Source organism: Cucumis sativus, chromosome 2 (genome assembly GCF_000004075.3).
Source record: "Cucumis sativus cultivar 9930 chromosome 2, Cucumber_9930_V3, whole genome shotgun sequence".
In the NCBI taxonomy this organism is placed as follows: Eukaryota; Viridiplantae; Streptophyta; class Magnoliopsida; order Cucurbitales; family Cucurbitaceae; genus Cucumis; species Cucumis sativus.
Genome location: NC_026656.2, coordinates 23,518,680 through 23,661,204, shown reverse-complemented (window position 1 = coordinate 23,661,204; position 142,525 = coordinate 23,518,680). Strand labels below are relative to the sequence as shown.

At 31.6% G+C, this 142,525-nt stretch overlaps 15 protein-coding genes, 2 long non-coding RNA genes and 7 other non-coding genes across 27 annotated transcripts in view; 12 read left to right on the top strand and 12 right to left on the bottom strand.

Moving 5' to 3' along the window:
- Positions 1-2,911, top strand: part of LOC101211711 (metal transporter Nramp3) — a 3,393-nt gene extending 482 nt beyond the window's left edge. Inside the window, exons 1-4 of the mRNA XM_004151823.3 lie at positions 1-453; positions 550-686; positions 805-1,457; positions 2,256-2,911. The exon at positions 1-453 is cut by the window's left edge and continues 482 nt beyond it. Coding sequence (XP_004151871.1) covers positions 1-453; positions 550-686; positions 805-1,457; positions 2,256-2,477 — 1,465 coding nt within the window. The 3' untranslated portion in view covers positions 2,478-2,911. The remainder of the gene's footprint in view (positions 454-549; positions 687-804; positions 1,458-2,255) is intronic.
- A 1,871-nt stretch (positions 2,912-4,782) lies between these two features.
- LOC101205149 (cytochrome P450 81Q32-like) lies at positions 4,783-6,092 on the bottom strand. Its single transcript, XM_031881208.1, has 3 exons — positions 5,761-6,092; positions 5,639-5,690; positions 4,783-5,379 (listed from the first exon to the last, which is right to left on the bottom strand). The coding sequence occupies exons 1-3, from the start codon at positions 6,090-6,092 to the stop codon at positions 4,783-4,785; spliced, it is 981 nt and encodes a 326-aa protein (XP_031737068.1).
- A 9,585-nt stretch (positions 6,093-15,677) lies between these two features.
- Positions 15,678-18,078, top strand: LOC116402251. Its single transcript, XR_004214742.1, has 3 exons — positions 15,678-15,764; positions 16,625-16,697; positions 17,826-18,078. It is a non-coding gene; the product is annotated as an uncharacterized LOC116402251 (long non-coding RNA).
- A 7,004-nt stretch (positions 18,079-25,082) lies between these two features.
- On the bottom strand, positions 25,083-27,671 carry LOC101205391 (cytochrome P450 81Q32). The gene is made up of 2 exons (XM_004151875.3): positions 26,758-27,671; positions 25,083-25,926 (listed from the first exon to the last, which is right to left on the bottom strand). The coding sequence occupies exons 1-2, from the start codon at positions 27,643-27,645 to the stop codon at positions 25,306-25,308; spliced, it is 1,509 nt and encodes a 502-aa protein (XP_004151923.1). The 5' UTR covers positions 27,646-27,671; the 3' UTR covers positions 25,083-25,305.
- A 7,253-nt stretch (positions 27,672-34,924) lies between these two features.
- On the top strand, positions 34,925-37,427 carry LOC101205626 (cytochrome P450 81Q32). Its single transcript, XM_004151876.2, has 2 exons — positions 34,925-35,833; positions 36,795-37,427. The coding sequence occupies exons 1-2, from the start codon at positions 34,925-34,927 to the stop codon at positions 37,425-37,427; spliced, it is 1,542 nt and encodes a 513-aa protein (XP_004151924.2).
- A 4,257-nt stretch (positions 37,428-41,684) lies between these two features.
- Positions 41,685-44,446, bottom strand: LOC101205860 (BTB/POZ domain-containing protein At3g22104). The gene is made up of 3 exons (XM_004151877.3): positions 43,828-44,446; positions 42,515-43,618; positions 41,685-42,373 (listed from the first exon to the last, which is right to left on the bottom strand). Exons 1-3 carry the CDS (start codon positions 43,891-43,893, stop codon positions 41,975-41,977), a joined length of 1,569 nt encoding a protein of 522 aa, XP_004151925.2. The 5' UTR covers positions 43,894-44,446; the 3' UTR covers positions 41,685-41,974.
- A 5,485-nt stretch (positions 44,447-49,931) lies between these two features.
- TRNAY-GUA lies at positions 49,932-50,025 on the top strand. The gene is made up of 2 exons: positions 49,932-49,968; positions 49,990-50,025. It is a non-coding gene; the product is annotated as a tRNA-Tyr (tRNA).
- A 3,696-nt stretch (positions 50,026-53,721) lies between these two features.
- Positions 53,722-54,760, top strand: LOC101212188. Its single transcript, XM_004151824.3, has 3 exons — positions 53,722-53,928; positions 54,023-54,228; positions 54,329-54,760. The coding sequence occupies exons 1-3, from the start codon at positions 53,833-53,835 to the stop codon at positions 54,501-54,503; spliced, it is 477 nt and encodes a 158-aa protein (XP_004151872.1). The 5' UTR covers positions 53,722-53,832; the 3' UTR covers positions 54,504-54,760.
- A 3,509-nt stretch (positions 54,761-58,269) lies between these two features.
- On the bottom strand, positions 58,270-62,086 carry LOC101206094 (formin-like protein 3). Its single transcript, XM_031881131.1, has 6 exons — positions 61,887-62,086; positions 60,707-61,664; positions 60,138-60,630; positions 59,843-60,042; positions 59,510-59,748; positions 58,270-59,431 (listed from the first exon to the last, which is right to left on the bottom strand). Exons 1-6 carry the CDS (start codon positions 62,052-62,054, stop codon positions 58,535-58,537), a joined length of 2,955 nt encoding a protein of 984 aa, XP_031736991.1. The 5' UTR covers positions 62,055-62,086; the 3' UTR covers positions 58,270-58,534.
- Positions 58,916-62,799, top strand: LOC105434694. Its single transcript, XR_968806.2, has 2 exons — positions 58,916-59,338; positions 61,711-62,799. It is a non-coding gene; the product is annotated as an uncharacterized LOC105434694 (long non-coding RNA).
- Positions 62,800-64,830: 2,031 nt separating this feature from the next.
- On the top strand, positions 64,831-64,903 carry TRNAA-AGC. Its single transcript has one exon. It is a non-coding gene; the product is annotated as a tRNA-Ala (tRNA).
- Positions 64,904-69,843: 4,940 nt separating this feature from the next.
- On the top strand, positions 69,844-73,163 carry LOC101212433 (transcription factor ILR3). Its single transcript, XM_004151825.3, has 5 exons — positions 69,844-70,140; positions 71,355-71,414; positions 72,141-72,218; positions 72,288-72,450; positions 72,662-73,163. The coding sequence occupies exons 1-5, from the start codon at positions 69,995-69,997 to the stop codon at positions 72,929-72,931; spliced, it is 717 nt and encodes a 238-aa protein (XP_004151873.1). The 5' UTR covers positions 69,844-69,994; the 3' UTR covers positions 72,932-73,163.
- A 159-nt stretch (positions 73,164-73,322) lies between these two features.
- On the bottom strand, positions 73,323-74,857 carry LOC101212677 (blue copper protein). Its single transcript, XM_004151826.3, has 2 exons — positions 74,485-74,857; positions 73,323-74,365 (listed from the first exon to the last, which is right to left on the bottom strand). The coding sequence occupies exons 1-2, from the start codon at positions 74,654-74,656 to the stop codon at positions 73,770-73,772; spliced, it is 768 nt and encodes a 255-aa protein (XP_004151874.1). The 5' UTR covers positions 74,657-74,857; the 3' UTR covers positions 73,323-73,769.
- A 4,838-nt stretch (positions 74,858-79,695) lies between these two features.
- On the top strand, positions 79,696-81,937 carry LOC101206335. The gene is made up of 2 exons (XM_004151879.3): positions 79,696-81,141; positions 81,511-81,937. Exons 1-2 carry the CDS (start codon positions 79,843-79,845, stop codon positions 81,619-81,621), a joined length of 1,410 nt encoding a protein of 469 aa, XP_004151927.1. The 5' UTR covers positions 79,696-79,842; the 3' UTR covers positions 81,622-81,937.
- Positions 81,938-91,197: 9,260 nt separating this feature from the next.
- On the bottom strand, positions 91,198-94,073 carry LOC101206817 (zinc finger protein CONSTANS-LIKE 12). Of its 4 annotated transcripts, none has more exons than XM_031880570.1 (6): positions 93,646-94,073; positions 93,291-93,560; positions 92,831-93,187; positions 92,387-92,568; positions 91,881-91,984; positions 91,198-91,768 (listed from the first exon to the last, which is right to left on the bottom strand). In XM_031880570.1, exons 1-4 carry the CDS (start codon positions 93,991-93,993, stop codon positions 92,524-92,526), a joined length of 1,020 nt encoding a protein of 339 aa, XP_031736430.1. In that variant the 5' UTR covers positions 93,994-94,073; the 3' UTR covers positions 91,198-91,768; positions 91,881-91,984; positions 92,387-92,523. The 4 variants fall into 4 exon arrangements, with proteins under 4 accessions (XP_031736430.1, XP_011650020.2, XP_031736428.1 ...); XM_011651718.2 differs by having other exon boundaries at positions 92,835-93,187; XM_031880568.1 differs by having other exon boundaries at positions 92,835-93,166.
- A 7,802-nt stretch (positions 94,074-101,875) lies between these two features.
- LOC101207050 (cyclin-U1-1) lies at positions 101,876-103,127 on the top strand. The gene is made up of 2 exons (XM_004151882.3): positions 101,876-102,470; positions 102,568-103,127. Exons 1-2 carry the CDS (start codon positions 101,881-101,883, stop codon positions 102,845-102,847), a joined length of 870 nt encoding a protein of 289 aa, XP_004151930.2. The 5' UTR covers positions 101,876-101,880; the 3' UTR covers positions 102,848-103,127.
- A 6,101-nt stretch (positions 103,128-109,228) lies between these two features.
- LOC101212913 (peroxisome biogenesis protein 22) lies at positions 109,229-113,201 on the top strand. The gene is made up of 8 exons (XM_004151827.3): positions 109,229-109,659; positions 110,677-110,919; positions 111,023-111,070; positions 111,180-111,236; positions 111,329-111,430; positions 112,264-112,329; positions 112,572-112,673; positions 112,767-113,201. The coding sequence occupies exons 1-8, from the start codon at positions 109,552-109,554 to the stop codon at positions 112,869-112,871; spliced, it is 831 nt and encodes a 276-aa protein (XP_004151875.1). The 5' UTR covers positions 109,229-109,551; the 3' UTR covers positions 112,872-113,201.
- A 5,897-nt stretch (positions 113,202-119,098) lies between these two features.
- Positions 119,099-125,471, top strand: LOC101213152 (histone-lysine N-methyltransferase ATXR2). Its single transcript, XM_004151828.3, has 15 exons — positions 119,099-119,440; positions 119,600-119,675; positions 120,365-120,450; positions 120,540-120,901; positions 122,094-122,206; positions 122,307-122,338; positions 122,621-122,772; positions 123,404-123,491; positions 123,671-123,719; positions 123,805-123,859; positions 124,034-124,103; positions 124,178-124,247; positions 124,441-124,517; positions 124,778-124,834; positions 125,115-125,471. Exons 1-15 carry the CDS (start codon positions 119,357-119,359, stop codon positions 125,223-125,225), a joined length of 1,482 nt encoding a protein of 493 aa, XP_004151876.1. The 5' UTR covers positions 119,099-119,356; the 3' UTR covers positions 125,226-125,471.
- Positions 125,300-128,915, bottom strand: LOC101213395 (traB domain-containing protein). The gene is made up of 9 exons (XM_004151829.3): positions 128,378-128,915; positions 128,150-128,197; positions 127,979-128,038; positions 127,659-127,742; positions 127,443-127,547; positions 126,730-126,843; positions 126,509-126,609; positions 125,841-125,952; positions 125,300-125,752 (listed from the first exon to the last, which is right to left on the bottom strand). The coding sequence occupies exons 1-9, from the start codon at positions 128,873-128,875 to the stop codon at positions 125,627-125,629; spliced, it is 1,248 nt and encodes a 415-aa protein (XP_004151877.1). The 5' UTR covers positions 128,876-128,915; the 3' UTR covers positions 125,300-125,626.
- Positions 128,916-136,441: 7,526 nt separating this feature from the next.
- LOC116402294 lies at positions 136,442-136,522 on the bottom strand. Its single transcript, XR_004214807.1, has one exon. It is a non-coding gene; the product is annotated as a small nucleolar RNA SNORD36 (small nucleolar RNA).
- A 188-nt stretch (positions 136,523-136,710) lies between these two features.
- LOC116402262 lies at positions 136,711-136,834 on the bottom strand. The gene has a single exon (XR_004214776.1). It is a non-coding gene; the product is annotated as a small nucleolar RNA snoR80 (small nucleolar RNA).
- A 67-nt stretch (positions 136,835-136,901) lies between these two features.
- On the bottom strand, positions 136,902-137,014 carry LOC116402315. The gene has a single exon (XR_004214828.1). It is a non-coding gene; the product is annotated as a small nucleolar RNA Z152/R70/R12 (small nucleolar RNA).
- Positions 137,015-137,107: 93 nt separating this feature from the next.
- LOC116402314 lies at positions 137,108-137,194 on the bottom strand. Its single transcript, XR_004214827.1, has one exon. It is a non-coding gene; the product is annotated as a small nucleolar RNA R11/Z151 (small nucleolar RNA).
- Positions 137,195-137,251: 57 nt separating this feature from the next.
- Positions 137,252-137,350, bottom strand: LOC116402312. Its single transcript, XR_004214825.1, has one exon. It is a non-coding gene; the product is annotated as a small nucleolar RNA Z157/R69/R10 (small nucleolar RNA).
- Between the last annotated feature and the right edge of the window lie 5,175 nt (positions 137,351-142,525).

The following is a 142,525-nucleotide window of genomic DNA, read 5'->3' as shown; positions in this document are numbered from 1 at the left end:
GACGGAGAAGGTTGTGGTAATTGGGATTGATGAAACGGAGTCTGATTCGGATGTGGGTTTGCTTCCGTTTTCATGGAGGAAGCTGTGGCTGTTCACAGGGCCTGGGTTTTTAATGAGTATAGCGTTTTTAGATCCTGGGAATTTGGAGTCCAATCTTCAGGCTGGTGCTACAGCTGGATATTCTTTGTTGTGGCTTCTGTTGTGGGCTACGGCCATGGGGCTTTTGATCCAGTTGCTTTCAGCTAGGCTTGGCGTTGCCACTGGAAGGCACTTGGCTGAGCTTTGTAGAGAAGAGTACCCAACTTGGGCGAGGATTGTGCTGTGGGTCATGGCGGAGTTTGCCCTCATTGGGGCTGATATACAGGAAGTCATTGGGAGTGCTATTGCTATTAAGATTCTGAGTAATGGAGCTTTGCCTCTCTGGGCTGGAGTTACCATCACTGCTTTAGATTGGTAATTTATATGATTCTATCTCAGTTTCCAAATCGGATTTGTTGTGTATGATTATGTGCTTCCTCAATTGAAAGTGTTTTTGTTGATTATTGTCAGTTTTATCTTCCTCTTTCTTGAGAACTATGGTGTGAGGAAACTGGAGGCTGTTTTTGCTGTTCTTATTGCTACAATGGCACTCTCATTTGCTTGGATGTTTGGTGATACTAAGCCTGATGGGAAGGAGCTTCTATTGGGTGAGGACTGAGGAGACTTTTTTTTTTCTGTCTTTCATGATGTTTAGTTTAGGTAATTTTTCTGCTCATTATTGTCTTTGCCAACTAAACAATTGCCAACAATGGATCTTTTTTATAGGTATTTTGATTCCAAAACTTAGCTCCAAGACAATTAAACAGGCCGTTGCTGTTGTGGGGTGTATCATTATGCCTCATAATGTATTTTTGCACTCTGCTCTTGTGCAGTCTCGGGATGTTGATCCAAGTAAGAAAGGGAGAGTCCAAGAAGCTCTGAGATACTACTCCATTGAGTCCACTCTTGCGCTTCTTGTCTCCTTCATCATCAACTTGTTTGTTACAACTGTATTTGCCAAAGCTTTCTACGGCACAGACATAGCAAATAGCATTGGACTTGTAAATGCAGGCCAATATCTTCAAGATAAGTATGGTGGAGGGCTTTTCCCCATTTTGTACATCTGGGCTATTGGTTTATTAGCTGCTGGCCAAAGTAGCACCATCACTGGTACCTATGCAGGACAGTTTATAATGAGTGGATTCCTGAACTTGAAGTTGAAAAAATGGCTAAGAGCTTTGATAACTCGAAGCTTTGCAATCGTGCCCACTATGATTGTTGCTCTTGTATTCGAAACTTCTGACTCCATGGTGGATGTTCTGAATGAATGGCTTAACGTCCTCCAGTCAATTCAGATTCCCTTTGCTCTGATTCCTCTTCTCTGTTTGGCTTCAAAGGAACATCTAATGGGTACTTTTAGAATTGGCCCCGTTTTAAAGGTACAAGTCTATTCTGCTCCCTATTCTAAGCTCCTATTTGGATTTTGAGAAAAATTGCTGTTAGAAAAAATCATTTTTATTTAAACTTTTTCGATAAAAACGGTTTAAAATAACTTTGAAAGTGTGCTCAATAGCTATGGTAACTGGTTAACCAACCATTCAATTTTTTCAAATTGGCTTATATTCGAAATTGAATACTTGAAAAGTTAAACGAACACATTCTAAATTTATGTGATATAGTCCATTCCGAACTAAATGATTTATCAACTGCTTGAACTGTTCAAAACTTTGTTTTTTTTTATAATGTTTTTTAATTATTCATATCTAGTTTAGTTACTAGGCACCCTGCATATTAGTTTCGTGTATTAGATCATGGATGGTGGCGTAGTTGATCTTTGTTGAAACCTCTGATTCCTCTTCTCGGCTATTACTGCATTGGTGGTTTGGACATTAGAATTCTACTCAACACTTTTAATTTTTGCTAGACTCAAACACTTTAGTTGATAATATAGGACATACAATATGAAGCAGTGGAAGAAATTCTAGCCATATTAGAATGGAATACATTCCTATAGATTTGGAATTAGAAGTTCATGATCTTCAGCTTTGAATCTGTAATGCATTATTCGATTGAGAATCTTCAACTCATTTTTCTCTAAGCACCAAAAAAGACCATGCTGTTGTCAGTGGTTTAGGTCTAAAGATCATCTAAAACCTTCATGTATTTCAATAAATGGTTTTGAAACAAAACAACAATTGTACTTCAAGAACTCACAATATGCCATTTTGTATCTTCAGACAACCTCTTGGCTGGTGGCAGTCTTGGTCATGGCCATCAATGGGTATCTTCTGGTGAGCTTCTTCTCATCGGAAGTGAATGGAGTGGTCGTTGCCATTTTTGTGTTTGTCTTCATCGCTGCATATCTTGCCTTTGTTGTTTACCTCGTCTATCGAAGTATTTCATTTACAAGTTGGCACAACTTCATTAACCGGAAGACTTACGTGGGCAATGGAAACTGAGTGATCATCTTCAACTTTGACTCTGACTTGTTTTAGATTACAGATTGATGATTGTCAAATAATTGCCTCATCCTCCAGCATTCGTTAAAATGCTGTTGGAGAACACTTCCCAGAAGTAATATACCGGTCAGTTCAAGATGTATGAGTTGTGATTTGACGAAAAGCTGTTTCGTGTATTTTGTATCATAGTTGTTCATTTTTCTGTTTTCATACAGTCAAATGAAAAAGCAGATTGTAGGCTATGGTGCGGCCTTAAATATGGTGGTGATTTAAGTCTTTATGTAGTTTTAGTAGTCATAGGTTAGGATATATTTGTCATTCAGAGTGTTATAAATTTGCTTGGTACAGTAAATCGAATTTACTAATCACTCGATCTAATACTGAAATGGGATCTTAAATGATTAAGCTCCTGTTTGGCATTGATTTTGTTTCTAGTTTTCTGTTTTTAAAATTTAAGATTGTTTAGTTTCAATTTCTATTATAATTTTCATCCATTTATTCCTACCAAGTTTAAATTAGGAAAATTGTCATAAATAATAATAAAAAAAAAAGTTTCATGTTCGAAACTCAATGAGATCATTTGAAATTCCATAATCGAAGTCACGGATGGAAGGGAACAGCAAAGGAGATTTTATTTTTAGGGAATCGTAGAGATAGACAATGAAAACATGCCGATTTCTTCCCTGGATTTCTCCAGCTTCTCCTCCGGCATCTCCTCCGGCATCTCCTCCTTCATCTTGTGGCACCAGGTACACTTACTCTAATTCTTTTCTTCTTTCTTATTTTCATTTTTGACAATTTCCGTTTTTATACGACGAAGATGAGGCGGACCCAGGATAATTAGAGAAAGATAATCCGCAAATAGCTGTGTAGATTAGTTTGGCGTTGCGCCTTAGCCACTCCGCATCACAGTTTACACACAGCCTCACATACGTCCTCCCCTTGCCACCACCGCTTGGAAGTAGCATACGGTAACCATAGCTCACACTTCATCTCCATATCCCACACTTTGCATCCACCCTGATTCTACCTCAAATTCTAGATTCCCATCTCCAAAGTTATCAACCTTGACATTGTATATTTGCTTTCACGTTAGCTTAAAATCGACATTACAAATTCGTTGTCATTTTTTTCAATGGACATAAAAGGCTTCATTTGTTGTAATGAAATATATATGCAAGTTCTTATTTTCTTAGTATATAAATTTTTAAAATAGTCTATATCCTCAATATAGCGAGGATATAGACTACTTTTAATAAATAGCTCATTATAAAATACATCTTGCCTTCTTTGTAATTTGCGATTTTTCTTAATGAGTTTGTAAAAGTAACTCGGTAAACGCAAATAGTTTAATTTCCTTTTGTGTTTTAATTGGTTGATTCAAGGAATGCCAAGTTTTTTCTAAAAAGAAAAAGGAAGTATTTCATGTTTTTAACTTCTTCTGAATTCCTTTTTTTTTCTAAAAAAATAAATTGTTGTTAGCTTAAACTCTATTTTGTAGAGTGATTTTCTTTAAAAAGAAAACTGTAGACCACTGTTCAATTTATAATAAACAAAAATGAGAGAATCACATCCTTATTATTTGAGTGAAAAAAATACATTTAAAATAGTTTTAAAAATACAATATGAATTTCACACGTACAATACAATGTTTTAGTTTTGTCTAGTACTCAAAAATAAATTATTTGCGACGCTGCATACTAACAATCAATTGCTCCAATCATTATTTGTAATTACATTTATTTTTTTTCTCATTATATTAAGTGCGGTAATATTTTAATGAAAAATTGCAATTGATGACCATTTTAAGAATAATAATTAAGGATACAGTAATATTTTAAAAAAATTGCAAATATAGCAAAACTATCACTGATAGACTTGTATTGGTTGGTCTATAGTGATAGACCAATATTTGCAACATAATCTATCAGTGATAGTGATAGACTTATATCATCGATAGAATTTGACAAATTTTGTTATATTTGCAATTTTTTTAAAATGTTACTATATACTTAATTATTTTGAATCTAATTGCTAAATTTGCAACTATCCCTACTTTAATTCATTATAATTACAAAAGAATGATTGCAGGGCAAAATATACTTTTTTTTCTTCCGTTTATACTGTTGTAACTATGATATGTTCTCATTTTACAGGAAGGGGATTGATTTTAATGGTGGAAAAAGTAAGTGTTTCCGTTGCTCATTCAAATGAGAATATCCTGGACGTATTCTTTCAGTCATGTTTAAATTCAAACACTATAATTTGTTTGGTACAACAAATGTGAGAATCTTCAACTAAACTTCTATATATGAAAAGGACACGGTTTACAGTGAGCGACCCATGGTTGAGCTTTGGGCATTGTGAGTCCTTTACTTTCACTCATGTCAATTAATGAGTGACTTTTCCATTCAAAGCTTTGTATCAATGATGCTAAAGCTAAGCCAACCACTCGTTGTGCCATTCCTACACCAGGACATGCTCTCCTTCCCACTCCAAATGGTATTAATTTATATAACTCACCTTCAATCACACTTGTATGTCTTTCAGGCTTAAACTTAGTGACATTTTCCCAAAGACTTGAATCTCTATGGATAGCCCAAGCATGGATCAATACAATTGTATCACGTGGAGTATCGTATCCTTTTATTTTGCACTCTTCAAATAATGCACAATGTGGCACGAGAAGAGGAGCAGGTGGATGAAGTGGTAAAGTATCGAAGATTATTCCTTGAAGGTAACTCAAATTTGGTAGATCTGCTTCACTAACTAGACGTTCACGCCCAATCAAACAATCTATCTCTTCTTTTGATTTCTTTAATATCTCTGGATTGTTTAGCAATTGAGATAATGCCCACTCCAAAGTCACAGTTGACGTGTCAATTCCTGCTAATATTATATCCTGCAAAAGTTGAAAACATGTAGAAGTGATGAGATAATTAATTTGAGGGATAGATTTAGTTTGTTATTGATCGTTTTAGGTCTCTTCTCACTACATCTCGATAAAGATTACACCTAATATTCCCAAATCATATACCAAACATATTTTTGGCAGTTTTAAATTTAATAATAAGTCCAGTTTCGTAATATACTTTTAAAATTGAAAGAGCAAAGTTGTAACTCAACCGAAACAAACAATTAGTTCAAGGAGTGAGGAATACTTGATTGAGTACTTTGAAAGCATGATCATTGTAAAATTCAGGTTTCAACATCCTGCAAGGTAAGTAAATGGTGAATCATAGTGTTTCCTCCATCATTTTGATTCCTAATCCCATCAATTAACAGTTGAAGAAATTCATCTGATGTCTTTCCAAGCTTCTTCACCTTCTTCATAAAACCAGTTGGATCAATCCAATTCCATAAAGGTATGAAATCTTCGGGACTACTTGCTCCACCATGTTCCATAATTTTTGTCACAATTTCTCTGAACTTGTTAGAATCTTCTTCATAAAACACTTTTCCACTCACCATTCTCATAACAATATTCAACGTAAGATCTTTCAACAATGGTCCCATTTCCACTACTCTAAACCCATCATCTTCCAACTTACAATGATTACCATGTAACTTACTTAGCAAACACTTGACTTCATCTTCTCGAATTTTCAAGAACATGTTGAGGCGCTTCGTCGAGAAAATCTCAAGAGAGCGGGCAATACGGTGGAGGTTTCGCCAATGTTCACCATAAGGGGAGAGTGCAATGGTGGAATGATTGTATGCTAAGTGTCACGGACATATTTTTCCAAAGTGTGTTTACCTTTGGTTATATGCTCCGATTACCCCCAGTTTATCCTATCTTTACTTTGCATAACTAGTTTAGGTGTTTGCTTTCCATTCTAGGTCATAAAGCTTGGGTGTAACGTTTCGGCATTTTCCATATGCAAGTCTGACAGAGAAGAAAATGTTCAAAATGTACTATAGGGGAGGCATACCAGTTGAATCCCCGCCCAAGCATTAGTTGTACTCTTTGCAAGCAACATTTTTTCCTTGCAACTGACAGTCTTTAATGCTTATTGTAACGTCTATTTCAATGTATTTCTTTCTTTCCCGCGTTTTATAAATAAAATTTCCCTAAAACGCGAAGGAAGGTTACGACATACATCGACGTTACCCACAACTCTTGGATTTTGATCGGCTGACTTGTTAGTGAGTTAGAACAAGTGTCACACAATCGTCCGTCTCGAGGTTGAAACGCTACGATTGTGACACTAAGCACTTTCCACTTTTCAACAAAAGCTGATTTGCAAGAATGATATCATTCGTTGTAAAGCATTCTTGAAGAGCGGAGGGAGAGGAAACAACGACAACAAGACGGGAACCAAATAGGAGAGAGAAGACATGGCCGTATATTTGGGAGAGGTTTTAAAGTGTTCGATGGACAGGATGTTTGAGGAGATGAAGATGGGCTATTAATGGAAGCCAAAAAGGTGGGGTTGGAAGGAGGTTTAAGTAATGGGGTTGAAGCAGAAATTTGAAGACAAATATGACAGAAAGTAGAAAGAATGAAATAGAAAGCAAGAGAATACCCATTTGCTCACAATATGCTTCGCTTTGATTTTTCTCCATTTGCTTTGGAATTTACGATTAAGTACTGATTGTAGACCTCGAATAAGTTCAATATTTGCTCAAGTGATTATGATATCATCAACGTAGACAAGTAATGCAATGAAGGTAGTGGCCTGGCCCTTTGTAAATAGAGAATAATCTGCCTTTTCTTGTTGGAAGCCTAAGGAAATGAGGAACTGTGAAAACTTGGCAAACCATTGGCGAGAGGCTTGTTTTAATCCATAGATAGATTTATGTAGTTTGCACACCATTCTCTCCCCCTGAATGGTAGTATTTGATTTATAGCCAAGCGGTAAGCCCATATAAACTTCTTCAAAGAAATCTCCATGAAGAAAGGCATTGTTCACATCAAGTTGGACTAGGTGCCAATTCTTTGAAACTGCTATGGTCAACAAGGTTTTGACAGTCACCATTTTAGCTACAGGTGAGAAAGTTTCAAAGTAATAAAGACCTTGCTATGTATACCCTTTGGCAACGAGTCTTGCTTTATGACGTTCAACAGTGCCATCAGCTTTGTGTTTGATTTTTTATATCCAATCCTACAACATTCTTTCCTTTTGGTAATGGAACAATACTTCATGTATGATTAACTTCCATAACCTTCAGTTCAGCTTCCATGGCTTTTCTCCAGCAATCATGTATGACAGCTTCATGATAAAAGGCTGGTTCATGTAAGGTGGAAACATGTAGTATATATGGAGTGTTTAAAAGGTTGGGAGAGGCTTGGTAAGATATGTACTGGTTTAATGGGTATTTTGTGGAGCTTTGGTGATGAGGCTGTGGTGTAAGGAGGCCACAATGGTAAGCTTGGAGATAGGAAAGTTTTTTAGTGACTCAGTTTGATATTCTTACGGAGGGATTACTGGAAATTTGGGAGGAACTTTCCTCAGGTGTATTGATCTGTTGGATCGACAGAGATGGATCATCCATGGACTGGGTTATGACTTCTAATATGCTGTCAAAATTCATATTTGGTGAAGGAGGGATATTTGGGATATGTGAGGAGGTGCTAAGGCCATCATTTGAAGAGTCATGGAAGGCTTTTGGTAGAGAAAAACCTGGTATTGGATCTTCCACGGGCTGCGGATAAGTCTTTAAAAGGAAAGACTTCTTCATGAAATACAACATCTCTTGAGACAAAAAATTTCTGTTGATCAATGTTGTACAATTTATATGCTTTCATGCCTTGTGGATAGCCTACAAACACAGCTGGTATTGCTCTAGGTTGAAACTTGGAACGGTCATGCGGCAGAGTGGAAGCATAACACAGAGAACCAAAGACCTTTAAGTTCTTGTAGTCAGGTAGGTTCTTGTTAAGTAGTTGGAACGGTGATTTCCAATGCAACAACCTTGATGGAGTTCTGTTGATCAAATAAACAGCAGTTAATACACATTCTCCCCAGAAAATCATAGGAATACCTGACTGAAAGAATAGTGCTCTTGCTGTATTAAGTATATGCTGATGCTTCCTTTCAACCACAGAATTCTGTTGAGGGCATCTGACACAAGAGAACTGAAGTAGGATCCCATTATCTTTGAAGAAATCAATTAATTTCAATTCAAGAGCATTATCAGATCGCATTTGCTTGATTGTCTTATCATCCCGTGCCGACTCACAACATCATAAAGCATCATCTCCCCAACCTACTCAAGGATAGATCTTAAATGTAAAACAACACTTCTTTAAACAATGGCAACGAAAATTTTCCACTTAAGAAGAATGTTTATCACTCTAAACTTTCAAATGAAAACTGCATCTACTATGAAATTTTCAAGCCAAAAAATGTGAAAAACCTAAAACAAAAGAAAGAGTTGACACACAAATATATTAACATAAGATTAGGATACTAAAACGACGACTATAATGAATTTATTTCCAAAAAATGCTCAGATTATTAACAACACCTTTGTTATAAAAGAATCTACCTTTTTGTATCTAAAATCTAAATAAGATTAGGATATAAGGTGACTATAATATATGTATATATCTTACATAAACTTAATATTGTATATTCTTTAATTTATAAGTTTAGTCACTCACAGTCATAACTGACCATAAAATATATATTATATTATATGAGGCATAATCCTTGAATTAAATAAAAACATTGATTAAAAACAAAGAGTAGGATGAGGTATTGTTAACATGATGATTATGTAAGTACAATAATTGATAATAGTAACTTTTATTATATGTTGAGTTCTTAGATAAAACTTTTAACACATTGTTTAACGTTTACATTTTTACATTAACTTTTACCTAGGCGGCCTTTGACATTATTGCATATAGATATAGTAATGGGTAAAATAGCTTCCATTCATGGTGCACCAGCATTGTACGTATGCATGAACTTTCCTATTCTTGAAGAATGGTGCAGCAAATTAATTCAACCTTTTAGGTGCAAGCCTTAGTTATTTGTCACATAGCTTTAGTACGTTTCATGGGGTCCAAGCCTCTTATGAGTCAATGACCTAGAGCCTTGGCCCAAAGCAAAGCCTTCTAAAACATTTATGTTAATTTCAAATAGATATTCTACGTTTTCTTGGGTTTCTTTGTTTACTCTGGGGTGCTTGGTGAGGTTTTAAGGGTGACCATTTATCACTAATGCAGGAATGGATATTAAGGGGGTTGTTGCTTAAATTCAAAAGGACACGAACACTTCTCTTGTGCAGAAGGTTTACTGTTATTATTTACATTATTATTCCTTTCCTGATTCTACGAAAAATATATAGGATAAATAAAATAATTTGGATAACAAGTTTCATCGTTCTAGTTTTACACTAAGCAACCGTACAAGAGCTTGTTCTGAATAATACAAAAAGTAATCCAAAGGGGACTATTTTGCCTTTTCAACGACAAAGAAGCTATCCTCTCTTTCTTTCTTTCTTCCAGCTTCCTCTACTCTTTCTTTCAGCTTCTTCTTCCACAATATCAAAATTACTCAAATATCACTCTTATATGATTTAAACGATAGCTTATCTAGTTAACACGATCGTTTAAATTTGAAATCCTTTTTTGCATCATTTAAAAAGAACTACAGTACAATTGTGTGGATATGATCTAAACAATCGCTTACCTAGTCAACACGTAATCGTTTAACATGGTCAATACGATCATTTAGATTTGGAGTCTTTGTTTCATCATTTTAAAAAAAAATATACAATCGTGTGAATATGATCTAAACAATGACTTACTATAGTCAACACGATTATTTAGCGTGGTAAACAAGATTATTTAGATTTGAAGCCTTTTTCTCATCATTTAGAAAGAACTACACACGATCGCGTGGGTATGATCTAAACGATTGTTTACCATAGTTAACATAATTGTTTAGATTTGAAACATATTTTTCATCGTTAAAAAAACTATTCGATTGTATTGATACTACCTACACGATTGTTTAGAAGAAAAATGATAGACGTGTATAGTTGGTCGCGTATTGACTAAGACATTTTTTGATCGACTAGGGCAATTTTTGTATTTTTCATTGTGGGCTTGTGGACTTTTTTCGTTTTCAAAATTGTTTCGAACCGTGTAAAACATATTTTTTAAAAACCCTTTATTCTATTATTAGAAATAGAAAATATTAGAATATTATTGACATAATAAATTTTTAGTTACATTTCCAAATATAATAAAATAAACAAAAATATTGAATTATATCGATAATAGACATTGATAATAATTGTCTATCAATATAACCGATACAAGTATATCAGTATTTATTAATATCTATCATCAGTTGAATATGAAATTTTGATATATTCTTTAAATAATATCAATTTTTTCATCTTTTACTATACCCAAAACTTTATTTATTTATTTTATTTTAAAACTAGAAATTAAAAATTATGTAAAATTAACAAAAATTGATTAAAAAAAAAAAAAAAAAAGAGGATGATGAAATAAAAATTGGGGATAAATTCATAGAAAAGTTCATTAACAGGAGGTTAGAGGTTAAATGTTTAGCCACGCACTATAAGCTCATACTTTGCAACAACCATTGCCTATACAACAATAAACAAAATCAATACATTTTACTCATACACCAATCTCTTAACATTGCCTCCATTCACACCTCACATCTTCTAACACCTACCAAATCAACCTCCAATTTTTCTTGCTTTTTTTTTAAACTATAAATTCTCTCTCAACGCTCTCACTTAAACCCATGTTTGGATTGAAATAAAAAATATATATTTTTCAAGAAACTCATTACTTTTGTTTAAGTTTTTTTTTCTAAAAATTATTTAAAAATCTATTTTAAGTCATTTTCAAACATTTTAATTTTTTCAAAATAACTTATTTTCTAAAGTAAACAATTCACCACATAATCCAAACACATCTTCAATTTTTGTCTGTAGAGTTAATATGAATTATGAAATCCACAATTAACTAATACCACTCTATTGAATTAAACTTTCTAAATTTACCAAATGATTTTTTAGTATTTTTTTTATTGTAATTTTGAGCTATAAATACAATTTACATCTTAATAGAATTTTCTTTTTATCTGTTTATCTACTTTTTATCAATAATTTTAAAAATTTTGAAAATGAAAAACAAAGTAAACATTTAAAAACTTGTTTTTGGAATTTGAAATTAGACTAAAAACTCAACCAAAAATGGGTTGTAAGCACTATGTTCTCCCCTCGGTCAAATAAATTTACTATTTATATTGTTGGAGGAGAAGTTCTTTTTTTCCTTTTTAATACAAGCATTAGGGTCATAGAAACCTATAACTAGCTGATTTTTAGAATACCACCCTACGTATAATGTCAAAAACTAAGACTTGCAAGCTTTTGAGAGTTAGTGGTGTTTATTTACAAACGGTGCTTAAATTTACTAAATAACCAAAAGAAAAGAAGGAAAAAAAAAAAAAAAGAATAATGTGAGGCCTAAGCTAAGTTGGCACAAATAGAATAAATCCCATAAATTAGTGAAACAAAATCTTTGATGTTAGAAAAAGCAAATCTAACAATGCTTCTCAAATCCAATCCAGATTGTTGTTGTGTGTCGTCTTATAAACACTATGGTCACCAAATCAGATTTTTTACACATGAATATAACATAACGTTACTTAATTATTACAATCATTTTTGTATATTATCCTCCACTTTTGCTTAAACATATATATATTATAATTCAATCCTATTTTAATTAAACCAAACTACTAATGAAATAAAGTCTAAGAGCATTGTTAAAACTTTTATTTCACGGTAACGAGGATAATTTTGGACATGGAGTATGAAGTTTAGCAATATTTTTAAACAAAATATATGAGCGATATCTTGATAGATTCTTATTTAGCCATGTATAGTTAGATATAAGTTGCATTGTGATATATATTAATTAATAAAACAGTTCTAATTGCTTAGTGTTGTATTTGCAAATGATTTAGCATTTAGCTAGGTTAAAATAACGGTTGGTTTCTAAACTTTTATAGAAGTAACAATTTAGTCTTACCCTTTTCTATATGTACAAATTTAGTCCTTGAACTTTAAATTTTTTAATGATTTAGTGTCTATTTTTTAACCTACCATTTGGAATGATAGCTAGACAAAGAGAGGAGAAAGGAACAAGTATTAACATTGACGTTGCATGCCCTCTTTATGTTTGAATTTACCCTTAGCCTTTCACGTGCAATCTTTTTTCTTTTCCTTAAAATGGGGGATTTCCTAACCAAATCTCTTCCTTCTCTCACTGTCTTTTATTAATTGTTTTTTGTTCGTACAACAAAATGAACAGAGAAACATCTTGAAGATAAAAGGTAATAAAAGAAGAGAGATTTTTGTGTTCATGAAGAGGGCAATAGGTTAGAATAAACCAAATCATTGGCTATTCCCTATGGATATATATATGGAGCTGCTATACCCTAATTCCTTTTCACATCTATCATTTCATAATTACCAAACTTTTTTTTATACTCTTTTCTCTGCGAGTGTTTTGCGTGTAACTCTCTTCAATCTAACTACCAAATCCTACATTCATTTCTCTTCACTTCATCACATTCAACCTCTTCCAATTCTCTCCAAACCTATTACTCTTCTTTCTCCCTAAATATTGTACTTTTCTTCCCTTCTTTTGTCTTGGTAAAGAGCGACCCATATGTCTATCTTCTTCAAAAATATCTGGCCCATACATGAGTTGCAAAAATAAAACTTTATTTATTTTGTCATGGGTCACGATCAAATACATGTTATATTGAATGAGACTCACCGATGTTAATGTAATGTTTACAAGAATTTATGAAGGTAAAGTAAATTTGTAGTGTAAATTAAGGAAGTATGGTACTATTGTAGTTGTGGATAGAGCTACGGGATAAACTTTTTTTCTTTAAAAAAATGATTACTCTCATCCAGTATAAATATAATTACTCTCATCCAGTAGGAATATTCTACTCTCATGTTGTGAGTTGGGTCAATATCAGGGTGTAAGAATATATAATTTGATAAACCGAATAATCTGGACTATCCAATGCATATTATAAGGATTAAGTTGGATTAGTTTAAAATTTAAGTTGGATTGGATTGAAAATTTTGTTTTTTCGAGTTGGATTGGATCTTGGATCGATGATTGAATTAAAGTCACGGAACATCACTTCGTTAACACTACACTTCACGTGGTGTCTCACATCTCTTTGCATTAACCCTCTCCCTCTTGTCTCGACTTCTCATCTCATGTCGTCGTTGGTGTTACCCTCTCCCTCTCGTCTCAACTTCTCATCTCACGTCTTTCCTTCTCAGTATCTGTCTCCATCGGCTTCTCTTTTCACCTTCTTCTATTGTTTCTCCTACATAGTACACTCCAACAACCCAACTCATATTTGAAGGGTTAGGTTAGATTAGATGAATACTATTCCGTTGCCAATCGAACAAACCTAAAAATATGGGTTGAGTTGAGAATGTCCCCTGATCCAACCCGTTTAGACCCCTACTAAATGTGTTACATATTTAGTTTTTAAAACACACGTTAACCTAATTATGATAGATTAGTTGGTAGACTAGAATAAATAAATAAATATATATATATATATACACACACACGAGAGATATGTTAACACTTTACCTACTTTATGGATTCAAAAATTTAACAATTGAATATCAATATGAGGAAAAATTAAATTACAGAGTTTAACCATTATTGCACCTTTTTAATTTGATACTACATCAGTTATAATGAAATAAGAGATATATTTGGATTTCAATGATTTAAGCACATTTTGTTATAGCTATTTCGTTTTTAAAATTAAATGTTATAAACGCTACTTACACCCATACATTTTTATGTTTAGTTATCTATCTAATAATATTTCCATTCTTGGCTAATTAGTAGTCAGTTGATCTAGGGAGTTCTTAATATTTTATAGCCAATATGACTTGTCCTTGCTGATCTCTTCTGTCTTAAATAAAATGTTTTCAGAAACTAAGAAAATGTCAAAAAGAAAAACTTTAAAATATGTGTTGTTTTTTCAATTGGAGTAGCTGGAATTCAAGAAACATAAAAGCAATGGTTGAGAAACTTGCAAATATATATATATATATATATATATATATAAATTTAAAAATCTTATAGAACAAAATCTTAAAATATTATATATATAAAGAAATAATAAAAGTGTAACTTGCTTTTTATAGAAACCGAAGACATCTCTACACTTACACTAAAAAAAAAAAAAAAGGAAAAATCGTTGTTATGATAAAATTGATAAAATATTTACCCTTTTCGGTAAAATTGATTTTTTTTTAAGGTTAGAAACGAAATATTTAATTTAATATTATTTTATTCTTATAAAAACTTAGAATATGAATAAAACAAAATCCCTAATGATTACACCTAATTAATTTTATATATAGAAATGCATATTGTATTATAGAGAGAAAGATGTGTTTGGAGATGTAAGAGGTGAGTGTAGTTCTCAAAACAAACCCTAAAATGAAAGAGATATATATCCGGCCCCATACCATTTTGTTTGTTTTCCCTTATATATTTAAGCTTTCAATAGACACATTTGGATAGCTTTGCCAAAATGGGTTCCTCTTCTACTCAAGAGTGGCTGGAGTTGAGTTTAGGATTAGGATCCACAGGAAAGGAACAACTACAAAAACAAGAAAAAGAAGATGAAAAAAGATCAAGACTCTACCAAGAGAAATTGGTTATTTGTGGAACCACTTCTCATGAGGAAAGTGAGTATGTTAATTTGGATTTGAGGCTTCAAATAGGGCCTAATAATAAGAGTAATTATTGCAATATGGGAATAAGGGATTTTATGCTTCAACATCAAAGCAAGAAAAAGCACTTCCATAGTGATTATTCTTCAATAATCACCAACTCTGCTGGTTTGTGGTTTTCACTACTCTCTTCACCCAACAGGTCAAACTTATAAACTCTTTTCTTCTCCTTCTTTTTCCTTGATCTATCATCTTCAAAAAAAAAGAAAAAAAAGCTTTGATTTTCTTTCCCCAATGAATTAATTGTAGAGTTTTTTTTTTTTTGTTACAACATAAATAAATAACTAATGAATGTTTATATTGTTATATAACAGTTGATTAAACTTCTTTTTTTTTTTCGAAATCGATAGAACGTATTTTGATGTATTATGAAGTTTTTTTTAAGTAAATGTAAGATTATTGTAATTATTAATATAATTTGAATTTGAAATGTGGTAGGAAGGGAGGAGCAGCACTGCCTCAGATACCCAAACCCTACATTAGAGTCAAGTAAGTGACAACATTCAAAACACACTATCAAATCATACAAACTTTTCAAATTTCCCAGTTTTTTGTGTACTGATTGTTGTTTTTATTTTTAAAACCTTTCTTAAATATTATAGAATATATATATCAAAGATGCAAGCGTAATTATCTACATAAGTTGACTAACTTAAATGTTGATTGAAATGGTATTGAGTGGGTAAAGTACTCTTGTTTAAAAAGACATATTTTCAGAAATTTAAAATTAAATAATGATTTCTTTTCCAAAAAACAAATAAACATTACAACCAATCCATTAAAACTCAAAACTAATTAATTTTTATATCCATTTAAACTCTCTTGAACTTTCCTAAGGAAATCAATCTAGACTTTTTTTTTTTTTCTTTTTTGAGATTTAATTTATAGTTGATTTTCACATGATTATATTTAAGATAACTACCTCAAACTCACCACAATACCATTATCTTTCTCTTAAAAGTCCTCCAAAATAGTAAACTATATTGTCACGTAATTCTTTTTTAAAAGAAGTATATGAAAAAAATAGTGAAAATGAAAAGTTAAACAGTTCACTCAGATATTACATTGTAGTAAAGTTGTTGCTATCAATATAGTTGATAGCAATTTTCTCTGCTTTAAATTACTGATCAAAAGAACTAGAGTTGGAGGGTATATAGTTTTTTTTTTCAATGTGATTTTTTTATTAAAAGAAATAATAAAGTTTGACCTGAGGAGAAAAACTAGAGTTGGGATTGCAAATAATAATAATAATATATTCGTTGTATGTATTTGGTCTGAAATCAAATGATGAGAGGATGCAGTGAGAAAAGGAAAGCCTGAGTTATGGATTTTGGTGAAAAACTGTTTAGGGATGAGAAGATGACAGTGTTGATGGTGAAGAAGTACCTGCTCACAAAGCTGGGTCTCTCCAATCAAGCTGAGGTAACAAAACGCAAAACTATCTCATTATTTCTTTCAAATAAACTTAAAGTAAAAGAAAAGATTATTACCTATCACATATTTACTAAATTGTCCAATTATAAATATTACGTACTAAATTTGTTTAGCTTTATCAGATTGGAAGAGATAAATGAAAGATTGGTGGATCTTGAAATTCATTCAAAACTTTATTCTCAAATCATACATTATTATATCTTTTATATTATGATGCTCTCTAGTTTTCTTTTTATTGAAATGCCTACTCTAGCTTTTTCTTTTATTTTATGGAAATGTCTTTTATGAAAAAAATAATAATAAATAATGATGATGAATAATGTGAAAAAGGTAATACACATTTCACATGTCAATATTTTCATTAATATCTACACATTTTTTGAATTCAATGTTGTGAACCAATATTAGAAAAACCTACAAAAACTCAAAAAAGAATTATCAAAATGTTATTGATACAAATATAATATAATATAAATAATAAGGTAAGTTTATTAATTTAAAAATATCAAATATTTATTTATTTTTTAATTTAATTTTTTTTATATAATTTTGTTTAAAATATCCATCAAAATTACACCTTGATAATTTTTTAAACCTTTTGACTACAACTTAGATCAGATGTAACATTTTCAATTACAAATGAATAGTTCTTTAAAAAAATATTTTTTTAAAATATAATATTTATCACATCACAACTTTGTAATTAGATTGTGCAGAGAGTGAGGTGTGATACATCAAAGTATTTATCATATGAAAAATGTTTTCAAATATTAAAAAAGAAATCATCTGGTTCAAAAGTAAACATGCATGGCTTAAAAGTGATTAATTAATTCCGTGCTATTACTAGTTTTTTTTTTAATATTCATTCTCTCTCTAATAATTACAAAATCAGAAGTGGTTTTGAAAAAATAAAGTAAGAGATGAAGCATGCATGAGATGTCTCACTCAAATGTCTTAGTGAGTGAGAGTGAGTGTGTTGGGATATGATGCATGCAAAATATTGGAAATGAATCAGTAAAGAAGAGATAGAGAGAGGGTAATGATGAATTGAGGGGTTCATTTACTTATTTATTTAATTTTCTTACTCATTTTTAAAGTTCTGCTGGTTTTGTGAAGGTTGAATTATGGTGCATGGGAGAGAGACTGTTGCATACTCAATCACTAAAGCAAGTGAGAGATGGAATTTGGCTGCCTAAGTTGGTGGAGTTTGTTAATTCAAACTCATCATTATCAAATTCTTCAATATTATTTCATCCACAAAATCAAAAAACTCCTTTTTCTTCTTCTAATACTTATCTCATGTCTTTGCATTATGGAAGAGCAAGATTCTTCTAACTAAATATATATGTATGTATGAATCTATACACAATCACACCTCTTCCTTTCATTTCTTTCTTGGGTGATATATATATATATATATAATTAAGCTTGAAGTTGAAATTTGTTTGAACTCAAATATAGATCTTTTCGTTATTTACTTATATGTTTATGATTTCAACGCATCAATATAAAGAGTGCACTATTTTATTTTTCGAAAAGCAAGTCGTAATTTGTGATTATAAATTAATAATAGTTAGGAAAATTTGCATCTTTTATCCCCATGAAGTTTAAATTATACCCTTTCCCTAACGAAAATGGACTACCATAACACCTTGCTCTAGTCCGAAAATTGGAAGGGTAGAAAGAAAAATAATGTCATAAATGTATCAAAATTCACAATTTTGACCCAAAAAAAATGGATGTTTTTGGATTTCACCTTTTTCTGGCACCTTTTTATTGTCATAAATATATAAAATATAATTAAATAAGAAGGTTTTTAAGAAAATATAACAAATAGAAAAAATATTTACATTGCATAAAACAGTTTTGAAAATAAAAAAAACCTACAAGCCCACAAGGAAAAATATCAAAACTTTCTCAGTTAACGAGAAATTAATTGATCACATACATGGTGTAGTTTTTCTTCTAAACAATCACAATTATAAACGATCATGTAGTAAATGATACACGAACACGTAGGTAGTATCTATAAGAGATGAAGCATCTCAAAATCAAATTAATTAATCAAATTACCACAAAATATGGATAATTAACATTGACATGAATCTTGTACAAATTCACCAATATTAATTAATTGTTCATTGCCTTCCCTATCTTATATTACCATATCATTACATATTGTCTTGAATGGGAAATACCACCCTTGCCCAATTTTCCTTTTTGACGTCCACAATTTTATTTTTTCTATCATAAATTTATTCTTTCCATGTGCTACATACATGTACATACATGTACTACATACAAAAGTATCATAAATTTTATTTTTTCTATCATAAATTTATTCTTTCCATGTATGTAGCACAAGCTAACCTTATTCACCTTTGTGTACAAATATTCATTATGTGTTTATAAATAAAATCATCACAAATATTATTTTATCATTTGATTGAGGTTTTAGTTTCTTTATGGTATCAGAGCATATTGTTGTGCTCATAGAAAAAAACTTGCCTCACAAAACTGAAAATTATTTTTCGTGACCATGGAAGAAAAAGCTCACGATTCAATTTTTCCATCAGTCAACTTATAGTCTCATTTCAATCAAACTCGACACTAAAATTTATCTCTTATAGAAATCCCAAGTACTACAATTAATTAAGAGTATAAACACCATCTCACAGAAGTAAAGAAACATGATGATGAAGCTGCTAACAAGGAAGAAAGCTCCAAAGATTATCCTAGCTAGTCGTGCAGTTTGAATCACAAATGATGGGACTTCTTATCTCTTGGCTGCTGGGGATAATCTCAGAAGATGTTTTCAACATGATAGAAGGATTAGAGACGGCATTTCAAGTTTGGAAATCATTAGAAAATCAAATGCTTATATAGACAAAAGAAAGTGAAATCCGTGTAAGTAAAATTCTTCTTACACTGAAGATGGGATCCTCAACTCTTGATGAAAATTAAAAAAAAATAATTAAATACCTCTATGATAAACTAGCTGCTATGAAGAAACCACTTGATGATGTTACTAAAGTGCTTCATCTTGCTAGAGGCTTAGGATCTTGATATCAAGGTTTTCACATAGCAAAACTATCAAAACCACCGTATCCCTCTTATAACCAATTTGTTGTGGCTCTTAAAGCACACAACGAAATGTTGTCTAAAGAACTTGAAGAAGAATTTCTTTGTCAAATCTATCATGCCCAAGCTTTTTACAGCTTGATTACTTCAAATCTATACTCAATTACTTCAAGCAAGCATCAAAATCAACCTTGAGTCCACACAAGGAAGTAAAATCATATGAACAACAAACTCCTATTTCACAAGATCATAATCAGGTAGTATGCCAAATTTGTGGCAAAGTTAACCATGTGGCTATTGATTCTTGGAATAGGTACGATCACTCTTATCAGTCTAATGATATACCAAAGGCTCTTGCTGCTATGAATTTGATGGATGAACCCGACTCCACCATCTATGCAGATTCAGAAGCCTTGGCGCATATCACCAACAATACTGGTAATTTGAGTAACTTGCAAACCTATTTAGGTAAAGATATAAAGTATATATTGGAAATGGTGAAAGTCTTCAAATTACACACATAGGGAAAAAGTATCTAAAATTTGGAGAAAAATATATGTTATTTAATGATGTATTGGTGGTACCTTAAATTAAAAAGAACTTATTATCTATTAGTAAACTCACAGCTGATAATAATTACTCTATCAAATTTTTTACTATTAGGGTTCTGTTGACGCAATCGAACGTTAGCCGAAAATCATTGTGCATCGGCGAAGGCTTCCACGATGCAGAAAGCCACGTCGGCAAGGGTGTCATAAACAACGCATTGTAAGAAGTAATGATGACGCACGAACGTGAAAACGTCGACATAGATCTTATGTCGATACACGATGTGCCGACATGATCAACACGGCGATCGAAACCTTTTATCGATGTAGAATCGGAGCGTCAATAATAACTCAAAATCGACGTCCTTGTAGAAATGGTCGACGCGACGTCGCCCAACTCTATATCGATGCAGTGTCTACGTCGGAAAAGGTTTCACCATCTTTTTCTATTATTTTTATAATTTAATTTTATATTTTTATAATCGAATTCGATTTAATTTGATTGAAAGTGTAAAACAGGTAACGTAAAATTAATAAAGCAACAAAGCAAATATATATTAAAGTTAATTAAAATATTAAAAAAAACACACATTTTGTTTGTAGATTACAATAAACCTAAACTAGAAACAAACCGACAAAAAACTAGTCTAAGTGATACATATATAGTAGTCCCCCATGTCTTTCAACCTACAATGACATGAAACTAAAGTATAAATATATATATCACCCAAGAAAGAAATGAAAGAACATAAAAGTTCAAAATTACTTACATTAAATGAAGAAATCAAGGTCCTTTGACTGACCGATTAGTGAGTTTCACAATCATCTTCATCATGTCTGCCATCTTTCGTTCACTTTTTTTGTGTCGCAATCTATTTTGTTCTTCTACTTTCGCAAGACGAATTATTAGCACACCAACCTACTTGGCGTGCATCTCTCGCTCGTGGGCTTAAACAACTGAGAAGGAACTATCAGCAACGTGTCGGGACTTTGGCCTAGGGTCCCACCAACCAAGACCCTTTAAGTAGCCCGGTCGTCTACCCAACACTGTCTGGCATACATCATATAGTAGTTGAGAATTCTCTATAGTGGGTTGGAACTGGATGGCCAACATTTGATTCTGCAATAAAAATTTTATTGGTTAATAAGTTATAAAATGCGTGTGAATAAAATGTACGTACAAAATGAAAACAAAAAGTATAACAAGAAACTTATATAAGCATCTGCAGCCGCTGATAAAATGAACTGGCCATCCCAAGTGTGTGTTTCCTTGAACAACTCTACTTAGTCGATTGGATGACCCCATCGTTCAGTGAGCTTGTGTGCTCGTTGTATAAACAACTTTGCACCACTATTGTGACTATAAGGCTGCTTCGCTCTAGCAGCCCTATTCATCGATGATTGATCTTACATGCAAACAATATCAAAATGTTACATAAAAAAATGAATTATCGTTTGAGAGCATTAATAAGTTTTAAATCACTTGAAATTTTCGGGTAAGGTAGTGGTTGCGTAGGAAGTGTCAATATTCCACACGATTCTTCAATCTGGGGGGTGAGTTGACACGTGCATGTTTAGGATCACTGAACTTCTTGAAATGACGATGGTTCTACCCCCTAAACTCCTTCTAGGTGGTGAGCATCTGGTGCTCAACAAACCAATTAAGTACTAGATTTGTGAAATCCAGTTCAAAAAATTGCTACAAAAGTACAGACGGATTAGGATTCTATATTACACGGTAGGTATAATTAACATATGTGTATGCGTGATTGTAAAGAATCTTTCACGAGCTCGATATAATTTGTCGTAACATCAGTCCACTTAAGAAAGCGAACTGGAAAAGTATTCCGAGTTACCACACCGATGGTACAACTAAAGTGAATGGCATGTGGAGAGATCGACTTATCCTGTCCTTGAGCGATCGATATGGGGATTTTTCCATTTTGTGCAACATATCGCTCCAGCTCGAGGTTCCTCGATGTCTCGCGTCTCTTAAGAATGCTAGTTGTTGAGAACCCCTCTATAGAAACAAAATAATTCCATAAACTAAACTTCACACTTATGCAATCAATCAATTGTGTAACAGTAACTAATCTGTTGTGTCGCCCACCGACAACAAAACTCCTATGTTGTTAAACTTTGTTGCATTAATATCGAAAAGATGGCTCTCATCCATATCGGGAGAAAGAAGGTTAGACATAATATATAGTACCTAATAACAATAAACAAAAATTAATTAAACATATATGAGAGTACTTTAAATTTATTATCCAAAAAATGAAATATATATATGTGTTTAATTATACATTATTGTTATTATTCATCATCGCTTGTTAACGACATGAAGTTAACGACATGACGCACGATCAGTCTATTCATAATTGTAGGGTCAACATTGTGTCTACACAGAGTGCCATCCTCAATATGATCATCCACACAATGTCCAACAACGACTTCAAGTACATTCAGTTGTCGATCCTCTACATCTTCCACTTCAGGCACGTCCCAAATACGTTTAATTTTAGATCACTTGAACAATCTTCCAATTGGCACCATTTTTTGGATCGTCAATGTAAAAGACTTGTTGTGCTTGAATTGCGAGAATGACTAGTTCCTCAGGAAACCAAAAACGAGACGTGTTGATTGATTTGTACCCTAACTCTATGTGTATCTTGTGGATTTTATTCTTGTCCATGTCAAACCATCTATATTTGAATAGTCAAACACAGTATCCTATTGGATATTGAATGAAAAAAACTTCATCCAATGCACTGTAAAAATTATTCTTCGTGCTTCCACTACCACTACTTTTTCACTAACTATCATGATTCCACTATTTTGCTATGTGCATCGAAAATCATGATCTATCTTGTGAAATTGTATCCCACCCACGATGCATTCACTGTACAATCGAACGATAAGTGAAGGTTCCATTGCAAGTGAGAAGAAATCATCAGATAGGCATTCCCACATATGCGTTTCGAGGACCTAAGATTTTTTTGCTAGTGAATATAAGTCAGAAATATTCCTCTATTGAATTCAAAATGTACTTATGTACTCTACATACCTGGTCTTGAACCAATCAGAAAATATCCATAGATATCTTTTCAAGTAATCGACTTTGTTATTTACCTCAGGACGTATAAACCTCAAGTATTTCTTAAAGTTCATAGTTATTAGTATTTGTGACGACTATGACTTAATTAACAAAAACTAAAGTCTGTACTTGCAGTACTGTGTGATTTCATCTACATTGTTCAAGATGGTACTAATGTATCTGGTGTTTCTCTGCTTGTGATAAAGATTGTGAACTCTCGCACCTAATGGTTGTACCATCTTCACAAATACTTCAAGCTGGCCAACTACCTTGTCTTCGGGAACGCTATCATCATTTCGTTCATCTCGAGAAAATTGAGTTTCAATCTCACTTAGATATCTCGAACAAAAAATACTTGACTCATTCATCACATATATACTTCGACAATAGACCCCCCAGGACGTGCATTGTTGCCAACTGACATTAAAGGCGAAATTTCTTCTAGTGTTAGTTTCAGTAGACAGATCCATCAACAAACTAAACTTTCCAACCAGGAGTTACATAACAAAAAATGACAAATAATTTAATATAATAAGTAGAACAATAATTTCATTCTTCAACAATATGCCATCAACAATTACATAATTTCAATCTAATATATCTAATAAAAATTTCCTATATGTGGGTTATTCCAAAATTTACAATAATAATAGTTACCTTATATGACTAAAAACATGTGTGGTAGACCAAAACTAATGTCTATCCCCTTACATCTTTTGTCGTAGATATACAAGCATAATGGCTATGAACAAAACATTTACACAAAAAAGGTTATGGGGCATTTCCATATGTTAACCATTTACAAAATTAACAAGAACGTTTCTTGGTGTGTCCATCATATGTATCGAGATAGAAATTTAGCTCACTCCACTCGTACTTCATTCAATTTAAGTTGTGAGTACGAGCTTCTTGTATCAATCTATAAAACATAAAAAGTCGAATAAACATTTTGTTAAAAATAAAAATTGGTCATATTATACTTCATTTATAACGTCACAATCTACCTCTTCAAAGGGCAGTTGCCTATCTTCTTCTTCAAACTCTGGCACCCACATCTATGAGTGCAAATCAATATGCAATAGATTTGGGGTTTATCACGGTAACCCAATCCAAATCAAGATTATCCGGCATACAAATTGAATCCCCCACGGAGTTTTTTACTTAACCTAGGCCTTCGGCCAATCTTATTTGTCCTTCTAACGAAGTCATTCAAATAAACTCTCTAAAATCGTCGATGTCCCCATTGACATAAATGGTAGAAAAAGGAAACACAAAATGCTTTTTGCGCAACAAAATGTTAAGAGACATCTAAGGAAACAAACATAAACACAAATGATTTTAAAGATGGAGTGCCTTGCCAAGAAATAGAAGAATAGTTGCACGGTATGAGAAAATTGCAAGTCGTGCGGAGAGCATTCAATTATTAAAAAAACACTTCAATCTCGTCACAGAAGTTTAATATTTTTTTTTAAACTCAAAATAGATAATATGATAAGAATGATAATTCATATTGAATAGAAAGATATTGCATCATGGTTTGTATATAGGAAAATAGACTGCCTCATTGGCCCTTCCTCCACCAGTCATATGCCTCGCGAACTTTTCAATTTGCAGAATATGGGTAAAATACCTGAGAACACTCCTCTGTTAAGAAAAACTTTCGTTCATCCACCGCTAATGTTTTATTAATATTATTTTTCTATATGTTGTAGAATTTGCACCAATCAATTTTTTTTACGACTTCTGAAACTATCAAGTTTGACATTTTTGCTAAAATGAACCAAGAGTTTTCGTGGTCGCAAACCAAAAAAATACACATATCCATTATTAACATGTAGATTGATAAGAAATCATTTTCCAATATTACCCATTATTGTTTCATTGATAAAATTTTCATCATAATTGGACGTGGTCTACACTTGGCTGTCAATGGTTGAGCTTTAGGCATAGTGAGTCCTTCACCTTCTGTCATATCCACCAATGAGTTGCCGAGTCTTTGCCACTCAAAGCATTGAAGCAATGATGCCAAAGTCAAGGCAACCACACGTTGTGCCATTCCCACTCCAGGGCAAGCTCTCCTTCCCAACCCAAATGGCAATAGTTTGTATGCATCAACTCCATTTGCATTTTCATGCCTTTCAGGCTTGAAACTTGTGGCATCTTCCCATAGGCTTGGGTCTCTATGTATTGCCCAAGCATTAATCAACACGGTTGTGTCACGTGGTACATCATAGCCTCCTATTTTGCAGTCTTCAGATGCACAATGTGGCACAAGCAAGGGAGTTGCTGGATTCAATCGTAGGGTCTCAAAGATTATTCCTTGTAAATAACTCAATCTCAACAAATCAACTTCCTTAACTAAACACTCTTGACCAATGGAGCTATCTATCTCATCTGTAGCTTTCTTCAATACTTCTGGATTATTGAGCAGATGACATAAAGCCCATTCTAAGGTCACAGCTGCTGTATCAATTCCTGCTAATAGTATTACCTACAAAAATAAATTAATTTTAATAAACTATTATTGATTTCTTAAATATAAAGAGACGATAGATAATATTGTTGAGGATCTCATATTCATAAACAATGATTTTAGAGAGCACTAAATGTATCAATCTACACCAAATTGCATGAATTTAAATCTAGAAATAATAATTAGATCAACTTATACCTTTTAAGTTTCATAATTGTAATTTACAACAAACTTAGTTTGGAAAATATCGTGCTAGACATATAATTTTGTAAATTAAACGTCTAAATTGTTGTGAGCTAATAAATAGTTTAGAGCCTCATTCTTATAATTTACTTTAATGAGGACAAAAGTCTTTTTACATGTAAGAATTGAATGCATTGAATACATGAACATGTATAAATAGATCTAAATTGAAATAATTAGTTTTTTGCAACCTATTTTTTTTAATTATGTTTGATAAGTTTATATGGACAATTAAATTATTAGTTTAAGGTTTTATAAATCTTGATACTATTGGCAAGTTTATTGGTGTGTAACCCCTATATATTTTTTCTTTCAAAAATGTGGTATCATAAAAAGGCCCATAAAGAATACCTAAATATGGAAATTTTCTGTATTCTAAATTTCATAATAAGTATGGGCATATATATACACAAACATAACAGACCAAAGACTCTAACCAGATTTGGATCAAACAAAAATAACAATATTAAATAATCTAAACAAAATAATAATATTTAATACATTAACATTATATTTGGTCAAGAAAAAAGAATTATAGAGTATCCCAAAAAAATTTGATAAAGAGATGATATATTTGTCTTATATATTAGAGAAAGAGAAACATACTTGTATAAGACCTTTGATAATTTGATCACTATAATTTTCAGGTTGAGTATTCTGCAGGCCAAGTAAATGTTGAATCATTGTATTTTCTCCATCATTCTGATTCCTGATCTCGTCAATTAATTGCTGAATAAGTTCATCTGATGTCTTTGAAAGCTTCTTTACCCTCTTATTATAACAAGTTGGATCAATCCAATTCCATAAGGGTATAAAATCTCCTGGATTTCCTGCTCCAGCAATTGCCAAAACTTGTTTCACCATCTCTTTAAATTTCTTGGATCTTTCCTCATCTTTCAAATCGTCACCACAATTCTTCTTTCCACTCATCATTCTCATAAGAATATTGAACATAAGATCCATAAACATAGGGAACATCTCCACTACCTTAAACTCTTCAAACGAATATCCATCCCACAATTTACACAACAAACGTTTGACTTCATCTTCTCTACCTCCCACAAAAAGGTTAAGGCGACTTATGGAGAAAATCTCGAGGGTACTAATTCGACGGAGGTTTCGCCAATGTTCGCCATAAGGCGAGATGACTAAGTTGGTATAGTTGTATGATAAGTACTTTCCACTCTTTACCAAAGGGCGATTGGCAAGAATTATATCATTCTTTGTAAAGCATTCTTGGACAAGAGAAGAAGAGGATACAACTACCGCAAGACATGAGCCGAATCGGAGAGAGAGGACGGGGCCAAGCTTTTCAGAGAGGTTGTGAAGGGTTCGATGGACAGGATGTCTGAGGAGATGAAGATGTCCTATTAGTGGAAGAGAAAAAGATGGAGATGGTGGGAGGTTTTTGTGACGAGGTTGATGGAGGAAGTTAAAGGCAAGGAGAAGAGAGAATAGAGAAATTAGAGAAATAGAGAGCAAAAGAAGATCCATGTGATTGATCACTCAATTACTTTGGTTTGATATTGATATTCTTCTCTTTATTTGGTGCTATTGATTGGGAAGTTTAATTCTTAAACATGTTTTGGAAATTTGGTGAACTCAAAGTTTTCAAGCTGACAACATAGCGGAGGACAAGACAAATTTTATTTTAAAGAAAAAGATCAAATTATTTGTTTCTTGGAGGGTTTTTTTGGATTTTGCAACTTGAGATGGTTGACTTTTTAATTTCTTTTTTTTTTAAACAACACGTTTCTCAGTTAAATTATTGAAATATTTATATATCTTTCTTTAGTTAGCAAAGACTTGACTATTATTTTTAAGCAAAGTGAATAACAAAACAAGAAAATTTACTAATGTAACTAGAAGAAAAACTAACTAAATAAGATCCCCAAATTTTGTCTGGTGAAACAAGTAGTGGTCTTGATTTGTCTTGTTTGGGATTGTGATATTAAAGACACATTCAATAGGAACTTTGACCATCTTTTTAATTATTCTTTTATGGTGAATGAGATGAATTTTCTTTTAGTTTTGGGATACACAAAATTAACCCAAACCAAAAGGGATCCAAAACCTTAAAAACTACCAAAAACTTGTTCAAAGAACCTTAATCTCGTTGAATCATAGCGGCTCTAACCCTTTTAACCTCTCGAATTCGTCCTTCAAATACATAGTTAAAGCAGTAGTTAGATTATTGATTCGGTATTTAAGATTTTTCAAGAAAAAAAAAACGCGGAAGGTTGTGGAACTGACCAAAGATGCAACAGAAGCGACGATCGATAACAAACAGAGAATAGCGGTCCACAGCGTGCATGTGTAAAGGAAGCAGTGGTAACGTGCCAAAATCAATTTGAGAGAGAAAATGGAGAGAGAAGTGGATGGATTATAGGAAACTACCGATCGGTGGCAGGACAGGTTTTGCTGTGTGATGGGTTGTGGAGAGACCAATTAGAGAGAGATAGAAAACTAAGTTGTGGAGAGACCAGTTAGAGAGAGACAGAAAACAATGTTATTTTAATAAAATATATATACATAGGTCGAACATGCCCTAATTAAAAAATAAATAGGCAGAGTTTAAGCATGCAAAGGAAGGTAAAAGACGGTCAGAATGGAGCACATGAGATTCACCGTCCTCTTTTCAGATCCACTTTAATTTTCAAAAGGAAGAAGGTAGGCGTGTCTGCAGAAGCCATGCATGCAGGGTCTTTCTCGTGAAATAGAGTGAGTCTTTTCCCCCTTTTAACACCTTCTTCAATTCTCATCTCTTCCCATAAAAGCTCTCGGCACTCTCATCGCTTCCCACAAAAGCTCTCGGCCTTCACTGGATTACCTCTCGACTCTCTCTTTTCCTTTTCCTCTCCGATTGATTTCTGTTCACATTTTTCCTCCATCCCCTCATCATTTTTCCATCATTATTTCTTACAAGATAATTATTTTCCTAACCTTTTCTCCCTTCAATTCTCTTCCACTCTTCTACTCCCAACATAAAGCATTTGTGGTATGTTATTTATTTATATTTATTATTAAATTCTAACATACCAACATAAAGCAATTATCTCCTTGTTTGAAGAAAATAACAACTGAGCTATATTTTCTTATAACCCAATCCCTTTGAAATATATATATATAAAAGAAATAATATATCATATTCTCATGTCATTCTACTTTTCGTGTGGTTGATTGACAACAAAAAAAATAATAATAAATAATTCAAAAAAAATTGTATTAGTATTTTATTCTAATTTTTTTAAAAAAAAAAAAGGTTTGATAAATTGTGTATGTATGATATGTGTATTAGGCTTAGGGTTTAATATATGAAAAAGATTACACTATTAATCTAGATATTAAAAGAACTTTTAGATTATTGTGGTAGTGTACAGTCTTGACATAAATCAAAATTTATAAGATTGGAAGACAGATGTTAATAAAATAAAATAGTAAATAATAATATATAATTTTAAAAACTTAAATCAAACGAAATTTTTTGAAAATAGTACACATTTTACAAAATATTTATAACATATAGCAAATTCTATCAACGATAGTTATTGATATGTTATAGTGAAATTCACATACGATAGATCTCAAGATGAGAGAGATTTGACACTAGGGTTCAACTTTTAGGGGTAAGAAAAACTAAACAATGGCAAAGGAAACGTAGTTCATGGCTCAACCAGACATAGACGTTAGACTTGGCGGCATGGCGTGTTGTCGTCATTCGGGGGGTCAAGCAACGCAAAAGCAGTTGAGTAGTGCCGTTGGCGAGAAAGAGAGGTCATCGGCGTGAGAAATTTTGAGGGGAAAGTTTTGTGTTTTCACGAAGAAGAATCCAAAATTTTCTTCTTTTCTTTCTTCATTAATTAAAAAAGGTAATACTAAAAATATGAAAATGATCATATTGTCCCTTACTTGAAATTAAACTTACCTTTTTGCCCTTAGTTTGCTTCCTTCAACATTCAAATTTTCAACTCTTATTTCAAACTAAATTTGTTCTAATTTTCTTATTAAAACAAATCAACCTTAAAGAATTGACAATTAGATTTAAACTTGTTTTTATCACAACTTAAGAAATATTGATATAAAAAGAAAATGTAAAGAGAACTTCCATTACTTGATGTTTTAAAACGTCAAGAAAAAGTACATATCACTTGACATTTAAAAAATATCAAAAAAGTTGAAAATTGGCCTACTTTTGCATTTTTATAAAAATTCTTGATGTTTTATCTTTGAATTCACTCATTTCTTGATGTTTTTTTGCTTTTGAAAAAAACGTCAAGTATTTAAAATCACAAATGTCAAGGGAGTCCCTTTTTCTAGTAGTGCCCAATCAACTGGACAACTCTAAACTTGTTTGGTGGCGATTGAGCCTAGACGACAATATATAGAAAATTTTGGATTCATGAGATGTAGTCGACTTAGAAGATAAAAAAGGCTCAGCGGAAGGGGAAAGGGACAATGAAGGTGACAGTTGATACTTGCGTCGATGTTGAATGTGGTGGGTGACTGAAATCGTGGAGAAGGTGAAGTGGTTTACCGAGGGAAGGGGTTGGGTTTTTGGGTGAAGGGGTTTTGGGTTGGAATATTTTATAAAATACCCTAGTTTGAGTTTCCTCTTCAAGTTGAAGATAGGGTATCATACCTCTTGATTTGTGATGCTTAAAAATTAATCAAAAGTTTATGTAAGCGATAACATTTAAAAAAACGTCATGGTTTGTGATGCTTAAAAATTGCCAAGAAAAAGCAGTGCCAACAACATTGTCAATAATAAGAGTATCAAATGTAGGACTCTATAAGAAGGAATTAGGTAATTTACTATGTCAACCAAAGTAACGTCTTGAGTTTAGGAGGAGAACATGAATGATTCAATATCACATTTGAACGAGAAAGGTTCTAAGCACATGAAAATAAAGGTTAAGAAATGTTTAAAAGAATTAAGAGTTAACATCTATTCCAACAAGGTATGCCTTCCTTTTTCAGTGGCTCAATCCTAAAAACTCCAAAGTTAGGTATGTTTAGCTTGGAACAATTCTATGTTTGGTGATTTTCTAGAAATTTTCTTAAGATGCGTTGAGTGAGTTCAAAGCTTGTTGAAATGACTTGTGTTGGTTTGTAAGGACAACTTAATTTTCACCCTAATAAACTTTAAGACAAGTAAGGATGATGTTGTCAAGTCATAGACAAATGTCGAGGATCCAAATTTCGAATCCTAAACCTAGTATGTTGAAACCCATGAGTGAACTGCATTTAGATCAAGTGTTATGGAATAGAGGATCATTTTCGTTCAGCAACTACTTCTTCGTATTTGACCCAACCTAGCAACAAACACTTGTAAGGGAGTGTTTCAAGTGTTTGTTGCAACACTCTTTTTCACCAATATTATTAAAGAAATGTCAAACAATAATAATTTTGAATACTAAATAATAGAAAATTTATACAAAGTATGATAAATGAAAAAACAAAAGGTCTCTAATTAAAACCATCTACAAAATATAGAAAAAAGAAAATTTTAAATTGACTATTGAAAATTTAGTAGATTTTACTATATTTTTATAAATAACTTCAATATTTCTTTAATATATAAAAATTGGGTCTTTCGAAAAATATAACAAAACACTAAAATTAAAAAACCTACGGATCCACGATAGAAAATACAAAAAATGTCTGAGGATTAATTGACACCCTAGTTTGCAAAATATATTTGGGTAAATAATCTTTTATATTTGACTATTATTTCATGTGCGATCGTTTAGTTTTAATCGTTTAAATACGGGTCCACGATTTTTTTTTGTAGATTATTTAGTACACGATTTTTAGATTTGACAGTTTTTTGTACACAATCGTTTAGATTTGATCGTTTAAATTTGGGTAGCTAAATTTAAATGATTTTTTTTTCTTCAAAACTTGGATATACAATCGTCTAAATTTGGATAACCAAATCTCAACAAGTTTTTTTCAAGATTTTTTGGTACAAGATCGTTTAGATTTTATACACACGATTGTTTATATTTTGTACACATTTAGATTTGATCGTTTAAATTTGGCTACTCAAATCTATTTTTTAAAGATTGTTGGTACATGATCATTTAGATTTGGCTATTTTTTATTTACCATTGTTTAGATTTGGCTATCTAATATGTCAACCATTTTTTTCACGATTTGTTATATTTATCTTAAACAAGATAATAACAGTTTAACTTTTTTTAAAAAAATTAGATCTTTTGTATTTGGTACACAATCTTAAATCAAATAACGGTTTGAAAAAAAGTGTAGAAGAGGAGAAGAAAAAAAGACAGATAGAAAAAAAAGATCGCACAAAAGAAGAAGAGAAAGAAAGACGATGAAAAAGAAGGATAACCTGAAATATTTAAAACATATGGTAGCCAACTTTATAAGATTTTTCATTTTGTTATTGATGTCGTAAATATTTTATCTATTTATTATATTTATGAAAATTAACCTTTCAAAATTAGGTGTTATTATTTTCCACAGGAAGTGTTTATTTTATTTTTTTAAGTGAAATGGTTAGAAAAATTAGATTGTATTGTTTAGGATAGTAAACTTTATTATTAAAGTTAAGTGGTTAGATATTGATATGCATGTAATTATTAATCTTAAAAATGTATTGTCACAAATAAAAGACAGAAATACAATAAATATTATGCACTGATGTTGATAATTTGTTGACTAAATTATAAATTATATCATCATGTTATAGGTGTGATTTGAGCGATTTGGATGTATTCAATTTTAAAATTAATAACACGGCCGATTGGTTTATGTTATTGATGTGAGATGTGACTTATAACCCGTAATGGAACGAACAAAAAACCACATCAGTAAAACTTGAACATTGATTGTAAATGAGCTAACAAGCATAGTTATCATTAAAACTACTTATAAATATTAAATGTTAATTAGTTTTATTTATACATATTATCTAAACAAGGACTCGAGTCCCTTCTAGACCTATACTGAATCTTTCGTTGTTTATAATAATCTCCACACCCATGCATTCACATTGAATTTAAATATGGTCTTCAAAAAAAGAAAATAATAATAATAAGTATGCATAATACTATTTTAGAGAAGGAGTTGAGTATTGATGAATTTAATTGTTTTTCTTTTCTAAAGTCTTTGTAAATAAACATTTTCTAATTTATTTCCACCAACTTATATAACTTAGTCTCTCAATCCAAATTCTTTATTATGGGTGTTGTGTCACCAAAACAACCAATAATTGTATAAATATATATTTAGTCAAATGTGTGGGATAAATGTCATAGATGAAACCTTTTTTTTTTCTTTTCTTTTTTCTCAATTTGCAAAATGAAATAAAAGGTTGGCTGCATCTCAATTTTCATGATTCAAAATATACTCATTAAAAAAATCAATGAGCCATGTAAAATTAATAACCTTGAGCTGTGGACTAAAGAACATTACTAATAGTAAAATATTTGTTGGTTTAAAAGATTAACAAACTTTAAAATATTTGTGAATTAGAGCATTTCGTCTCTTAAAAAATCAATAATGTTCAAATTCTTATCTTTTAACTTAAACTAATAAAACACCTTACTTTTCATAAATATAATAAAATATAACAAAATCAAATTTTGAAAAATACATCTATTCCACTTTTTTTAAAAAAATATTTCAAATTTGATCTTCTCTTCCATCTTCTTTCTTTTTCTTTTTCTCCAATTTTTCTTTTATTTTTAGTCTTCTTTCTTAATTTTTTTTTATAAATATTTTATTTTTTTAAAGTGTTATTTGGTTTAATATCGATACCAAATATAAAAGATCTTGGTATATGATCCTGAACAAAAATCGTTGGGATATTAGTAATTTAGATTTGATAACATGATTGTGTACCAAATCTAAACAATATTGGTACAAGTTTGTGTACTAAATATAAACTATATTTGTACAAGTCTGTATACCAAATATAAACGATATTGGTACATGTTTAGATTTTGGTACAAGATCGTATAGTCAGGTTTAACAACCAAGATTATTTAAATTTGGTATATGACCATGTACCATTTTGCTACACGATCGTATATTATGATCGTTTAGAAGAAAATTTCGCTCATGAGTAGCCAATTAATTGCATGTTGACTAGGACATTTTTGGCATTTTTCATTGTGGTCATGTGACCTTTTATTCGTTTTCGAAAGTGTACTATACAGTGTAAAATATTTTGTTGATTTGTTATATTTTTTTTAGAAAAATGTTATATATGTATATGTATATATATTTGAATAATGAAGAATTATTGTACACAACAAAAGTGCTAAAAATATTTACAAAATATTGCAAAATTTCATGTTTTATTAATGATAAATACTCATATGCTTCTATCAGTTTCTATTTTCAACAATAAACACTAATAAATGATAAACTACATTTTATAAACATTTTAATTTATTTTTCTACACTAAAAAGGTGTCATGTTACATACTTTTAAGAATTCAACTACCTTATAAACACTTCCACTTCCTAAAATTTCAAAAACTCCCAGAGAATTTTGAAACACAAACGTGAAACACAAACCATAAAATTAGACGAATTTAAATTTAATCAATTTTTCTTCTTTCTACACTTTGATTAAAATATTTACTTTTGGAAAGAAAATCCCCTCCTTTTTAATTATTATTATTCATGCTTGTTCCTTCTGTTTCTTTCCTTTCTTGCTACCAAATCTTGAACGTGGGCTATATATATATATATATATATTAGATGGAAAGAAGATTAAAGTTATCAAAATTACAAAAGCATGGATTTTGATCACTTGCTTTACGCTTTGCTCTCTCTCATTTCTCTTCTACTTGGCTACTCCTTTTTATTTAAACCTCATCGCTTAAACCTCCCACCAACTCCACTTTTTGGTCTTCCATTCATAGGTCATCTTCATCTTCTCAAACATCCTGTCCACAAAACATTACAAACCCTCTCCCAAAAGTATGGCCATGTCTTCTCTCTCAAATTCGGTTCTCGTCTCGTCCTACTTGTATCTTCTCCTTCAGCCGTCCAAGAATGTTTCACAAAGAACGATATCATTCTTGCAAACCGACCTTCTTTAAACTCCGGAAAGTACTTATCATACAACAATACCACCATGGCGGTGTCCCCTTATGGTGAACATTGGCGAAACCTCCGCCGAATTTGTACTCTCGAGATTTTCTCGACAACTCGTCTTAATTCGTTCTCGAGAATTCGAGAAGAGGAAGTCAAACGTTTACTATGTAAATTATGTGGTAATTATAAGTTTGAAGATGAGTTTAGGGTTGTGGAATTGGAGTCAATGTTGTTGGATCTTACATCCAATATTGTCATGAGAATGGTGGGTGGAAAGAAGTTTTGCAAAGAGAATAATAAAAATATTAATGTGTTGGAAGATGAGGGATATTGCAAAAGATTAAAAGAGTTGGTGACACAAATAATGGCACATGCTGGATCAACAAATCCAGGGGATTTCATACCTTTATGGAATTGGATTGATCCAAGTGGTTATAATAAAAGGATAATGAAGATTGGAAGAAGAATGGATGAAGTTCTTCAAAGATTAGTTGATGAGATTAGGAATGAAGAAGATGAAGGAAACACTATGATTCAACATTTACTTCGTTTGCAGAAAACCGATCCGAAATATTACAGTGACCTAATTATCAAAGGTCTCATACAAGTATGTTTTTCTTTCTAAATTAGAACATCTAAGTTTGATTTTCCAATATATAAACATTTTTTTCGTCCTCATAAGATTAACAATATGATCTTTTTATTTTTTATTTTACACTTTACAGATTCAAGCTTCTAATTACTTGGTTTTTTGTATTAAAAGTTTTGCTTGTTTCTCACCATTTATTGCTTAGAGTTTCAAATTTTCAATTTACACATTTAAATTCTTAATCAAATATTTAAAAACAAAAACTATTATTTTAGGGTCTCTTTTCGTAACTATCAGGTTTATATATTACTTTCTTTAAAAAAAAAATTATAAACATGACTTCAATCTTCCAAATTTCTTGTTTTGTTACAAACTTTTTACTAATGAATTAAAGAACCAAACCAATTTTGAAAAGAAAGTAGTTTATAAAAACTTGTTATTGATTTTGGAATTTAGCTAAGAATCCAACTATATATTGTACTTGAAAAAAAGTAAATTATGGTAAGAAATTGAGAGGAAATTAATATACTTAATTAATTTTCAAAGACACAAAAAAAAAATTAAAATAATTATTCAACCATACCTTAGTTTTGAAAACTTGATTTTGATTCTAGAAACACCCAACAACTGAACATATAAAGTAATATAGATAAAGAACGCGAATCCTTATAAACAATTTTGAGAAACTAGAACTAAAAACCAAGCAAGTGCATTAGATTATGAATTTTCAAATTTTGGTAACAATTGAGCTTCTATATATTTTATTGATTGATAAATTAATAAGAAATCAAAACTTTTTATAAACTATATTTAAAGAGTAAGTTTGTACGTGATAAAAGTTGGTGATGAAATTTTTCATAGAGAGTAAAATGGTCATAAATATATAGCAAATAACTTCTCTTTTTTCCATCCAAAAATATACCATAACATTAAAGCTAACATAGATGGGTTCACCGAGTGCTCTCAATTATTCTTGCAGGATATATTAATAGCAGGGATTGACACAAGCGCTGTGACATTACAATGGGCACTGTCTCATTTACTTAACAATCCAATCGTCTTAGATAAGGCCAAAGCCGAAATAGATTCCTATATAGGACAAGAACGTATGGTGAATGAAGTCGATTTATCGAGTTTAAGTTACCTACAAGGAATAATCTCCGAGACTCTTCGGCTAAGTCCACCTGGTCCTTTACTCGTACCACATTGTGCATCTGAAGACTGCAAAATAGGAGGTTATGACGTTCCACGTAATACAATTGTATTGATTAATGCTTGGGCTATACATCGAGATCCAAATGTATGGGAAGATGCTGGTAGTTTTAAGCCAGAAAGACATGTAAATGCGGTTGGATTTGAGAACTCTTACAAATTGTTGCCATTTGGTTTGGGGAGGAGGGCATGCCCCGGTATGGCTATGGCCCAACGCGTGGTTGGCTTGACATTGGCATCGTTGATTCAATGTTTTGAGTGGAAAAAAATGAGTAATTTGTTAGTTGATATGAGGGAAGGTGAAGGGCTCACAATGCCTAAAGTTGAGTCATTAGTGGCCAAGTGTAGGCCGCGTTTCATTATGAAAGTGGTACTTGGTGAAAAAAATGGTCATAATTAAACTACTTTACCGAACGAGTCCATCCATATATGTAAAATAAATGAATACCTTTTCCTTTGTTACTCAAGTTTTTTAAATAGTGTTTGTTTTGTTTCTATTTTTCTTTTTTTCAAAAAAAGACCTTCTCTCTTTTGAACTCTCAAATCATAATTATAAGGTGTTGCATGGATATATTAGAATATTGATGGAACACTTTACCGTTAATGATGTTGAATCGTTTGATAATGGATTAGATAAACATTTTGTAGCAGCTACCTTAATCTGTATTATTATGGTGTAATAACACAGATCAAACCAGATAGAACCACTGAGTTTCTTAAATACAATCTCGGGTTAATTATATTGATTGAGGAGGATTTGGTGTGGTGTTTGCTTTCAAAAGACGTAAGAAAATAAATTGTGAACAAAGTAAAATTGTAGGGAGTGGAAAGGGGAGAGAGTCGTGAAGATTATATAATTAAAAAGCTAAGGCTTAGTTAATGAATTAATTAATTTAATTGTCCATCAAAATCTGGATTTACACAACTTATCTAAGCCTACGCAAAATGATTAGCAATGGTAAACAACCATCTTAATTAACTAATTAGCCAACATGAGTAGATGAGCGCATAACTAATTTCTTGAAAAGTCACAACCGCTACAACATAGAAATGGGATGAAAATGTAAGGACAAAACATACCCAACCTATACTTTAAAAACCCACTATATTAATTAGCCTCTTCAAAAAAAATATCATTTAGATGGTGATGAAAAATAAAATTAACACTTAGCTACCTAATCAAATTTAATTATAATAGATTTCCTTTATTTTTTTTCTACCAACATATTTGTAGCATCTTCCTAACTTCTATATGTGAAAGTCTATTGGTTTAAAGTGTCAACGTTTGATTACAGAGTTAAAGTTTGGATCAAGTCCAACAATGTTTGCTATAAGCTACACATTATACATTCATATGCATGTGTCTTTATTAGTATATAAAATGTCAAAATGTAAAAAAAAACATTTTTAGACACATTTACCATTTCATTTTTAAAACAATTACATATTTATATATATGACATCAAAAATGAAACCAACAATTTTTTTTTTTAAATTGCATCAAATGACAAAAATATTTTTAAAAAAAAACAACTCATGACATCTCTTTTTCTATAATGCAAATATATATGACGAAAATTATTAAGATATAGCAATCTCATAAAACTAAGACAAAAAAAAAATGTTATCATACGACAATATTCTTTTGATTGAGAGGTAAGAATAATGTAATATATAAGAGAAAAATTAAGCATTGACACAATTCCATATCTCATATTTCAAAAAAAAATTAAATGAAATAAAAAAGTGTAAGAAAGAAAAAGAGAAAGTGTACTATGCATACCTAAATCGTACATTCTTCACTAATTTGATTCCCAATGTTTTTTTTTGCATTGTCTTGTATATTTATATAATTGTGAAAATTTTTAAAATAGAAGAATTGACAAGCTATTTACCGCTCCTAACAAAATTTTAATCCAAGTCAATATATATATCTTTTAACAACCCGATTTTTTCATAAAAATGGCCAAACTCATGGTGTAATTAATTAATTAAAATTAATAATAAAAGTATCATTGTCTTTTAAAAAGTGTTTATTTAATTGTATCAAAATCGCTAAACAAATTCATTTTATCTAACTTTTTCACACTTAGACATTCATATATTAGTTTAGGGTATTTTGTAAATATATCCTACTATTATAAAGTATATTATTGAAGAATTATCGACCGACATGGATCTTTTTATCTTTTAACAAATGAGTAGAGTTTTTAAAATTAAAAAATAATATCAAATTTTTTTTTTGAAGAGTTTAAAAAGTTCATAAAATTGTACTTGATTATATGTTAAACATAAAAAAAGCATATATAAATGTCAATTTAAATTATTTTTAACTATAGGTACTCAATAATATTTTATTCAAATGTTAATATATAGTTAAAGTTAAAAATATAAATACACATGACATGCACGTGGTAATAAACTAGTTTTCAAAAGATGTTCAAATTTGTACTAATAGAATTTTAATAATGCATGGGATAAGTTGAAAGGGCTTAATTTTTATCATGTTTTGGAGGTCCAATTTCAACTATAAGTGTTAGAAGGAATAATCAAATTTGAAAAAAAAACTAATAAAATTATTATACCATGCACTTAAATAATAAAAGGAAAATTATACTGACTAACACAAAAAATGAAACTATTTCCAAATTGGTTAGGTAGGCTAGAGACAGTTAAATAAATTTTTTAAAAAAAATGTAATTTGACAAAATATTTATAAGTTATAGCAAAATTTTAGATTATATTAATAAGAAACGTTTGATAGTAAGTGATATCCTTATATATGTGACATTGATAGCTGAATGGAGGATATGTTAGTTATCCTGAAGGAATCCAAAAATTTTATTTTATAAATATTTTAATTTATTTTTTCATTTTTAAAATAAAGAATAAAATATTAAAGTTTACTAATTTACCGTTAGAGCTAACAAATCCTATTTCAAATTCAAAAAAACATAACTAGTTTTGAAATAAAACCCCCCACCGATTTTGAAATCAAATCCTCTACTTTTCGTAGGAAAATTGGAAGAACTTACAACCCACATATTGAATATAAGCCAAATTGAACTTTATACTATATATTATATTCATCAAAAGAAAAGCCAAAAGAAAGAGAAAAAAAAGTGGTTTAATGCTTTGGGGTTGTGTTTTGTACATTGTAATTTGAAAGGTTGTGGCTTTTTTTGTGGATGGTGAAAGTCAATGTTGCTTGCACCAAAAGCACTTCCATTCATTTACCCTCTGTGTTTTTATAAGATACCTTTGTCTTCCCTACTCCCAAAAAATACAAATTCCTTTCTTCACATAAATATTCCACAATTCTTTTTTCTTTGTATACCCAAGATCTTACACTTTTTACCAAAAAGAAAAGAAAAATAAATTTGATCCTTTTTTTTTTTTCAAAATAAAGTTTCCTTCACACATCTTTGTTTCCTTGGTGGTTTCTAATTCTATATCACTTTTTGTTTTTCTCTTGCTCATTTTTTGTTTTGTTTGAGTGGTGTCTTTCTTCTCTTACCCAAAAGCTTAAACTAATGGATTAAAGTAGGTGTTTGATTTCACAAGCTCTCTAGACCATCTACTCAAATACCATCTTGCATGATCAAGTGAAAAAGCTCTATTTGTTGCCTCTAGTTATCGCGCATTGGTAGAGGAAGAAGACACAACTTCGTTCTTTATCGCATAGTTTGATCAAGAGAGATTATGAGAGACATATTTGGAGAGAAGATATATAGAAAAGAAAAGGCACAAAAGATATAAAATTGTGTTGAAAAAAATGTCAAGTAACATTTGTGCTAATAATATTTAGGTCAAACTATGGAATTATCCAACAAAAGGATTTGTAATGCCCATTATTATTGGGAGTGAAGAAAGTGATTAGAAAGTATAATTAAGATTGAATAACGTAAGGGATTGCTCTGAATTGCACAAAAATTAAGTTGGGATGAGTGGGTGTAGTTTTAAGAAACCTAAATAAATTGGCATTGGAAATGGAACAACACACCAACAAAAGAGTAGCGTTTAAGCCAAATTCCTTTTGGGATTCTCTTTCTTCATACTATACTCTCTCCGGGTCATAATTTCAGTTCCCAAACTCCAAAAATACTATTTTACTTTTACCAACTTGCCACTTCATTTAGGATCTTGCTCAACAAAACACATTATTACTGACTTCTACTTTTTCCTCTAATCATTTCATATTGGAGATGTTCAAAGGCTTCTTTCGAGTTGGTTATTATAGTCATTCATTCAAGTTATAAGCCCCCAAACATGGTGTGAGCTTTAACTAATCCACTCCACTAACTTCACATCCTCTTAATTTTGTATGCTTAAGAAGTTAAATATCCTACAAGAAAAATCAGAAGGAAAACAAGTATAAATTTGAAAAAACAGTCAAGAAAACACGAAATCGTTATTAGAGTTAAATGTTGAATCTATTAACTTTTGGTTTGGATGTTGGTTTTGTGTGTTGAATGAAAGTTTCTGTTGAACTGATTTTTTAACATAATTGATTGTGTTACTTTTTGAAGATGTATATGGAAAAGGTGAAAAAGGCAAATATAAAGGTTATAATTGTGCTGAAGTTTCATTGTCTCAGTGCAAAGTGTTGAGGGAAAATAGTGATTTAGAGATGAAGAAATGCCACAGAGCATAGGGATAACAGAAGAAAAGGACTCAACATTTGCGATTATACATATTGACAAGCACTATAGAGGGCTAAAAGATGCAAATCATAACCAAAAAAGAAAGAAAAAGCTCTCTTCTTTTTCTTTTCTTTTCTTTTCTTCTTCAATTTTCATCTCTGTCACTGTACACAACCCAATATTTTGAATCTACAATGAAAAACAAACAGCACCTAGTTAACCTCAGTGTCTATCTTAATAAGGATAAAAGAATTTCCTCTCTTTGTACAATACAAACAACAATATTTCAGATTAAGGAATTAGACTATGAACAAAGCCATGGCAAAGATTTCAGCTGACTATCATTTGTTACTTTAGATTTCATCATTTTTGTCATTTGAGTTTGTATTTTCTTACAAACATGCTCTAATTCCATCACTCTCCATTGGATTCCTTGTATATGTGCTTTCAATTTCTCATTCTCTTCTGGAAAATCGAGCTTCTCCTCGAGTTTACAAGGCAAACTTGTGATGGACGAAGAGCTGTTAGCTGTTTGAAGTAAGGTTTTGAGCTTGAGTTGCTCAGAAATCAGGGCTTGTATGGAAGATGTGGATGGAAATCTTATGTTTTCTGAAAGATTTATGCAAGTTTCAGCTGAAAGCTTCTCATAATTCAATGCACAACACAGCTTAACCTTTTCTTCTTCTGACATTTCTGTATGAACCTGTAATCAACATGATTCAGTCACACCATACATTCTAAAATTAAGGATTCAAAGCCTAAAAAACTCCCAGGAGATTAAAAAAAAGTTGAAACAATTCAAAAGATATGATCATAAAAGAGCTGTATTGGTTCACGTTATTACCTCTATGTACATATCTATGGCACGGTACATATCGTCGTGGGAGCTTCGAGCAAAATCTGGCAGGGCTTTAGCAAGGGCTAGAAACTTTGAAGGCTTTAAGCAAGGGTCAGGAGCTACTTCTGCCATGTACAAATCCATTAACCTAGCTACTCTTTTTAATGGCATCGGAGATGTTCGGTTCGTTTTTTCAAGCAAAAACGCTTTGACGAATCTTAGAACAAGATTCACATCATATAAATAATTCATCCCGGATGGAGATGGAAGTAGTAAATTGTCCAACGATCCTTGATCTAACCGTGCACCGATCATCTTCTCCAACTTATTTCGAATATATTTGTCTATGTTCAATCCCAAAGCAACTCGAAGAATGCTGAAAAGGCTCTTGCAGGAAACAGAACTGTGCTCAAGAACATAAAGCATTTCGACTACAACCTCAACAATCTTACGCTTTTCGTCCCTTGTAGCATTCGAAGACTTCAATTTCTGGTAATAAATAAGGAACCTACCAATGACAACTTCATCAAAATTTCGTTCGAGTATAAATTGCACGAACATTTTAACCAAATCAGGAGTGAATATTAAAAGTTCCTCAAACCACCATAATCCATTAGAGAACCCTGTCTTTAAGCTTTCAGTACTTTTCGTATCACACGATAACCGTAACGCTGAGCTATCGGGCGAGGAGGTAGATGGACAAGAATTTGCTTCCACAGCTAAGTTCAGCCTTCCAACAAGAGAATCTAAGCATTTCTCAATCACAATTGAAGGGCTAAGAGACAAATCTTGACATCGTTTCAAAGCATTCAAAAGCTCAGACCAACTCCACTCACTGATATCTTCAATGTATTTCTCTGTTCGTTCTTGTAAATTTTGGGTTCCTGAGAATGAACTGTTCATCTCCATGAATTGTGCTGCAGAATACAATAGAGGGACATTTGAAGGGTTCAATTTAATATTTCCATTGTTGTAACAGAACTTCAATATCAACTCAAATCCCTCTGCCCCTCCAGGAAAATCCTGAAATATCAGCTTCAAATTTCTTGAAGTAGACTTTGATTTACCAAATAGCTTGCTCAGCCTCCCAGAGTATGAAGCTACAATTTTCTACAGATATAACCAAAAAAAAAAAAAACACAAAAAACACAAAAAAATCAACACAAAATTAAACCAAAAACAAGTGATCAAAAACATACTCCAGAGAAGAGGTAAAGTAAAACAAAACAAAACAAAAAAAAAAAAAAAAAAAAAACCAAAGGAGAATTGAGAAAACCCAGAATCAAAAGGGGGTGAAAAAGGAGCAGAGAATTAATTACCTTATCCACCATGAAAATCTTTTCGCCATTGACATCCACTTCAAGATTACAGCAAACCTCCATCATCCAGAAAAAGAAAAAGTAAAAAGAAGAAGTAAAAAAGTTAAATGGGTGGTTTCAAAATTAGAATTGGAAACAGGAATTGGGTTTGTTGAAGCCGAAAAAGAAGAGTGAAGAAGAAGAAGACAGAAGACAGAAGAAGAAGAAGAAGAAGAAGAAGAAGAGAGTTGGGGTTTATTCTGAAAAGAAAGAAGAAGACAAGAAGTAGAAAATGGAGAAGGGAGGGGGGAGGGGGTGGTTTAGCAGGAATTCAATCAACAACTTCACTGCAAAATGATTCTAAAAACTGAGAAATATGATCATAAAGATTCTCAACGCCGGTGGGAAGAAACAAGCAGTAGAAAATGGAAATACAACAACCAAGTCAATAATATTATACAAATTCCAAGAGAAAGAGAGGAGATGAGTGCAAGTGAAGTGTGTGTGACCACTGACATTCCTGCCCAAAAAATAAAAAAAAAACTAAATCATGAGCTAAAAAAAGTGGCTAATAATAAACTCTTGTGTCCAGCCAGACCCACAACATAAATAAATAAAGAATTAAGTTTAGAAATAAATAGGTATTGATTTTGTAGGGCACAGTGCCCTACCCTCAACACCCAACTCGCTTTCTTCCCTATTTTATGTCCATCGCTAACATTTCTTTTTTAACTTTGGTAAGGGACTTGCTTTTCAAAAATGTATCTATTCAAATCTCTTCCTATGTTTTTAGTTTTCTATCTAAAACATTTTTGTTTATATCTTTAAAACTTTGGATAAATTATAAAAACTAGGATAACGTGACAACAACTACACATTCAAATTTAAAATTAGATGGGTAGAAATTAAACACACTGATAAGTATAAGTATGAGGACCTAATTGTGATAATATTTGTGGGAGATTGGCGTTTATATAAATGGATTGGGTCCCAAGTCGGAAGCCAATTACAATAATCCCAAATCAGAAGATAGATGTGGAAGTGAGAGGATTTATACATTCCCATCTGTTCTGCTCCTAAACATTTATGAACCTTTATTTTTGGACAGAGAGAAGTTCATTTGTGTCGCTCTCATAAAAATTGTAGGCCTTAATTTGGACACCATGGCCAGTACCCTACAAAAATTCTGGCGGAGAAATCATGTAAAATGGGAAATTATAGGAAGTAAAGTAAAGGTTGAATTTTGTAATAATGAGCATATATTTAGTATAAGATGAAAAGGAGAAAAAGATAAGAGCTAATAAAAACAAGTAAGGAACGACCACATGAAAATGGAGAGAGAGAGAGATGCATATTAGGAATGCATTGACGGTTGGTTGGGTTCATGTCATGTACTATTTACACCCACGTGATACTTCAACAGACTCTTTTACCCTCATCATACTTCTCTATTTTCGCTTTCCATGTTTTTCAACAATACAGATTTCAACACCGACCTCTAATATATATATATCATATTTTAACTCAATTTTAGCGTACCATTGCATTCCTTCTGCACCAAAGCAACTAAATAAATTAAGATCATTTTACACATGGTAATAATCGTTCTACCTCTCGTCAAATTGTTCAACAATAATAAATTTTTTCTTTAGTATTTAAACTTTTTTAGTTCTTTTATTGAAATATTTAATAAAATATAATGAATTTGGATGTATTTTTAGCATAAAAAATAAATGATCAAATATGATGTTCGATTTTGTTTCTTGTTCTATGATGTAGACTTTGTATTTTATAAAAATATTAGAATCTAATTAGTTGATCAATTTATTTAGGTACGAGAAAACTTAACTACTCAAACCCAATTAAATTATAATTATCACAATGTTTGCTTTGACGATGTGACATAATTTAATTGATCGAAATTTCTTGCTCAACAATTACCAAGATAATTTTTTTACTTTGAACTAAAAAAATATTTGGTACACATCATAGTATTATAAATTTCTCATTGAAAAATAAATGGAATGTGAATATATATGCATGTATAGGTAGTATGAGTATTCAAAAAAACATGATGACCCAATTAAAATATTGATCAACCCAACGCTCAATCTATATGATTTGGATTAGTTGTATGGGTTTGGATAAACAAAAATATTAGAGATAGTTGTAAATTTAGCAATTAGATTCAAAATAATTAAGTGTACAACAACATTTTAAAACATTTACAAATATAGCAAAATTTGTCAAATTCTATCAATGATAGAAGTCTATCACCGATAGACCATATTGTAAATATTGGATCTATCACTGAGAAACCTTACGAGTCTATCAGCGATATATTTTGCTATATTTACAATTTCTTTTAAATGGTGTTATATCATTAATTATTATTCATAAAATGGTTATCAATTACAATTACCCAAATATTATAGATTGGGTTGGTTCATGGGTTCACTAAAATAACAACCGAATCTGAACTTATTATTAATTAACCTTAAAATGATACATATATTTATTTTAGTTTTATTTAATTTTTTTAATGTTTTTTTAATTACTCTTCAACAACTCGTGAAAATAGTTTTTTAACACTTGAAAACAAATTTTTCATTATATAAATTGAAATTGAGTTTTTAATCGAATGTTCTTTTTAGAACTAAAGTTTATATAAATAACTCGTGTCTTGTGAGGACTATCTTTACTCTTTTTTAGTGTCTTATGAACTTTTTTAAAATTAGTTCGGATAATATTCTTCCCTTCCTAAACATGATATCGGATTACTTGTCTAGGGTTCAACTGCTGAACAACAAACTTTTTAACATGTACTAATTTTACCATGACCATGCTTAATTAGGCTACCATTACCATGGTCTGAATAGCCATGTTTAGGCTTTTCTTCTCTCTATGTGTGTTGAGATTTTCATTTTTGTTGGTTTTGTGCTTGAAGACTTCAAATAGAGTAGCTTCACTTGGACAACTTTCTAGCAACTTTTCCAATTCAACATTGTGCGACTTCCTATCCGTGCACCAAAGCCATTGACTAGAAAGGTGTTCATAAGTCAATTTATCTTCTGCTTTGTGTTCAATTCAAGTAAACATCCTTACTCTAATATGAGAAGGATTTTAGGATGCCGCTGCAATTAATGAATAATGGAGATTTTCCAAGTTAAGGAAATTTCGAAAGAGACGTATTGAAGCAAAAAATTAAGCTTTTGATCAATACATGAAGAATGTTAATCTATTGGAATAGGTCTTTTCTATGAGATCTATGATTGATGATAGGTGATCTCTTAAGGACGAACCCTCTATAAACTCAGGAACAGAAGCCTCCAATGTTGTGACACTTAGAAATTTTGTTGAGTGAAGGAATAGAGAGATTGGAGTTTTTTCTATATAACTTGCTTTATTTTATATATATATATATAGATAGATGTAACGAAGAAGTTGTTGCTTTTAAATGTACGAATACAATTTGTTTGAAAATATTATTGATTTGGGTTTAAAATTTTAGGTTAGAAAAATTTGTAAAAATAAAATAAAAGTAACAGTGGAAGGTATTGTTTTTAAAAAATAATTAAACTCCCAATGTCGAAAATGTAGCGTTGAGGGTTGTATATGATCATCTCCCGACATTGTATTTCTCAATGTATTTTGTCTGACCATGGTCCCAACGGATATTTATGGATCTAAAGATCGTTTTGTGACACTTTTTCGTATATCTCCCAACAATATTTTCCGTTGAGTGATCCCCTTTTCTTGTAGTGCCAAATATTTCATGGTTGGATTGTGTTAGACTTGATTGAATTTATTTTTCTAATAAAGGTTATATGGGTCGACAAAATTTACAACTAGAACTATTGAACTAAGCCTAGAAAGTCCTTCAACTCAATTGAGTCCAACCCGGAACAACTCTAACAGGTAGCTGAAGATGTACCAAGTTCTTATCCTAATGGGAGGGTGTTAGTACTTCAATGCAAAGAGTGGTAATTGATTCTCTTCAGAAAAAAGAAAAGAACAAAAAAAAGCATACCGTTTTGTGAATGAAGTAAAATTTAGATTGTGAAAATGATGGAATGTGTGTGTGTGTATAAAGCAATTTTGATGAGGGCTTGGCAACACACAACTAATGGAAATGGAAAAAAAGATTAAATATGATACAAATCCATCTATGATTGTGTTTGTGTTAGCAATAGCACATTGTGGGTAGGGGATGTATTCCTTTTCTCTTTCCTAATTCTATTTCCAAATAATTGAAACAACAACCACTTTTAAAACACACCTATATTATCATCAAAACCTTTCTCATTTCCAAATAATTTATTTTCCTTTTGTTTTTGGAAACATCCAAGATGCCCTGCTTACCAATAATCAATAATCAATAAATAATGTATGTTTTTATGTTATAAGAAAATCATTATTGTTTGTGGGTGGTGTGGTTGAATTATGAGAACAAACCTCCATCTACCCTCCAAAAATAAACACTGATGTGATATTTTTGTCAATCAATTGCCAATCACTCCTCTCCTCATCCAAATATTGGATTATAAACTTATAATTCGATATATGCATTTTTTTTCTCTCTTAGTAACAACATGTTCAATAACATATAGATGAAGTTGAACTTTAATATTTTTTAATAGTTTTTCTTTTTATAGTAATTTGATAGTTTATATTCTTCTTTAAGAAAACCAGGTGAAAATGTCCAACCCCAAATGAAAAACTAATATAAGAGATAAGGATTAAAATTATATATGTGTGTGTGTTTTATTAGAAATTAATGTGTTGGTTGCAATTCAAAATGTTTGAAACATAATTTTTTAATCAATTATAATCTTATTGATTTTAAAATTTAAAAAAAAAATTGGAGAAAGTTTAAAAAATAGTATAAGTATATTATTCCTTTTTTCGATTTAGGAATATAAAATAATTAGTATTATCATCCTAATTTTAGACATAAATTATTCATATTCTTCCTAGCTTTGATTTTTTTTTTTTTTTAATCTCAAATTGGTAACTCTCTAAATTTCTTTTCATGTTCCTTTTCTTTCCCTTTAATTAATTTTATGAGTAGAAAAATGAAATCATGATTATGTGCTCATACTCGGTCATTTCTACTTGCTTCTTCCATGCTTGTGCTTGAATTTTTTTCAAAGGTAGGATGGAAGTTAAAAAGACTTCGCCCTTTCTTAGTTTCTTTTAATATATGTGTTAAATGAAAAAAAAAAATTGATCACCACATCATCATAACAAAAATCAAGTCTATTGCAAGAATTATAATTTTGATCCGCTTAAACCATTACAATTTATCAAATCGAGTCCAATTCAAGCTAATAATAGAAAATAGGACCGAAATAGATATTATTGGGCCCAAGCCGAAACTCAACACAAGCAAATGGGTCCAATATCACCTAAAGCCCAGGAAAAGTTTCTATAAATATAAGCTTTGTCTTTCCATTTGTTTTTCTTTTTGAGTGGATGAATGATAACAAAAGGTTTTTCAAGAGGTTCAAGTTCTCTTATTGATCATGAGATTATCACCTTATGAAAAATTGAAGTTCAAACTAATCTTAAATCTACAACTTCGTAAAGAGTAAAAAGTTAGAAGTTCTCAACTTTGTTTTAAAAACTTTACTTTATACATTAGAGATAAACCATCAAAGAATTAAATTACTGTTAAAAATTTATAGTTGCCTCTCAACTCAAGAACAAAATAATTTGGAATGGAATGAAGTTGGAATATAATTTAAAAATTGAAAATGTAAAAATAAATCCAATTTTATATTTGGATATTCAATTATTAATTGGTTTTGGTTCAGTGTATATAGAATACATGAAACAATATTAGTGTGGATTATTTATAAAGTTTGGAGGAAAGGATTTTTATTTATTGTTGTAATAAAGTTGTGAAGTAGGAAGTTGAGAGTTTTGGGGGGTGCGCATGACCATGACGTGTTGTACCAAAGCCCCACTCATTTCCATTTTTTTTTTCTTTTCCTTTTTAAACTTTTTGTCTTCTTTTTATTTATTTATTTAATACTATTTTAAAACAAATATATTTTTATATTCACGTTATCTTTTCACATAAAATGAAAACATAATGTTTCTTAGGTGACAATTAATCAAAACCGACCTTAGCTCAGTTGGTAGAGCGGAGGACTGTAGTTGGTATATCCCATCAGATTAATCCTTAGGTCGCTGGTTCGAATCCGGCAGGTCGGATTTTCATTTTTCCTTTTTTTCTCTTTTATTCTTTTTGCTCATCATCTCAACATTTGACCCTTTCATCATTCTACTTCATACTTTATTTGGAGCAACACATATAACTTTTGTTTTTCTTTTAATTGATTTTTAAAAAGAAAATGAATTATTTAATTTTATACTTTGCAACTTTGCCACACTTGAAAACTTAGTACATATTAGATTAGTCTTGATCAAGTTCTACCAAGACATTGTCGAACTTCCAACTTCATCTTCCTCAAGTTTGATCTCAACATCCTTCATTTGAAGTAATGATACTGATGGCATATGCATTTATTTATATATATATATATATATTACGTTAGGCCCACAATTTATTTTTTTTTTATTATTATTTATATATATTATATGTGGGTTTATAAGATCCAGGACTTCATCTATTTTTGTCAATAGTTTGACATGTAACCTATTTTTGACATATATTTCAAAAATCATATTATTTATAAAAAGAAAAAGTTCAATTTTTTAAGACCAGAAGTATAAACATAATCTTTTAAAATTTAAGAATATATTTTTAAAAAATATTAATTATATTTGGTATTTGTTAAAATTGATAGTATGGGGTTTTATCTCAAAACCAATTAACTATTAGTGGAGTAACCCACCTATCTTATATGAAGTACGAGTCTCCTTGATTTTTCCAATGTGGGACTTTCAACTTTTCCAATATGCTCCTTCAAGATGGTGTCTCTTCTGAGTTCACCTATCTTGAACCGAATACTCGTTTGGATTTATTGGACTCTGATATCATGTTAAACTACCAATTCATCCAAAAGCTTATGCTAGTGGTTGAAAGTTGAACCACATTTTTAAAACATAATATGATATCGAATTGTGAAGTTTAAGCTTTTGCGTTAGTTGGAGTTTTATCATAATTTTTTAAAAGTTCAAAAAAAAAAAAAAAAATATATTATATATATATAAATATATATATATTTGGACAAAAATTAGAAAGCCTAAAATTAAATATACAAATCAACTCATAACTAATAGAATGAGTCAACATAATTTAAACAAAAGCATCTTTTTTGCAATTATTTACCTTGAAACACTTCAAGTTGTTCCGATTGCTAATGTTTAGAGTTTAATTTACAAATGATATGTAGACAAAATAGAAACATATTGATCACGAAAGATCTAAAAAGGCAAAAAAAAAAAAAAAAAAAAAAAAAACTAATGCAAAATTTAATTGAGGGCAAAAAGAGCATGATGGGTACTTTTAGGAACCACAAGGACATGTAGCTCTGAGGGCAAAAAAGACCCTAAAAAAAATTAAAATTGAAATGTATAGATTACTTTTTTTACCTTTAATACATAAAATATTGGTTAATTTTTATAAATATAAACTATTATTTTATGATCCCTCTAATAAAATTTTAATATTTCATGTTTGTCCTCTCCATTTTCCTTTTTTTCCATTTATTTTCTTCCTTTCCAATCTTTTTTCTTCTCTTTTTCCATATTATTTTTAATTCATGATATTTGTTTTCAATCAGTATTTTTTTTAAATATAAAAGATTTTGGTACATGATCTTGAACAAAAAAATAGTTGAGATATTGTTATATGATCGTTTAAATATTTGGGTACACGATACGTGTACCAAATCTATAATACCATATATAAAAAATTTGAACAAAAATCGTTGGAATGTTACAGTACCAAAAACACGATCGTGTACCAAATAAAGATCGTATACAAAATATAAAAGGTCTTAGTATATGATTGTTTAGATTTGGTACACGATCGTGTATCATTTTTTACACGATTACATATTATGAATTACATAAGAAATGATACATGATGGATTACGTGCGTGTGACGAACAACCAATTAATCACGTAGTGAATTTGATAAATTAAATATTCAAAAACCAAATGCACCTCCATTTAAATTATGTTGAATATATCGACATATTTTGAGTTGCATTCTATGATGCTTTGACCAAATGGGGAAGGCAATGGCATATTATATTATGGGCCAATGAACAAGAAATGAAAACCCAATTGAACCAATTATTTGTACATATAATTGATATTATTTTGATTAAAGAATTCGTGTTTTTCTTGAACTTGATAAAGTTAAAGATGAGGTGAGAAAGAGGAATAAGATAGGAATAATAAATGATTAATTAATATTAATACACACATAATCGTATTAATTAAATTCCATAAATTCCTTTTGTAAATGTGAAGCCTCATTGTTTTGGTACAAAATCTGCCAACTCTCTGATCATGTGCTACATTACCTTGTGTCACAAACATGCTACTCCATCTCCTGCTTTCAATTTTGGAATCCCAAAGCACTTCCTGAGACTCCATTTCTTTTTCTCAATTTTTGAAGCCCATTTCACAAACAAAGAAACCCAACTCAACTTCATAAAAGATAACAAAAACAAGGTTTGGTTTGCTTCCTGTTTTCAGAATCTTTTTTTTCAACTTTTATTTTCAGTTGGCACCTTTTTGGTTTTTCAAATATAAACGGACAACTTTCTTTTTTTCTTCTTTTTTATAGATTTAAATTATTCTTTATAGAAAAACATTATTCTTAATCACAAAACTACCCAAAAAAAATATTTAAAAATATAACAAAATATTAGATTCTATATGGAGATTGATATAAAATCTGAAATTATTGTTATAATTAACACTGTTTCAAAACTCTTATTTGTTACCGTATTTATTATTTGCTACAACTTTTACTATTTTACACTCATCTTTTTATTATTTGCTACAGTATTACAATAACCAACTTCCTATGATCCCTGGGTTTTTATTATGGATAGAATCTAAAATATTAGTGTAATTTGTAAATCATTTGGTTCATTTTGCTATTTGAAAAAGTGTATTCTTTTCTTTTAATATCAAACATAAATTGCATTATGATAATTAGTCATTTTTATTAACAATAAATTCATCCTAATAATTAAAATATTAAAAGGAGACCAATTATTTTAAAGCTATACGCTCTTGTTTTAATTTTGAATAGTTTTTTTTAATAACATCCCATTTGTACGAATAATTTCTTTTGCTAAAAGTTTTAGCCAAAAAAACATTATTACAAATATTTAATTTTAGACTAATCATTAAGTATACCAATAGTAATATTATAAATATAGTAAAATATATACATGATAGATTCTATTCTTTATGACATTCTAGCAGTAATATATTTTATGTTTATAATGATAATATTAATAGCCTGCATATATTTGCAACAACTCCTATTTTTTTCTTTACAAACCAAACTAATGGAGCGACTTAGATTTTCTATTTTGTTATTATTATTATAATAATTAATTTTCAATCCAATCTAGTATTTTCCCTGGAGTAACAAATAACTATAACAAAATTATTGCATGCAATGATTGTAAATAGCAATAAATTCATGAGTATATGGAAAAGTAAATAGTTGGGATACACAAAATATGATCACAATGAGTATTATTGTGGGAGGTTAAAAAGTCAAAAAAGTTTAGCCAAGAATTAAGGAAATTATGGGCACGCCCTAATTAACTGGGCCATGCAGTCTCCCAACATAAACATGAGCTGTTTTTATGCCCTACTTTACTTGTTCCCAAACGAAAAGAATCCAACATAAAAAGAACCCCCCAAAGCTAAAAGCTTTTGTAGTGTATGTGTAAAGAAGCCTTTTTAAACTTGAAAGAAAAAAAAAACCACTACTCTTGTTCTTAAAAGGCCATAAATAGTTTCATTTCCCTTACCTCTTCCACTGCCTTTCCTTTTGATATCCCTCTCATCAATAGTACCATGAAGTTGGTGGGTGTGTTGATTTGCTTGTTGGTGGTGGCGATGGATATTGTTGCCGGGCTGCTTGGGATCGAAGCCGATATAGCTCAAAACAAGGTAGAGATTAAATTTAAATTGAACTTTGCTCAAAAGAAAACCAATCTTTTGTTTGTATGAATGAATAATAATAATAATAGAATGTGTTTTATAGGTGAAGCATCTTCGATTATGGATATTTGAATGTAGAGATCCAAGTGAGCAAGCTTTTAAATTGGGATTAGGAGCAGCAGGGCTTTTGGGATTGGCTCATATTATTGCTAATTTGCTTGGTGGTTGTAATTGCATTTGCTCTCAAGATGAGCTTGAAAAATCTCCTCCAAATAGACAAATCTCCATTGCTTGCCTCATTTTCACTTGGTATTTTACTTACTCTCTCAAATTTCAAATCTACAAATCTAAATTTGAATTTTCAATACCTGGTTTAGTAATCATTACGTTTTTTTTTTTTCTTTGAAAGGATAATTCTTGCCGTGGGAATGTCTATGTTGGTGATTGGAGCAATGGGGAACAACAAATCAAGAGCAAGTTGTGGATTCACACACCATCATTTTCTGTCAATTGGTGGGATTTTGTGTTTTGTTCATGGCTTGTTTTGTGTTGCTTATTATGTTACTGCAACTGCTGCTGAGTAATGGGAAAATGAGAAAAAAGGTTCGAATGGGAAATTTCTTTTGTTTTGTTTTCTTTTCTTTTAATCTAATTAAAGTTGAATGATGTAATATATATATATACTTTGACCCCATTTTTCCTTTTTATTTATTTATTTTTTTCTTTTGATGTTGCAAATCAGACAAAACCTTTTCTAATCATTCTTCTTTTCTTCACTGTTAAGTATTCTCCACAATTCTCTGAACTACACAGTTAATAATATTGGATTCTTTTCATGGCACATATTACTTGACAACCCTAATACTTCTTATTTTTATTTCTTAAAGCAAGCAAAACCACAACCAAACACACGAACGAAAATAACAAAATTAGAAAAATACATCATTTCATAAACAAGAACAACTGTAAAAGGAAGTCAAAGTTAATTTGGATATCATGAATTAATATGTTCTTTCAAGAGAGGTGACAAAAATGTAACACTAACATATTCCCAATAAAAATAATATGTTTAATAAAAATATCAATAATCTCGATAAGCCAACTACAAGATCTTGTGTTCGTGCTAATGCAAAACAACGTTAGGAAATCTTAAGAAAAGTGTGAACAAAGTTTCTACTAACATTTTCTTATGTGGGTAAAAGTCGATCGATAGATGTTTTGTTCACACATTTTGTTCCAACCAAATAAATGCATGGACAGAAAATTCTTTATGTCCATCACATTTCTGTTCCCACATATCTTCTTCAAAATATATAAACTTAAAAAGAAAGGTATATTAAAGTTCAATAAGTACACGTACACAATCGTACTTGTTAAAAACGAATCACGTATAAAAAATTTAATTAACAAAGCAAATTTATTTGGATGGTTTCTAAGTTTTTGAAACCTACCAGAAGAATGTCCAAAATATACCTATTAAAGTGCACGTCCTAATAAAAAAATAAACAAAGTTTTCCAAAAACTTTTGAAATATCCTCTCGGATTATAAGCTTAATGATATCCAACCCATCAAAATCCACTTCAGAGTTGTAATTACAAGACTACTACTACTCTATTTGTCACCTTTGGAGTGTACCATGTGATCTTCATCCAACACTACACTACTTATCATCTTATTTCATAAAGATCCACATAATAATTATGTTTTGATCAATTTCATTAAACTATGTTTTCCCCTCCACTGCTTTGAAGCAATAGACTAAATATTCAAAAAAGTAGAGAGAGATTTAAAGTAGAGAGAAAAAAACATGAGAACAAATCTAAACTATATATTTTAGCTATTATTATATTATTGATTTCCATCTCTTTTTTTTTTTGTTTTTGTTTTCTTTGCAAAGATACAAGATAATGGGAAAATGTAATCTCTCAAAATTATAGTCAGGACATTAAAAAAATAAAAACAAACATACAAATGTGACAGCTAACAACTAAAGCACATAAGCACAATAAAGGACAAGTTCACTTCTAATTGAGTCTAGAGAAACCATCAAAATCACAATAAATGAAACTATCGTCTCAAGTTTTTTGACATGTCAAAGGGTCATGGAGGCTTGCTAAAAGTTTAGATTCATTAACCATTGAGCACCAATCAATCAAGAACTGGAAGACAACACCTCGAGAGAACAATTCCAAAAGAAGGTAAGAAGCCCCAATACCTTAGGAAGACACTAACATCCTATCACTGCTAATTAGCCACATGATTAAGACTCAAGAAAGCAACCCTAAGCCCACAACTCGTAAAGAACCTTCAATAAAAACAATAATTACCACCTCAAATAGAGAATCAACAACTACACATCTTAGCCTTTCAACAAGGGTAGAGATCAAACAATCATGAGCAAAAAGCAAAGGTACTAAAAAGGAGTACCTCATCAAACCCTTCATTCCACACGTGCCATTAGCATAGCCAAAACCACCACACTTAGCACACTTGCGTAGGAATTAAGCATACTTAATTGAGATCTTAAAATTTTCTTACTTCGAACTAGCCATCACAAACGAGAAAAACATCTTCACTCCCACCCTTACACGCATAAACAAGGCAAAAGACAATAACTTCATATATCTTAGTAGCCTCATCCATACAAACTAGTTGACAGACAACATTGGTCATAACACTTAAGCCCCAAGAAGTCCACCAATTCTAAAGGAAACTTAAAACATCTTCATCCGAATTGGCACTCAATCAAACAAGAAAATTATCTCAAGAATACAATCCATTTTCTCAACTGAATAGATAAGGGTGAGCATGATAGGCTGAAAAGTCAAGTCAATCGATCACATTAAAATAAGTAGTAGAATGAAAGGGGTTAGTTTGAAAAAGTTTCAGATCGAGAAATTTCAAAAAAATATTTTAAAGAGTTAAACCAATTGACCAATCGAAGTTTACACAAACAACTCTTGATATTGGTTTGATAATTTATTAAACTAACCATAATCACTTCAAGGACAGTTTGGTTGAAAAATTGATTTTGACTGACCAATGATTATTCCTATAATATGATAGTAAAAAAATTTCAAGTAGGGGATTGTTAGATGAAAAATTTATGAAAGGAAATATAATATTATTTTATTCTCAAAAGCATTCCACATTGATTATTTTTTTATTGTGGATGTCTCCTTCTTGTTCTCATTGGTTGATCAATGAGTTTGGGCCCTTATAACACTCAAGTTTTGGAAGGAGGTATGTCCGTATCTCCACGGTCGCTATCAGTCGGGCGAGGAGATGAGAGATAATATATATTCTTTTTACTAAATAATATATAAACGTTTTATTAACTAAAATTGTTTTATGGAAATTAGTTGGTTCTGACCATTTTGTCAAATTAAATATCGTTTTGAAGTTTTTGACCCATTTACCAACCGTTGTATTTTGTTGTTTGTTGTTGTTGTATTTTGATGTTTGCTACTACTATGACCTCAAGACAGACGTGAGTTGAAGAACGGCGTTAAACTTCATCAACATAATATGTCAAGAACCAAACCACACAACTGAGCCTCTTATTTCTTAAACTGAAAAATAATCAAACCATTGTTCAAGACAATAATCAACAAAAATTTCACACAACCTCACACCTTGGCAGGCAATTGAGAAATAATCTCAATAGGAAATCGAGCTTCCACAAATTGGGCCATCAAAAGACCAATTCCTCAACTTAAGCCCCAAACAACAATGTCCTCAGTGGAATGACCACCTTCAACTTTAACTTTCCCTAAACCATTTTGACCGAATGAAGAACCTAAAGAACCATTCGAGAGCCCAACGTTGAAACCACCAAACTACTTCACAAGACCAAAACCAAGACGAACCTCAACACAATTGACCAACCTCTGAAGAAGATTGCCTACAATTGGCTTTCTCCCATTCCACACTAGTAATCCACCAAATGAATCCGTTCATCCACACGCATGAGTCCATGTCCTCACACTCACTCTCACAAAAGAAGATTCGAGTTTTTTTCTTTTCTTTTAATAGTATATCAATCAAGTGCATCAACCCTTTTAGTGAAGACATAGTTTTCTCATCATTATAAACGGTTGCATGATTGATAACTTTATCAACAATATATCGGTCAAATATATCACACATTGCCAAGTAGTATAGTACATGATTATCAAATATATGAGTAAAGTACATTACCAAGTAAAGTACACGATTATCAAATATATGAGTAAAGTACATGATTATCAAATACAAAGTGAAGTAGAGTTATTTGTGCCAACCATCCTCAACTCTAAATTAATTTCTAGAATTTTCTCTTTTGAAAAGAAAATATGTGTTTTAGAAAATTGAATTCAAATAAAACCTCTACTTGATTTGATAGTAACCATATGGTTTACAAAGTAAAAAAAATAAAAAATAAAATAAAAAAGGAGTTCTCCTATCTTTTGAATTCCACAAAACACTTTTTACCATTTCTAAAGTAGAAAGGGATGAAATCCTTAGTACAAACACCAATTCCGTTACATCACATTACTCGCAAAATTACGCCAAACAAATTTCCAACCAATTCCGTTCCGTGAAATGAAAAACCACTTTCACTGGAGTGGAATTCTAGGATGATGATGATGATGAAGATGAACTCTCCCCATCATCGTCCTCCGAAGAACTTGACTCATCATCACCTATTCGTCGTTCTACAATGGCCGGAAATAGCCGCTGCCTTAGATCTGAATTCTGTTGACAAGCAGCCGTCGGTGTGGCAGTTTCTTTTTTGGTATGCTTCGCTTGCTTGGCTGCAGCCTCAGCTGCTTCTTTCACCTGTTTACAAGTCTTGTCCAACACAATCAAGAAATCGCGTACGATTGTAAACAATCTCAATCCTTCTTCCTTTCCTGAGTTTCCATGGAAGTAATCCACCGTGCTTTTCACCAACGCCATTATCTTCTTTTCTTCCACTGCAATCCACGCTATGTCTGCTTCAGCTCCTTCTAAAAATTTCGACATTGATTGGTGGAATTTGCTGTCTTCATCTAAACTTTTCATCTCCGCGTCTATAAATGCTTTTGTTTTAATTAGAGATTGGCCAAGTTTTGATATCGTTGTTGTTAGTCCATCCGCATCTACTGCAGCCGCTTTTTTCACGTTTTCCAACTCCTTGGTCAAACCAGAAACCACTTGTAGACCTAATTGTCGATAATGTTCCGTTGAATCGTCGGCGAAGTCCTCAAAAATCGTATCGTTGGAGACTATGCTGGATGAACTTCGACTTTGTCTATCAGAACGAGCTGCTCGTATGCCTTCTGAACGAATAATCTCTTGTACGACGAAGTGTAAGAGCGTAGTCTTGCCGTCAGTTCCTTTAACATCTGCCAGTTTCAAGAGCGTGTCGAGCTTGAATGCCTGAGCACCACCACGGTACGTCCCATCGTTCATTCGGTTTCCAGTTTTGAGAACTGCTTCTAATAGCTTGAGAAACAGCCTGCTGTTTCTAAGATTGTTGCTGGCGACCTAAGATTTAGCCAATTAGTGAGTAGTAAATTGAATGTTGAGTTTTAGGAAGTTAATTTTGGATCTTTGTATGCTCACCTCTAGAGTTGCGAATGATTCCTTAATGTTAGTGACATCTTCCGACATTGAGAGCATGAAGAGAAGACACTCTAATCGTTTAAAAGCAAAAGGAACATCCACTAACACTTTAAGGAATCGTTCTGCTGGACCTAATTGAGAAAGCTCCCCTGAAAATAGTCTAAGTTTTAGTTCCTCTTCTGTTGTTGGTGCCATTTTCAACAAGGTCTGTAAAAGCTCTGCTGGAAGATCAGGATTTCCTGGTATATAATTTGTTATAAACCCTTTGTTAGTTTCATCAATTAGACCAACTTTAAAGCAAGTTGGATTAAAAGAAAGGTAAAGGGCGAATACCTTCTTCAAGAGCATCTAATACTTCTGTTGTTGTTACATTTAGTGCTCGTAGGAGAATTGAAAGGTTTTGAGCTTTCTTAGCATCGATGATTTGAATGTATTGTAATGAAGGGTCTGATACTGAATCTTTCTTGCGGTCGCCTTTGTTAGTTTCTACTGCTGTATATCCAAACAAGGACTCCATCATCTCCTCATTGAATCTGCCAATTTTATAATGATTAATTTTGTAGTATACATCAAATCCTTCTGCATAATGAATTACTATTGAGAGAATTAAGAGTTTATGTTGGCTTACTGGAATGATCCAGCACTAATCTCGTGCCAGACCATAGATTGCCCAGGGTTAGCAAGAACCTTGTCCCAGAAAAAGGGCTTTAACTTGGTCTTTTGGCTTCCTGAATCTGCATCCATGCTTGAGCCGCTAGGTCCTCGTCGATGTGGCCCAATAGGCACTGGTTGAGATTTACCAGGGATTGCTCCCGGTGGTGCAGGTGGGGGTCGACCAACTTTTAGAGGTGGTGGTGGTGGGGCTCTAGGAGCAGGCGGCGGAGGCGGTGGAGGTGCTACCACTGGTGCTGGTGCAGATGGAGGAGGTTGAGAATCTAATCTTCCGGGAGGAGGTTTTATATGTGGCATTGCTGATGATTTACCATCAGTTGTTTGAGCCTCAGCCATAGAGGTACCATTTTCAGGATTAACTGATAAGTTGCCAACAAATGAGGAGGGTTTAGTTCCATTATCAGCATTCGTACCTGAATTTCCAAGGTTGTATGACTTCTGTGAAGAACCTGAAGGCAATTACAAAGATGATTTGAAAATTCATCAATGGAAAAACAATGAGAGAACATAAAAATAGTACCATACCTGCTGATAATTCACTTAAAGATATGTTTAAGAGAGGTCTCTCATCCTTTTGCCCATCCTTTGGATCAATTTTACTTTCCTCACCTTTACGACAGCAGAACAAAAGTAAAGCAACCACAAGAACAACTCCCAAACCAGCCGCTATAATACCAGCAATTATGACTGTCTGGTCTTCCTCATGCTTCTTTGGAGGTCGAGATTTGGAAGAAGCACGTGGAGGTGGTGGCGAGCGAACTACAGAAGGTGTAGGCAAATCCGGAACATCGGTGTCATCCGGTGGCGGTTCTCGAGATCGTGGCGGAGCCTCAACAGGTGGACGGAGGTTTCGTGATGAAGACTTGGCTGGGGCACGACTTGGAGACTTGGCTGGGGCACGACTTGGAGACTTGGCTGGGGCATGACTTGGAGACTTGTCTGGGGCATGACTTGGAGACTTGGCTGGGGCATGACTTGGAGACTTGGCTGGGGCATGACTTGGAGACTTGGCTGGGGCATGGTTTGGAGACTTGGTTGGGGCATGGTTTGGAGACTTGGTTGGGGCATGACTTGGTGATGGCATTGGAGCATGACTAGGAGACGGTAATGGAGAATTTACTGGTGACTCTGCTCCAGGCGACGGTGACGGAGGTGCAGGTGGAGATGAAGCTTCAGCAAGATGCCGTATTGATGAATCTTGCGATGATCTAATTAGACGTTTCATATGAATATTGGACCCTCCATTTAAGGACAGTTCAATTGGTTTGCTAAACCGATCAAATAAAATAGAACTTGATTCAGAACTACGAGAAAGCATAGTTTTCTTTCTTAAGCAATCCAACACGTCCTGTTTCATATCAGGCGGTAGAATTCTTATAGTTTTTTCACCCATGTCTTCAGTTTTGATGTGAGGAACAAGAGATTCTTCATGTTCATGTGCATATTCTTTCTCTGCTAATTCTTTCATGCATGCCTTCTCTCCCTGTTATCACACTATTATTATATCAGAAGTTTGTTATATTTTGCAGATGATGAAGAGGAAAGCAAAAAAGCAGAAACAAACGAAAAGGTTCGAATCACGATTCCCTACCCACACATGTCATTTATCTATTTTTCATTTTATGATTCTGGGTTGAATTGAAAATGAAAGGAAGAAGAAAGAATGTCGATTCATAATAATTAGAGAAAAGGGAAAATTGGTTACCATATCTTTATCCAAGTTCGATGATGTATAGTAATCGGCATTGGTAAGAACCATTTCGACCGTCTTCCTTCTGCCTTCTGAACTCGCAATTGCCAATGCACAAAGGAGAGTCACAAAAACAACCACATAACCAGCTCTTCTTAATTCCATTTCTCTCTGAATCACCATCCCATTCGTATTCTTCTCTTCTCATTTCATCGAACTTGAAGAAATCTCTACTCTTCAATCCCCTCTAAAACCAACCCATTCCTTTGAATTCCAGAACCTTACCCCTTCCTGTAAATGTATTTACCCGACTTTGCCAATAATTCACATAAAAGTTTCCCAATCAATGTTGAAACGCTCAGAATTTCATTGATTGAAACGAGCGTTCATAAATGCCTAAAGAAAACAAAAAAAATCAATGGAACCAACACCTGTTTGTGATGTTTACAAAATTATGACAGTTTGAGTTTGAATTCTTGATATTTTTGTTCTTCTTCAGCCGAATTCGTCCTGGGTTTTCTTTTCTGGAATCAAAGTCCAAAACTTTTTTTCCCTCCCTGATATTTCGAAGATATCTTTTCTTGATATCCAGAAGGGAGGAAAAAAAAAATGAATGAGTTAAGCAAACATGGGGAGAAGTATGTGGAAAACCCATGATTGTTTAAATTTCTTTTATGCCCTTCTCTTTTCAAAATCTCATCTCTTCTCACCCCCAACTATCTAAATTTACTATATGAAAGATATATTATTATTTAGTTTTCAACATTAAAAATTGAGTGGCTAATGTAGCATGAAAATTGAGGTTGTCAAGAGGTGATTGGGCAGCCATTGATAAGGAAAAGTTAATTTAATTATTAAATCGTAATGCCACACTGTAATTACGACGAAAATCTATCAAAGACTAATTGGATCGCACAATTCCAACAAACATGAGCTATATTTAAATTCTGTTTTTACCCTTTGACACCTCAAACTCTTCTTATTCGAATAAATTTAAATTTTGGGCAACTTTTAAATTTTTTTTTACAACCCCTTTCTGCTTCTTTCAAAATCAGAATTTTCAATCATCAACTTTTGTTTATATTATTTTCTTAAATGATTGAATATGACCTGGCGTGACAATATTTTATTTGATAATTAAGTCATGTCCATCCTCATGAATTTAAAATTTCAGATTCAAATTAAACTATTTTTCAATAAAATTATTAATTTTTAAACATCTTTTTTCATTTTTGAGGCCTATGACATTTAAAATTGAATTGGTTGAGATAGGTTATTCCAAAAGAAATTTTTTGAATCTGTTGAGATGGCTTCTTTAAATTGGGGTTGAGGAAAGAAGTTAGAGTGTCCAATAATCTTATTAAAAAAAAACTCAAATTTACCAAATTTCATTTGAACCCCACTTAATTTTATTCCAATTCAATGTTGTAAACGTTGATTTTATATTGGAATTCAATATTGAAAATAGGTTTGTAATCCAAACCCAAAAAAAAAAAACGAAAAACTGAAATCCAACTTTAATTAGTAAGTTTCGTTTATCCAAATTTGGTTGGTTAAATCAAGTTTTGGTGACATTCTTTAACTTTGTTGGAGTATAATTAAAACGATATTCCAAATTTTAAATTAGAGTTTGAGTTTTCAACTAAATTTTATTTCAATGTCAAAACTTTGACATTAATCAAGTGTTGCCTCAAGTCAAATTATGGGCATATTCCAAGTTCCACCAAATCAAAATTGAAGGCAAAAGAAATCCTGAGAGGTCAAAATTCTACTCCAAATCAAAGTGGAAGTAAAGACAACGATGAACTCAAAATTATACTTCAACTTTGCATGAAGAATTGAATATATTCTAAAAAAAATGTTAGAATTTGGGATGCTACTCAAAATTCAATTTACAATTAAAGTGGAGCATAAATTCTACTTTAGTTTTAGTTCAAATTAAAGTCCACTCTCGAACAAGAGGGTAAAAGATTAAAATTCATCTTTCGTCTACTTGTGGTAAAATGTGTCAAGCAAACAAAATTTAACATAAAAAAAGATTGGGTTATATTCTCGTCAAAGTAGAGAATTAAACGCTACAAATTATTTTTCAAGATTCACTCACTCATACACCGTGCATAAATCTCAAAAAGGGTCATTTGTTGAGCAAAAAATATCGATCAATTAAATTTCATCACGTCAGTTATGAGAATTATAATTTGATTAGATTTTGGTAATTAAGTTTTCTCATATCCAACTCAATTCAAGTCCCATATAGAAAAATTGAACCAAAGAAATAATAAGCGTAAGTTCAACAAACAAATGTGCCTAAGCCCAACAAGCAAATTCGCATAGGTCCAAGCCCACCTAAAGCCCATAAACATTCTCTATAAATATAGACTTTGTCATTCATTTGTAAGATATATATGGTTGAAGTAAGAATTGAAGATTCAAAATTCTAAAAGCTCTTAACCGAGATTACCATCTTCTGAAAGATTGAAGACTTGGAAAATTAAATTTTTTCTAGATAATCGAGGAACAAGAAGTTTTGAGAAGTTTAATTTGTATTCGAGAGAAATCATCAAACAAGTAAATATTAGAAATTGTATCTAGCATATATAAATATTAGAGATTGTATCTAGCATATAAATCAATATACAAAATTCAATTCCATAAATTAATCACATCTAATTGAGAGTGGTTTGGATGACGGTGATTCCAAAGATATTAAAGTATGGTTGAAAAATGATTAAGAAAAATTTAGAATTACTATCTATAATAACAAAGTACACTTTATTTTTTTCGATGATTAATCTATTAAAAGAGAAATTATTTTAAATAACAAAATTGGTGAAAATATTTATAAACATAGCTTTTGGTTGCAAAAAAAAAAAAAAATAGTAGGAGGATGATGTTTTCTTTGGTTGGTTCAAGTGTATAATTGAAAGAAATAGTTTACTATTTAGTTAGGATATCAATTGGGGATGTAGCTCAGATGGTAGAGCGCTCGCTTAGCATGCAAGAGGTACGGGGATCGATACCCCGCATCTCCATTATTTTGATTATTTTTCAATTTCAATTCTTTTAATTTCTTTTTCCTTTAAAATTTCTTTTTTCAATTTCAATTCTTTTAATTTCTTTTTCCTTTAAAATTTCTTTTTCCTTTAAAATTTAAACCAAAGACAACAATATTTATGATATGTGTAACAAAATAAAAAAACATATGAAAGCAAACTATTTTTTTAATATTTCAGATTTATCTTTTTTTTTCATCCTCTTTTTTATGTAATTTTTCTTTCCATTGTTTGTTACTCTTTTTTTTCCTATAATTTTTCTTTTCTTTTTCATCGTACTTTTCTCTTATTTTTGTGCAATTTTTCTTTTATTTTTCTAAATAGTTATTTGGCTCAATATTATCCACCAAATATAAAAATCTATTTTTGTTTTATTTTTTTGAATTGTTAATTGGTTCATGATCTTAAAAAAATTCTTGGGATATTGGTACGTTTAGATTTGACTACCAAAAAATAGCAAAAAGGATCATGTGCCAAAAAAAATCATCCAAATCTAAACGATCAACTATAAAAAAAATAGCAAAAATAGCATCTAAACTAATTTTATACTTGTAAAAGCTCAAAAACTAAAATTATAATTTTTAAAAACTAAAGAGGGTATTTCTAAATATAAAAAAAAATCATAAAATAGTTACACATTAAAATATCACTAAAGTGCAAAAATGATTTACATTTATGTGCCAATTTTTAAAATTTTCAAAGCTTTCCTTTTAAAATCCTAATATACCAAAATTTTAAAATTCAACATCTAAATTTATAACCTTGGATCAATTTACATCTTTTATGAAAAGATCCCCGCAGAGGAAAACAAATATGTTTTTGACATTCTTTCAAGTTTGAATTACTCTTCTATTTTGTAAAGATGTCTTCTCATCTTTAGTTTAATCCCTTCCCCTCCAAGTGAGAAATTTGTAAGAATGAATTTCTATAATATAGAAAAAATGTTTTAAATGATAAAATTGATGAAAATTCTTACAAATATAACAAAATTTCATAGTCTATCGAGATAGACACTGATATAATATACATCCATCAACGTCTATCAACGTTATCAGTGAAACAGATATAAGTGATATTTTTTTTATTCATTTTGTTATATTTAAAAATAATTGAAGTTTTGTTTGGTGGATATTTCCATTTTAGAAAACAAAAAAGAATTGGAGGAAAGAAAAGCAATTAAAAAAAGGGAATCTAAAAGTTGGATTATGTCATGAATGAGAGTAGTAGGGAGGTTGAGAGTAGTAGGGAGGTGTTGGGTAGTTGGTTCTTTCATTTTCATTGCATCATACAACACACCAATTTCCTCCTTGTTCTTTTCTATCTCCCAATTCCAATCTAAAAAATGTTCCTTTCTCTCTCTCTCACTTTCCCATCCAATTTTAAAATCTATAAACTCTTTATTTATTTGGTTTCCTATCGTTACAAAGTCGTTAACTCTTTAACGATGTTTTGACTTCAATATTTAGATGAGTCGACTGTGACTTCAATATTTAGATTAGTAGACGGTCAAATAAGATAATTACTGCTAAAATTTTAGGATTTTAATTTTTAGTTTTTAATTTTTAATTTTTAATTGAATAATTCAAAAAATCATTTTGTCTTCCAGATTTTGATTATCATCATTTTAACACATTGACATTCTACTTCACTTTCTTAATTCATATGCTAGATACAATTTCATCAACGTATAAATTTAGAACAAATTGCATCAGATAACAAAAACATTTAGAAAAAAACAGCATGGATAGATGTTATCAACTTTTAATTTGAGAAATATGTTATCAGCTTTTAACTTGAGAAATATGTTATCAATTGATATAGTTGATAGGATATAATTGATAATAACTATCAATGATAGGTTTTATTAATGATAACTTTTATCAATGATAGCCACTAAAGAGCAGAGTAACTTTCAATTTGAGAAATACGATATCAATTGCTATAATTAGTTGTTATTGCTGATAACTTCTATTAGTGATGTCTTTCAATTTAGGAAATGTGATATAAGTTGTTATCAATAATATCTTTTATCAACGATGTTGGCTATCAATATTCCTAATAGCTATTATAAGTAAATTTTCTATATTGCTATCAACATACAATGATATCACTAATAACAACTATACACAATATCGTTAGAAGGATATTTTCTGTAAGTGATATATCGTTGGTAAACATATCAATTTTGAATTGATAAGGTTTAACTAGGCTATCAATTGTTATTTTTTTAAGGCTACTATAAATTATATACTTTTGTTGCTATCACTTTATAATATCTATCAGTGATATATCAACATAAGGATATCAGTGATCATAACATCTATAAGTTATATCCTTAATAAGCTACTATATATATTAATAATATCAATTAATGTTCTACTCTAAAGTGATACTGTGGTTGTTTTTTTAGCATAAATTGGAGAAAGAAAATAGATTGAATTAGTCTGTTACCAATAATATCTTTGAATCCCTAATAACACATTATCCATATGATAGCTTCAATCACTGATAGTATAAATGAAATTAATATAGTTGCAATTTTTGTTGAAATAAATTATTGATTTTAGGTTATGCTATAAACCATTTATATCATTTAGGAAGTTTAAGTTCAAGTTATCAGTGATAAATTCATGAAAGTCATATAGACATAGTAGCCATGATGTCATTGATAGAGGTCGTCATTGATAGTATAATATCAGTGATAGAAGTCATCACTGACAGTATAAGAGGAAGGAAATTGAAGAGCAAGATTGACATTTTAAAAATTTTACCATATATAACCGGTAAAAAATTATCATTTTTGCAAATATTGTTCCCTTGTGCTATAGATTATATTTATTTTCTAATTTGTACTGAATGATGCAATTTTCTTTATTTTTTTTAGTTTTTTTACCTTGTCATGGATGTTAATACCAATATGACAGCTTTATTTATGAGATACTTGAAAATATAACAATTAAATTCAAAATATTATCATATATAGCAACATTTGAAAAAGAAAGCTACAAATATAGTAACATTTGTCAATGTATATCGCTAATTGACCATGTTAAAAATATTGGTCATTGATAGAAGTCTATCAACGATAGAAGTCTATCATTGATAAACTTTGCTATATTTGTAATTTTTAAAAAAATGTTATATACTTAATTATTATTCCTAAAATTGCTACATATTATAATTACTATTTATTTATTATACTCAATGTTCTATTTACTTCCCGATTCAAATTTTAAGAAGTTAATATAAATGGTGGGGGAGATGAGGGGGGGGGGTGTGCCAGACATTTGAGTTTTGATGAAAAAAATACAAAAATAAATTAGTTTTTAATTTGAGTTTATTTGATTGGAATATGTGGGTCGTACTTACGTGATAACACAAGAGAATCGTAAAATAAATGAGCAAGATATATGATTTATTTTTCAATTTATTTAACATGATGAATTTTTTGACGTAGCCATCAAAATGTAGAAAAATTACATAAAAAAAAGTTAATGGGATCCTAATGGTAAAGACCAAAGTAAGAATCTTAATTATTTATTTAACTTTCGAGTAGAATATTATATCTTTCAAGAAAGGTATTGGTTTAGACTGTCAGTTTTCATGCAAAACGGATCGTATTTTTTGTGTTATTTTATCTTGGAGACATCGTGTAACTTCGAAAATGCTAGTACAAACAAGAATAAAACTATGAAACGTCTTAAAGAAAGTGAGCTCAGCGGCCGATTGTTGTTTCAATTTATTACAATATAATTCTAACTAAAACAAAAATTATTATGTTTGGGGGAGATATTTTGTTTTTTACTTTTAGTTTTGAATTAAACAGTGAAATTTGGAGCAATTGAGAAAATATTGTAAAAGGAAAAGGTGGAAAAAAATCTTAGGAAAAATCTATTTTATGGGTTTTGTTTGAAGAAAAAAAAGATTTCTTCTTAACAAAATACCAACAAACCGAGACAACTACTTCTTCAACTACTCATATAGAATCAAGAAGAGAATACTTAATCGAAAAGTCTCTTTCCAGACTCGAAATCAAAGGCCAAGTAAGAGAATGTTAGGATGGTAAGAATGAGCCTAATTTTGTTTTCCGATTCAAGTGAACAACTAAGACACATGATATTAACATTTAATAAAGTTTTCATCTTTCAAAATTAACTTTATTTCTTAGACGGAGGATCCAACGTAAGAAGAATGTTAACTTTTTTTTAAAGAAGAAAGTGCTAACTTAAACTATTATCTTATCATCTTATATGCTTTAGGAAACAAATAATATTTTCATTATGTTCGGCTTAAAATTGGCCAAAGTAAGAAAGATGTTTGAAATTGTAGTTTTAAAAATAAGTTTTTTTTTTCTTTTAATGAAGATTTATTTATAAATGAAAAGCAATAATTAGATGCATTTTATCCTAAAATGTACTTATTTATTGTACTCTATATTTTTCTATTTCACACAAAATTAAATAGAAAAATTATCAACTTTATTTTTGTAAAATACATTATATTGGTTTAGAGTTGGATGCAGTCACTCAAGTTTTTGTTTTAGAAAAACACTGTGGACAAAGACTCAATTTTGAAAGAAAAAATATTTGTTTCAATGATTGAAGGCAATCTATTACATACATTTTTTTTAAAATAGTAAAAAATAATTAAATTGTTTTGAAAAGAATGACACAAAGTTTTTTCTTTTTTCTTTTGAGATTAGTGCATAATGCATTTTGAAATGGAAAGTGAGATTGAGGAAAGTGTTGGGAGGTTTTGTTGTGTAATATCTCAAATCATAGGGTCAATGATCAATCGTATCCAATCACACTTCACTTCACCACTCTTAGTTTCATAAATTAATTGATAAATAAACTATATCCCCTTCAGTTGATTAACAGAGAGAAGCCACGAAGTTTTCAAATCATCATCCCCCAATCCCCCATGGCCCCCACTTCAGTCCCCATTACACCCTTTATGATCCCACACTTTGCCCCTTTCCTTCCAACCAAACACTTCTTCACTACTCTCCATCCATGGTGATTCCTAAGCCTTTTTAGTTCATTCAACTTTCTTTTTTCAAAACCACCAATGGACAACCCTCCACCAAACTGGAATTGGCTCTTCGATTACTCTACAGTGGATGATCTCGCCGTCGTCGACCCTCGATTCTCGCCCCCACAGTCCATCAGTTTCTCCTGGTCCAATCCCTCCATCAATTTTTTATCTAAAGACAGGTGGGTCTTCTTTACAATTCCCTTTTACTCTTGATTCTGGGTTGTCTGTTTGTGGGGTGTGATTTATTGTGAGGGTTTTTTGTTTCTTAGTTTTAATATGGGTAATTTCACCCTTTATTTCTATTGTCCCGTTTGTGTTTACTATGTTCATACAAAAGCCAAACAGCCAATTATGGGTTTCCCCCCCTTTTACTTTTTTTCTACTTTTGCTTCTTTATCTGCTACCAAATATCAATTGTAAAAGTTTTCTTGCTTTTTTGTATCACTTGGAGATCGTTGTCTGTGATAAGATTGTTGCAACTTTGTTGAAATGCCTTTGCCGTACCATTTTAGGGACATAGCAAGTCAGTTTCCTTGAGCTGTTTTTGTGTCTTTAGGGACTGTATGCAGTGTTTTGTTGGGTGTTAGGATGCTTGTATATGGAAACAAAATTTATTAGCTGTAAACTTTGGTTTGGTCTTCACTGCTCTGCTATAGCATGTGATTAACTGGAGAATCTTTTAGAGACCAAGTTTATAATTAATTAGTTCTGTTTCCTTACCCAGATACAAAGCATTTCGTTTCAGTTTCCATAACCCCACTTGGACTTGTTGGATCTTTAAATTTCTCTTATTCTATCTTTAACTTGATGTTAAATGAATTACCTAGTGGTAGCAATATTCATTCAGTTGGTTTCAGGTTATAAATATATTCAGGTGGAAATTAGTATATACAATAACAATTTATCAAATCTGTACTGTCTTGCTTTTTTTCTTTTTTTCCTTATGTGGGAAATAATTCAATTTGTCCCTTTGTGGATCATGTTATTGTTTCCATGTTTGATTTTGGAGACGTGACATAAACAAGAGCTCAGTCAAAGGTAGTGATTGGTTACTCAGTCTCTTAGATGGGGTGATTCATGCTGTTTTTGGTCAAGCTTAAATAATTGTTGATTCTGTGGGGTTACTATTTCAGAGTTCCTGTTTTCATTACTTACCAGCTAATTCTGAGTAGCCTAAATTCATCGCTTTATTTCATACATAGCGAAGGTCTTGCAGTTTTTTACTCTACAGTAAAAGGATAAACCTTCAAACGCTTCATTCTTTTTTATGTATGATTTACTTTTTCTCGTTGATAAAATGAGCTGATCTTTTTTGGGAGATTGCATGCATGGAATGAGTTTATTTTTATCTCAAATTTTAATTGCAACTGATTAGATATTTACTTTTTTCCAGCCTTGAGGTAGATTGTTCATATGAAGATCTGGACAGCACAAAGGAAGTGGGTCGGAAACGGTAAGTTTTTATCAGGTACTACTGAGGATCTGTCAAATAAGTAAGAATCTATTTGGAGTAGCTAAACAAGGTGAAGTGCATTTCTTTTAATTATTTGCAAGAAGGTGCATTGAATTGTTCATTTTTTCAAAGTCAACGGTGTACTGATTTTTATATCTTGTAAGAAATTCTTATATAACCAACAAATAGAAACGAAAGGATTGAATGTTAGAGAGTTCAGCTTGAGCATAAATATGCTCATAGAATTTATTATTATTTCTCAAGAATTTATTATTATTATAATAGTTGGATGTTGATTAAAAAACCAATATGCCCCTAATAACCATTAGTCACTAAATTTAAATTCTGACATACTTTTCTCATACATCTAATAATAAACAATCTGTCGGATACATTGTGACGGCCTAATTGAGTAGTTTTTTCATCATGGCAGGGTAGTTCCCTGTGTTATAAGTGACCTAATATAAGAATTGGCATTTAGTCCTGCTGGCTTCATTTAGGACAGGATAACTTTCTATTGTCTTGTGTATGTTCACACAAATTTGCTAGTGCCTTTTTTATGCATCAAATATTATATAGGAGTTTGATAAGGATCCAAATTCCTGTTAACAGGTAGAATGTTTCCCTTATTTTGTTGTATTTTATTAATCAAACACTTGACTCAAAAAGCTTGTGTTATTGGGCTAAAAACAATTAATCATTTGATATATCTCAAACATTATATAGGCTAAGGGGTGAAACAAGTGCTGCATCTACCTCCAAAGCCTGCAGAGAGAAACAGAGGAGAGATAAGCTGAATGAGAGGTATCCTATTATCAATTACCACTTCAGACATTAATCTCTTTTTACTAAGACACCATCTATAATTTCAAGGTTCTTGGAATTGGCTGCTGTCCTGGAACCTGGAAAACCACCCAAAAGCGACAAGGTTGCAATCTTGAGTGATGCTATCAGAATGATGACTGATTTACAATGTGAAACTCAGAAGCTGAGAGAATCAAAGGAGGATTTGAAGGCAAAAATCAAAGAACTAAAGGTGAGATTGGTAGCCCATTGGACATCCTATACTCGTTTGCACCTTGAATGTGAACTTTAACCAACACTTGCTTTATCTGATCCATATAAACCCTTCATATATTTTTAAGCAACACTTATAATAGTTTCAATGTTGAATAGTTTACTAACATCTGATGCACCGCAAACTGGAATTATTTATCTTTTGATCTCTAAGCACAGTATGCATGTAGGTTGAGAAAAATGAACTTCGTGATGAGAAGCAAAGGTTGAGAGCAGAGAAAGAAAAGTTGGAGCTGCAAATCAGAGCAGTGAACACTCGAGCAGCTGATGTTCAGCATCCTCCCCCCACACTGTCAGCTGCATTTACCGCACAAGGGCAATCGGCTGGTAACAAATTGATGCCTTTCATTGGTTATCCTGGCATTGCCATGTGGCAGTTCTTGCCGCCTGCAGCTGTCGACATATCACAGGATCATGTGCTTCGCCCACCGGTTGCTTAAAGGGGAGGACAAATGATTTGGTTTGTTTGTTATGCTGTTATAATTAACAATGTCTTTATATGCTTGTGTTTCTTTTCAACCATATGTTTTGTTTTCAATTGTTCAAGAAGCTCTTAATCGTGTAAAAACGTTGTTTGAAGACTAGCAAATGTTGCATTGCTAACTCTATCCAAAATAAACGGAAGTATTTGACTGAATTTAACAAGTTGCTGCCTGCAGCTATGCCCACATTATACATTTATGTATTCTCATCTTAGTAACATATTACTTAAGTTTTAGCTGGTGTTTATACAGTTAATCAACATAGGATCTAGATTCTTTTACTTCAAAACAAATATAAGACCTGTCTAAAAATCAAACCCTAGACATTATTTTGCAACAAATTTTCAAGTTCACTCCAAGCTTTACATTTTTATTTCATAAAATATCAAACACAGTAATCCTTACAGGTGTTGTCATGATAACAGGGAGCATGAAATTTAAATTTTGATGGTTAGCATTAATTTTCTTTATGCCTAAAAGAATGGACAATAGAGAGAATCTTTCTTTTTTGTGAAATGTTTTGGAATACCAGAAGGCAGCTTCTTTAATATCATATTATATCCTGAAGTTAATATTCTTCTCAGGTTTGTCATGTGCTATGGTTATTGCTTATCAATGTAGCACATGATTTGGGAATTATTCTCAGTCAGAGCAGAATTGTAATGTGTTTAAGATATTTTACAATGGATAGAGGCTGGTGAAAGGCTTTTTATTCATTGGAATCACGTAGAGTAAAAGCATTAGATCAAAAAAATTGTAGGATCCCATCAAGATGTACATGGAAAATGAAAATTTTTCAGAGAGCCAAAATCATTATGGCAACAAAGGTGAAGCCAAAAGAGAGATGAATCCTGAAACTGCATCTATAAGCCAATGATGGACGAGGAGGAGGTTTGGGCGCTGCTGAGGGAATCAGTGGCTGATCAAATGGAAATGGAGGGATCGGAGGCTCCGGTGTCGGTGCTGATGATGGTGGAGTTGGTTCCGTGGGCGGTGATGGAGGGCTGGGTTTAGAATCTGGTGGTGTAGCCTGAGGAGGCTTTGCTGGTGGCTTCGTTGAAGCTTTTGGGGGGGAAGATGGAGGAGGAGATGTAGGATCAGGGGGAGAGGAAGTAGGTGGTGGTGAAGACGGTGTTTCTTCCGGCGGTGGAGATGGAGGCATAACTATGGAGGAAGGCGGCGGTGATGGATTTGCAAGGGTGTCAATTTCAACCTTCATTCCAGCAAGGCAATGGCCAGGCACCCCGCAAATGAAGAATCTTTTACCTGATGTCAAAAGGGTAATCGCTGTACTGCCGCCAATGTGCTTCTCTATGGGGTTGCTTGCGGAACAGGAGCTGAAATCTGGCTCATTGACTTCAACCACATCATGGTTGGACGAGTACTCGAAAACTGTCAAGGACACAAATCAGTTATAGTTCCATGAGAAACCAAAATTGAGCTGAGAATGACATTACATAAAGAAAAAAGATTAAAAGGGTTTAGAAGAAATAATAGAAAGGAGAAGTAACTGAGAACATCTCCAATGGTGAAGTTTTTGGAGGAAGCCCAAGCCTGGAAGTTGGGGCCTATTTCCCAGCCACCAGAATCACCCACTGTATAATTAGTTGCCATCGCTAATTCAACAGCCATTGTGGCTGCAATTGCCAATGCCATTATCAGTGTTCTTGAAGCTCCCATCATCTTCTTTCAGAAAGTCAAAGCCAAGAAAACGAACTTGTATTGGGATCTCTCTGTTTCTGAGTGTATATAACGTTATTAAACTCCATAGATTTGGTGGGAAAGGACGTGCTAATGCTAATGATAAAGTGTGTTTGAAAATTTCAACTTTTGTGTGCTGTCTTTCTTTGTATTATCTGTAATGAAATTAAATATTGTTGAAGACTTCGGAATTGTTGAGTTGTTTAATGAGTCCTGATAGAACCCAGATGAGTTGGTCAAATCGATATAGTTATTTTTAGTTTATAAGGAATGAAATGGTAAAATGAAAAGCCTATGGAATCTGGTTGACATTGCTGATATAAAATTCTGAAAATTACTTCCAAAAGAAGATAATAGTAAACCTATCATTATGGTCAAACTATGAGTTTAGATCTCTAGTTTCATAGATGCGGTCGTGTGTGCACATCTAAAGATGCCTTTTTCATAGAAATTTTGGATTTTCCCTAGAAAGAACAATGTATAAAAAATATTGGAATAGTATGCCTTCATTTGATAACAATTGTACTTTTAGTTATTTGCTTTTGAAACTTATTCAGGTTTTCTTCATATTTTGCAGTGCAGGAAAGAGTCAAAGAACTGCCTAAAAAGTTTCTGTTCCATTGATGGTTTTGGTTTTGGGAAGAAATTGAAAGAGTGCAAGGTTTTATTGTTAACTTTCAAAAAATTCCAAAAATGTATCTTCAAAATCTTCAAAAAAATTCCTAAAAAGTATCCTCTTTTCGTACGTGTTTTGTAAACTCGTAAAATCGAGATCAAACCGTCAGCCACTGGTCTGAGCGGTTTGGGTGGTGCGGTCTATTAGTAACTATAAATTCTACAAAAAAAAAAAAAAAAAAGTTTGTAAAAGGTAGCAGAGAACATATTTTAAAAATGAAGTTGTGATTAAGAGAGTGACTAAGTTTTCATGGGGAGACTGTTTTGAGCTCATGAATACTTTAAGAAGGATGACATAAATGCACAATCCTCAATTTTTCTACAACGACAATATCACTGACGACTTTTTTTTAATCTAAGATCATCTTTAATTTTCAGTTGTTGCATCAGTTCTAACTAAGCAAGAACTACAATCAAAATACTATATACATTTTGTGAAGCTACTAGTCAAGGATGTAGAGATTAAAATTGAGCTTGAGAAGGAAAAAGAAGAGAATGAGAAGAAACAAAAATCAATGGAAGGAGAATAGCTATTTAAGAATTGAAACAAAGAAAAGAAGAGATAAAAGGAAGACACTAAGGAAAATCATAAGTTGATCCTCGTTATATTGGACAACATAAACAACATAACTGAAGCTATTAAGAATTAATACAGTTCCACCAAAAGGGGTGGCGAAGAACAGTCTCAAGAATCACTTAAAAAGAAGAAAGAACAAAACTCATGTCTGTATTTGAAGCTCAGAGGTCTTGGAGAGATAAAAGAAGGTAAAATTTTCCTTCTTTTTTAATATCACAATGATATATATGCACGCATACCGAAGCTGTTAAGAAGAAATATTGACTTTTGACTTTAAAAAGTCAGATTTTAATCGATTTTATATTCAAATATCATTTGAACTTCGAAGAAATGAACGTGTATTCATATTCAAGAGGTCAAAATTAGTCATGACGAACAAAATAGTAAAAAGTCAAAGTTTGACTTTGACTTGATTGCATGGTTAAATGACTATATTTTCATTGGACTAAAGTTAGTGGTAAAATATGATATTTTGTTGGATAATCACACTGACACTAAGTGAGATAGGTGGTTGTATGAGATGTAAACACCTAGTTCACTAAGTTTCATTAATGGCTAGTGAAATGTTAAGTGTTGAGATTTGATGAACTAATTACATTTTTTTTTCTTCATGTAATTATGTTATAAATAGGCTTAATTTCATATGTGAAAAAACTTTTTGTCAATTTTGTAATTTGAAATTACATTTTTGTCTCAACATTTTTTTCTCTCCCTCATCTCAAACTTAAGTCTCCTCCAAATTTTCATCATTCTCTCTATTTTCCTTCATATACACTATAAGAAATTTTGGATCTTCCAATGCCGTTTTAAACCATCGGGAGATAGGCTCTCCCGACACAAAACCTAGTGCTTCATAAGAGGCACTATCTCTCGACCATTACTTACCGTGTCAAGAGATTTAAGAGAACTACCAACATGTTGCTATATGTGTCGGGAGTTCCCGACTCACTCCTAACGTGGTAAGTAATATATCGGGAGTTTGTGGCTAACTCCCGACACATCAAAATTGTGTTGAGAGTTAGAATTTAATAAACCCTCATCTCTTCCCATATCTCCAAAGAAGGGGAAAGGGACAAATTTATGAAGAGAGGTGCTAGGGTTGCTCTGCTCACTGCCGCTAGATAGAAATCGTTTTCGTCTCTGTCTCTTGCTTCGTGGTATTGTTTGAGCTAATTTGAGTGTAAACTCATTTAGCTTCACCGGTTCTACTCCTTCTGAAACGTTTTCATCTTTTACATATGTATTTATTAACATGTTCCCTTGTCTGTGATCTCTGCGTACTTTTTTTACTTGATGTTTGATTTGTTTTTTTTTTTGAGGAAAGGAAGGTTCTCTAGAAAAAAATAAGAGATTAGTAGAACCTATATTTTATTTTTTAATCATCAAACTTCTCAAGCAAGATAGATGTAGAGCAGTGAAAAAACTCGAAAAATAAGATGAAAGTTTTAGGTGAGTGTTGGAGAAATTTCAACATGCAGATATTTCTCTTTTAGAAAAACAGAGGATCTCTCGATGCATAAAATGCAGCGTTGGAAGATTTTGGGAACTCTTGACGTAGTACACGACGTTGGGATATCCATTTTATACGTTGGGAGATCCTCTATTTTTTCAATGTTGTATTTTATTTATCTTGAGATCCTCTCTCGACTCATTTCGTCCAACCTCGATCTCGACATGTGTTTATGCATCGGAAGATCCTTTCCTGATGCATTTTTGTACATATCCCGATGATTTTGTGCGTTGAGAGATCTGTAGTTTTGTGAGACTTGTATTTAAGTTAAAGAGTAAATTTTAACTAAGTGTTTTGAAGAAGGCGCTTTGAGCGGTCTACACGATAAGAGGTTGGTATTTGAGTAGTGCACAAGGAAAGGTTACACGATAGGATTTTTCAGTGTTTTAGTTCAACTAGGCAATTAAGGGTCTTCACGAGTTGGAACTAGACGTTGAAGAGAGAAAACTTCTAGAAAATTTCCTAAGTTTCCTTAATGGGTCACGTGTAAAAGCTTAAGCTAAGCATGATTAAGTTAAAACTTAAGTTTACACGTGCACCACTAAGAGTAGAAGCTGGAGAATTATTAAGAGTTTGCACACGACTAATCCATTTTAGAATTTGTATAAATAGGAAAGTGTTGTTAAAGTGCTACGCAAGAAGAAGAAGAAGAAAAGAAAGTGAAGACTAAGGTTATTAAGTTTCCAAGTTTGTGAGTGTTTTTCTTCCAAGTATTTGATATGTTTGAAAGGTTTGCTTAAAAGTCTTTCTGATTTGAAAAAGCGTTGATTGTAAAACGCATGACTTAAGTAATAAAAGTTTAAGTTATATTACTTATGATGTGTTAAGTGTTTATATCGCCTAAAGTACATTTTCTAACTTAGATTTATGAAGCCAAGCGATTAAGCAAAGCTTAAAGAACTCACGCTAAGTGTTTTTGGCGTTTAACGAATAAAAAATGCTCAAAGTCATACCACATTCGGCATGGCGAGGAAGGACACATGCGGGGTGGGGTGTGACAAGTTTGTTGTAGTCATATTGTGTTTCATAACTCGGTTCTAAGTTTGAAGAATAGTGGATAAACTCTAGTGGTGGTCCTAGGTTCGAGCTTGTGAGAAGATTACAAGAAACAGAAAGCTACGAAGGCAAAGTTTTTTTTCTTTCAATAAACCCTATTTTTGTTTAATTAGGGTAGTTTATACATGTTAATCTCTCAAATAGGTTAGTTGCAATTAGAGTAAATTCGATCTTTATTCGATTGTGCAGGTCTCATTTTTCCATCAAAGGAGAGTTTGTGAAATCTCATTTACCAAATTAATGATAAACTTATAATAATTGAAATTTGGGCTCAAATCCAATATAGTTGGGTGAAAGACTAAGTCCATGAACCAACTAAGTCTAAATTCACAAACCTCATGCAAACAAGTTGCCACACCCAATGAAACATCTCTACTTCTCATCTCTCCCTCCAAATCCAAATCAACAAACCAACGAATGGGTATTGTGACATTGTATTATTTTCATGAAATTCTGACATTTTGCTTTACACCGGAGAGAAATGTTTATTTTGTTATATTGGAAAACAAATTAATAATTTAGAGGCAATGAAGATAAAGATTAAAAGAAAACAAAAAGGAAAAAAACGTTAGTTTGAGAAGTATGAAACAATGGTGTTAAAAGAGATGCAAAGGGAAAGATTTAATGGGAGAAAATAAGAAGGATTTTGGAATTTGAAATATGGAAGCGTGAGGCTGTAATTAAGGAGAGAGCACATGGAAAATGACCCAACTCCTCTCCTCAGTCCTCTCCCGATTATGTATATTAATATTATTATGCACAACAACGTAGTGCACTTTACGCTTCACAATTTCCCTTTTATTTTTAACTCTTGTTACTATTATTAAATATATTAGTGCTTGCTTTTCTTTTTATTTACCAAACAACAACATATTTCCATCTCCATATTATTGTTTCAACCCAACCATTTGATCTTTTTATATTCTTCGACTCAAACGAAAACATCTTTCTTAACAAAACCATTTTTTTTATCAATAATTTATTGACATTCATTGAAATTTTAACAACAAGAAATGAGAATTGGATGGTTCTAGTAGTAAAGTAGATTGTTTTCACATTAAATAGTTTTTTTTTCTTCTTTGTTTTGTTTTTTACTATCTCTTAATCCCGCTAAGAATTATATACCATACACGTTAGATACCCCATAAATCTTGCAATAAATATGACAGAAAAGACACTATAATTTATAATAATCCGCAACAAGTAATGGTAAAAGTAACAAACACTAAACTTCCAACCTCACTTTTGCTTTTTCAATTTCAACTTCTATATCACTCAATCAATTCTCTCTTCTTCTTCTTCTTCTTCTTCTTCTTCTTCTTCCCAACATTTTTCCATCATTAACCAAAAATGGCCATTCTTCATTCCTCCATTAAACCTCAATCCTCCTCTAAACTCATAACCTTCTTCTTAATCTCTTCTTCTTTCTGCGTTGGCTATTTCTTATCCTCTGTTTTCCTCTTCCACACTTTTCAACCTTCTTTAACCCACATTCCTTCCTCTGATCTCTCCCTCCATCAAATCGTCTTCGGTATCGCTTCGAACAAGGATTCATGGCCTAAAAGAAAAGATTATATCAAGATTTGGTGGAAGCCCAATTTAATGCGTGGTTGTGTTTTTGTTGATGATATTCCTCAAAACCATGACGCTTCTTCTTCTTCTTCTTCTCTTCCTGCGGTTTGTGTCTCCGCTGATACTTCCCGTTTCCGTTACACTTACCGAGGTGGTTTCCGATCGGCGATAAGGGTCGCTAGAGTGGTTCTTGAGACGGTAGCTGCCGGACATTCCAACGTGCGGTGGTATGTTTTTGGTGATGATGACACTTTTTTCTTCCCGGAGAATTTGGTGAAGACTCTGTCTAAATACGATGACGGTTTGTGGTATTACATTGGAAGCAACTCTGAAACTTATGTACAAAACAGAAATTTCGGTTTCGAGATGGGATTTGGTGGAGCTGGATTCGCCATTAGTCAACCTCTTGCACAAACGCTTCGAAATGTGTTCGATTCCTGTCTACAACGGTATCCTCATCTTTATGGAAGTGATTCTAGAGTTCATTCTTGTTTGACAGAGTTGGGTGTTAAATTAACTCATGAACAGGGGTTTCATCAGGTGGATTTGAAAGGTGACATTTTTGGGCTTTTGGCTTCACATCCATTAACTCCAATAGTAACTTTGCATCATTTAGATCGTATAAACCCAATTTTTCCTAACAAAACTATCAAAGAATCACTCCAACATCTTTACAAAGCCGTCGAGATCGATCCTTATAGAGTCGTGCAACAGAGTGTATGCTACGATCGGTGGTTCTCGTGGACGATTTCAGTGTCATGGGGTTACGCCGTTCAAATATACGACCATCATGTTTTCTTGACGGACGCCATTAATGTGCAACAAACATTCACTCCATGGCTGAAGGGTTCTAAGGTGGAACCTGGATCTTTTACATTCAATACAAGGGAAATTCATGAAGATCCATGTCGTCGGCCAACGGTTTTCTATTTGGATCAAGTTTCTTCGGATTGGAGTGGATTAATCAAAACTACTTACAAAAAAGATTTCTTGAATTGCTCTTTTGGTTCAGCCTCTCCGAGAAGACATGACGAAGTTAGAGTTTTCTCTCGTAAACTCAACATGGATGCAAAACAGGTAAAAGTTCTTTAAATAATGATTGTTTTGTCTATAACAAATTTTGATCCGATAGATCGTGAATTTATAATGATCACCTTAGTTTTTCTTACTACAAAAGCTGCCATGGAGAAATCACTGCACTAATCAACCTCTCAAATAATTAGTTTGCTTAGTAACAATACAGTGCTATAAATCATTTACCCAAGAAGTTGGTTTAACTGATGAAACATTTGAGTTGTTTTAATGAGCAATTTTCTTACCTATCATCTGCGGAGTTGATCTCTTTAGCCCTTATGGAGTTGACGGGGTGAACTTGTTTTAGCATCACTTTTTTGGGGAGATTTAAATTAAGTATTAAAGTGAGTTTGAAATTGAATGAATGTACAGTTGCAAGCTCCGAGAAGACAATGCTGCGATGTATTACCTTCAACCGCAGGTGAAGTATTGGAAATGGCCATTAGAGATTGCAAGGAAGAAGAAATGATTCACATGCATTAACTAATTAAGTACAAAAAAATTACAAGAATTTTGGGTCACTTTTCCAATTGAAATATGCATACAGTGAAGCTGGAAGGCTACCAAAATTGGATCTATATTTTCCCAAGTGTAACTATGAGGGTTTCATTTTATGGTAAAACTTTGGTTTAGATACCATTTTTGAATGTTACTTTTGGAACAAAAATAAATGTTATTACTAATAGTAGTAATATTCATTTTATGAAACCATCAGCACAATACAGAGGATGTAAGTATACAACATAATTCTATGTATGCTCCTACCCTAATAATGATAGAAAAATATTCCTCCATCAAATTATTTGATTTTTTTTGGGTAATTTTTGTAATACAAGATGGTTTGGGTTTTATGGTGTGTTTGGATTACAATTTCAAGTGTTTAATTTAGAAAATAAGTTATTTTGAAAAAAATAAAAGTGTTTGGAAGCCATTCAAAATAGATTTTTAAGTATATTTTAAACGATTTTTACGAAAATGAATTTAAACAAAAATGAGTTTCTTAAAAAATATTTTTTATTCTTAATCCAATGATCCTTAGTCTCTCTTAGAAATTAGAAAAAAAATGGATATAGTTGTTGTGATAAACATTTTTCACTTGGATCAATTATCCCACTCTTGTGTACAGATGAGTCCTAATCAACAATAATAACGATAATAATCAAAGTATGGATACAACGAATTTAACGTGAAAAAACTCCCTCAACGTGAGGAGTAAAAAACCATGGATTAAAATCAAAATCTCTACTATAATCTTTAACGGGTACAACAAAGTTATCTCTAGTCACAACTAGAGGCAAAATATCTCAAGAATAATATTCCTCGCAACAAATAACAATAACAATGAAGAAAAAATAGAAAGATCTCACAATAAGTGGTAGTAGAATATTCACTAGAATTTGACTTTACATAGCTCCAAACGAAATCTCCACCGTTTAGAATAAAGGCCCTCGTGCCAAAATACACTGTCAAAATTTTAGCTCGATCAGACCACATATTGATCTCCAAATGGCTGAAGAATGAAACTGCAATAAATGTTCGTTTTATATTTTTCACTCACCATTGTCGTCACATTCATTGTCCCTTTTTTTTCAATTGCACAAAAAATTAACCATAAATAAATGGGTTGGGCTTCACAACAAAAGAAAATAAGCCCATCAAATCTCCCCTAATTCACTTTGAGGAGAAACTTGTCATTTCCAACGTGAAACGACAAAACACAAGTCTTACTCATGGTAGATTCTTTGTCAACGTATAAGATCCATTATAATCAATATGTATCTTCTCAAGCTCAAAAAATTCATCATTTGAAGCTATCTCTAAGCCAATGATACCTTACATCAATATGCTTTGTCCTGAATGAAATGAAGCATTCTTACCAAGGTGAATAAATCAATATTTGATTTTGCATATGTTGAACAATTATCTAATCCACAAAAAGCTAGATCACAAACTAGTTATCTATTCATACGAGGAGGAACTACTATATCATAACGATCATTAAAATAGGTCATAATAACTAGTTCTTCAAATCATGTTGAAAATCTTGCAATGCACGAGGTAAGTCGAGAATGTGAATGACTAAGATCAATGACTAGCACATTCGTGGAACATGTGGCTTGTCTTCTAGTAGAAAATAATTTTTTTTCTAACAATACTATATTAAGACAACACGACATGTATAGCTCAAATAAAAAAAAATCTTATATTAAAGGTAATAGAACAAAGCATATTTCACCAAAGCTTTTCTACACTCACGATCTTGAAAAAAATGATGATATATATCACAATACAATAAATTTTTTCAATGACAACTTGACAGACTTATTTACAAATCATTACCTATTAAAATCTTTGAAAAATCGCTGCATTACATTGGAGTATGACAACTTAGAGATCTCATGTCATGTTTAAGTGAAGTGGAGTAAATTGTAATTTTTTTATGTTTATAAATTATATGATGCTTCCATAGTAAGGTTTTATTAAGACATATATTTTGAAGATATCAACTCTTAGTAATTATGTAATTCACTTCATGCTTGTCAAATTATCTATAAATAGTGGCATTTGGTATGTTTTGTTAGACACATAGATGGAAATAGTGGAGAATTAAATAATTCCTTATTTTTTATTTTCTCAATTTCTTAATTATTTTATTTTAATATTATATATTTTCAATATTACTTTGTTTTGTTAAAGATTTTTTTAATTAAAAAAAAAAAAAAAGATGATTACAAGGTACTTAACAAATTATAAGAGGAAATTGATTGATAAAGATTGAAAATGTAACCAATTATAAAATTTAAGGAGAATTAAGATTCTAGGGGTGTAACTGTAAAAAACCACTATTCAATATTGTATAAGGAGTATGTCCAATTTTTTTTTATATATAATTTAACTTTACTCAAAAATATATTAATGTTATAATAAATAAATTATATATTTTTATAACAAATAATTATAAGTTATAATCTATAGGTTGGTTGTACTAAAATTATATGTCAAGCATATAACAATGGTAAAAGAAAAAAGCAGGTGTAACATATGATTCAAAATAAGCTTATATTAAATCCACAAAAATCTAGTGGTCAATCAAACTCACATGTTGGAGCTTTTGTGATCATACCATTCATAATTTATAATTGGACGTAACCAAGTTTAGTATATAGTTATTCTTTAAGCGATTTGTATGAAAGATATCCTCTAATTTGTTATTGATTTTAGAATTATTAAAATCACTATTTTCGCGTTAAGAATCATTCCTAACACTAAACTCAATTTCATATATTTAATTTTTTTCTCTTTTAAATTTAATTTTGTATATCATCCAAATTAGAAAGATCGTTTGTACATAGAAAATATTGTATTAACAACTATGATTCCCCCTACTTTACTAATATGAATATTCAATCTTTTTCCACGACTAATTATCGTGATTACGTTTAATTTTAACAACCTTTCAAAATAATTTTTTTAAACAATTTTTGTTTTTATTGTCTAGTAAATACACAAACCACTAGATTTTTATTTTTTTTCCTTCAACTTAATGTATACTTCTCTACAAGAAAAGAAAGATTAGGTTTACAATCTATTAAATTGGAAATTAAAGATGGGTCTAATTATAGAGCTTATTTGGTGTTGCAATTAAAATTTTGCGGCTGTGCCCACAAAAAAAAGAAGAGAGAAATTAATTTTCAATTTGAATAATAGCCGTTATCGTTGGAGCAAAGACTCTAAAACATAGCAACCACAACTTTTCCATCTTCATCATTATGAGTTTGAGTTTTCTTTTTCATATATTAAGCCTTCATCTAACCTAATATATACCCACAAACTCTCCTCAATCTTATATTCAACTTTTGGTTTAAATACGAATTAGAATCTCCCAATTTGTTTTTTCAATACAAAATTAAAAATTCAAATGTGTATTAGAAACTTTTTTTTCTAACCAAAATGTTCCTTTTCTTTTTTTCTTTACTTTTTCATTAAATTTTATTTAACAAAAATAGACTTTCAATTTTTTTCTTGTCATATTAATTTTCATCTCCTATATTTATAAAATTGAGAGGTCTTCTTCTAAACTAAACATGATCAAATTTTTATTAAACGAGTTCAATCAAAACCTTGATTTGAAAAATAACTAACTATTAGACCAAATTTATAATCTAATCTAGTCACTCAGGACGACTCTTAGTGTCAAGAGAACTCACTCAAAATTAGATCAATTAATTAAACTAATGTAATAATAATCGTTATATTAGTTTAAACTAAGTAATCGATTTAACTTCAAATCTCAAGTTATATATTTGAAAAAAACGTCAAATATTATTTATAATATTAATTAGAGTTTTCAAGATAATAGGAATCTTTGAATAGACCAAAATGGGGTTTAAATATATACTATAAGAGAGTTTAGTTGTGTTCATCTTCAAGCTTTGACATCACAAACTAGCCAAAGTGCATTTGAACAAATAGATATTCATAATTTTGGTGTACACTTTTTTTCCTCCTATTATCATTCAAACTATACCACCTTCTCAATGTCATACTAACTCTGATATGTCTTACTTTGTTTTAGTGAGATTATGAACAAACTTTGGCTCAAAATTAATGTTTTATATCGAGCATTAGTTAGTCTTTTCAAGAATGTATAATGCAAAAGTTTTCTGTGAATCTTATTTGACTACTTGTTTTTTTATAACAACTCCTTTAGTTACAAACAATTGATTAATTTCATGGTGAGTATTACATTGATTATTTGGCCAAACATATAAGCTCTTTTTAATTGACAATTTATGGAGCATAGTAATATCATTATTTAATCAATAAATGACCTTAGGTTAATAATCTAATTATAATTATAAATGTTGTGGGTAATTGTAGATGAGTGATAAAATTAAATCAATGTTAGAATTGGTTTGGTGAACATTAAATCTATCCAAGAAAGATAGTTAGAGCCTAAAATTAAACAACACATAAGGTTCAATGAGATGGCCTAGGAAAAGAGAAAGGAAATGGTAGGAGCTAGCCCATTTGCAGCACCTCTTCTAACAAATCACTCGAAAACTATTTTATTCGCACCACTAATTGGACCAACATAATTTAAGAAGAAGAAACGATCGTTCGATATACCTTGAGCTCCTCGACCTTGATCCAAGTTGAGGCCAAAGTCCAATGAATGTGGAATCACTACCTATTTCAATAGACCCTGAAGTAAATGGCTTGTAGATAGGTTTGGAATCTTTATCCTAAGAGGACTAGGCCACGATAACTTATAAACACTATGGATGTGAAGCTTCTTGAGAGTGAAATGAGTTCTCTTTCAGTACTTTTTTTCTTTTTGATACTTTTACTTATTTAAGCATTGGAGTAGACATGACATTTGGTGTGTTCGTATGCAAGCTCACCCTTTTGTTTTTCAATATTCCCATTTCCCCTTATATAAACAAATTTACTGTTGTTTTGTTCGGTCCAAATTTTGTGATCATCCACAACATTTTTAAAATAGCATTTGGAATTGATATGTTTTTTAAAACAACATATAGATAGAATCATAGTAATATTTACTTTAGAAAATCTCACATTGTTAACACATTTTTAGGCTAATTCTATAAATATAACTAAATATTTACGACTCGTATAACAAAATAAAAAATTTCATGAAGTCGACTATGTTTTAAAAATATTTCAAGTTTGTCTTTCCTTTCCATATTCTTTCTTCTCTTCTGCCATTTTTCTTTCATTTTTTTTTCATATGCAATTTTTCTTTTATATTTTTTTGAAATCATAATCTTTGTTTTCAATTAATCATAAATTGTGTTTTTTTTTTTCAAAATGTTATTTGGTTCAAGATATCATGAACCGACGATCTTGAACAAAAATGGTTATGATATTGGTACACAATCATCTAGATTTGGCAACACAATCGTGTACCAAAGATAAAAGATCTTGAAAAAAAATCGTTGAGATTTGGATACACTATCATGTAGTCAAATATAAACGATCGTGTATCAAACATAAAAAAACGTGTCATCAAATCTAAATGATTGTATACTAAATATAAAAGAATATGTACTCAAATCTAATGTCAAATTTAAACGAACGTGTTAAAACTAGATAATAATGAACTTTAATAAACTAAATTTCAGATTGATTAAAAGTAGATAGTTAAAATTTGAAATGAGGTAAAAATTGGTAGAATATAAAACTTTAAAGTTAAAAAAAAAAAGTCGACCCTAATGGTTATGAATATGCATTTTAAAACCAACCATACACGTGTATTGAGTTTGGCAGTTGGTTGTTATAATTAATACAAGTGTCCAAATTTTTTATCCCCTTTTGTTTTTTTTTTTTTAATGTTAGTTTATACTTTAACACCATTTTAACCTTTTTCTTTTGCAGGTTTTTCTCTCATTTCTTTGCAAAGAATTCTTTCTCTATTAATCACTAGAAGAACAAACAAAAACAAGTTTATTATTACTATTATTAGTTTCTAATATTATTGAGCTTGTTCATGTGTATCCTCTTAGAGATAGTTATAAAATTGAATCCTAACTACCATCTGTTCTTTAAATTTAACAGCTTCAGCCATAATTACACCATTAATGGAGCAACATTAACAAAGGAGGAAAAACAAAAAAGAGGAAGAAACTTATTGGAGTGGAAAGAGAAAAGATGAAAAAAATGTTTCTTACATATCTATCTTTCTTTTGTGGATTCCATTCATGAATAGAATCCACAAAAGAAAGATATGTAAGAAATATTTTTTCTACTGCAGTGCTTCATCTACTTTATTCTTTAAGGAGAAGTGGAGAAGAGAAGAGAAGAGAAGAGAGTGGATTTTATCTTCAGTAGATCAAATTTTCTATTCGATTTTGTTTTTGAAATGATAGACTTATTAAGTCGACATCAAAAGCTACTCTCACTTGTGCAAATCAAATAAAGACCTCTTATAGATAGAAGTTCATAAATCATTCATGATTGAGATCAAGTTACATATGGCTATCCGTTTGAAATATTAATCTCTTTATTTAATGGTGTTACCAAGAGAGATTATATATTTTGTTGTTCGATCTTACAGAAACTATCTTTATATAGGATTCTCCACTTGCATGTCTCTGCACGAACAATTTGGATCAAATTGGTTATAACATCTATAAGGTGTGGGTTGTATCTACCATGTTACCAGGAAAGACTTAGACCTTATAGGTTGTTAATTAAACATGATCTACTTGTATGTCTCCACATACCGTTCAAGTTACATTAAACAACCTTGAATTGATAGTTTATTAGATTTAGTTAGTTTATATGCCAGATGAAATATCTTTTTATTTTATTCAACAAATAAATGTTAATCATTATAAACCACAAGATTTAGGACAAAAATCCTAACAAGTGATCCCTTGAGAGAGAAAATTGTGAGAGAACTAGAAAGAGAAAGTAAGTTCGAGAGGGGAAAGAAAATCAACAACTTATTGATAGTTGGGTGAGTGCTGATAGTTGAAAATTTGGTAGGTAAGCCGTAGGTGACAACAATTGGAAGGCGCAACTTAGAGATTTCAGAAGTTAGAGAAAATAGCAACGAGAGGGAGAGTCATGCAGAGAGAGATAAAAGAGGGTCACTCAATGATGGTTAACTTTGGTGGAGAACTTATCAATGAACGATGACAATGTGATTAGTGGTTAGTGGCAGGCATGCATGACAACAACTAGAGAAGTGGCTATGTTGTGAGGGGGTCGAGTACAACGTGGTGAAGTAGTAGGAGATGTTCCTCTTTTCTTTTGATATTTATAATTCTTTTATTCTAAATTCCTTCAAATCATCCTAAGCACATGAGAACCACATAATACCCTAATAGAATTCAAAGCATTGTCATGGCCTCTTCATAAACCTTGTGGTGACTTACATTCACCCCGAGATATTTTTTCATATAGTTTCATAACATCACATGGACAACATGGAAACTTGTCATTCATTCTAAAAAAAGGACTTTCTACACTTAACAACAATGTAAGATGTTGCTTGTGTATGATCATCTTTAGCGATGTTTAAATCTTTTATATATGTTAATATGTATAAAATAATAAGTAAAATCATAAAAAAAGAATAAGATAATGAAAAATGTAAAGATTAAAATAAAATGAAAATGGTGATCAACAAAGTAAAGATTGATTAATCCTACATATTTTGAATGAGCAGTTAAATGAAAACAAATTTGATTATGAATCTACCAATTTAAATTTCAAAATAGAAGAAAAATCCAATCTTCCTACTTTATCTCTTGATTCTGTTAGATTGAAATCAAAACAACTCTCTTATCTCTTGATTCCATTAGGTTGAAAACTCATAACCATATGAATTATATTGTACATGAAAAGTTGTTACTCAACTACGCTAAGAGGCAATTGGAAATTTAAAAAGTATGTAACATGCGTGGGGGCATGCTTTACGCCAAAAATTTTATATTTTCATTTTTCTTTATAGAAATCAAAGGACACCAAATATTGCTATTACCACCGATTTCATTAAAAAAGAAAATAATTATAATTATAACAATTTTTAGGTCCACAAAAAAAAAAAAAAAAAAAAGATATTATGGAAATAGTTAGAAGGGTAAAGTGGAGAATAAACGTAGTATGTGTTTAGAATGTGTTGGTTATGAAGTGGAGGGAGGGAGGGAAGGGAGTGTGTTCATTATTTTAGAGAGATGGAGCATATGGTGGTTCCTAAGATATTTTATGAATGCCTGAAGCACATAAGGTCATAATTTTTTCCACATGTCTCGTCAGTAACATTGACACGCTAACCAAACTATGAAAGAGAGAAACATAATGAGGAATCATATGGTCCATTGATTTCTATATATATATATATATTTATTTTTCAAAATAAAAAAGTTAAAAGCCAACAATGTCAGTACCATAAAACATGTTAGCGTTACAAGCTAATAACCCTTTTCTTTTATTTATATATATATATATATAGATATATTCTTATTCAATCCTTCTTTCTTTCTATGTCTCATCCACACATGTGGCTTTTCATTTCAACACTAAATCAATTTGTGGACAACGACCTTCCTTCCAATCCAATATACTACATTATTATTATTTTTGTTATTCTTATTATTATTATTTTATCATTATCAATTTCCAATTTTACCCCTCACTCAAATCTTCTTATTTTCTGTGGGGTCCTTCACCTTTTTAGAGCTTTCATTCTAAACCACTCACCCTCTTTTTTTTCCTTTCTTCTCTCTTTACGCCATTATTCACTTCTTCTCATCAATTCAATTTCCTCCACATTTTCTTATTTATTATTGTTTTTTCTTTTCTTTTCTTTTTTTTTTTTTTAATTTTTCATTTACTTTTTAACCTTTTGTTTCTCAATTACCCTTTTTGTGAAAGGAAATAGATTGCTTCATCTATACAAGTGTGTGGAAATAAATGGTGTTGATTACATGGGTTTCTCAGATAGTGGCAAATATGTCATTATGCTGTAAATCCAGGACAAAGTTGGTCCTCCATCAATTTCCCATTTAGATTTTAAACAACTACAATTTGTGGTTGCCTATATATATATATATATATATACCTCCAACTCTTAAGGTATCGGGAGCAGCCACATTTACATTTTAGACTTGAGTTTTTGTGAAGGAAAACGCAAAAATGTGTAGAGGTGTGGAGGAGGGAAACCACGGTCACGCTCACGGTCGCGATGGTTGCCGGCAGTCTCCAGTGATCCAGAAGGGCGTTGTGTCGGCAGCTGGTGTGGTGATGTGCGAGCTGTGCAACTCGAAAGCTTCATTGTATTGCCAAGCAGATGATGCGTATTTATGTAGGAAATGTGACAAATGGGTTCATGGTGCAAATTTCTTAGCCCTCAGGCATATTAGGTGCATTCTCTGTAATGTTTGCCAAAACCTTACACAAAAATACCTCATGGGAACTTCAACTGAGGTTCTTCTCCCTACCATCATCGCTTGCGCCGAAGCTAACGACTGTAACAACAATGGCAATCGTAACCCATGCTGCTCAGTAATGTTCAAAAGGCCCTTTCTCTTTTTGTAAAATCTTTCATGTTCTTCATCAATCTCTGTTTGTCTTCCAATCTTTCTTTCTTTAGTCTAGCAAAAATGGCTTTTGTAATCATACTGCAAAGAAACAGGGGTGAAATTCTTGTACATTTGTTTGTTTGTTGCAACCCCAAGTTGCTGGTTTGTTTAAGTTTTGTTGTTAAGTTAGATTAGAGAAGATTTTAAAAACAGACACGAGAAAAAAAACAAAATCGCTATCAAAGGCTGTTGTTTTCTGGGCAAAAAATGCAAAAATTAGTACCTGAAAAGAGGAGATTGGAAGTTGTATTATTTATTATTATGATCAAAATTGTTTTTATTATACTCTCAGAGACTATCGACTCTGCCAAACAGTGACCAACACAGATTACGTGGGAGTGAAAGAAAGAATAATCTTATTTATATACTAATGAAAAAATGAGTTGCTTCTTTGCCCAGTAACCGATGAATTGCGTGGGTGAAAAGGCAAGAGGCTAAAAATGATGTACTAATATTGTCCCTTGAAGGTCTCTTTATCACTTTGTTTCCACCTCTATCTGGAAAATCTTTCACCATTGCTGCAAAGGAAATGAAGGATAAAACAGAACATTTTTAAAGTAAACAAACGAGGAAGCAACTCATTTCCTTTAAGAAATCTAATTTGACAAGAGGAGTAATGAAAATACCAACCTCTTCAGGGAAATTTAGAACCATTCTTGTATGGACAATTATTCTTCACACTATCTGCCGATTATGAAGCTTCTGGCGGCTATGGCTACATCTTTATCTACAACCTGTGAAGTATGCCATCGTTAATGGTGGAATCACATGTATTGAAATATGCTATCATGTAGCTACAAGATGAACGGTGTAAGATATTATTGGTTAGTTTTTAATCCCTTTCTATTCATTCATTTACATCCAAAATAAACCTTCTTCTATGTCTGAATTACGAACAAGAAGCAAGAGAGTTTTTATTCTTGATTCATGTACCGAAAGGAAGGGATTTTCTTAAATATATAGATATCTTTTGATATGCGGTGGAGGACCTAGGATCATGTTTGAATGTTGGCTTTGAACATACTATATGATGTCGAAGTATAGATGGCTAATAGACATTTTGCATTTTGATTGAATTATAAACCAGAGAGATAGAGCATGAAATAAATTTCATGATGTTGCAGAGCAAAGCATACCTTGTTCAATATGGCATTTGTCTAGAAATCTGGAATTGAAATTCTTTATCATGGCTCAAAAGTTTCTCGTCACAAGAGGATCATAGTCATAGGCTTCGCCTGCTTTCACAAATCGACCCTTAACTCTTTTTCTAGTATCAGCTCTGGCTTTGCGAGATGCATATCTTATTTGCTTCCCAAATCTGAATACAAAGAAAGTGCAAATATCATAATTGAAATGATCAAATAGCCTCCTCTCTTCTCAAGATTGGTCATATTAGTTTTCAGTTGTCAACAATAAAAGGCCAGATAATGACATAGCAAAATCAAAATCTTTGTATCTCCAAGTAAAAAATCACTAAGATGAACGAAGTTATTCTATCTTAGTAAACATGTTACCTAAATAGATGAATGTAAATGATGACAGTTAGAGGAGAATGAGATATTCGTGCAAAAAAATGATACCAACGTTCTTGTTTTCTTCTTTTCATTGTATCTCATCTTGGCTTTATCCCTATTCCGATCCTTTGCTTGTGGACCAATACCTTCCATACTAGGATCCCACGAAGCTTCTGTCAAAAACGCCGGCGATAACCCACAGTCTTGATAATCAGCAACACTACTTTCGCCAGTCATATTCGAGAGAGAGAGCGAAATGCTAGAATGAACCTGAGCAGTAGGAGGAAATCCAATGTTGATATTTCCATTACAACTAGGATTCATAAGCATACAATTGGAATTGCCATTTTGAATCATGTTAATGGAAACCCCCTCTTGAGACGATTGAAATCCGATAAAATCCTGTTGTACAGATGATATATCCTAAATTAAAATTTAAAAAGAAAAAAAGGTCATTTCATGTACCTCAATGTCTTGAAAAAAAGAGAGAAAGAAAAAAAAAAAATGCAATCACATTATTATATACCTCAATGGTATTGTCAAGAGGAGGAGGAGGAGGAGCATTAGAATCAGTAACCTCAAAGAAATTCTTCTCCATTAAAAGAGAATCCAATTCTCCATCCTCAAATTGACATTTGATAGTAGTACCTTGAGGACAGCCAAACAACTCATCCTCATTGTTATCCAAATGAAGTGAAACATCATCAAGATTCAAAGCTTCACATAAATCATCATGATCATGAGTAGCATCAGCAGCAGTAGTGGTGGTAGTAACATCTTTAAAATCAGAACAACCCTATAAATGGGGGAAAAAAAGGAAACCGAGATGAGATTTGAAGGGAATTAATTAATGAAATGAGGAGGAGATCGGAAGAAGATACCTTGGAGTGAGGATCGGAAAGATGAAAAGGGGTGGTTGAGAAAGGGAAATGAGGGGGAGGAGGAGGGGGGAACCAGGAATGGGGAGGAGGAAGGGAGGAGGGATCAGAAGACCAGAAACGGAAGAAATCAGGCATGGAAGGACAACCGGAGTAAGAATGAAGAATGTGAGAAGGAGGAGGGCATTGGGGTTGGGGTGGGAGTTGGGTTGTTGTTCCAATCACAGGATTGACAGAGAGAGAGTTTATCATCCATACAACGAACAATGGCTGGTTGAGCATTACAGTTATCACAAAGTAAAGAGCGAAGATGGCGTCGAGATAACGAATTAGCGGAGTGAACGCGGCCATCGCACTGTAAACACAATCGGGCTGAATCCGATTTACAATAAACAACCGCTCTCACCACTCCACAGAACTCGCATAGAGGTTCCATAATAAACTCTTCGTCCGTTTCAATCCAAATTAACCAAAAACAACATTTTCTTTTTTTCTTTTTTTCTTTTTTTAAAGTTATTATCATTATTATTATTTTAATTTTTAAATTTCCGAATTTAACCTCGTGGCGGGAATTCGGCTTTTTCGTTGTAATCCTCCAACAGAAAACGTCCTAAACCTTCACCATTTAAACTATAACCCTAAACAAAATCAAATCAACTTTCATGTATTTTTCTAAAGAATTTATGATAAGTTACCCCAAAAAAATCAATTTTAAACTATGGTGGTAATGGTAATTATACCATTAAACTTTCCACCTTGAAAATGGGGATGGTTTTTGCAATTTAATCCTATTTAAACATATACAAAATATGCAAATTTGTTGATGTAATGTTTTACTCGAGCTTTTTGACTCATGGATGCTGACGTGGCCACCCATTTTTCGCTTTCTATTCCACAAATATCTATTTTTACTCCTTCATATTTCTCGTATAACTACAAGTTTTTTAGTTACACAAAATTAGTTAATTAAATTAATCTATTGAAATTTTCAATAAAGATGCACACATAAGAGTTTTATAACTATTGGAGACTTTACCTCCACCAAATCTATAACTATATCAAATTTTCTTACTTTACACCAATAGAATAGATTAAATAAAAATTATTTATTAAGTAGAAAATAAATCGGCAACCACTCATTAAAAATAGTATACGAAAATCAACTCGATAGCGTGGTATATCATATTTTAAAAACTTTTTTTAATTCTAGGCGATTGTTTAACAGGTTTGCTACTTTAATTTTTAGCTCACAACTCTTCAAGTTTTCTTTTCTTTTCTTTTCATTTCTTTCTTGTCTAATTAATCTTTTAATTCTTAAAAAATGTTGTTTAACAACTCTTCAAAATCTTTTATTTTATATTCTAAATCCTTCAAATTTTAAGTTTGTGGTTAATAGTTCTTTTTTAAAAATTGATAATACTACTAAACTTTATTTTATAAACAAAAAAATATATAATTTTTCTAAGCCGAACATGTTCTATAAACATAAAATACACCTCGTTATTTAAATAAAATTCGACGTACCAGTAGTAAAAATTTGTAAATACATCATCACAAGATAGTAAATGAAATATGAAATTTAAAAAATAATTTAAATTGAAAGTAAACACTGATTCATTTTAAAGTAGCTACAAATAACAAAAAAAATTCAACAAAAAGTATTTGAATTTTAAATATTAAATAAAGAATTTAAAATTTTAAGAAAGGAAAAAAAATTGATTAAGATAGAATTTCAAAATGGCATTAAACCAAATTTATAATTACTACAGTGGACATATGCTTAAATTTTGTAATATTAATAATAATTTTAAAAATTGTGATCATTCTAAGAAGCCAGAAAGTTTCCTTAACAAGAAGAGAAAAAATAAACTACTTTCTATCCATAAAAACAAAAAATGCAGTTTTTAAATACCCATAAAACAAATGGAATATGTTCTTTATAAAATTTACCTTTCCAATGAGATTCCGAACTTCATCCAAAATCTAAACTGAAAGAACAGGATTAAAGCCAAAATCTGAATGGGAAGACATTAGAAGGAAACAGATGGGTTGTGTTTGGTGTTGATGAAGAAAAGTTTTTGCTTTAGGAAACTTTTGGTTATTTAATCAACATTTGGGAGTCACTGTTAACCTTGCTTGACTTTGACAGATGGCTGTGTTTGGACCTGAATATTGATATAGATGATGATGTGGAGGTATTGGATAAAGGATGGGCCACAATTTGACTGACACATCAGCCAATATATGTATGCAATTTTTAGGAAAGATGACTTTGGGACTCAATATCATGTTGTACACGTGGAACTTTTGCTTTCTCTTCTTTTTTATTGTGCCCCTTTATATTGTGGTTTTCCAAGCCAAATTTATATAATGGATTTTAATTTTTAACACTTTTGTTAATCACAATGCAATATATAAAATATTATTTAAAATAAAATATTGTTTATTCTATTAACAAAATTATGTAATTGAATTTTAGTTATCATTTTTTTTTGGTGTACAGTGAAATAGCTAGAAATTGAATATACTCCATATATAATTGAATTTTTTTTGGTGTACATAAAAATGGAGGAATCTAATGGGGTTATTCATGTGCTAACACACATTTTGATAATCAAGTAATTAAGGTTGGTTAGAGTAGGTTATAATCTTTATTTTAAAGAAAAAAAGAGAAAAAAATATATTTGTACTACTTTTAAAAAAACACAAAACCAAACAAAACTAAGTAAATATAGTGAATGAGATGAACATCTAGATATCATATGATTAAGTAATAAAGGTTAGACACTTTTTAACCTTTTGAGACAATGAGTAATTTATAATATTATGTCAATCATAATAGTCTAAATACTATAATAATCTGGAGATTATAATAGTCTGTGTTTGGATTCCACACTATCATAATATGTGTTATAATAATTTGTCTATTAATTTGTCTATTTATAAGGTTGTGTAGGAGACAACAAACTTTTTATGGTTAAGCATACTATAAAAAAAATACATATCAAAAGAGGAAAGAAATATTTACTCTCGTCGAAGCCTTCATATTTACTAAAATTTCAATATTAGGGCACCACCACCAACAGACTTTTGTTTTAAATAAAATTTTGTTTTGTGAACCAAAATTAAAGTGGGAGTTTGTTTAGAGCCAAAGAAACGAGAATACGCAATAATCATAATCACCTTTTATGTTAGAGTGAATATTGGAATATGTGGTAGAACGATTTCATATTAATTAGATTTAATTTAAATTAAATTAATATTAAAATAATTAATATTTCATTTAAATCATATTTAAATTAATATCTCCCACGTAACCTATAATATTAATTAAATTAAATTAAATTAATTTAACTTATTAATTAATTGAAAATTTTATGTTAATAGAAGAAAGTATAAAGTGTTTACATCCTATGGATAATTTGAGTTTGGATTAAAATTTTGGTAGGGGTTATAAATAGTTTTTCCATTTTTATATTTTTAAAAATCTCTCTAATTAATTCTCCAATTAATTAATTGCTAAGATATTTAATTTAATCAAAATTTGAATCATATTCAAATATAAATTCCTCTCGTAACATATAGTTTTAATGTGTATCATATACATACTAAATTTTAACCTACAGTTTTAGTATGAATCTAATTCACATTAAATTAATATTTGAACTCATTCAAATATTTTATTCTCTCATAAATTAATTTTGAATCATATCCAAAATTAAATTTATATAATAAAGTTTAATTAAAATATAAATTTTATATTATAATGTATCACCATACATTATATTAATTCTCAAAGTAAATTTGAACATTTCAAATTGCAACAAATATAAACAAACCTCATTACTCTTTACAAGCTAAGAATGAGACTTAATGGACCTACAGATCAGAACTACAACGATATGAGATTAATCGGCTAAACTCATTAACCACATTAATGAATATTCATTAACTATATATATATACACTCCACTAAAGACTCATAGCTGAACCCTTTTCACTGTAGATTATTTATGTGTCTACTGACATAGATCAATAACAGTAAGTTATTCACAAGTGTTCATAATATCAAGTGAGTTGAATTACTATTTTACCCCTAGGTTACCTTTAGTCTTTAAATATTAGTGCTCATCTAATGAACAACTTGTTTATGGTCCAACCAATAAACAGAAACCTTTCTTGTGTCATAAAAAAGGTAAGACTCTTTGTTTAAGTTTGGAAGACACCATTTAAGGGAACACTCATCTATTTACCCTAAAGTCGGGAAGAAGTGAATTTTATCTTGTGTGATTATGTTCCTAACTCCCACTCAGTCTTGTCCTCAAAATGATAAACATATTGATTCGACAATTTGGTCACTCTCACTCATACAAATAAAATGACAATCTCTCGCAAACAGAAGTGCATAATACACTCATGATTAAGACTAAGTTACCTAAGTCATCCTAATGAAATAGAAACTTAACAAGTTAACAAAGTTACATCTAGTGGTCTTGTCTTATATGCAAACTTGTTGCATAGGATACCCTTTACTCGCATGTCACCTATACGAACGTATTGGATCATTGTGCTTGTATCAAATACAAAGTGAGCTATATCTGTAATGTAACCAGTATAATGTATGCAACTTTATGTCCATACTATAAACTTTTTAAGCTGATTTTGAACATTAATCCTTGTATGCCTCTACATACTATTCAAAACTTATCAAACAACTTAGGATGTTGGTTTATTGGATTTTTTTTTATTAAGATAAAACTAATAATATAATCAATGACACTTATTAAAATTATAATAGCACTTTATTAATAACGGTAACAGATTACATTTACTATCTACGAGTTTTATGACATAAAATTCAACACCTTCAACAACGCAAAAGCTCTTTCGTGCAAAGGAATAATGTTTCCATGCTGAAGAACTCTTGTGTTGTTGTAGATGCATTACCCCTGCCATGTCACTCTAAAGGGTGGTATCATTCTCCTTTGTATGGAGCCAAGAAACCCTCAACATTTGGATAATTGACATCGCATATGTAGTAACACCATGTTGAGATCTCAACTATTTCAAAGCTCTAATTGCATATATAAAACTAATATTTGAAGAAAGATGTATAACTATTTATTCTTTTGAACGTTTAGTACATTAGGTCCTGAAATTGCACCTCTAAGGATTTGTGAATCGGTTGCCGATCCTTCCCAGCCAATTTCAAATTTGATTGACTCAAACTCTAAAAAAATATCTATCTCCTAACTTTTCCCTATCAACACAATCAAACAACGTTGTTTTGGACCAGTGCATCAAAGAATGTTGACAACATGGCATATGAAGCCTCTAGAGTACCCCTAATGGAATTCAAATGAGACATAAAAAGATTTTTAAATTGTTGCAGTCATCTCAATAAACAGTCAAACGAGACATGAAAAGATTTGAAGATGAGAAAAGTCTCTTTAATATACATTCTACAAATCCTTAAAACAAAGATGAAAATGGAACATATACCCCAACAACGCGATAATCAAGATACCAAAAAGCCATAACTTTAAAGCCCTAACTTGTTTGTTATAATTCTCTACTATTGTCTATTTATAAGGTTTTACTGTAAATGTTGTAATTAATCGACAAAACATATTAAACAAATAACATAAAGTTTACAAATTCTAAAAATAATATTTTCAGAATTTAGAATCTTAAAAACAAATAACACAAATACTCATATTTCAAAATAATATAAAAATGCACATTTTTTAAACATTTTTAAAAAATAGATATAAATAACATATATTTAAAATTTTAAAATTTTAAAATAATGAACGTATTATGCATATATTTAATATATATTATTTTTTAAAAAAAAGTATAACTACCACGAAAATAGAATGTTTTAAAATAAAAAGGAATAAAAAATATTAATTAGTAAACGTAAGTTGGAGTGAATTTAAGGAATTTAATCTAAAATACAATTTCAAATTGTTATTAAAAATATATATTATATATTATTTAATTAAAATTATCGATATTGTTAATGAATGGTTTAAAATATAGGAAAATTGCATCAAATGACAAAAACATTTAGAAAAAGACAGCTTATGGCACCAATTCTTTGCATATTGCGAATACGATAAAGTTAGTGATATCATACGGCTATCAAACGGTAATCATAGTACTATCAGAGGTCTATCAAACGGTAATCATAAGACTATCAAATAGTCATCACTCTTAAATTTGCTACTTTTGCAAATTTAAAAAGTGTTTTGATATGAGCTTGATTATCCTAATTTTTTTTTTGCTATTTTTACAAAAGTTCCTAAAATATAACTAATCGAGAATCTTGTAGATATATTTTTCATTATTATAGGAGAGATTGCTGCAATCTTGTCCACCAACAAAATTACAGATTTAGTTAGAATTTACTAAATTTAATTTTAAAGGTTGTTAGTAAAATACACTATCTGGTGTGAAATCTACAATATCTTGACTCATGTTGAAGACATTAAAATACATTGTACTTTGAATCTATTAATTATCTTATAATGAATAGTAGTTTTAAGATTAATAATAATTAAACAAATGGGCGGGCCTAGCTTTTGCTATTTTTCTTTTTCTGGCCATCATTTGTCCTTTTTCAAGCTGTTATTTATAATTGTGCTATTTTTATCTAAAAAATATCATTTCAGTCAAATTGAAAGATAATATTATACTTGCACGTAAATACTCATTCCCTAAAGAATAGAATATAAATACCAAAAAAAATTGAGAAATTATTAGTTCATAAAATTAGAAACCACGACTTATTAGTTTAGGTATTAGTCCAATATCGATTCTTTTGTATAGGTCTGTCCCACGTGGTCACTTAGCTAATTGATTGTTCTTCCATAACTACACTCTCATTAATGCTTCCAAAAATCAGTGCTAATTTCTAATACCTCACAAGTCCTTTTATATATATATATAGTAGGTGTATTTTTAAAATATAAAAAATCAGTAAACTATTTACATTGAATAGAACAAATCCAAAATGACAAAATTTATTATATTTTGATTTTTGTATGAAATTTAAAATCACAAAATTCATTATTGTTTAGTATAAATATTTTATTAAATATTTTGTTTTTTTTATAAATTCTGTGTAAATACTTAAAATAGATAAAAGAAAAGGATATAATTTCTCATACACAAACTTAATATTGTTTACTATGAAATTGGTATCCAAATACTTGTTAAAAGTCTAATTAAGCCTCTTTGAAATACATTCTAAGTGCTTTATTTAAAAATTAAAAAATAAATCATTTTGAAAAAAAATTAAAGTGCTTTATAATCACTCAAAAACAACTTTGGTTATAGAAAAGAGATTAAATAATAATGAGATTCTAAAATTTTTTTAAAAATATTTTTTTTTCCTAAGCCAATTAAATGAACCCTAATCTAATCTCCACACTGCTTTCAGATTAAGTATAAAAATAGTATTTGTAAAGAACAAGTAGTCTCAAAGCTATTTGTAAAATTGGTTTCAGTCTCTTGTGAAAATTGAAAGACAAGAAAGAGAAAGGAAAAATATTTATTTTGATTTAGATATTGACCCAATACTCCAAGAATGACAAACATTTTGTTGGATCAAAACTACCAAGTTTCAATTTTTGAAGAGTGTATGTGTTTGGTTTATGAGTTTAAAAATTTACACTTTTAGCTTATACATTCATTTAGTCTCTAAGTTTTCTAAATGTATGTGATCGTGAATATCTAAAATTAGGTTTAAAGGATTTTTCAAATATTTTTTTATTTTAAATAATTATATATAGTTTAAAATTAGGAGAATAATTTTTAAAAAATCATGATCTCTCTAAAACTATTTAAAAAAATACAAAAAAATATTTATAAGAACTTTTTAACATATTTTGAAAAACTCATAAACCAAAATAGGTCTATTTTTATAAAGTCGAGGGCTGAATAAATATATTTTAAAAATTCGAGGACCAAACATACATATTTATCAAAAAAAAATTTGGAGATTAATAATGTAATTTTTTTCAACTTTTTTCTAAAGAAAACATTTTGAGCCATTTTTGAAAAAAAAAGAAAAAAATAGCACATAGGGAGTTTTAATTGGGATGCAAGCGTGTTGTCGCACGTATCATCCTTTTCTAACCCCACACGTCATATCCACAAAAAAATTGATAGGCCCTAATGAAAAAAGTAAAATCAACCGAATTCTGAATGGTACTGAACAGATTGGATGAGATGGAAAATTTCAATTTTACAAACAATTTAGAAAGTCACAACCACCAAATCCATCAATGCTTGACGTCCAAAGAAAATCCATCTCATTTTATCTACAATTTCAATACCCCATCAATTAAGCTCTCATTTCCTTTCTCACACCCACACTACACTCACTTTTATCCAACAATGTTAACAGGCAGCGACTTTGCAGCTCCGGGGCGAGTCGAGGGTGATAATGCTGCCGAGCCAACCCCCAGAGTACTCATCATATTAGCCTTCGTCCTTGACCGGCTGGTGGCTCGTAACGACCGCCTCTTAAATGAGCTAAGCCAACAGCTGGAAGAGTTGGGTTGCTGCAGCTCTTCCTCTAACCATTTAGGAAACAGCTTCAATGCTTTCCATGGAGTCCGAGCTCCAACCATCTCTATATTGAAGTACTTGGAGAGAATTTACAAATACACCAATTGTAGCCCTTCTTGTCTTGTGGTTGGATTCGTTTACATCGATAGGTTGATCCATCGACACCCCGACTCCCTTGTCATCTCCTTGAATGTTCATCGCCTTCTCGTCACAAGTGTAATGGTTGCGTCTAAGATGCTTGACGACGTGTGAGAGTCTTTAATTACACCTTGCATCTAATTCATTTTGCTTTTTTTAAGAGTCCTATTTGGAATGACATTTTTAAAAAAAATTAATGATTGACAGGCACTATAACAACGCGTTTTATGCCCGAGTGGGCGGGGTGAGCAAAGGAGAGTTGAATAAGCTGGAATTAGAGATGCTTTTTTTGTTGGATTTTGGAGTGACGGTTAGTTCAAGGGTTTTTGAAACTTATTGCTGGCATTTGGAGAAAGAGATGTTGTTGAATGGCAATGGGGAGATGCAAAGAGTGGAAAGACCCTTGATTATGCCTACTAACACTTTGGACGACGTCTCCGAAATTTCAGTCGACGACACTCTTCTTGTTTCTTCTTCACCACCTTAGTTAACATCTTCCTCATCATATTCATTGTTTTTTCTTCTCTTCTCTCTGCTTATTCGATATATATTCTTGTATATACGATGTTTGTTTCTTGTTCAACAATTGAGAGAATTGAGCCTCTAAGCTTGAAGTTGATGGTTAAAGTTTATACTAGGTGAACTATGTTGGGAAATGGCCAAAAACAAGACACATTTGTTGAGGGAGAAAAATACTTCTATGTTGGTTTTTCAAATATAATGACTTTTGGTAGAAATAAAAGGGAAAAAGTCCAAGTTGTTCTTAAGTTGAAAAAAACCTTGAAAGTCTCACCTTTGCGATCTTCCTTCTTCTTCTCGCATTGTGCAGACCTTCTCCCCCAAAAAATGGGTCACCATAACTTTTGTCTGAAGACCTCACACCTTCAGACAGCGGCAGGAACTTGAGGCAAAAATTGTGACGGTGCACAAAGTGAAGGGAGGCGGAATCTTTGGACAACGGATGAGGTGGAAAAGAAAGAGTGAATCTCGGGGAAGCTAGAGAATATGACGAAGACGAAAAGAATATGACCCAAAAATTAAAACTGGAGAAAACTTCCATTTCAAGCTAAAACAAAGCAAATGAAAAATGGTAATTTAATACAAGGAAATAAAATAATTGAAGATGTACACATTGATTGATTGAATGTGGTTAGGGATAATTAATTTTAACATTTGTCGTTTAATTTTTTTTTAATACATGAACTTTTTAATTTGAAATTTATCACGCATCCAAAAAATAGAATGGTTGGGTTTTTTTTCCTTCTTCCAACTTAAAAGGTATAATCCTAAATCAATTTTACACTTTGTTTTATGTGATTAATTAGGGTCTTTTTTCAAATTTGAAATGTCTAATAATCCCAAAAATCATTTCTATACTTGTTTTAAATTATTCAGCTTGTGGTTTTACACATGTATAACATCGAAAATTAAAAAGAAAACCTAGCTATAATTGTTGTCCAAGTAGAGAATGAAGCAATTTATCCCATTCTTTAATAAAGTGATTATACTAAAGAATTTTTTATGTCATTTCTTTTATGGAATTAGATGTGTTTATCATTAATCGTATTCCCTACGATGGATATTACAAGTTGACCAACCGTACGTCTTACTTCCACATATCTTTTAGTCTTACTGTATGGACGACCAAACTTAGTCAAACACTCCATAAAATATACATTAGTTTCATTTTTTTCATTCTTAAACTTTATCTTGATTTGCACCGTTACTTTAATATTTTCTCCTGAAATTTTAGATGACGGAACAATATTTACGAAGTAAGCTAGAATATGTACAGAGTTTACTCACAAGAGATGCAAATGTACCTTTAGCTATATATATATATATTGAAAGATAATAGCTAAATACATTATATTCATTTTAAAATAGACTAATTATAGTTACTTAGTTTTACATGATTATATATTTTAAAATAGAAAAACGCTTTAAACTTATTAATATTTTTATGAACATCATAACAAAATTGGTTTGGTAGTTTCTTTACCGAAAAAAAATTATTTGAAACAAAAATTAGATTTTTGGGATTTGAAATCCACGCAGGTATGGTTAAAGCCGGTTGAAAGACCAATTGAGTTTGCCTCAAACTTTTTAGATTAATTTCTCAATAAAACCCAAACTTCAAAGGTTTTGAGCTGACTAAATTTATCAAAAACCTTAAGCCCATTTGCAAGCCACTCCGCGCAAGGCGGAAGAAAAATCCAAAACCATGGCTTTGATGGATACATTAGACATGCATAGTAAAAAATGGATCAATTTTACCCTAATTGCATCTAATGCTATTAGAACTTAATGTCACGCCCTGCCCCAAGATCACTTTATGCAACCATGTGAAGGCACGATCGCCTAGACAATCAATGCATATCTCCTCGCGAGATAACACACCAAATGCCTAGTAAGCGGATTAAACATAAAAAAACAATCTTAATGCGAGATAAGAACTCTTTTTGGAATAACAAATACACTTCATATTTATATTAATCAAGAGTACATTTGAAACAAGTACAAGAAGTAATTTTCACACAACATGAAAATATACAAGTCTAAAAACAACATTTGATTATGCTCGCCTAACTCTACATACTATACGAGCTAACAGTGGTGACTACCACGATGATGCGACTCGTTTATGGCACAGTATGCGTTCAAGTTGGCAAGTTAAACACTGGATGTTCTTCACTACTAGGGGAAATAAAACAAAACATTGAAAGATTAGACAAAGTGTCTAGTGAGTGGAGTTTTTCACCAACACATGCAATAAATAAATTTTCACCACAACGTGTTGTAATTGTTTTCGCAAAACCAAGCGATACAAGTAGGCATGTAATTCAATAATAAAACTATGAGTTCAACCAAGTCATTTTACTGTGTTAGGCGATTTACACAATTCAAATCTCATTAGCAAATATTTTATAAATCATATAGAAACCATTTCCTTGCAAATCATTCATAATAAAATATATCGCATAGAAATGCATTTTTGCATAATACACTTTTACAATTCATAGCACCAAGTCATTTTATATTAAATTCCATCTTTTGTATCATCCCCAGCTAAAACATTTATCACACTCTTTCGTCAAGTTATGGTGAAGTAGTCTCAATGCATGCAACAACAATTATTTTTATCAATTGCATACACATAACGAGTGTTCCAATGCCAAAACACACAACAAGTAGTATAAGGCATCTCATACTAGAACTCGAAGCAAGTATAAGAGATCTTATTCTAAAACACACAGCAAGAATAGGACATCCCACACCAAAACACAAAGCAAGTGTGAGGAATCTTATCACAGAGGGTATCAAAATCATTTTGCAACAACCATTCAAATTTTACTTTGATCAAATCCAATAAATCATTTGTAAGTCAAATCCACTTTTAAGATGTGTCGAGAAATTAATAAAAATCTGTGAACTCAATAATTCACCAAAAAAGTTTATAAAGATTTTAACATAATGGAAATTCATTTATTTTGAAATCATTTTAAGGAGAAAACCACTCACAATAAGTTAGCCTTCTTGAGCTCTTAGCTAAGAATTCCTTCTCGAATTTTAACTTCACACTGTTAGAATTTATGTCATAAAACTCGTAGTTTGTAATCATATTTTATTTAATAAAGTCGTTATTGAAAAATTATTAGTGAAATTAAATACTATAATCTTAAATACAATAAATTAAGGTCCCGTGGCTATTTTGAGTAAACTTGAACTTTATGTAGAAACATAAACGTAGATGAAATTTGAGTATATAACCTAAATAGTCTATAGTATACGAATGAGGTTGGACATCTTATTTTAGGGACACTACGGATGCGGTCTGCTTTGTAGTTAGTACAAACGATGCATGTCCAGGTTTTCATACAGAGTCAGACCAATTAAAAATCTTAATGTGATTGCATTCACCACCGGATAATAAGGTCTCCTCATAATCAATATCAAGTCTTTGTTAAAAATCTTGTGCAACTGATCTTGCTTTATATTTTGTGATCTCATTATCTTTATATTTTTTTCTCACAAATACTCATTTATATCCCACAGGTTTGATACCTTCCAGTGTTTAAACTATTGATCCAAAAACCTAACGTTTCAAAAGTGAATTTAATTATGCCTCAATTGCTTCTAATTTCCACAAAAATCAATATTTTCTCTGTCGACATTATTCTTCAATATATTTTGGTTCAGGATCTTCATTTTTTTTATAATATAAAGAGCAACATTATATGCAAAAATGTTATCAACAACTACATTAGTTCAACTCCATATTTTCCTTGTCATGACATAGTTTATGATTCATTATTATCCTCAATTGTTTTATTTTTTTAGATATTTTTGTCCATAGTTAAATTTTGGATTTATTCTAGGACATCCATATCCTTAATCGAGTTATTGACTCGGTTTCTTTTTCGATGATTTTTATTTTTGGAACCTACCGGTCTACCACGTTTTTGACGTATTCTAGATTCATTAATGACAAATTGTTGTGTTGGAATATAAATTTTTTATGGAACATTTGCAAATGTTATATGTGATTTAGTTACTTTTTTTTTTTATCTACAAAATACATGATCTTGTGCCAATATCTGACTGATCATGTACCAAACTTTTTGCGCGTGTGTGCCCTATTAATTATGGAGTGTTTTTGTTATTTCACATTGTGAACTTCTGGATGTTTTTAGTTTCCAAAATTGTTCTTAATATTTTTGCAATTTGTTCTGTTTTTGAAAAAAAAAACCTTTAAAATAATAAAGAACTAATAATTAAGATAATGTAAAATATAAAGATATAGTATAAATCAAAATCAAAATGCAATATACATAATAGTAAATCATTTTCCACATAATAGTAATTTTTTTTTTTTTTTGTAATTAAAAGAGACAAAAGAGAAAAAGACCATGACGAATGTAAGACACAATGATCGATTGAGAGCTACTGGGGTGACTGAAAAATGGACTAAGAAATTTGAAACAATTGAAACCTTAAGCCGTTAAAAAAGGTATTCCATTTTTTTTAAAAAAGGTAATTAATTATTTCAAATGCAGGATCATGGTAACGAGAAACAATAGATTGAAGATGATACATAAGAGAATGAGAAAAAACAAACCAATGAAGAAACTGGCAATGTATTAAAATTTCAAATTTCAATGCCGATAAATAATAATAATATGATTATTTTGAAATAAAAAATACAAGTAGAGTTGTTAAAATCTTCAACCAAACGGTTAAATCCCGAGATTTTAGTAAAATGTTATGATAGGAGTTGGATATGTTCATGACTTATAAGTGCATAACACAAATTAATCACACTAGAGAAACTTCTAATCATAAGAGCATAGATATTGAAATAATTACAAAGTCTTCTAATCATAAGAGCATAGATATTGAAATAATTATCGTTCACAAATGTGAGTATTTTATTTTATAAAAATATCATGCACGTGTGAGACTCCCGGGATCATGTTAGTTGGTATATAGACGTCAAACTAATATTTAAATAAATTATAATTTAATTAATGTTATTGAGTCAACTAAATATATTTTTTGTTTAAAAACCTTTCTAAACACATTTAATGCAACTATTTTTAAATTTTAATTCCTTTCCATTATTGAATTAATTAACGAAATTGAACTAATTTATATATATATATACACAACGCTATATTTTTAGAATAAGTTAATTTGAATTTAATAAGAAACCTTGTGAAACAAATTAGATATTTTTTATCATTGAAACAAAAAAGGCATGAAAAAAAGAAGATTGATAAAGTAATAGTTTTTATTTAAACAACCACTGTTACTTAAAATTACGCAAAGCTAAACATCGAGAAATATTATTGGTCCTAAAATTACACACAGAAATATTATGGTTCGATAATTACAGTGTAACTATTATTGCAAATATATAAGTAAATAAATTTTCAAGTATATATATAATCAACATAAGACAAATTTAATAAGTACTTGCCAAATAAAATTCATAAATATTCTAAAGGAAAAACTCTATTTGAAAGTGAAAAAAAAAAATTCAAGCTCAACGAGGTATTGAATTTGTACATACCTTTAAATTATATTGGATTTGATGAACAAGATGAAACATAGTTGACAACACAACAAAAACATCATCATATGAGAAATCAGAAAGAAAGGAAAACAACTAAAACGCATATTTTTTCTTTGACAATAATAGAAATAACATTAGGATTGTTACAATTATCACGATACAATGTAAGTCGATAAAGTAAATATTTGAAAGAAAAAAAAAGTTTAAATTGAATTAGATAAACAAGTTGATTGAAAAATAAACATTAGGATTACTGCAACCAACACGATACAATGTAAGTCGATAAATTAAATAATCGAAAGAGAAAAAAAGTTTAGATTGAATTAGATAAACAAGTTGATAGAATGATGTATTTAAAGGGACATGCAATTCAATCAAATTGAAGTTATGATAACAATTGTATAGCGAGGGGATGAAGAAAGATTGACTATTAGTTAAAAGTTTAAATTTAAATAATAAATTAATTTTTTTAATTTTCAAATTATTAAGATTCAACGAATTAAAGTTAGTGTGAAGTAATAATAAGGTTATTTTGAAATTAAAAAAAAATGTTTTTTAACAAATATAAGAAAACATCCAAATATTTACATGTAAAAATTTTGAAAACAAAAAGTGTTCATGTCAACAGCGTTTAATATATTTCATAAACGTGGATATATTTTTATTTTATAAAATACTGCATTTTGCCAAAAATAATAATTTAAAAAAATGGAATTTTCAAATGATCAAAATCACGATATTGGAGAAATTGTAGGAAGCCCAATATCTGAAAGCCCATATATATATTATATATAGTAGAGAAATCGATGGTGGAGTCGCCGTTGCCGGGTTCACCACGTCCTCTTTCTTCCCCCGCCGGGCGACGGGGAAAAATATACGCAAACCAATACCAACTAAACTATATAATTCATCCATTAAAATTTTAATTCTTTCTTCACTTCCATTGATTCTCAAACTCTTTTGTTTCAAATACTCCATTGACGCCATCTCTCCTTTCCTTCTCCTCTTCTTCCATTTTCTTCTACTCCCCAACCAACTTTGACCACCCCTATATATTATTTATCATTTTCTCATCATAAAAACCTATAATACCCCAGCTCTCTTCAACTTCTCCCATGGCCGATGCTTCCTCCAAAGACGACCTACTTCAGCTGATCAAGCGCTTTGGGGCTTATCTCACTCTCAAGATGTCCAATTTCTTCCCGATCTCTCTCCAGAATCTGGTCCTCATCTCTATCCCTGTCTTTTTCCTTCTTCTCTTCCTTTTTCGATAGATCTGACCGGCTTTAGGTTTTTTGCTGCTCCTGTTTTTCAACTGCTGGATATTCCTTAGATTTTGATAACCCTATTCCTTCTTGTCTCTTTCTTTTGTTGCGTTTTCTGTTCTTTTCTTTTTCTTTTTTTTTTTGCTGAACCCTTTGTTTTCAGGCGTGGGCTATTTTTCTTTTTAAATTCTGCGCTTCAATTAGAATGGTTAATAGTTTCTGTTGCTTGATTTTCATTATTGTTGTCAATAATTCAACGCGCTGCCAAATGATGAGTAAAGGTTTTCCCCCCCTTGAATTGGACCTGTCACCTCTGTGATACTTTTATACCCTGCAAGCTGTTATATGTGATACCGAAGTGATTACTATTGCTTTTATTCTTCAGTACTTATGCTTCGAAGATGGTATGTTGTGTTCAATTATCATATGTAGGTCCATGCCAATTGACAGTTCTTTCAATTGTTACTCACAAATCGTTCTCCTACAAAGATATGGTCAGGGAGGAAGTGTTGAATCGTTTTGTAGAGAAAGAAATAGAAAAAAAAAAAAAACAAAACAAAAACTAGTCTTTGGATCTTTTAGGTATTGAATTTGAGATAGCAAGCTCTGTTTCAGGAAGCTAGATGTTCAGGTTCATTATTTTCTTTCTTCATTTGGATGTTCATAAATACCCAAAGAAAAAATAAATTGAGTCAAATCAATCGTTTTGGTGGTCTCGTTTGTTTCATTCTTGGTGTTTGAAAATTGCTTCAGTTTTTGTGCCTTTTTGGCCTAGTTTGGTTTAAATGTAAATAAAATTCAATAGTTCAATTCACTTTCTTTTTTGGTTTAAGTAACTTGAATACTTTTTGCGCTGATGCTTTCTAGTTTGTTTGGTAGAAGTAGTACATTATTTTGTTTTTCCTATGTTACCAATCAACATACAAGGGGAAAAGAGTATTGTGGAGTCTAACTAAGTCTTTGGAATTTTATCAGGATTCACGATCTGTTGGGGCTATTGCTGGATTTGCTGTTGCAATAATTTTCACATGGAGACTGTTGAGATCCTCTAATGGACATCAGAGACAACAACCAAAAAGGCAAATGCCTGCACCAAGTAGTTCTGCTTCTAATGCTGGATTAAATACAAATGAACAATCGATACCTTCTGGAGTTTGTTCACCTTCAGAGGATTTAAGAGCACACAATGTTGTTGATGAATTCTTCCAGCCAGTCAAGGTCAGAGCTCAAATTACTGCATACATCTTGTCCTGTATTTTCAATTTTATTCCATTCGCATGACACACTTTTAAGATTTTCTACTCTTACCTTTTCCTTGTAGCCAACTCTGGGTCAGATTGTGAGGCAAAAATTGAGTGAAGGAAGAAAGGTAACCATTATATACTTGGACGAAATATCAATATACAACATCGTATGAGGTAAGTAATATTTGTAAAGACAGAGTCCAGGTTTTGGTACTGAAAATGTGTTATGCTTAGGTTACATGTCGTTTACTTGGAATAATTCTAGAGGAATACAGTCCAGAGGATCTGCAGGTATATTGATTGTTCCTCTGACCAAATTTTGTGTTTCAAACTACTGCGTTGGGGAATATCTGATTTAGTTTACTTTTATTTTTTTGCATCAGAAACAAGCCACTGTGAGGTCCTCAGTATTGGAAGTACTGTTGGAGATTACGAAATATTGTGATCTTTATCTTATGGAAACGGTGCTGGATGATGAGAGCGAAGTGAGTGCAATGCTTTATGGATTATTTTTTTGTTTACTGTTCTACTTAGTATCTTGATAAATTTTAACTTATGATTGGTGATGTGTGATTTGGTATTAGTTCTAAAGACAATAGTGTCTCATTTTAATGGGGGGAACTTGAAGCTAAAATCTATCCCCACTCTTGTTTAGTTTCCTATAAGAATATGTATATGATGTCACACGATTAGGGGGTCAGATTATTTTGTTCCCTCCGAGGTTGGAAATCTATCAAAGTGGCCAAAGTGCGCAACCATGTTTTAAAAAACCGAGTACTTTATCCTTTGGTTGCAGTGTCAGGGCTTGCATGTGAATGTTTCCTTGGGAAGTTTGGACCCTGTTCTTTAATCCTCCATTTTGTCTATTTAAAGCTTAAATTTACAATGTCTTCCAAACAAACCCTAAACTTGATCTTGTGGTGTAATTAATACTTCATCAAAACTAAACCTAAAAAAAATCATGAATTGATGAATAAATTCAATGAAAACCAAGAAAGAATATTCAAGATCAAACCTCATAGACGTCCTAATACCATGAAAATGCTCGAACCTAGCAATGAATTTAAGTAAGGATGGTGCTTGAACTCAGCAATGAAATGTTAAAATAATGCAAAAAGCACCTAACATGGTCAAAAGAATCAAAACAATATAGGGCCGGTTACGAAACTGTTCCTAAGGAGAAAAAATTCTACAAGAAAACTGATAGGTGCCAGATACAATATATTAAGACTTTTCTTCTTCCTTTCCTTCTTCCTGATATCACATGCAATGTGCTATTTGTCTTTCTAATAATAGACACTGTAAATTGTTCGTGCAGAAAAAAGTTCTTTCAGCACTCGAAGATGCAGGAGTTTTCACATCCGGTGGTCTGGTGAAGGACAAGGTACTTCAACATTAAATCTGGGATTGCTTCAACATGTAACAAACGATAGCTTATGGCATCTCTGGCTCTCTTAAATGGAACTTCTCTGAAAGATTGCTGACATGATAATTGCACAAGCTTTGATTGAAAGCAAATCATCTTATCAATTGTTTGGTGTTGGCCTAGAGAAAAAATAATAGGGACAGCCATTTAATATTTATGGCAACATGCTTTTCTTGTAATTAACTGAGGATTATTTGTAGGTTCTCTTCTGTAGTACAGAGAATGGGCGAACATCTTTTGTGCGTCAACTGGAACCCGATTGGCATATAGATTCCAATCCTGAAATCATCACCCAGTTAGCTGTAAGTTAATCAACCCATCATCTTAGCAAGTTTGTTCTGTAACAGCTATAAATACATGATGATTACTGACACCTTTTCTACAACCATCATCAGAGGTTCATCAAATATCAACTTCATGTAGCTCCAATCCGACACGAACGGTCAGCTTCTAACATTTTCAGCTCTCCATCCTTGGAACAGTTCTTTGGAAACATTTAACTTGAAACCAGTTCAAGAATGGAATGAATTTTCAAATATATATTTTTTTCTCATTTTATTTGGGCTTTGTTGGTTGTAAGTGCAATGGTTCTCTTTGGGAACTAAGCAAGCTCAGTTTGCACTAGGCCGCCATTGCTGGTGTTAGAAAAGGTAGATGTACCATGTTTTCTTTTTTTCTTTTCTTTTTTCTGAAAGATCTTTTTTCGTGTTGATCTTGTGTTATCTTTGACGTAGTCACTTCATGCCCCATTAAAAGCTCCTAATTTAGCTGATGTATGTAACTTATATATATATATATATTTATTAGATCATCACATCAGCCATGACAAATGCCATTTGGGCCTCTACTTCCATTCTCCTACTAAACTAGTTTTTGGTCACTTTTGTTGGACTAAATCTCGAAGGAGCCTGAATCAATGAATGAACTCTATGTGCATACTTTTCAGTTTGCATGAAAATTAAGCCTGATGGGATAAGATCTCCGTGGTTGAGTAGTAATTATTTTTATAGAATAAAATAAATTAAGAACAAACTAGATACGAAGGGAAGTTCTTAGAGAAAATAGAGGACATCTTGATTTGTAACCAATCACTTGAAGAAAAAAAAACAATTCTTCAATCCCTTTTGTCGAGGGAAGAGAAACTACTGAAGAGAGCGTAGGGAAGTTAGGCAGCTAGGCCACAAAGGTAGATTAACTTTTGACTTAGATAAATCTACTCAATCTTTGTTAAGGATTGAGCAATCTTCGAAGGCTTATAAAAGATTTTGATGATCTCCAAAGAATCTTAGTCAACTCTTAAAAGTATTTTGATGCATTTCAAGCCTTAAAAGATTGGTAAACCAGTAAGGAATGAGGGACGAAAAAAAAAAATCTAAAGAGAATGAACACTTACTAGATCATATGGTATGGTTGGAACTGAAAGACTCCTCAAATCTCCTCCAATTAACAATAAAAGAGAGTGAATATCAAATCTCCTTTTGGGATACTTTTTTCATGGTAAGCATAACTTTCTTCATGATTTTCCCATCACGAACCCTCGCTCTTGGAACAACCTTGCTTTCCCACAAATGCCTCCATAGGTAGGATGTAGCATCATGATTTGAAAAGGAAGTCAACCTCGAATGGAGTTGCGACCAAGATTGAAGTAGTAGTTTTAGGATATGAGATTTAGCTGCAATGGATTTTCTCAAAAACCAATTTCAACATTTGGTATATATCAAAACTTGAAAGTAAAATAATTTTAAGAATGACAAAAATGATTTTTCTTGCAAACTTGCAATTCACGAACATAGTAAAATAGATAATCTCCCACCTCCAAACAAAAAATTCATGTGTAATGTCGTAAATCAACAAGGGTATTTTGTACCTTTTAATTTGTCAACATGAGGTCAGCTCAACTAATACCTGTATATATCCGAGGACAAAAGGTCTCGGTTCAAATCTCTGCCCACAAGTTGTATTACAATATCTTTTTTAAAATAAACTGCATGGATAAGGAAAAAAATGCTTGTTTATGATGATTTAAGATCTTAAATATATTTACTTTTAAATAAGAATAGATATTTTCTAATATAGCAAAATAAATTAAAGTATTTACAAATATAACAAATTGTGCATTGTCTAGTAATATGTAGTAATGGATCCAAAAAGGCTACTGTCGATGTCTATCTATTAGTGATAAATGATAGTAATATGTTGTCAACATGAGCTTAGTTCACATCTGTATATAAGTTTGACATTTTGGTATGTATATAAATATTTTATATCAGTTTTATAATTTAAAATAATTATCATTTGATTATTTCCTTTTATTTTGTTAAATAAATATGCAGTATTTGATTGAAAGAATGTAGGCACAAACAGACCTATTTAAAGAAGTTAACTATCAAAGCCTCATATGGAATTTTTTGTTTTTTTTGGCTTTTGAAAAATGTCCGTATATTTTTCATTTCTTTTACCATAGTTCAATCTTGGGTAGAAGAATTATATAATATAGGGACATTTTTAAAAAAATAGCAAAAAAAGTTAAAATATTTACAAGTTATAGCAAAATTTTGGATTCTATTTACGATAGTTTTTTTATCACTATAGCATATCAATAACTATCGGTTATAGAATTTGCTATAAAATGTAAATATTTTGTAAAAACTCTTTTTGAAAATTCTTGCATAATATAAATATAAATATATATAAGGAACATTTTTTAAATATAACAAAACACCAAAATATTTATAATATGTGTACCAAAATAAAAATTCTCATGAAGCGAGCTATTTTGTTTAAATATTCTACTTTTTCCCTTCCTTTCCATCTTCTTGCAATTTTTCTTTTTCTTTTCATCATATTTTTCTCTTCTTTTGCAATTTTTTTAATGTCAAACTGTTAAGTTAAAGATCGTGTATGATCTATTTTTTTTTCAAACTGTTATTTGATTGTTCAAGATCGTGTACCAAATATAAAAATCTTGAAAAAAAATTTGGGATATTGAATCATAGTTTAGATTTGACACCCAAATCTAAACGATGTGTACCAAAAATAGCCAAACGAGTAACAAAAACCTTTAAAAAAAATCATTTAGATTTGGGTAGTCAGCCAAACGAGTAACAAAAACTTTTAGATTTGGGTAGTCAAATCTAAACGATTGTGTGAAAAAATATAAACGTGGTACAAGATTGTGTACCTATTATGCGCGTATTTAGCCAAACGAGTAACAAAAATCTTTAAAAAAATCTTTTAGATTTGGGTAGTCAAATCTAAACGATTGTGTGAAAAAATATAAACGTGGTACAAGATTGTGTACCTATTATGCGCATATTTAGCCAAACGAGTAACAAAAATCTTTAAAAAAATCTTTTAGATTTAGGTAGTCAAATCTAAACGATTGTGGGAAAAAATATAAACGTGGTACAAGATTGTGTACCTATTATGTGCGTATTTTTGTATTTGTATTTTCCATTATGGATCTATGAGTTTTTTCCGTTTTCGAAATTGATCTATGAACTTTTTCCGTCTTCAAAATTGTTCTATAGGCAAATATTTTGCTGCTTTGTTATACTTTTGAAGAAACCTTATATATATATATATATATATCATTAATTCGAATTGGGTTGGGTCTCAGGTTGGAGGTTGAAAAATTCGGTTCAACGCAACCCAATCCAAAAAATCCAAAATTTTGAACTCAATCCAACCCACATGTTAAACTAACACAACTCCCAACTCAACCCTTATCATACGCGTTAGGTAGTTCGGGTTGTCGGGTTATTCTTACAACCCCAAGCCCAATCGATTTGATACACTAACTCAACCTTTATAATAATGTACTTGATCAACTTTGTTTAACTATTAATATACACTACCAATATCCACATTGATAGACTTGATGCATTGATAATGTACACTTGATTCCCTTTTAATAGGCATTTGATACACTTATTAAACATTTGTTATACACTTGATACATGTGATAGATATACATGAGATATACATTTGATTTACACAACCCAGGACAACTCACTCGAATAGAACCTCCCTCACCGAAAAAACTCCTTCTCTGTAAGACCAATGTAGGTGATAATGAATACCCACTATTGAACGAACTCCTACATCAAAACTCAATTAGAAATACCCACGACAATAACTTAATTTTTTTACTTCGTTCAAATGGTTGCAATTTTTTTCCTTCGTGTGTGCATTGTGCTCTCCCAAAAACAATTAAAAAGTGTTTCACATCTTTTAACACTTTTTGACACTAAAGTTGATAATGATCAATTTATTTAAAAAATATTACATTGCTTTATTAAATGTCATTATGCATAGTTACTTAATTGTCATTAACTTTAAAACCTTTAATATTTTACCATTTTGAAATATTTATGTATATAAATATGTTTATCATGTGTATCACGCTTTTATAAGACGTTTTCACGGCTATACTCTAGGTGCTAGTAGTTGTTACAGGCTCTAAGAGACGGTTTCACAGCTATACTCTAGGTGTGAGTAGTTGTGCTAGTAGTTGTTACAGCCCCAAGCCGTGTGAGTAGTTGTGCTAGTAGTTGTTACAGCCCCAAGCCGCAAAACTCGCTTTTATAAGACGTTTTCGCGGCTATACTCTAGGTGCTAGTAGTTGTTACTGCCCCGAGCCCCCTAGTTGTTACAGTCCCGAGCCCCGACATCCCAGAATAAAAAAACTTTCTACGTCAGTGGAAACAACACTAGATCAGTCAGTGGAAACAACACTTGGATCTATCGAAATACCAACACTCAATAAAGAACACTTATTGTGCGATAATAAAGGAATAAATACAAAAAAGAAAAAAGTTTTTGTTTTATTTGTGAAGAGAGAATATGAGAGAAATGGTTTTGTTGTTGAAAAGGGAGGGAAGAGTGGATTTTTATAGGGAAAGTGTGAGGGTTAAGAGAGTAATAATAATATTAATATGTGATCATAAATTATTCACACCTTTTAAGGAGCTAAAAAGATGATTTTCTTATTCTCCATGAACTGCTCAACAAGACTCAACTACTTCCTATTCTTTTGCCATTTGCTATTTTATCATTATTCTTTTTTTTTTTCAGCAACAATACATCAAGTCTATATTTTATATGTTATCGTTGGACTTGGATTTTTTCCTCATATTTACAAAATAAAAAAGTGTATCACAAATTTACAAATTTCTAAACTCAGATGTGAGACATTACGATTTCCCATAGAAAAATAAAAAAAAATCATAAAAAATGTTAATTAGATTTGTCTCGTTACTTTTGCAGTTAATTAACAATCTATTTTGATTAGGGATCTTTAGAAACATTTTAAGACCTCGTAAACTATAAAGTGCTCCAAATAAACGACAATACGATGGAAACCTCAAAGACTAAAAGTACATTTTTTAAAGTCACGTGGACAATTTGGAAATTAAATACTAAATAAATACTATTTTTCTTCTAAACAAATAATTACAAACTATAAGTACTAAATAAATACTAAAGTTTACTTTAACAAGAAAAAATATAAATAGTTAATAATTATGGAGTATGGTATTGTTAAAGACAAGGTCAAACTAACCCTAAAGGCAAGGTATAAGAAAATTGGCCAAACCACTATAATTTTTGTTTTACTTTCCAAAAGTAGCACATTTTTTAAAATCTTATAAAACTGGTTTTCTCGATCTAATTTTGCTAAAATATTAAAATTTCCAACTTATCAATTGCTTTGCTTTTTTTTTTTTGTTTGTTTTTCGACTGCATCTTGGTAGATACTAGCTCCAGATTCTACCATTTTTCAATCTTTCTAAATCTTATTTTTTTATCTTTTCAAAAAATTTATTCAAACCTTACCAAATCTTAACTAATTCTTTTTTTATCTTTTAAAAAAAATTATGGATCTCAATCATCTCGAGCGAAATTGTAACGAGGAAGCCTAAAAATTTGATAATTTTGGTTCATATCGAACAAAATTGTAGCAGGAAAGCCTAAAAATTGACAAACATTGCTCATTTCAGCTCGAGATTGCCTCGAGTTTTTAGTTTCTTTACCTTTGGTTCTCCAATTTTAATATTGCTCCCTAAAATGTTGTATTAATTAAATAATTGATTATCATTATGTTTAATTATTAACAAATTATCATGCTACCAAAAATATGAAATTGTGTGTATAAGTACTTTATTAATTAATCTCTTTTGTAACAATTTTGGAGTGATGAAAATTTGGGTTAGTGTTTGATATGACACACGCAACAAATCACAATTAGTAACTTGTCCTAAAACTTAAGAAAATTTTAAGGCAATTTCCGTCCAAAACAATATGACTTGTCAATTGAACTCAGACAATTATATTGCATTGAGATACCACGAGATAAAGACTTTACATATATCTCAGTCCAATCTCGGACGATATGACTCCTTCAACGAACCTAAGAACAATCGATCTCGACCAAGATTCCTCATTTGTATTGGTCAGAATTGATGAAATTATTGAGATTTATCGAAGACATGCATTAACGTCAAATATAGTTTTAAATCCAACTACAACAGAAAACCAACTACCAAACTTTTCCATATGACTCATATTTCACATAGAGCACTATAACACAATTCAAAATTCAACCCTAAACTATGAGATCATTCAAAGTAATTCAAAAATTTAAAAACAAAAACGCACAATCTCGACGGAGATGGACCAAAAGATTAAGTTGGAGGAGTTTTTAAAAATTTGTGAAGCATCTCGATGTAGGTCGAGATGGACACTCGAAGAAAACAAAATTAGGAGTATTTTTTTTCTTTTAACGAAGGTGTGGTGTTTCAAAACCAAAATGTGATATTCGTAAAAAATTCCCGGTTTTATTTGGGTTCAGCCCACCACCGTTTTGTTCTGTTCAACTTCTTTACACTACACACCGGAACTTCCCCCATTGCTCAAGAACACACCCCCGGCGGCAACTATCTCCTCTATGCGTGTGAGCTCTGGTCGTCTGTTTCTTTAAAGGATAATGGCCTTCGTTTGCCCAATTGATTCAAAGTACCCCAATGAAATCTCTGCTCTCCTTTCTCCTCATTCACCTCACCAAGTTCAGGTAATCTCTCTCAATTTCAAAGTTGCTGTTTCTTCTCTTTGACGTTTCTGTTTCCCTTGTGCTTCGTTCGAAACCTGGGAAATACAGGCTCTTGATCTACTTACGCATAGGAAAAGGAGTTTCTATTGTTCTTAAAGTGTTTGAGTTTTGTGTCTTCAGGAATATTTTGATCAGCTTGTATGGACAAGGCAGTGTCGTGGTCTTCGAGTGAAGCAGAATGGAGCTTTTGGAAAGGGTACGTTTTTTATTGCCTCTGCTCTTCTGAAGTTGAATTGGGAATTTTGAAATTCGGCGTGGAGAATACGACTTTTTGTTCTTCATTACTTTAATACACTACTAGTGATGAATAGTAGCTGAGTTTTTAGTGTTTTTTTTTTATAATGTAGATTTTTTAAGATTGTGAGGTATAGTAGTATTTGAATGTGTGATAGTAATTTAACTTTTAGTTGGAAGTTTGCATCATGTATGCGTGATGAAATTAAAAGCTGGCAATCGAAGTACTCTTTTCTGTTGCTCTTAACTGTGCTTTGTGAATGTTTGGCATGTTGAAACAATTTCTTGGAGGAAACGTCACTTTATGATAAGACAAGACTTTTATCAGAAAAGTTGCCTTTAAAAATTACTAAGATTTATCCAACATTACTTCTTCTGATAGTCAAGAAGTAGTGATGTCTATGCAACCATCAAAAGATTTGGCAGCTCTGTTGCAAAAAACTCTGTTTTATTGTTTATTGTAAAAGTTACCACTGTTTCTCTTGAAATACATTGGGAAGATCATAAAGTAATTATATTAGCTTATCAAATTTTCTTCCCAAATACCCTTGGCCAAGAATCCAATTGCTGTTTCCGATTGTGATTTATGGTCAGTGTTGGTTTAATTTAACCCCTAACAGAGTTTTCATCACTTTTGATGTTTATCTGCAGGTGTCTTTGCTGATGCTGCTTTCAAAGAAGGGGACCTTGTCCTGAAGGACCAAATGCTTGTAGGATCTCAGCATACGTCAAATAAGGTTTTCCTATCTGGAAAACTACCATCATGACTCAGTTTGGTGACTTTTCTTTCCACTTTATTGTTATGCTCCATTTAATTGCTTTGCAGATGGACTGTCTGGTGTGCAGCTTTTGTTTTCGATTTGTTGGATCTATAGAACTTCAAATCGGAAGGAAGTTATACTTTCAAGATCTTGGAGTGTCCACTAATCATCAATGTGACATGGAGCCTTCTTCACCCATATCAGAAGATTGCATGGAAACTGAATCAGATGATGGCCAGGAGATTGAATTAGAAAATAATGAAAGCATGGGAGCATGTTCTTCCAGCAATTCTAAAGGTGCAGATTTACCCAAAGGGCTTGTGGAATCATTGATGAATGGTGGCCTATCATTGCCTCACTCCAATGAGTTTGCCATGCCTCCAGCTATTCCTTGTCCTGGGGGATGTGGTGAGGCCTTTTACTGCAGGTAAAGGCACTTTTTATGGTCAAGCGTCTAAAATTGGTTTTCCCCTTCATTTTATGGATTTCTTGCAGGGGAAGGGTCCTATATTGTCAATATGAGTATTGTATTAAACTTAACTAGGAAATATATGTAAAAGACTTTTTGTTAAAAGGTAGAAAAGAGAACACAGGGTTTACATGGAAAACCCTAGAATTGAAGAAAAAACCATGTTTTATTATTTTCACACACAATGAAAGTTACAAGAGAAGACAACTTTATAGGCTTTAGCAAGCCCTAATACAAAAAAGGAAATAAACTTAGGATAAGTGAAATGCTAAAATACCCTTGGGGCTATATACTATCAATAGAGCTTCTTATTTCCAACACTCCCTCTTATGTTGAGGTGTAGATGTCAATCAGACCCAACTTGTTAACACATGAGTCAAAACTTGGCCTGAGTAACCCTTTGGTGAGAACATCAACAACTTACTGACAAGATGGAATATATGGAGTACGGATATTGCCATTGTCTAGTTTATTTTTTATAAGGTGTCTGTCAATCTCCACATGTTTCGCTCTATCATATTGTATAGGATTATTGGCTATGCTTATAACTGCTTTATTAGCACAATAGAGCTTCATAGGTTTCACAGTCTTAGTGAAGACCCGACAGAACTTTCTTCAACTAGATTTTCTTACATATTCCAAACTCATAGCTTTGTATTCAGCTTCAACACTACTTCTAGCAACAACACTTTGTTTCTTACTTCTCCAAGTAACTAGGATACCCCACACAAAGCAATAACCAGTGGTAGATTTTTTGTAAATAACTGATCCTGCTTAATCAAAGTCAGTATAAGCTTCAATGCATTTTCTGTTAGTTTTCTTGAACATTAGACCTCTACCCAGAGAGCTTTTCAAATATCTTAGAATTCGATTCACAGCTTTCATATATTCTTAGGGTGCCTGCATAAACGGACTGTTTGAATTATTCTCCTCTTGTTATTTCTGCTTTCTCCTCTTTCTCAAGTACTATGTACTTTTTACCATTTCTTGCATTAATAGAAGTCTTATTCCATAGGTACATATCAAAAGTGAGTGGATTGTGGCTTGACATAATTTTACTTAATAATTTCTGTTAGGAGATTTATTTTGTTCTTTCATTTTGAAGTTGTCTGAGTAAGCAAAGCAATTGATGTAGTGTTCCATATTATAGTAAATCGTGTGCAGAAGCTGATTGGGAAGTATTCCATTTGTTACTTTGTACTGGAGGAAAAACTGAACCTTCACGCAGGGAGGCACTGCTAAAATTTATACAACATGCCAATGGTGAGTTTCCAACTTAGATGTAGCTGTCATGAAACTGAAATCAATTGTTACTATTCTCTAATATGGGCTCTTTTCCTTCTCTCTTTTGGGGGTTCCGCAGACACGAATGACATATTCCTCCTTGCGGCAAAGGTACTTTCTTCTACTGTGTTTTTTTAAGTCAAATTTCAAGTTTGGTTCATCCCATTCATTGTGTTTTTGGTGTAAATGTTGAACTATCAATTGTTTATATTTCATGGATTTCATGTGATACTGTTTGTAAAGGCTTATTAAAAAATAATGAAAAATAAATTTAGCGTAGCAAGTTGCTTTTGAATTATCAGTTTATCTATAATACTGGGATAATCGAAGTTGAAAGATAGATTCAAATTTAAATATGACTATGGCCAACTAAATTTTGCATTTTTCTTTCAGGCAATTTCTTCCACTATTTTGAAGTATAAGAAGTTAAAGCTGGCTTCTTCTGGACAACAAATGAAATATGGCACATGCCCTATTCTCAACAATGCTGATCTGTCCATTCTTTTGGAGGCTTGGAAGCCAATCTCGATGGGACATAAGAGAAGGTAATTGCCTTTTGAACCAGCTTCTCATTTTGTGCTTTGTGAAATAAGTAGGAAGTGCATTGAATCTCAGCCTTTTGCATGTGATCATGCATTATAAGGACGAAATGGAGGTCATTAGCGCATGAAACATCTTCGACTCTTCGTTGATTGCTATGTTTGATGTGGAAAGATATTGTAATTCCTTCTATTTGATTTAGTGGACATGTTATTGCATTGTCACTACAACCTAGGAGTGGCCTTTTGAGATTATTACTATCAAACTGTAATCAAAGTATCATTAGAGCTTATTATTCTAATAAAGCGACTACATGATTCAACTCAAGTCTTAACTTTTTAGGGTTTCTATTTCCTCGAGTATGATGGGGATATAATCAATGGTAGGTTGTGTGAAGGACAACTTGAACTTGGGCCCTCATTAACCTACAAGTCACAGGCCTTGGAAAATGGTCCAGATGAGGTGGCCTTGGTTTTAAAACTACAACCCATACAGGCTCCCTTATTAGGACATTGTTATGCTATTAGTATTTGCAACTTCTAATTGTTGCAGGGTTGGGCCTTTATTTTTTATTTTAGTGAGCCTAGAGACGTTCGGAAATATTTTCTTGATTTGATGGAAATTACTCGTTGTTAGGTGGTGGGACTGTATTGCACTGCCGGATGATGTCGAACCGTCTAACGAAGCTGCATTCCGGATGCAAATAAGAGAGATGGCTTTCATGGTATGTAACTTTCTTAGTAGAAAATCCTAGTTATGCAGCTGGCGTTGATTATGGTGACCTTAGCATGATTCTTAGTTCTAGTATACTCTGCGATATTGATTTTGCATATTGTTATCATTCATATGATTGATAGTTTCAGTGACATGTTTCAGTACTAACATGCAATTTGCAAATTTCAGTCATTGCAGCTTCTCAAGGAAGCAATTTTTGACGTTGGATGTGAACCTTGTATCCTTGAAAGTTAGGAATTGATGGGTATATATGTTTTCCTCTTATTTTGTCAAAGCTGATGTCAGATCCTTGACTCTACTAGTATTCTCCCTTGAAATCTATGGCCATATAATTGGCATGTTTGAGCTAAATAATCTGTACGTTTCTGTTTTAACCCTTCCATCTCTTTCTTTGGATACATGTATAATTCCGTTCTATGTCCTTTATATAACGTACAAAACTTTTATCTAATAAGTTAATTTCTATCTGCAATACTGTTTGTGATCTCAAGCCATTGTGAAGTTAATATCAAATTTACTCTTGTGCTTCAGTGATTTGGTTGTAGCATCACCGGTTGAGGACTACTTCTTGTATATTGACGAACTTTCATCTCCTTACAAGGTTAGAAGGCATGGCCTTTATACATCAAAGATCCTGGAAATCGCAAGCCTAATGCTTATGATTCTTAATGACAGGAAAGAGCTGAGGAAATTACCCGGCCCCTTTTGGATGCTCTTGGCGACAGCTATTCAATTTGTTGTCAAGGTAAGTTGATCCTAGTTTTCAATTAGTAGCAATTTGAGGAATATACGCTTGAGATCATGATTAGTTTTTTCCTCGTATTGATGATTTTTTAAAAAAAATAATTCCTTAAACAAGTAATATCTTGTTTGGTTATTAATACTGAAAAATCAGTATTTCAGTATTAATGCTTACCATGATTTTTTTCCTTAAACAGGTACAGCCTTTTTTCCCTTACAGAGTTGTATGAATCATTCTTGCTATCCAAATGCTAAAGCGTTCAAAAGAGAGGAGGTATGTGAAATCAATTCCACACCAAAGCCATACTATATTTCATGGATAATCATTTTAGATTGTGAAAGAGTTTAATACTATCTTTATATGAACATGAGATTGTTTTTGTTGTCATTTCATTTTGGTCCATTTATTTTGGGCTTCTATTTATGTTTTGCACTTGCATGCTCTTTCATTTTCCTTCATTTTCTTTTCCTGAAAGAAATTAGATTTTAGTAGTAGTGTTACTAGAAGCCTTTTTAACTTTATAATCATGGCAGGATAGAGATGGACAAGCAACCATAATTGCATTGAGGCCCATCCACCCAGGGGAAGAGGTAATTTAGGACAATTTTTCGTTCTCTAATATGTGCTTGAGCTACTTTCATCAGATCGTTCATTTGCACGAATTATCAAAAAATAATGAGCTAAGAAGCTGTGGATACTTTTGCCTTTGTCCTATGAGATTGGAAGTTCAAATCATAACTAACATTACTCCCATTCCATTTGTTGTAAATAAGAAATATACATTGAATTGAGTTCAATTATTTCATATAGTACAAGTCACAAAGAAACTTGTGTGAAAATATATTGATGCAATTAGTGCATTGTTTTCAGGTGACAATTTCATATATAGACGAAGATCTACCATTTGATCAGAGACGAGCATTACTTGCAGATTATGGGTTCGAATGCAGATGCCCCAAGTGCTTACAAGAGCATCCTTAGCAAGCCATTCCATTTGGAATCTGTCTCATTGATGAAGTCTCAAACAAGCTGGGCAAACAAAAATATCTTTTTTCTGTTTTGAACAATTATATATTAATGTTTCAAGAAATGTAGCTATAGTACTTTCAATCGTTCTAACTTTATTAGCCTAATGTTAAACTTCTCATCATTGTGATGATTCCAAGTTTGCTAGACCAGACAGCTAGAGAAGGGAAGGAAACTATAACGAGAAAAAATTATTTGTAATTGCAAATTTGTGGTTAACTCATTCTGTGAAGGCAAACCTCAATCAAGGAGGACTCGTTTAAAAAGTACAAACTAATCCAATAGTAACTTCAGATTTGACGATCAAGCGAGCATTCTTTGCAGCAGTTTAGCCTTTGAGGTGAGTTTCAATAGTGTTATTTTTTGCATGCAAGGTAAACACCTGATATGATGGCAACTCCAGCAACTGCAACACCTATTGACGAAAAGATCTTGACGACAGGGACTCCTTTTTGGGTAGGCATTTCCAAAAGATCCTCGAGCTGCAATTTTAAGAAAATGTATACTTGTGTAAAGAGAAGAGAGGGAATACCAATCAAATTTCTCAAGAAATGGTTGAGTGAAACCTACAGTAACAGGCTGCTGCCAATTCTTCTTAATTCCACTTAGATGACCTTTCCCCACAACTGCAACGACCGATTGATGCTCCTTGGCTACTCCTAGTAACGTTGTTGACATGTACCTGAAACAGTTATAGACATATGGGTGAGTCAAGAACACAAATGGAAGATAAAAAACTATTGTGCAACAATGATGGATATAACATGAAATCAGAACACATTGTTGAGCAGAAAACTGATTTTAATTTATGAGGTTAGGACTTTCCAAAGTGTTGCCAATCCTTTGAAGATTCATCTTATAATTCCACGAAGCATACGTCAGGAGGAAAACACAATATTATTATCTTGGATCAGCCTATGGACACTTCGACTAATCTCACGAGACAACATTTGGGTGTCAAAGTGAGAAAAAAAAACTTGTTAAATCTACTGGAAAATAACCAAAGGAAAAAAAGAAAACAAAACTTATTTATTATTTTTTAAAAAAGAAAAAAAAATGTTATGCAAACATGTATTTACTGCACAGAAAGAAAAGAACAAAGATTTTGTCATAAAAAAAAAAAAAAAAAAAGTCAACTGCAAATAGTTCCTAAAGTTCTTCCTATTTGAATAAAGAAAACACATTGAAAGAGGAAAAACGCAATGGCCTTCACACAGCACAAAGGTAAATGTACTAACCGATCTCGCTCGTGCACAAGAGTGTCCATTAATGTGGGAAATTCCTTGCTCATTTCTTGAATTATGAGCGTGAGCATGTCAACATCGTCCATATCCTTCAACTGAAGATAGAAATAGCATTAGTACAGCAAACCGTTTCAATTTGTCTCACAATTAAACAGAAAAATAGAGGAGAAAAATCCTCTCCTGTGAGGATAAAGAGAGAGTTAATGAAATTATACCATCTTGGTTAATTCCTCGGGGCTTGGCAAAAAGAATGCTTGAAAAACGAAGGAATAAAGCAATTTTATCTTATGCCAAAGGGGCATTTTCGCCCATGCTCTTCTAATTGTAATCTGTTGAGTAAACGTCAAAATATTACAGTATGTTCAGCTATATTAAGATGACAAACTAAATGTCACCTCATTGAAGATTAAGGTTATTTGTTGCAAATTAACATGATCAAAAGACAGAAAAAGAATGGTAAGGATACAAATCAAAAGGTATGCTCAAAAACTAACACAGGAAAAATACAATAGTAATAGGATGTGATGTAAATTGAGCAGTGGCACATGTAGCAAATGAATATACGTTCAAACTAATCCAGGACCAATCAAAGCACACAATAGAATGCACATGTGGATGTCAGGGCCAACAGAATGTAAAGCACCTTTAAGGTGAATATCACATCGGAAAACAATTAAAAGCTCTCAAGTACGTTTGAGGCTTGACACCAGCCGACCGTACCCGGTGAACAGACTTATCCCACAGCAGACACTTTTTCAGAATAAGTTCTCAAGAAGGGTAGTTGAGACAATCATATTGATTTTGAAGCAAATATAATTGTGTAAGAAAGGTTATGAGAATAGATATTTGTTCAAGAAATCCTATCACAGGCTCTATTTAAAAAAGAAAAAGTTTTAATCTTTAAGAGAGAGAGAGAAAGAGATCATACCTGCACTGGACGATCACCAAGAATTACCTTACCACGATACTTCATTGCTTCTTCATAGGCTACACGAAACTCTGAACCAGGGAATACTTCGAGTTTGTTGGCTACCTAAGATAAAAGTAAGGAAGTAAAATTAGAGGCAATCTTTCAAATAAAATTGTCAAAAAAACAAAACAAAAAATGCACTATAAAACCTACAGAAAACTAAAAAGAACTTGCCTTCGCAAGAAACCAACTGTAAAGTATACCAAAGATGTTATGCTTTTTCTTCCACATTTCAACCATTTCTCCCATAGTTGGAACCTGAAGAACTAAGGGTCAGGGAGAGCAAAAATTGAGGGATAAAAGAGACACATATGCTGTATGGCACTGAATTTGTGTAATCGATTTTAACCAGCAATCATAATTTGTAATAGTTCAAGACTTCATGTTCAAAGCAACTTAAAAAGAAAAAAAAAAAAGAATAAAAATGTGAACTTCAATCAACAAGCTATTTGCTTGAATTTGAAATTATCTCTATAAACAAATTACAACACCACCTTCAAATTCTGAGGGGTGAGGACTGCCACTCGGCTTGCGCATAGCTCCAAGAAGACGACCTGCATTGACATAAGCAAACGCACAAGCAACATTGTAAACACATGAAAGAAGGAAAATAGCCTGCAAAACAAACCATCTAAAACAATCGAGATTCAAAAAAGAGGAAGTGCCTGAGGTTTCAAATAACTGATTACAGCTTGAACTTCTCTGCACGATTCCTGCATCCATAAAAGTGATCTACTTCAGTTCTAACTCGAATTCCTCAATCAAATAAATTCGGAAAGGGTTAAGAACTCTCACTGTAATCGATACTTTTTCACCCCATATCCTCCAAAATTTCAAGAACCAAATGCCACAAATACAAGACAATTTATCACAATCGAAAATCAAGAAGTTACTTGAGAAACGTGTGCCGTTCCAACTAGGTATACGTCACAAATGCCACCTTCACCAGTGGTCTCGCAAGTCAATACCAACACGCTTCTAGAAAGCTCCTCCGGTAGTACTCTCCTCTGCTCCGCCAAACCCTCCTCGGCCTCAGGGGAAATCACAGAGGCTGCCTCGTCGTTGATCTGTTCATCAGTAGTACTAACAATACTCTCGCACAAACTCTCGATGTTAGGGTCCTCGATGTGGACAAAATCTTCAACGGCAGGGGAATCAGATTCCGGAGGAACCGGGTCCATCACCTGAGGCAAACGGGGTAGACGCCGAGGACGGTCAGAGTTTTGGGAGAAGAAAATCCCGAAATCGAATGGAGCTGAAAAATGCCGGTGCGGTTTGAAAGTTAGGGCATAATTGAGACGCCGGCGATGAGGTTTGACGGTGGCTGTTACGATGAACCGGTGTGACTCGGTCAAGTTGAGCTGAGTTGCACAACGAGTTAATCGATTCATACACCTCGCCTTTCCCTTCTTACCTGAATTTCAAGATTCAATATATATATATATATATATATATATTTTACACGCCAGCGGTATTATTTGTGTGCCATATCACGCGTGTCACCTTCTAATTCGCTGCAAAACGAAATAAAACATTTTCTCAATTTTCGCTTGGAAAATATTAATTTAAACTGAACTCAGCTCTTAAAGGGCTGTTTGGGCCCAAATAACCACGGTGGGGTTTGGTTTATAATAGAATCTTTAACTAACTTTCCTATATCATATTATATATGATAGAACTAAATTTCTAATAAATTTTACAAATGTCTTAAATTTAGGATACAAATTATATATATATATATTCATTTATAATATTAAATTGATTATAAATGAAAAAAAAAAGTGGATTACCGTGTAGGAAAGAAATAAACCACGATTCAAACTTTCCTTCTTCGAATACCACTTTCCTTCCTTCCATTATAATTGCATAAGCCACCATTTATCTGAGCATTATAATTGCAGAAGCCACCATTTAACAGAGAGATTTTGACAGTGAAGAAGAAAAAGTTTGATGGCCGACAAAGAGAGTATTTTCCACCAGAATTTGGGTCTAAAATTCGAGGTTTATTACTGTATATTTCGAAAAATATGAAGATTATGATATATTAAGTATATTTTAGATACCCATTAATTTGGTGAACTCAAGATTAAGGTATATTGAGTATATTTTAGATACTCTATTAATTGGTGAATTAAAGATTATGATATATTGAGTATATTTTAGATACTCCATTAATTGGTAAACTAAAGATTATGGTATATTGAGTATATTTTAGATACTCCATTAATTGGTAAACTAAATAGGCAAACAAAAGATAATGAAAGTTCTAGCCATCATGTAAAAAATTATTAAAACTATATGTCACTAAATATTAATGTTGTAAATAAGACAAATGTAATGGATGAACATTTGAAGAATAATAATTAAGGATATAACAACATTATGAACATTCCATAATGCCCGGTTTACCCCTAATCTCTCATTCCTCCTCCTCAACCATTCACAACAACGCACGGTCTTCTCCCCATCAACCTGTGTTCATCTTTTCTCAACTCGTCTTCAACCTCTCCTTAACCCTCTTCATCCTTTCCTTAACTCGTTTCATCATTTTTCGATTTTCATACAAAATCATCCCGTCATCTTTTGAATCATTTTCAACCACCATGTCGTTTGGTTTCAATGTCGAAAACAAAACCCATTTTTTTCCTTAATCGGTTGTCCTTGGCCTTTGTTTTCTTGTGGAAAAGAAAAAAGCTCTCTTGTTGTAATACAATTTCTCTCTCATTCTTCACCCTTCAACGTTTCGTTGACGGTTACGCTCCATTGTGTTGCCTCTGAAACAAAATGGTTTTCTCTTTTGATTTCGTTGAACGGTTGGTTTCCACGGTTTCCACCTTGCCTCCGAATCCGTTGTCTGCATGTTTGGTGACTCGATCTTCACATTTGCCGTTAAGACTTTTCCTTGTCGATCGGACTTCGTTTCACACTAAATTTGGACAATTTCTATACCATCTGTCGCGACGTGATCACTACACGGAGCGGCCGATCTCCCCGTTTATTTAATTTTAATAAATAGTTTTGGAGTCGCCACCAACCATATGAAGGTGTGATTGGTCACCCAAAAAAAAGAAAAAAAAATGGTCTGCGTACATTCATAGATTTAAGTTCGGGAGTCAGTTGTGTGTAGGGAAGGTGTTAGCACTCTACCACACCCAAAAAATGGTTACCCAATTTTATCTTTTAAATTAAATTAGGAGGTTCACAAAACAAAGTTTTTATTTAGGTTTTGTTTAAATGTCTCATGTTTATCAATTCATATCGAAGAAAGTAGAACCTAAGCATGAATTGGTGATTATGGGTGGCATAAGAGTCATTAGAAAAATTAACTTTATTTTTGTTTTAAAAGATTTTTATTCACCTTAAGAATAGTAAGATACCAAAACTTGATATTTTAATATCTATCATAGGTGTTTAATGAGAAATTTCATGTATCTAGAATGAAAACACTACTCGGTCTCATTTAAAATATGAAATGTGTTTATTTAAAAACAATCTATTAATTAAATTTCAAACGGAAAAATTTTATGTATTCATGGATTTTAAATTATAAAATCCATAAAAAAACAATACTTTTTCTCCAATTTACATTTTTATATTTAAATTGAAAAATTAATAATAACAATGACAAAACATTATGAAATTTGAAAAATACTTAGGGTAATATGTTGAGATAAAATAAAAGCATAAAACAAATACAAGATAATGTAAGTAATATGCAAAATGTACAAGATGATTAATTAGTACAACACAAGCAAGATAATTAATTAATTCAGAATGATGCAAAATAATTAATTAATTCAAAAGGATACAAAATAATTAATTCATGCATAAAGGTGAAAAATAATTAATTAATGCAGAAACAGAAATAAGCAAAATAATTAATTAATTCAGAAATATGCAAAATAATTAATTAATTTAGAAATATGAAAAATAATTAATTAATTTAGAAATATGCAAAATAATTAATTAATTCAGAAATATGCAAAATAATTAAACGAGGATGTCAAATGTGTGAAATAATAATTAACTGCAGAATGCCAAAGTAGGATTAATGCAAGATGCCAATAAATAATCACAGTAGCCAATGGATGTCAAATAATTTTAGCAATATGCATGCTGATTAATTAATTAATACATAATACAAATAATTCGAATGAGTAATTGACATAAGAGGCCAAATGAGTGCCAAAATAATTAACGATATGCAAATAATTAGCACACAATGGAGGATGCCAAAAATTAAAAGTGTCAAATACACTGTGCTAATTAATTAACAATGCATAATTAAGAGAGCTTGTCAAATGAATAGTTATTTTCAAATGCATAATTAACACATATGCCAAATGGATAATTATTAAAGTAAGATACCAGATGGATACACACAATTAACAAAGAATGTAAAATGAGTGACTAGATAATTAAAAAGATAGCAAATAATTAAATCGGTATGCCAAATAGGTGTCAAATAAGTGTTAAATAATTAAGACATCAATCAAATAATTAACACATCATTTAATTAATTAACCAAATGAAATAATTAACATAGCACCCAAATGGATGCCAAATAATTAATCAAGAACACACTGATTAATTAAGGCAGTAGCCAAATAGATGCAAAACAACTAATTAATCAGCGCAACAATCAAATAGTCAAATGGGTGTCAAATTAATTAGCATGAGAACTCAGTAATCAAAATACTCCAATGGCCAAATTGATGTCAAATAATTAACGAGGATGCAGAAAAATTAACACAGAACAAATAATTAACATAGCATTGCCAGTATGCTAATTAATTAACCAAATAATTAATGCCAAATCAGATAATTAACTCACAACATTCAAATGGGTGTCAAATAATTAAACGGATGCAGAACTCAACCATCAAAATAGTCAAATAGCCAAATAGATGTAATCAGATGCAAAATACTAATTAATTAGGGCAGCAATCAAAGAGTCAAATGGGTGCCAAATGATTCAAATGATGCAAATAATTAAAAGATGTGAAATGAGTGCCAAACGATTAACACATCAGCTAATTAACGAGTGATTTAAATGAATAATTAAGACAACACCCAAATGGGTGCTAAAAATAATTAAGCCAGTATCCTCAAACATGAATAACAAAAAAGAGAACTTACAAGGTCTGTGTTAAATGCGAAATGTTATGAGTTGATCTTGTTCACCTTTTTTCAAAAAAAATTATTTTACGTGTCTCTCTTCTCTATCAAATAATTCTCCAGCAAAAAAAAAAAAAAAAAAAAAAAATTCTCCTCCAAAATTGAATCTTCTCATTCTCTTTTTATAGGGCAATGTCCCAATTTTTCTAGATCATTCTCTTTTTATAGGGCAATGTCCCAATTTTTCTAGATAAAAGTGAAGTAAGTTTAGATAGTGAAATAGAGTACATCAGAGAAATGGGGAAAATGTGGAAGAGTGGGAAAACGTGAGAGATTGGGGAAGAAGGTGGAAGAGTGGGAGAACGTGAGAGATTGAGAGAAAGTGGGAGGGTTGTGACTCACGAAAACAAGGGATGATCGAGAAAAATAGGAAGAAGAAAAAAAATCTTTACTTTTAATTTTAATTTTAAATATGTTTTTATTTTTGTTTTTGTTTTAAAACATAAATTTAAAAATTAAGATTTAAATTTTAGAATTTAAATTTAAATTCAAATTCAAATTCTTTTTAAAAAAATAATAAATAAATTAATGAAAAAAATAAAAAGGCACGACAAAATACGGTATCTACAGTTTGTTCCCCTTTGTCCATCCTGAAAATATTTGAAGGTGGACAAAGGTAATAGATAAGGTATTTGGGCCAATTTTTTTATTTTTTGAGAGAAAAAAAAATCAATCTTAGCTCTAAGACTAGGTTTGATAAATAAGAGAAAGAACCTAATAGACAGGCTTCGACCCCAGTTTCATATCTGGCCTTGATTTAACCAAATTTGAAAAAGAACATCAACGTTAGCTCTAGGACTAGGTTTGATAAATAAAGAAAAGGACTGGATAGACAGGTTTCGACCTCAGCTTCAGATCTGGGCTCGATTTAACCAAATTTGAAAAAGAATATCTATCTGGCCTTGATTTAACCAAATTTGAAAAAGAACATCAACGTTAGCTCTAGGACTAGGTTTGATAAATAAAGAAAAGGACTGGATAGACAGGTTTCGACCTCAGCTTCAGATCTGGGCTCGATTTAACCAAATTTGAAAAAGAATATCAACCTTAGCTCTAGGACTAGGTTTGATAAATAAAGAAAATGACCTGATAAATAAGCTTCGACCTCAGCTTTAGATCTGGGCTCGATTTAACCAAATTTGAAAAAGAATATCAACCTTAGCTCTAGGACTAGGTTTGATAAATAAGGGAAAGGACCTGATAGACAGGCTTCGACCTAAGAGGGGTTTCTGCAGGCAAAACTTCTAAAATATTATTATTCTTTGAATAAAACTTTGCATCTGCGAAGTGAGACTCAGCTTCTGAGAATGGATTAGAGTCGGCTTCAACCTTCTTTACACCGTCTTGATAAAATTTGAAGCACTGATGCAGTGTTGAAGTTACTACTCCGTTTCCATGAATCCAAGGACGCCCTAGTAACAACTTGTAAGTAGTCCTTGAGTCTATGACATGAAACAATGCACTGGCCTTTAGGTCGCCAATTATGAGTTCTAACCGTATCATGCCTATTAGATCTAGGCTCGATTTAACCAAATTTGAAAAAGAACATCAACCTCAGCTCTAGGACTAGGTTTGATAAATAAGGAAAAGGACCTGATAGATCTGGGCTCGATTTAACCAATTTTTTTTTCTAGGACTAGGTTTGATAAATAAGGAAAAGGACCTGATAGATCTGGGCTCGATTTAACCAATTTTTTTTTTAAAAAAAACATCAACCTTAGCTCTAGAACTAGTTTGATAAATGAGAAAAAACACAGGCTTCAGCCTAGATATGAAGCTGAGGCTAGGCTGAAGCCTGTCTTAGCACTAGGGCTAGATTTGATAAAGTGGACTCATCCTTCTTTTAAAACTTATTTGAAATTTAATTTAAAAATATTGTGCTTTTCAAAGGAATAAATAGCTCTCTACTCCATTTTACCACAATCGTCGTAGGATAGAATAAGACATGTATCACGAGAACTTTTTAAGCTGTCGAACTCGTATCAAATAAATCAATCCAAACAAAGACTGTACTATGTTGTAAAGACATAATGTTGTTTTAGTATAACAAAATCTTTCTGCAGTATAACAAAATCTTCATTACCATACATATGTTCATTTGATATGTTTCTTTGTATGTTCGTTTGATATGTCTCTTTGTATGCATTTCCATCTCTATACAATGTACTTCCTTTTCATGCATACCTTTTTACTGTCACAACTAAATCTAAGGCACAATATATTTTTAAATAACATTTTGACATTTTTAATGAGTGTTGTTTTCCATTTCAACATTGGTTTATTCTCAAAACTAGATGGTACATAATGATTACATTGTTTTGGTAGTCTTTTAAGTAATTTTGTCTTTGCCCACACACTCACTTCCTTAATTTATTTTCAAGACACCCTACTCCTGCGTTGAAAGAGATACTACACTTAGTACATTGTATTTTGAACAAATACATTTGCTATAGACTTTCTATAACTCATAGATCGTAAATATAGTTCATCAACTGTTCTTAATAAAATGTTATTATTGTATTGATTATATTATTAGTTTTATATTAATAACCTAAATAGAGACATAGAGATATCAATGTTTGAGACCAATTTAAAGAGTCATGATAAGATTAGATACTTTATCCTGATAACATTATGAATATGACCAAACCGCAGAATAGTAACCACTAAATGTAACTTCATTAAACTAATTTACCCATACAAAATAATTATGCAATATTGAATTTTAAATATGAATTTGATGATAGTGATAATAATAATGATCCAAAAAAAACCTTCACAACAAAACCCAAAAGAACCCTTCCCCCAAATACATTTTATCATAATACTACCAAAATAATCATTATCCCAAACACACCTTATCATAACACTACTTAACATTATTAATTAAATTTTGGAAGAATTTTTTTTCATAAAAACAATGTCAATTTTGGTTTTTAGGTGACGTAATCAATAAATTCAAAGCATGCACATTGTTTAGATAAAAAAACACAAAAATTAATTCAATTACAAATTAAATTTCAAAAAACAAACTAATAATTTTCCATTACAAATTATTGTTATTATCATCGCATTGATGAATCAAAAAAAATTCTGTAAAAAATCTGTATTGTAAATTCCTTTTCAAGTAGTCCTTAGTCAATGTGGATATCTATTTCATCATCGCATTGATGAATCAAAACAGAACCACAACAACAAAATAGAGATATTAAGAAGGAAGTGGTTAGAGTAGAAAAAAAATTCTTATCACAACTTTGCCCTTCTCCCATTCAAATTTAGTAATCAATCAAGGAAGAGGGTAGAATAAAGAGTTCGACTGGAGAGACAGATTGATAAAATTAAGATTTTATGAACGTAATTGTAATCTACACCATTCTAAAAGAATAGTTCGAGAAATCTTGCATAATTATTTTTATAAAATAAAAAACACAACTCATTCCATACCAAATTGGTGGTTTAAAACAACAAATGTTACACGTTTCAAAGGTCTCGGATATACTCAAAATTGTGGTAGATTTCCTCAAAATAACTTCAAACCAGATGCATAATTCTTCGTTCCCAACATTGTCCATACGTGTTTGCATTCCAAAATTTGGCTTCTGAAATTGCTTGCCCACTTCAACAACTTCCACCAAGACTTTTTAAATAACAATGCCATTTGGATCATGTAGGCAACAAGAGTATCACTTTACCTTCAAACAAGCACACATGTTCCCGATTCATATCGTTAGCTTGCCTTTATTAGCGACTTAATTATCCTCCATGGAACAGAAATCATCTGAGCATCAGTTTTAAAAAGCTCGAATTTAGTAGACTTCACAAATTGATCAGATTCGTTGAATATAAATCATCACTTGCTCAGATACATATTTCATGTCCAAAACACTAACCACAAATGAACACAGCTACAAAAGATGAAGTACAGGTAATACCAAAAATCAATTCCTAACTAGAATCAAATTCCGTTCACGAAACCAACTAACCAAATGAGAAGAAAATTTGAAAAAATAAGTATAGAAAGGGGTAAGAAAGAACGTTGCTTCAGAAAAAATGTTTGTGGTGTTTCCAGGATTAAATGGGATTGAGGCTAACCATCAATCAGGATGGCCACATTAATGCTATTGCGTCCGAGCCATTATGCCAAGAGGAACTATAAATCCCCCAGAATTGGTAATGGACGCAATCTGCTAAACCAAGAATAATTACTCAACAACAAAAATGAAGCTGTACCTGAAAAAAGAAGCTCAGTGGAAGGAGAAGTCGTTTAATATAATAGGCTCACGGCATAACTTAATTAAAAGTTACGTCCACTGCCCATAACACATCAAAGTGTTTAATCTCATCATAGCTTCATCTCCACCAAAATTAAATAGGGGAAAACGTATTGAATCGCTAACTACTAAACTAAACTACATTACAACAAGTCTAATATACTAGGCTAAAATAGGCTTCAGTGTGTGTAACAATCAGATCATTGATAGAATAATCTCACTGAAATCCGCTAAGATTATTTGAAATATCATCATAAGCCCATAGAATCTAGTACACAATCCAAAAATAAAGTTAAATTAAAACAAACTGTAGAAAAAAAGAGTGCTCAGACAGCCAAGGGTATATAATCAGATCCCAGGAATTGTACCCGGATCAGAAACTCTAGTCCACAAAAATTGCCTCGTCACAGCACATCAGAAAGAACAAAAAAAGATTATGAAGAAAACAGATGAGAATTGAAGATGAAGATAAACAAGGAAAATAAGAAAGTGTGCAACATTCGATTCCAGAGATAGAAAATCGAAAAGAAGAAGGAGACGACGATGATATTCTGAATAAGGTGGAACGGTGAATTTATAGGCCATCCATCGACTGAGAGATTAGGGTTTCTCGCTCTAAATTGGTTAGGGTTTTTGTAGGTTTCATTGGAGCGGCTACTGGGCTTGGCCTTAACATTACGACTACGTCTACTATTAACATGTATAGCCCATTTTGAGAGGTCCACAGCCTAAAGCTTCTATTATCTAAATAGAAAAAACTAGAGAAATTTTGTTGAAAGATTTAAAAAAAAGGATAGTTGGAATCATAATCATTTTAAGAATAATAATTAAGAATATAACAATATTTTAAAAAATTTACAAATATAGCAAAACTATCACTGATAGACTTGTATCGTTGATAAATATCATATGATTTATCTGCGATAGACCAATATTTACAACATGGTCTATCGGTGATAGATTTATATCATCCATAGAATTTGACAAATTTTGCTATATTTGCACATTTTTAAAATGTTGTTGTATACTTAATTATTTTGAATTTAATTGCTAAATTTGCAACTATCTCATTGTCTATTTTATAACTTTCATAATTATCGTAATAAGCAATCCATAATTATATTTGTATTTATTATTAAGATATCATTTACTATAGATTTACTTTTAATATGATATTAAGGTGAATCTATTGTGATAATATTATAATTAATAATTTCTACAAATTCACTTTATTCCATTTCATACAACCTAAAATTAAAGTATAAGAGAATAATTGATAACGTATTTTATACATGCAACAAAGCTTATAATCTAGTAGATTTTGAACATGAGATGCGTCTATTGAAATCTGGTGCACCTGGTATAATGTATACGTCAAGAGTTAGAATCAATTGGTTTTTTGAGGTGGTCTCATGCGTACTCTGATAACTGGTAGAAATACAAGCTATTATGGCTTTTTATGTAAAATAATGAAGCCTTACCACATAGAAATGTAAGAAAACATAGAAAAAAGTAGGGAATTTGATTAACTTATATATCACCTGTTACAAAAGAACTTTATCCCTGTTGTATCTTGTTTTATATGTCTTATCGCAGGATATTATCTCGTTCTAAATTCAAGTTGTTCATCCCTAATAAGAAGGTGATATAATAAATTGAAGATGTACACTATATTCAAGTTAAATGCATACAAAAAAAGTTCTTCAAAATCAAGTTTGATGGTTTCGTCGATGCTTCATCAAATTTAAATTTGAAAAAAAGGTTCTTCAAATTCAGACCTGTAGGCTTTATCGATGCTTTCTCATATTCAAGTTCATAGGCTTCGTCTTTCTTAAACCCAAAAACTTAATTGTTGCTTCTTCAAGATCAAGTTTGAAGGGTTTAAGCTTCATTGGTGTAGGTGTAACTCTGTCTTCTTTAAAAAATGTCGGTTCAACGAACTTTGCCTCCTCTCTAATATGTTTCAGCTGAGAGGGTTAAGTCAAGAGGACCATATTCTTCAATATGTTGCAGCCAAGAAGACCATAATCTCCAATTTGTTGAAGCTGAGAGGAATGACATGATAGAGTTTCTTAGACCTTTTTGAGGTCATCTATATATGAACCAAACCATGATGGGTCAAGGAGTGGCACGATAGAGTTGCTTAGACCTTTTTGGGGTTATCTCTATATGAACCAAACGATCATGTAGAAAGAAGTCAAAGAGCGACATGATAGAGTTGTCTAGGTCTTGCTGGGGTCATCTCTAATATGAACCAAATAGAGTTGCAATAGGAGGTCGATGGGTGGCATATACAGTTATCTAGACCTTTCTGTAGTCATTTCTAATATGAACCCAAACCAAGTTGAAGTCGAGGAGTGGGATAATATAGTTGCCTAGACTTTTATAGGGTCATCTCTAATGTGAACCAAATTGGTTGAGTTGCAACAGGAAATCAAGGAGTGGCATGATAGAGTTGCTTAGACCTTTCTAAGGTCATCTCTAACATGAACCAAGTCGAGTTGTAGCAGAAATTCAAGGAGTGGCATGATAAAGTTGGCTAGACCTTATTGGGGTTCACATATCTATGTGAACCAAATTGTGATGCATCAAGGAGTCAAGGAGTGACATGATAGAGTTGCTTAGGCCTTTCTTGGGTCATCTCTATGTGAACCAAATTCAATGCAAGATGAAAACTCAATTTGAAATAACAAAACTTCATTGATATTTGATAAAAAGGTACATCTAAAACAAGTACAAAAGTTTTCTTTATATAAACTGAAAATATACAAATCAAAACAACACTTCACTCTGCTAGCCTAACTCTACGGGCTATGTGAATTGACAGTGGCCACTACTAAAATGATGTGGTTCACATATGATACAATAGGCGATCAAGACAACAAGTCAAATGTTGGATGTCCTTCGCTACTTGGGATAATAAAACAAAACATTTGAAAGGTTAAACAAAAATGTCTAGTGAGTGGGGTTTTTCATTAACACATTTAGTGAATACATTTAAGCCATAACGTGTTGCATTTCTTTTCGAAAATCCATGAGATAAAAACAATTATGCATTTCAATAATAAGATTTTGAGTTCAAATTAGATAATCTCTACACATTAGTCAATTTACATAATTAAAATCTCAATAATAATATTTATAAATCATAAGCAAATCATTTCCTTTCAAATCATTCATAAAAAGCACATCACAAGTAACACATTCCTCATAACGCATTATATATATATATATCATATTGAAGAATCATTTTGCATGCTTAATTACATTTTAGTACCCACTTGTTCAACTCAAGCATTTATCACACTCTTTTTTACTGAGTTGCACTTGTGCGGAGTGATCTTAACGCAACATCAAGTCTCCATCAATTCCATCACTCAACATGTCTTCTAATGCCAGATGTCATTTGCTTGCCAGTTCATATAGCAAGCAAATGGCATCTCATACCAGTTCACACAACAAGAATGAGGCATCGTATTCCAGATTACATAGCAAGAATAGGGCATTCTATCCCAAATCATACCGTAAGGGTAATGCATTCCACACCATAACACACAACAAGTGTGAGGTACCACATCTCGTAGAATACCAAAGATCATTTCTTCACAATATTTTAGCTCATTTATAAACTAATTCCATTTTTAGAATTTGAAAACATAAAAGAAATCATGGAATTTAAGAATTCAAAGAAGAAATATATATATAAAAATTCAAACATAGTAGAAATTCTTTTGGTTTGAAAATATTTTAAAAAGAAACCACTCACAATCAAGTACCTTCCTTGCCTAGGCCCTTAACCAAAGTTTCCTTCTCTTCCTTGCCAATCCTTACCAAATTCAAGTTCATGGTGAATCACTGAAACTTTGAAATTCTTTCTTAAGTGGACACTAGGTAAGACAACTCTCAAAATGACTAGACTTCTTCTATTTATAAGCTTCTCTGATGAAACTTCTCATGCTGGAATGATTACCTCTTCCCAGTGGTGAGAATTGTCCATTATCCATTATCAAAACATCAAGTGTTACTGCCACTTTCATATCTTAAATCCAATTGAATGACAAAGTCAAATAAGCTTATCGACCTTCTTGCACAAGGATGACTTCAACGACTTCCAGATGAAGAAAACTCACATTGCCTCCCATCTCATCGCATACTGAAAACACCTTACACAATTACTTCGCAATACTTTCAGTCGCTAACTCCCATCGCATGCAATCTCAACGCGTTACCCAAGTTCTTGTCATGTGCACTCTTATCACATAGTTCAAAATGTGATCATAGTCTCACAACTACTGTCTCCTTATTTGAATTTTGTCGTCAAAATTCAATAAGCTCATGTGAAGAGTTGCATGGATACTTAGTTTTCATTAGCTCTTCACTTTTTGAAGTAGCTTCCTCAACACCATGATTATTTCACAATAGCTTAACCATGGAAATAACCTCTGTTCTCAACACTTAATCTTTTATGTCTGGCACACATATAAGTTTTTCTTTATAAGTTAAGTCTTCTTCTACTTCTATGGGTCGCTCCTTGAAGTATATGTGAGAAATTTGGAATATACTTAAACATGAAAGACATTATGAATTCTAGATAGCTTTGCATAAGCAACTTCAACTTATAGGCCACTAATCCCATATGTTTTAAAATTTCATAAGGTTTTATGTATGTTGGACTTAGTTTTCCTTTTCTTCCAAATCTAGTTACATCTTTCCAATGTGATAATTTAAGGAAAACATTGTCTCCTTAGATAAATAAAATGTTTGTATAACACAATAACAAACTACAGGATCGAACTATAAGATTTAGGGCATCAACCACAAGAACAAGTACATGTCTATTATTTGTATTATTTGTACGTACATGGAGGATTATGCCTTTTGTATCCAATAGCATAGTGAAGAAGATGAATGCTTTTCCACTCAAAGAAAAAAGAAAAAGGACATCTTCCCTTTCTCAACAAACCTTTAAGGTGCAAAGGAAACATCAAAGCCAAATGAAAAAGATTGAAAAGATTAAATGAATAGTTGATGCATATTGAATTCCTTCGTATATGGACAATCGACATTGGCATTTTAATTGTGGATAAGATTGAGGTTCACTTTCACAACTAAAAGATTAGGTCTTCACCGTTCAAAACCCTCTCCTATCCTTCTAAAAGTAAAAGCTATCTTTTGTCTTTCAAAATTGAAGAAAGTTTAAAATTGGAATATGAAGTGAAAATTTTGAATGACCATTACTATTTCCAGTATGTGGGGCTAATATGTAAAGAAACTCCACATATATATTGGAAAAGGAATAAACTTCATAAAATTGTTTCATAACATTAAAAATATATCAAGAATCAAATTTCAATATTGGTTCAAATGGAAAATCAAAACACAATTATTTGCTAGAATTTTGTGTTGGAAATGTGACCAACATGAAGTTTTTTAGAGATCCATGATGACACACGAGAGTATTAATACTCAAAGGAAGCGGTGGAATTTTTTCTTTTTTCTTTTTTTTATCGTTGGGGGCAACAAAACCCCAAATTTACATCCCATTGGAAAACTAGATTTAATTTTTTGAACAAGAAGAGCATGAGATGGATG

Bases quoted from the DNA above. Each gene is read 5' to 3' on its own strand.
- LOC101206817 (XM_011651718.2), bottom strand. From the start codon at position 93,993: ATGGCCGCGTTCACTCCGCTAATTCGTTATCTCGACGCCATCTTCGCT. The intron at 93,188-93,290 runs GTATATAATAAT...ATTTTAATTTAG, and splicing joins CTCTTGACAATACCATTGAG to GATATATCATCTGTACAACA. The intron at 92,569-92,834 runs GTTGGTATCATT...CTTTGTATTCAG, and splicing joins GAAAAGAAGAAAACAAGAAC to ATTTGGGAAGCAAATAAGAT.
- LOC101212433 (XM_004151825.3), top strand. From the start codon at position 69,995: ATGGACAACCCTCCACCAAACTGGAATTGGCTCTTCGATTACTCTACA. The intron at 71,415-72,140 runs GTAAGTTTTTAT...AACATTATATAG, and splicing joins AAGGAAGTGGGTCGGAAACG to GCTAAGGGGTGAAACAAGTG. The intron at 72,219-72,287 runs GTATCCTATTAT...TATAATTTCAAG, and splicing joins AGAGATAAGCTGAATGAGAG to GTTCTTGGAATTGGCTGCTG.
- LOC101205391 (XM_004151875.3), bottom strand. From the start codon at position 27,645: ATGGATCTTCTTTTGCTCTCTATTTCTCTAATTTCTCTATTCTCTCTT. The intron at 25,927-26,757 runs GTATGTTTCTCT...TTATTTTTGTAG, and splicing joins TTATCAAAGGTCTTATACAA to GTAATACTATTAGCAGGAAT.
- LOC101212677 (XM_004151826.3), bottom strand. From the start codon at position 74,656: ATGATGGGAGCTTCAAGAACACTGATAATGGCATTGGCAATTGCAGCC. The intron at 74,366-74,484 runs GTTACTTCTCCT...TGTCCTTGACAG, and splicing joins CACCATTGGAGATGTTCTCA to TTTTCGAGTACTCGTCCAAC.
- LOC101212188 (XM_004151824.3), top strand. From the start codon at position 53,833: ATGAAGTTGGTGGGTGTGTTGATTTGCTTGTTGGTGGTGGCGATGGAT. The intron at 53,929-54,022 runs GTAGAGATTAAA...TGTGTTTTATAG, and splicing joins CCGATATAGCTCAAAACAAG to GTGAAGCATCTTCGATTATG. The intron at 54,229-54,328 runs GTATTTTACTTA...TTTCTTTGAAAG, and splicing joins GCTTGCCTCATTTTCACTTG to GATAATTCTTGCCGTGGGAA.
- LOC101213152 (XM_004151828.3), top strand. From the start codon at position 119,357: ATGGCCTTCGTTTGCCCAATTGATTCAAAGTACCCCAATGAAATCTCT. The intron at 120,902-122,093 runs GTAAAGGCACTT...TCCATATTATAG, and splicing joins GGTGAGGCCTTTTACTGCAG to TAAATCGTGTGCAGAAGCTG. The intron at 122,339-122,620 runs GTACTTTCTTCT...TTTTTCTTTCAG, and splicing joins TATTCCTCCTTGCGGCAAAG to GCAATTTCTTCCACTATTTT.
- LOC101206335 (XM_004151879.3), top strand. From the start codon at position 79,843: ATGGCCATTCTTCATTCCTCCATTAAACCTCAATCCTCCTCTAAACTC. The intron at 81,142-81,510 runs GTAAAAGTTCTT...ATGAATGTACAG, and splicing joins TCAACATGGATGCAAAACAG to TTGCAAGCTCCGAGAAGACA.
- LOC101206094 (XM_031881131.1), bottom strand. From the start codon at position 62,054: ATGGTGATTCAGAGAGAAATGGAATTAAGAAGAGCTGGTTATGTGGTT. The intron at 61,665-61,886 runs GTAACCAATTTT...GTGTGATAACAG, and splicing joins CGAACTTGGATAAAGATATG to GGAGAGAAGGCATGCATGAA. The intron at 59,749-59,842 runs GTATTCGCCCTT...ATTATATACCAG, and splicing joins ATTAGATGCTCTTGAAGAAG to GAAATCCTGATCTTCCAGCA.
- LOC101205149 (XM_031881208.1), bottom strand. From the start codon at position 6,092: ATGTTCTTGAAAATTCGAGAAGATGAAGTCAAGTGTTTGCTAAGTAAG. The intron at 5,691-5,760 runs GTTAATTGATGG...CTTACCTTGCAG, and splicing joins TCAGATGAATTTCTTCAACT to GATGTTGAAACCTGAATTTT. The intron at 5,380-5,638 runs GTATTCCTCACT...CAACTTTTGCAG, and splicing joins CTTTCAAAGTACTCAATCAA to GATATAATATTAGCAGGAAT.
- LOC101207050 (XM_004151882.3), top strand. From the start codon at position 101,881: ATGGAAAATTTCAATTTTACAAACAATTTAGAAAGTCACAACCACCAA. The intron at 102,471-102,567 runs GTGAGAGTCTTT...AATGATTGACAG, and splicing joins TCTAAGATGCTTGACGACGT to GCACTATAACAACGCGTTTT.
- LOC101205860 (XM_004151877.3), bottom strand. From the start codon at position 43,893: ATGATGGAGGTTTGCTGTAATCTTGAAGTGGATGTCAATGGCGAAAAG. The intron at 43,619-43,827 runs GTAATTAATTCT...TTATATCTGTAG, and splicing joins AGATTTTCATGGTGGATAAG to AAAATTGTAGCTTCATACTC. The intron at 42,374-42,514 runs GTAATAACGTGA...TGTTGATTACAG, and splicing joins CCATAGATATGTACATAGAG to GTTCATACAGAAATGTCAGA.
- LOC101213395 (XM_004151829.3), bottom strand. From the start codon at position 128,875: ATGAATCGATTAACTCGTTGTGCAACTCAGCTCAACTTGACCGAGTCA. The intron at 128,039-128,149 runs GCACTTCCTCTT...ATGTCAATGCAG, and splicing joins TCAGTTATTTGAAACCTCAG to GTCGTCTTCTTGGAGCTATG. The intron at 127,743-127,978 runs GTGGTGTTGTAA...TTAGTTCTTCAG, and splicing joins TCACCCCTCAGAATTTGAAG to GTTCCAACTATGGGAGAAAT.
- LOC101212913 (XM_004151827.3), top strand. From the start codon at position 109,552: ATGGCCGATGCTTCCTCCAAAGACGACCTACTTCAGCTGATCAAGCGC. The intron at 111,071-111,179 runs GTAACCATTATA...TGTTATGCTTAG, and splicing joins AATTGAGTGAAGGAAGAAAG to GTTACATGTCGTTTACTTGG. The intron at 111,431-112,263 runs GTGAGTGCAATG...TTGTTCGTGCAG, and splicing joins TGCTGGATGATGAGAGCGAA to AAAAAAGTTCTTTCAGCACT.
- LOC101205626 (XM_004151876.2), top strand. From the start codon at position 34,925: ATGGATTTTGATCACTTGCTTTACGCTTTGCTCTCTCTCATTTCTCTT. The intron at 35,834-36,794 runs GTATGTTTTTCT...TTATTCTTGCAG, and splicing joins TTATCAAAGGTCTCATACAA to GATATATTAATAGCAGGGAT.